The following is a 120888-nucleotide window of genomic DNA, read 5'->3' on the forward strand; positions in this document are numbered from 1 at the left end:
GCGTCCGCTCGTCATGCTGAAAACCCGGGTTCGATTCCCCACATGGGCACAGTGTGTGAAGCCTGTGTCTGGTATCTCCCGGCGTGATATTGCTGGAATATTGCTAAGAGCGACGTAAAATCCTACTCACTCACTACGATACTGTTTGGTTCGTGAATTGCGGATCAGATCAATACCTGCTCCTGAGAACGTGTGGTTCGGCCCATGACTGGTTGTTTTATTTAAAATCTATATATTCCAATTGTTTAATGCATAATTTAATTGTATTGTTTACAGTATAGAAATACCTTTTGCGGATATTTCAATCGTAACTTTGCAGCCACGTGCCATTTATTGTGATGATAGACTTTTGTATCTTGTGGTTTTTTAGTTTGATAGTAAGTTATTGTGAGAAATAAAAGCAAAAACAGCATGATATTAAGTTATTGTGAAGCAGTAAAAGCAGTAACAGCATGATAGTAAGTTACTGTGAAGCAGTTTAACCTATAACAGCATGCTAGTAAGTTATGGTGAAGCAGTAAAACCTATAACAGCATGCTAGTAAGTTATGGTGAAGCAGTAAAAGCTATAACATCATGCTAGTAAGTTATGGTGAAGCAGTAAAAGCTATAACATCATGCTAGTAAGTTATGGTGAAGCAGTAAAAGCTATAACATCATGCTAGTAAGTTATGGTGAAGCAGTAAAAAGCAGCTATAACATGAAAGCAGTAAAAGCTATAACAGCATGCTAGTAAGTTATGGTGAAGCAGTAAAAGCTATAACATCATGCTAGTAAGTTATGGTGAAGCAGTAAAAGCTATAACATCATGCTAGTAAGTTATGGTGAAGCAGTAAAAGCTATAACATCATGCTAGTAAGTTACAGTCAAGCAGTAAAAAGCAAAGTAAGGTATGGTGAAGCAGTAAAGCTTATAACGTAAAAGCAAAACCAGCAAATATCTGTAATTTGTAACCACCTGCATGGTAGAAGGGTTAACTTGTTTTATCAGGTACAGTTGGTCTGCAGACAGCTGTTGCATTGGATGTGAATGTATCTAAATCCCTGGTGTATTCATTACATAAATACTGACAGATCATGTCGTTTGTGGATTTGTACGTATTTTGCATTTGTCGACCTGACAAAAATGAATGTGGAAACAAATTTCAGTCTGATAATCGTGTTAGTGAATTTCTTTTAAAAAGTAACAACTGTGTCTCTGTCTGTCCCAGTCAAGTCGATCATTCAAAATAACCCTTACATCATTGTTACCCTTTAAGATTTTCTTAACGTACAATCGCATAATAAAGTGTGACTTGGTTGACTTGGATTGGCACTGGGTTTTTATTAACGCAATAAAACAGATAGAGATCGGGAATTAGATTCAAACTTGATGGAAGTGAGTGAGTGAGTGAGTTTAGTTTTACGCCGCCTTTTATCCCATTAGTCGCCTCTTACTTTATGGAAGTTTTGTGCCTTCAGATACAGGATTTACATCAGTCAGAAATATCAATAAAATCTTAACAAGTCACTGATGCAATTTCTTTTTCTAAAGTGTCTTTTAATAATATTAGTCTTTGTGTTCCAAATGTTTCCAACATGTATTTGTAACTTGTATTTGTTATACAATATATTTACATTCAAGTCTTTTTGACTATGTAAACAATGTTAAGCTGTGCACAAACTGATTTTTATATCGTAATCATAAGCGTAATTGCACCATTTACATATACCTTACATATCAGCACAAACCAAATTCAACACTTTCAAGTGATGACAATAATGCTACTACAATTCACACTGTTTGTGTGTCTGGTGTATCTGTGTATGGCAGCTTGACTTGAGTTTCTAACACTTCAGTCCTGCCCCACAACGAAGCACATGGGACACATGTAGTCTCACCTCAGGCAAGTGAGTTTGTTCAAAACTGCCTCTGTTCAACCAGCAGAAAATGGGTTCCCGGTGAGATGCGTCATGTGACTATTAACCTTCCAGCGCCTATCAGGCAGCTTGGGTTATCCGGGATAATAATGTGTTACCGCTTACAGCATGCACAAGTGTGTGGAAACAGGCGCTGTATTAATGGCCATTATTATTATTTATTATCATTACAGAATGTTAGTAATCGCATACCGTCATACGAAGCAAACCGACAGCTCAGTACAAACCAATTCCCACATGTTCTAGGTGTTTTAATATCTATACTCTGTCTGCTAATCCTATATGTACATAAATGTCTTCTCACATACTCTGATCCCCATGGTCCCTTGTATGGTGATCTACCTTCAGTTGTTGGTGACCTATAGCGCGGTTTTTATATTGCATTGACCTGTTTGTAATAAATGCTTTAATGCTTACATGCTAGCTTTAACTTTCTATCTTTGATAACCTAGTTGGTTTACTGTCCTTTGTTGACAGGGTTTACAAAATAACTTTTGTTTATTATTGTTATAGTCACGACATGGTTGCAACCTTGCCGATGTGACTCTATATCTTAACTCACTCACTCACATACGTTGCAACGTACGAGGGAAAGTGCCAGCCCAGATAACCTACCGGTCAATAACACTGTTGTATGCCATCCCGCTTACACAGTGAAGTACCTATTAACACTCAAAGGCAAAGTTCAGTTATGTTACACACCGCTATAGTAGGACGTCAAAATTCCATTTTGCCCGTACCGATCAATTACATAACATTACAATGCAATTATCTCCATATCCGATTTGTGCAAGGAAAAGCAATTTTGTTTTATCAATCTGTAGAACATTGTTTAGCTCTTGTATATCTCATCTGTACAAGATATGTACCTTCTTGTAGATCTTGACATTTTTGGCAGAATCTGTTCTCTTACGTTGACGTTTAGGATTTAATGTGTGAATGAGAATGTCACAAAACTTGTTATGGATTTTGCTCCAACATAACTGTTGAACTGATCTCTAATTGTAACAATCTGTGTTGCTGGAAATCACTCGATCAATTAAATTCCTCAATCGATTCCTTTGACTCACAATGTGTTGTTTTCAGGATTGTAATACACAAGAGGGATTATTCTATGATATCCAGAGGGTTAAATGAATCTTACCACGAGCTTCTGTTACAGTGTCAGTTGAATAAGCAGGGTCTAAAACGTGCCTTTCTCAACAATGAATCTAATGAATGTCAATAGCGTTATCTACGTGAACGTTCTTAGAAACCTAATTCATTATTCACAGAATACCAACGCAGAGAGCAACTTAGGTTCCAGATACGTGATTGTCCATGTTTCTGTCAGAAGTGAAGTCTTCTGGGATAAAATCATCAGTGCACCTAGTGGTTTGGAACTAACAAAAATATTATTAATTCATTATCTTTGTTAGAAAAGAGATGACTAAATGGAAAGATTTGAAAAGCTTGGGACCCGCAGGTATATGATTATCAGACCAGTAAATGCATCTAGAGCATTGGTATTTTTGTCTGAGACAGTTAACTGAAATAATCGAAGATTGTTGCTCTAAACACGATGTACAGTAAACTCAATGGAAACATTTTGTTTGAAACATTTGAACCTATTTTAGACTTTTCATCTATAAACACTTGAACCACTTGACTTTAAAAAATGATCAGGCTGTGTTTGTCTGCAAGAGATCTATATTTCCGAACGCAAGTAAACACTAGATAAGCACTCTTTGCTCCTAAAGTTAAAATAACTAAACCGTACGTTTCCACTTGCTAAGGATTGGGTAAAGAAACAAATTATGAATTTTAGTGTAACAGTTTTCAATGTTTTATCAACTACATGCTGTTGTTAATGTTAATCTGTTGTTTGTCATAACATACTATGAATATATACTTCCTATCACTTGGTTGTACGCCGATTTTAGCAATATTCCAGCAATATCAAGGCGGGAGACACCAGAAATGGGCTTCACACATTGTACCCATGTGAGGAATCGAATCCGGGTCTACGGCGTGAGGAGCGAACGCTTTAACCACTAGGCTACCCCACCGCCCCAATTAACACAAGGAAATGACGAAGTAGGGAAAGCAGTGGTGCATTCACACTTTATGTTTAATTTTGTTTTAATGGCAACAATGTCGGTGCAACTTATCAACAACGATAAAATACATGATGCCAATAAATATCCCTATTTCTGATCAAACATTACTAGGCCAAAAGATAAATTTAATGACAAGGCTCACTCTGCAAGGAAATAATATTTATAATATAAGTTATTTGGTTATTTGATTCCCTTCCTTAAATGATACTGTGTATAATGTTATCAAGAAAGTGATTCTAAAAATATATAAACCTAGTGGTAGTTATGATGAGAAATATAGGAGGTAAAAGTATGGGAAGGCGCCTAGAGTAAGAGTGATGAATTGAATGTCCTTAGACCTGTTTCATATCAGAAACACGGCATAGGTAATGTCATTTTTAAACAGAAATAAGTGATGACTAATTGTCCTTATTTCGTCCTGTTTGTCCGAATACAATGAGGACACATAGTAGAAATAATGGATAATCGGACCATCGAGACAATTTGATATTTGGTTGGTGGTCAGCGGTGACAAGTGAAATTTACAAAAGCAACAGTTTCTTTTATCAATTGGTCTTGTCTTAATGTTGTACAAAATGCCCGAAAATATCGACATGATGGTCAAATAAAATTTGTGCTAACATCTGACATAACAATAATAGGCACTACCATATATTCAGGCCAAGCGACTGGGGTGACATTTTGACAGACGTCAAATGTATGCTAAGACCATTGGCAACTTCGGGCCAATCTGGCGTAACTATGCCCGGTATCCAGGTACTGATGCTGTCCTATGTGTCCTTTAATAATTCGGTAACAGTAACAAGATTTACTAAAATACTTGGCAGATGCAAACAGAGAAAACGGACAATGGACTCTCAAGTAGATCTAGTGCCTTGAATGTGGCAAAACGGAACGACTGTCATATTGCAGGTACAAATGTAGGAAATACAGGAGAACATATGTTGTCCTCTATGCCTTAAAACAAAGCATTTCTATCATAGAATGCAAGAAAATACTAGACAATGAATGTGACTTTGAAAAAAGTCACTATGCCTAACGTAAATGTTGACTGGTCATATGAAATGTCAAACCGATCAAATTAGTTATTCACTGCAATCAGGGGTAATTTTCATTAGTATCCATTATGGAATATACTTTAAAACACTTCAGAGCAAGATAGTTATCAGAAAATCATCATTAACTGGTGTAGTAGGTTATTGTTTATCTGACATATGTTATATTTGGGATTACACTTTCTTAGTACAGTACAGATTCTAGTTTTTTAGGTTGAGTCCCATCCGGGATTCGAACCCACACCCACAGGCAACTAATTGCCAGCACACAAAGCCAGCCACCTAATAACTCGAACTCCTGTTTTCAGTAAATTATTCGAAAGCTTCATCTTAGAAAGAAAAGAAAACTGATGTTGTAACAGTAAATCTTTCCCGCACAAGTATCACTTTGGATTCCGCAAAGGTGCTGGCGCTGAAACAGCTGCATTAACACTGTTAGAAAGTATAGCTTATTACAGGGAAAGAAACTCGCCAGTCTATTGTGTCTTTCTAAACAACGAAAAGGCTTTTGATAGATTATGGCTCTGTGGATTATTTTATAAACTCCATCATTCTGGTATAAATGGTATTTTACATATCAAATATACTTCAATGCAGTCTTGTGTTAAAATAGGGGGAGCTGCATCTTCTCCATTTCCTGTACTGTTAAACAAGGCGGTGGTCAAGGCCTGTCAGCTTGGCTAATTTCATTGAATATTAATTACCTATTATACGCACTGGAAACATTACAAAAACGGTTTAAGTCTTCCATGGGGTCATGTGCCAGGTATCTTATTAGCAGATAACACAACTATTGTATAAATGACCTACAGTGTGCACTAAATGTGTGTTTGAGTACTCTTGTAAATGACATCTTAAATATAATGCCGACAAAAGTGTATTCTTATTGTTTAGTAATACCCAAAAACATACGTGTCCATCATTTTACATTGGGGAGATTATTGTAACACAGAACGATGTTGTTGTGCATGCTGGCTTGTAAATAACCACTGCATCTTCAACTTTTGTGCGTACTCAAAAATCGTGTTATAAACTTAGAATGTTAGTCGACACAAATCGCTGCAATGGTTTGTTCTTTGGTGATCTAAACCCCATGTCTCATGTTAAACTAACATCTAAAGAGTATGAAATACTTGAAAGAGCACAATTTTTCTTTTCTAAAATACCCAGGGACTTTGGCAGTTGTTGCACGAGACTGTTTAGATTTACTGTCAGTCCAAGCATACATAGAAAAACGTTGTCTTATGACTCTAGGCAAACTATGTAGAACTAATTTAAACTTTGTATTCAAGAATAGACTCAGTCAATTCTTACTGGACTCATGTTATGAAAGAGAAGCTAAAAGTACAAAATCACCAAGTTCTACCTGATGATGGGGGGCCAGAACAAGCCCTGAAACGTTGTACCAAACAATAAAAAGAAGATGAAACCCAGAAAAGTCTCTATGTTCATCAAATAGCATCTTCTAAAATGCCAATCAAACATACACAATGACCTACCCTATGCTACTATGAACAATGAAGTACGATCTGGTAGAGGTAAATGCATACTACATTGTGTCTTAAAATGGAATGTCCATGTTACGAAAACAATTCATGATGCTGAAAAAATATATATATGTAAAGAGTTAACGTCAAGAGAAAATCAACATAGATACTTTTCAGTGCGAGACCAGAATATACATATACTATGGCAAATGTCGATCTTAAAACTTGATCTATTTCACTGTATTGCAAACTTGGTGCAAATCAGTACTCTGTGTATTCAATCAAAAGAGTGTACATGCGTGGCACATATTGTCAAACATGTTTTAAATATACTGCGAGCCGACAAGACGTCAGCTCGTCAAGAGATCTTCTTATCGAATCAATTATTGACATAGTAGATGTAAATACATTTTCTAGCCTTTGGAACAATGATGCAGAATTGACTCCATCTTTCTTACTCGGAGGACTTCCAACGGAATATTGTATATCCCATGATGATAATGTATGGCTTGAATGTATGACTAATGTATGTACAACTGTTAACAACTGGAAATATTTCTTTGTCAATTGTATGTAACTATCGATCTGTATTCCCCTGTTACTGTTCTGCATGTAAATATATCACATCACACTGTATCTTAATTCACTGGAGAAAATAAAGAATATATGTCTGTCTCTATCTATACGCGGGAATGTACTCAAGAAATAGTCCCTGACAAACATCATTGTTATCACTCAAAATGCATCATGCTTCCAGACAGTGAATCGATATATCACTTGGTGGCATGAAATACATAAGTCTGTACAATAATAGTACAGAATGTCATCAGTAGTAAGATCCCTCATGGATGTAAAATAGCGTAGTGACACACAGTGGTAATTAGGTCATATCTGACAAGTGCTGCTAGGGCGAACATTCACTCCTTGATAAAAACATAACTATCAACAGTGACTATGCCCCTTAAAGATGACTCAAATATGTGAACTTCGGAACCGGGTAACTGTCAGTGATGCTGTAATTCTATTATTTACTTCAATGTTAAAATTATCGATGGATATTTGCAGATAGAACGTGATATAACGAAAATAGGTGACCCTTATGATTGACAAAGTTCATGTTACATTTTGAATACCTTTACTACATTTATGGAAATTCTGTAACAATAGTCTTTAGAATTACTTTGAATATCATACCCTTATTATATGGTATCCTCAAACATCTGGCATTTATCACAGTGTAAAGTCTTTAAACAGACGCTCTCTTCACTGCCAACCATTTATACTAATACTCAAAGGCAAAGGCACCCGTGAAGAGCCACCTCCTCGTGGTGGGTGCTGGGTAACGCTAAGGGCGCTTCAACACCACCACAACCACCACCCCCACTCCCCACCCAAAAACAACACACACACACACACACCCCGTGTGGACCCGGAGGTATATTTCGTCCACAGCACCCCATTGCTGCGCCCCTGTGTCGGTGGAGGAAGGGATTCTGGTGGTTGAGGGCACAGGAGCCAGGAACAGTGTTCCTATTGCTCTACACACCACTTCGGCCCTTACTTCACCAAAACGGGTGGTTGAATGGGCCCGGTTCAATCAATCAATCATGCCATGTGCATTCTAATTGTTATTGCAAAATTTGATTTCTATAAATTATCCTGATAAGGGCATTGGTCAAATTACTTCACTGAATTTATATTGATTTAAAAATTCAACAAATGTTAAATTTGCCTAAAGTCGTATGCCCAGAAGGCGGTGGCTCATGGGCCAATCTGGTGGATTAATTATTATTAATTCTTCTGCTGGAGTATATCATCTTAGTATCCTTGGTGCTGCAAGTCGGAGGCCCACTTGTTTTTAGCATTGTCCGTGTGATACTCCATGGTGGGTGGGGAGCTCAGATGATGAACCGTACCACACTTACTATGGCTTACACAAACCCCCTTAAAAGAAACAAAAGTTAGCTTGACAATGATGATGATGAACCACGACCGTCCACGTCAATCGAATATGGGCGACGATTTCTCGTGATCGAGACTTTTGACAAGTCACCTTATATAATTTTAAAAAAATTGCAGTATCAAAAGGAATACATGGTATCGCAGGTGAGGTAAGAAATATCAAAAGATTGCGTTCAGGCTGCCAGAATAGAATGTAGCAGGAAACAGTATTCAACCAACCTGTTGTCACTCGAGTTGTTTGCTGGAGTTCCGGTTTCAGTTTCTCCACACAGAACTCTGAACACGAGCAAAGGGATTGTCAGAGACCGAGATCAATTGTTTGCTGATATGACTGAACTCGACAGAAATGAAAGAGCAAGGAGTGACTTTCGTTAAAAGATTTACAACCCGTCTTAACTCTGAAACAAAACCTACTAATACCTTTCTCTTCCACTTTTCTTCTCCAACAATTCCAAAATCAGTTAGAGCGGGATATTGCAAAATGAGTGTTGATACCTATATTCCAAACCCATTGAGATGTTTCAAGTGCCAAAAAGTACGGCCATGGTGTCAATACCTGCACAAACTCATTGTAGTGAGATAACACATGTTACTGAGGATTGCAATAACAACTTTAAAAGATTCTCTGGAACACATTCATCTTTTTCTAAATAATGTCCAATTTGGAAGCAACAAATGGAGATTAACAAACTTAAATTCACACAGAATATCAGTTTTGCTGATGCTAAGAAACTTGTTCCCACAACAGAACCAAATGCATCTTATGCCTTACGAGAACACCTTCCGTAATCAGCCACAAAGCAACTACTGTCACTGTGTCCACTTCATCAACACTGTGCCAAACTGATTTGACATGGGTGGATACAGCTAACAAGTATACTCACCCAACCAGTCTACTCAGACTGCTGAATCACTCCCTAAAACACTTGCTCAAGTTCAGTCTCAATCATCTACATAGGAACAATCAGCAGCAGCAGCAGAATCACAGTCCATACCAAAACATCAATATCAAAATAATGGGAAACATCAGTCCAAAACTAAAATCAAAACTAGAAATGATTCGCAAAAATGTCAAAGTGGCAGAGCCTCCAAAGGTTCGAATGACAAAATCCAACTTTTTAGTAAGTTCGGATCCTTAGAGGACATGGATGTGTCCGAAAACATCCAAATTAGGGCACAGAGCTTGTCGCCCTCAAGGAAAGCAAGGGGTAGATCCCCAATAAACCCTCCGAAGAAATAGTTTCTTCACATATTATTCAGTGGCATTGCAGAGGCATGAAGACTAATCTTAATGAACTCCACTTATTAGTTCAAGATTTTAAACCTTCAGCATTTTGCTTACAAGAAACGTATCTAAAGCAGACATATCCTTTTAACTTCCGTCAGTATAGTGAATATCATTATTTTCTCCACCGGGCGATAGGGCCACTGGAGGACCGTCAATCCTTGTGAGACATGATGTTATTCATAGCCCTGTGACACTAAAACCTAATCTTCAAGCAGTTGCAGTGCGAATTGCTTTGAACATTACACTTACTCTGTGTTCATTGTACATTCCACCTTCATCAACTCTTCAGCAGGCTGATCTGCAAACTCTGTATGATCAACTACCCAGGCCATGCGTACTCATGGGTGATTTAAATGGGCACAACCCACTCTGGGGTGGTGTGACCACGAACGCAAAAGGTAAAAGTTTGGAGGACTTCATTTCGAATAATGATTTATGTATTTATAATGATGGTTCCAACACATATTTACACCCTGACACAGCAACGTATTCAGCTCTGGACATGTCCATTACAGACTCAAACGCCCTAAATGAATTTGAATGGTCAGTCCACGATGAGACCTCTGTGGAAGTGACCATTTTCCTACTATACTAAAGCCTGTTGCCCCATCTGATGTTACTCTATCATCAAATAGAATTTTAAAAAGGCTAACTGGCCTTTATATGAAATGCTGTGTGCTGTCAAACTTACACCTGCACTTTTTATTGATGTTCCTGGTGCTCTTAAGTCTTTTTCCGATGAACTGAATACCATAACTGACGAATATATCCCAAAATCTTCTGCAATTCCACACATTCGAAAACCCTGGTTTAACGATACCTGCAAACAAGCTAAGAAAGAACGGGAAAAGGCTGAGGATTATTTCCGTCGACACCCCAAGGTGCACAATTTGAATAAATTTAAGATTTTAAATGCTAAAGCACGGCGAACATTTAACAAAATAAACGCCAATATTGGCAAAACTATGTATCGAAGCTTAACTCACTTACGCCAATATCAAAGGTATGGAATATGATTAAAAAAATCAATGGGAAGGGCTCCAAAGCTAGCATTCAAGACGGAAACCAGATATGAACTAATAAATCTGATATTGCTAAGAAAATTGGTGAAACTTTGGAGAAACACTCTTCCTCATCTAATTATGTGCCTAAATTCCAAAAGTACCAAAAACAGCAAGAAAGGAAAACTATTAATTTCAATTCAGATGATGGGGAAGATGAAATATTTTCTATTCATGAGCTCCATACTTCTCTTGAACAAACTCATGATACTGCTACAGGAGCTGATAATATACATTATCAACTCTTGAAGCATTTAAGAGACACTCTTACATATTTTTGATAACATTTGAACATCTGGTACATTCCCTTATTCATGGCGTGATGCCATATTTGTCCCTATTCCTAAACCTGGATGTGATCATACCGATCCTTCAAATTATAGACCCATTTCACTTACTAGCTGCGTTTGCAAAACCATGAGTAATAATCGTCTCGTTTGGTACATGGCAACTAACAATTTTCTTACTGATATCCAATGTGGTTTCCGTAAAACCGTAGTACCATTGATCATTTGTTACGTTTGGAATCTTTTGCAAAAAATGCCATAATTAATAAACAACATGCAGTGTCGATCTTTTTCGATCTGGAAAAAGCATATGACACTTCGTGGAAACATGGTATTTTAAGAGATCTACACGATTTGGGATTGCGAGGCCATTTACCTCTTTTTATATCTCAGTTTTTAAATGACAGACAATTTCAAGTCCGCGGGGGTTCAACCCTGTCTGATTATTACAAACAAGATCAGGGTGTCCCACAAGGTAGTATTTTGTCTGTCACACTATTTAGTATAAAGATTAATAGTTTATTAAAAGTTTTAAATAATTCAATTGATGGATCGTTATTTGTGGATGATTTCAATATTTCCTGTCGTGGTAAAAACATGCATGCTATCGAAAGGCAATTGCAATTGTGTTTGAATAAAATTCATAAATGGTGTCTCGAAAACGGTTTCAAATTTTCAAAATCAAAATCAAATTGTATCCATTTTGGCCGAAAATATAAACCTCACAAAGACCCGGAATTAATTTTAGACGGTACTCATATTAACATTGTAAAAGGGGTCAAGTTCCTGGGTCTAATTTTTTATCAACATTTGACCTTTCGGACACATATAGAATATTTGAAAAATAAATGTCTGAAGGTTCTAGATAGATACATTGAAAGTTGTTTCCAACACGAAGTGGGGAGGGGATAAGAAAACCCTCCTCTAACTGTATCGAGCACTTATACGATCCAAACTGGATTATGGCTCCATCATATATGGTGGAGCCTGCAAAAGTAACCTCAAATTGTTAGATTCTATCCATCCTCAAGGTCTGAGACTATGTCTCGGATCTTTTCGAACATCTACTGTTGACAGTCTCTGTCATGTCGAGGCCAATGAGCCTTCTCTTAACCAACGGCGTATATAAAATTATCTTGCAAAACTATATTCTAACGAGTCTAACCCTGCATTTAACTGTATTTTTAATCCTCTTTATGAGGATCTGTACAGCAAAAAGTCTTCTCTTGTTCCGCCTCTTGGTTTACGAATTAAACCATTCATTTCTGCTGCCGGCTTTGAGCTAGAAAATATAGCTCCTTCCCATCTTTCTTCTCCTTCTTGACAATAAGTGAGGCCAGAAGTTGACATAACACTGACAAAGTTAAGTAATCAGAAATTAATGAATTACAATATACACAACAATATAATCAATTAAAAAGTAAATATAATACATACAAATCATTATTTACAGATGGGTCCAAGGATGGTGGCGTGGTTGCTTGTGCCACTGTCATTGGATCCAGTACAATATCCTCCAAGTTACCTGATGACAGCTCAATATGCACAGCTGAAGCAAATGCAATACTAACAGCTCTTAAATATATATATTAATAGACATCCTAAATATAAACAATATTTCATCTTTTCTGACTCTTTCTTGCCTTCAGGCTATTAAAAATCTTCTTGTAAACATCCACGTTTAATTGAGATTATTGAACTATATAATGATCTTGCTACTGGCCAATACGACATCGTCTTTTGTTGGTTACCCAAACATGTTGGTATTTGTGAGAACACAATGGCTGATTTTGCTGCTAAGGCAGCACTCAACAAATCTGTGACACCACTTCTTATTCCATACACTGATTACATATATAGCATTAGAACTTACATCCATGATCTGATGCAGAAGAAGCGGGACACCCAAGTAGGTATCAATAAATTACATGCAATAAAACCCTATATTGGTTACACCTACTTGGGTTGTCAGTCCAGATTTGAAGAGGTCATCATGCGACGATGTTGTATTGGCCATACTAGATATACTCATGAATACCTGTTAAAAGGTGAGGATTCTCCGTTTTGTATCCCTTGTGATGAAAGAATCACGGTCAAGCATGTCTTGCTTGACTGTATTGATTTTTCCATCACAAGGGATAAATATTTCTATGTAAAAACAATGAAGGATCTTTTTAATCATGTTGCTCCTCATTTAATCCTTGGATTTTTAAAAGAAATTGAATTAAATGATAAATTTTGATATTGTGTAGATAGTTGATTTTTAATATTAGTAGAGTTTAATTTGCAACCAGATGGTCGGAGGGGGGTTAAAGCATTGTAAAATTATTGTCCTCCTGAGAGGATACGTAAGTCCCAAAACTTTCAAAGTCAATTTCGACCTACAAAATTATTTTAATCGTAGAATAATTGTTGTTTTAAATAATGGCTAAATTTCACTTCAATCACCAGTGGCTGAAGGGATGGTGTAAATCCAGCTAGGGTCCATGCAGGTAGCCAAAGTACTGTAAGTCCCCATAGTCCCTAGTATGGTGATCAGCCATCAGTTGCTGGGGATCTATAGCCCATTTTTACATTGTATTGTCCAAAAATAGTTTCCTACTTTTAACGATATATGCTTGCTAGTTTTAACTACTTTCGTGATAATCTAGTAATTTTACTGTCCTTCGTTGACAGGGTTTTATATATTATATGTATGTATTATGAATTTAGAACTAGTTTTAGTCACGATATGACTAAAATATTGCCGATGTGACTTTAAAATGTAACTCACTCACTCACTCAAAGGCAAAATTAACAAAAACAGAATCAGCCTTAAAGGTTACTGTCGTGAATGTTATTACAAGGAAAGACAGCGCATCTGACATATGAAAATGGGCCACCGCTCAAGTCGGGGTTCACAAACAAGTTCATACAGTAAGTAGCGACTGCAAGTTGAGCATTGATGTAGGCCTGGCACCTTTGCCTTATTGCCGCCACTAAACTTCTATGAAAGTCCACAGGAAGAACGTCCCATATCCGAGGAAGGATTTGGTCCCTGGAGTTCCTGCAGTGTTGTTGCGAGATTCGGTAGACGTCACAAACATTGCTCTGTTTCATCACAGACATGTTCATCAGGTGACAAATCAGTTGTTCCTGTGGGCCAAGGTAATAGATTAACATTGTTCCGATAATGGTACGATAAAACAGTACCTAGCAGCGTTCCAGTTCACAAGCTACAATCATTGGATTTCTTCGCTGAAGCTGTTGTCCCACCACAGATAATAACGTCTACACCTACATGATCACCTTCCTGAACAAATATTCTGACGTAACGTTAACGTTCACATGTGCGACAGTAGACACCTGTCCTCACATCAACGCGGCGAAGAAATAAACATGACCCACCGGCCTCTCTTCCACTGGTGACCTGGACATTGATATTTTGGTGTAGGACTAGTCATCGGGCTGGACATTTTGCACGGATGCCATAGACGTCGTACAGCTGTTCTCCAAGGTAGAGCCCAGGTACGGACTGTAAAGGTTGCTGGGTGGAACCTGTGTGGAAGGTACTTGATATGTGGCAGTTATTGGTGGGTGGACAGTACGGGAACGGTCTATAACTTCGCCATAAGTGCCAAATGCTGTTTCTATGGATGTTGATTCGATGAGCAACCTCATGCTGGATGTATCAGAATGAACCATACCTAGTGCTCTTCATCTGTCATTCTGTCCGAGGTGTGGCATGTCAAACGTGATCATGAACGAAGAAAAGAGGTGTTTTCTGATTTTAAGATCTGCGGCCATTTTGTTTTCTGGTATGGTGTCATGCTTCTTGCAAATTCTGTGAAGTTCGAAAAACAACTTTCTCAGGTTCATGTCCAAACATTAATTCACAAAATTACCAATGAGTCAATTCCATGTAACAGTAGCTTCTGCGTGTGAATATAATTTGTTTTGAATCCATCTGCTCTTGCGCAAGGTGGGATAACATGACTGCTTTCCTCAAGGTGTTGGTGTCAACATGAACAAATATTGCTTACTGATACCGAGAACATATCTGAATATTAGCCACAGCTATTCAAGACATCGTATATAGACGACATACAGTTGCCATAACTCCTGCTGAGAACGGTGGTTTAACAAAGAAAGATCTTTGACAATAGTATGTTGGAGTTGAGCAAGAAGTCAGAGATCAACATCCTAGACGCCCTGAAAAGTGAAACAGGCTCTGCACCCCTAAAACCAGATTCACGTATTGCAGAAAAAAACTGTTCAAAGGAAATACTTGACAAGCTCTATATAGCCCTTGGCCGTCCGAAATCTAACTGTAGAAGAAAAGTCGGTCTTTGGATACAAATATATCTACATCAGGTACTCCTATAACTTAAACCAAATCAGAAATGCATTATTTCTCTGATAATCACATCTCCTCAACCCACGACAGTCAAGAAGGTGAAAAATAAGGGACCTCCTCTTCTTTTGAGGATAGATCCCGTTACCCAACCCACCAGTCCAAAACAAAAAAGTGGGCATTCAGCTCTGGCCACAGGACTACAGTCCATTGCCGGGTCGGTCGGAAAGTTTAGTTTCTCTTTATTATTCAAGAGAAATGTTCAGTCAAATCCCATTCTATACTGAAAGCCATTAAAAATGCAATTTGACATTCATACTTTCTTTACTCACACTAATGTCAACATATATAAACCTAACTGGCAGATATGTTTTAAGTGAACATCTGTGAATAATTTCATCTGAAAATGTCCAGTCAACAACAACATCAGTGACAGCAACAACGACATCACACAAAGGAGGGGTCACTTGCAGTCAATATCGTGTGTGTCCACCGTGCGCTGCAAGACATGCTCGCAGTCTTTGGGGCATTGAAAGACACACATTTCTCAGGAACAGCTGTTGGATGGTCTGCAGCCTCTGATGGTCTGTGGTCTGATCATGACACCACCCCCTCCAAAACGATCATGTTCAAGGACACAGTTTGGCGCAAGTCTGTCTTCTTTACGTCGATAAATCTGTTGACGTCCATCTGCAAAGGATAAGTTAAACCTGGATTCATCTGAAAAATTACATCTGGCCATGTCCTGTTGCCAAGATTGGCCCCATTTGCTGCCCATCGCTGTCTGGCAAGTCTGTGGCGATGCAATAAGGTTGGACCACGGTACGGGTGACGACACCGGATGTTGAAGGCAGCAAGGCGTCCTTGCACCTTTTGGGCGCTGAAATGACGTTGACTTGTCCCAATTGTCCTCCTTGCCTAATCATCAGCTGTTTGGAACCGATTTCGCAAGTGTGAAACTCGGATATTGCGGTTTTGTCGAGCTGTTATCACAGGTGGTGCACCAGGTCGCGGACGATCAGCAACACTTCCGGTAGCCCGAAAACGTTGTCTGAGTCGACTTACAGTGGATGGATGCACATTAAAGTGCCTGGCTATCATCACATCTGAAGCACCTTGGCTGACCATACCGATAACCTGATTCCTTACGTCTTGTGTCAAGTGTGGCATTTTCTCAAAGTGATTGAGTTCCACAATTCCTTGTGCTTTTACAGGGCCTGGGTGCAGGTAATGCATGTGCACAACGTGTTTCATGAATGTGGTTGTGTTTACGAGAAATGTCAAAGTTTCAGTTTTAAGTATCAAAGTTCATGTGAGAGGAATGCTCCGGGACTCGAACTCGAAATGGGCCAGAATAACAGCCTTTTATCCCTACATCCTCTGTATCGCAGGAAACATTCTTCAATAGAACTTTTTGTAAGATTGAAGACAACAAATACCAATTGCATTTTTAATGGCTTACAGTATATTTAACACCTTACGTGGTAGTAAATGTTCACGAACACTAACCACGTTTACGTTGGCTCAAGGGAGACTTGGGTTGAAACTTTTCGCCGCACTCAGCAATAGTACAGCTATATGGTGGCGGTCTGTACCGGATAATCCAGTGATCAACAGCATGAGCATCGATCTGCGCAATTGGGAACCGATGACATGTGTCAACCAAGTCAGTGAGCCTGACCACCCGATCCCGTCAGTCGCCTCTTACGACAAGCATGGGTTGCTGAAGATCAATATTCTAACCCGGATCTTCACGGGTAGACTCAATGATGAAGTGTATCCATCAATCAATGACGAAGTTGAACCGGTGCTTACTCAATACAAAGTAATTACAATCCTTGCGGTTCCCATGACAGTGTCGATACCAAAGTGGGCACGGTAGTAAATTTATTACTTGCAGAAATCCATCCTGCCTTTCACTCACAAGAATAGAAATCAATATAATACACAGAATGGTCCATTACCCATGTCTCCTATCAATGACATGGAGTTCATGTGGAGATGATCATGTTTATGGATCTTGGCATTGTTGATAAACAATAACCGATATCACCATTTATATGCATATTTGTATGAGCGGGACTGAGACATGTAGGGCTCCCTGTCAATGGTCAAGAATCTGAAGATTAACCACAAGTTGGATTTATCCTGAGCACGCAGGACATCATTCTTCAGATGCATTAAGATCTTCAGGCTCCACATCAATGCACAATTCCTACTTATTCAACGCAACAATCTGCATCGGCAAGTTAAGAACGTTATTTCCGATCAACTAAGGTGAAGCATGATGTCCATATTGGACTTCACTTTCGTGTCTTCAGAGACAGGGGCGGTGGGGTAGCCTACTGGTTAACGCGTTTGCTCGTCACGCTGAAGGGCCGGGTTCGATTCCCAACATGGGTACAATGTGTGAAGCCCAATGCTGCTGAAATATTCCTACATTAAAACCGCGTAAAAACTCACCCACACACGCTCTCACTCACAGATTTCAGAGTTGTAATTAACTACAGTCACACAGACACTTCTAACGTGGCCTTAAATGTGTTAGATATCAGTAGAACCATGGCTGCCTACCCAGTCAAAGAAAGTCCCCTCATCAGCATATCACACCATTTCTTTTTTAGTCTGCGTTTTCTGGTACATGCTGATGATTGGAAATTGGCACCATCTCAAGACACAGTGTACATAGCAATGAGGTTTGAGCTTTTATAGAGTATCTTAAAATCCTCTGGATGACAGATATGAGAGAGCAAGAGAGATTATCCTAAATGCACTCAATCAGGTGAATGTTTTGCACAGGCATATTAAAATATTTTCAAGTTCCGACATAAGCCAAGAAATATGCCCACTAAAAGTTTGGAAGAATACCACAGATATAAAGAACTGGCAGATTCAACTAATCCCCTGAAGGTCAGCTATTGAGACTACAGTGGAGGCTTCAGTGTTGCCATGTTATGCAAGGCGGTCCCTTCATATTTCCTTCCCTTTATATTACCACTGCACAGACAGGCCCGGCAAGGGTCGGATGCTCATGTAGACGAGATCACAGTAAGACCAAAACAAGAAGTTTAAATTGTCCGGAATTGTAAGTTATCTGAGCAGTGATAACATGGAAATGTTTATTACACCACTGGTCAGAATCGAAAGCCTCGGACTCGAAAGAGATGAAGACATTTGTTGAAGGAACTTTCGCCTTTATTTGAATTGAAGAGTTGTTTTCATGTCTCACAGCCGGCAAGTTAAACGTACTTGCAGATTGCCTTTCCCGATAGCGCAAGGTCATGGATCTACCATCTCGAGGTATTAAAACAGATCACCTTGACATGGAATACACCTCATCTAGACTTTTTGTGCTATACGCCTCAAAAAGAGGCTACTAGTAAACTACACCCTAGTCCCAGATCCTTTTGTCTTTCAGATCGACACCCAATTCATGTGATAGCAGGTGGTGTTCATCATAGTCTCTCACCAATGGGACAAATCGGTTAATTATTTGAAATGTAGCAACATTTACAACATCAGTCCTCAACAACGCTGCAGGAACCCAACCAAACCCTTCACTCCAGGACTTGCATCGATGTTTAGTGGCCGCAGTGAGACGAAGGTACCTGGCCTGCATCAATGCACAAGGTTGACACACTCGCTACTGCGTGGGTTTGCTTGTGAACCCCCTTTTGTGTTGTGGCTCATTTGCATATGCCAGGTGTGCTGTTCTTATGTTAATTGTTACCATACTTTGAAACGTTTGTCTTTCCATCTTATAACATTATATTCACAGAAGGTAAAGTTTATCACTGTTTCTATTTGTGTGTCACAATAACTTCTAACCTTTGATATATACTAGCCACATAAAGAAACTGTGCACACAGAAAATTCCTTCAGAATTGGAATACAACACAGAAAGGACGAAATGATGTAGACACCTTATAAGCTGAAGTATCGGACCACAACAAAATGTCAGAAGAACCTGAACAATATCCGTAACGATGACGTCAGAAGCTCAAAATCGAGTAGGGGTCACAAGACGAAGTCACAAAGTCAATAACTGGTATGACCACCATGTGCGTGAAGCACAGAGGTGCATCGATGACGCATAGGGGCTACCAAAGGAGCATTGAAGGGCTGGGGAATGGTCTGGGACGTGGTCACTGCCGTCTGGAACCTGCGTCTGAGATGAGTCACCCGAATCCATCTGTCCTGTCTTGGCGTCGTTTCTCTGGACGCCCAGAACGTGGGTGGTCGGTGACGTCATTATTGTTTCGATAGCGTTTGACCAATGCAGATATCCTGTTACGATAGCATTGGAAATGTGCTGCCACCTGTTTTTGGCTCATTCCTGCTCGAACCATTCCAGTGGATTCATGACGTTGAGCAGATGTTAATCTTGTCATGATGTGCATGTGACTTGTCATGTGAATTTGTGAACGTTTGAATGACAAAAGATCAAGCTTTCGACAGTGACAGCAATTTCTGAGTTTCACATGTTGCGTGCAGCTGCACAGGATGCACGTGAAGTAAAACATTGCAAGTCCACAGGCCAACATCAATGATGTGACGTCGCCTGGCACGTGCATGAGCGTTTGATTGTCTCCAATACGTGCTATTTTACACCTGTATTTATGTATAAAGACGATTTGTGCCTCTAATTATATTTTCTGTGTGCACAGTTTCTTTATGTGTTTCTTTTATACAGTATAAGAAGTAATCCGGAGATGGTCTGGAGAAACCAGTTCGGGCAGGTTTCATGAATTAGCTTGTTCATGATCATCAGGTGACGTCACTGTGACATGGGGAATTTTGTATCATTCCCCATCATTTGGTTCATAGATCATGCCATAATCCAGTGCTGTGCAGTTCCATTACTGAGGCTGCTGATGTGGTTGTGATATGGCTGGTCTGTAGCTGGTCTATAGCTAGACATTTGATAAGAAATCTCTCTTGCACTTTCTGGAATCATGCAGAATCAGCTTTTGAACTGTGTGCATGTTCCCAGCAGAATTAAGAAATTGCAGAATCATACAAAACTGTTACAGCTTTGGATTTAGCCCACAGGTGAAACAGGTCTTACCACAGTCAGTAATAACAGAGAAAGTGATATTATCACAGGGTTTATTTCAGCTATATAGTGAGGAGTTGACAGTTGCCCTTCCTGATAATCAAAGGGTAAAAAGTCTAAACAAAAAGGGAATTTTCACACAATAAATGCTGTCATGATCAGATTGGCAGACAGGAAAACATTTCAATCACAAAATTTCTTAACATATGGGAAATGCGCTGTTCTATCAATGTAATGAATGCAAAGAAAATGTATTTGAAAAATTCATAATTACTTTCTTTACAGTAAATATCCAAATTCAGTATCTACGTTTACAAAAAAAAAGAGAAAGAGATGTTTGAAAAGTACAAGCAATGGAGCAGAAAGATGACCTTTCTTGTATTCTCCCTGCCAAAAGCATTCTCTCCAGAATGCAGAACTTTGTGAAATCAGTGACATTGAATGAGCCAGGTCATTAAACATGCTGTCATAAATTGAGCTCCGTATTTTCAAATAAATATTCTGAAAAAATGCAAACAAACTCTATTCAGCTTGGCTGAACAAGTCACACAGGAACCTTATCGCAACCCTCCCTCATATATTCTTGACTTCTGTACACAATTTGGGCAAGGCAAGGCACTGCACTTTGAGTCCTGTGAGATCTATATATTGCATTAACCAGTTCTCAGTGTGTGCCAAATCAACACTCCACACAGTCCTGCCCTTGTCTCATACCAAAGTTAACTCAATGCCATAAGCTGTTTACATCTAAAAATAAACAAATACACATATGTAAACCTTTGCAGCAAACTTTTATGTAATCATTGTATGTGAGAGTAATAATATGATAAAGTATATAACAGAAAATATTGCACATCAAGATTCATCCGTCCTTTCTGAATGCTCAGTGACTGTTCACAACGCTTTGATCTTCCTCCATCATTAATTGTGTACAATGAAGACAAAATATAACATCTACAAATGTAAACATTTATGATATAAATAAATAACACATTGGACCACCCAAATCTCATTTTCAAATACTGTGAATATGGAGAACTATTTTTTCTTCCAAAAGATATAGTCACTTATCCTCTGGCAGTTTGTGATGCAAATTAGTTGATGCCAGTATGCATCTGTTTTCTTTTTTACATAGAAAAAATATGCACAAATATATATCATTTACACTTACAACATTCATTAAAAGAGTAAAAAATAGTTTCCTTAATCACATCACTTCTTTGGTATGACTTACACAATGACTGATATGTTCACCAATCACTGAGCATTCATGAAAGTACCGGGCAATCCAATCACTTGAATATAAAATTGTGTCATAAGTCGTTCATTGTATAACTTATAGTCAAGCATCACAAAATGCATTCAAAAACAAATATGTTAAAATATCACATATTAGAATTCAAATTCACTTCAGAATCTGAAAATTGCAACTGACCCTTTCAAAAATAAATATTCAAAATCTGTACACTAGGTATGATCCAGGGTTGTACAAAAAGTGACTCATTTCACAATCCTTCACACATCTGAGTAATAGCACCACACAAGGTAGGTCAAGATCACTCATTAACCCCAGTTTAAGGGACACACATTTGTCTCCCGGCTTAACTTAAACTAAACTAAATCAAGTTAAACCATTGTATTTCATATATGACTGGGAAGCATCAAGTTTCTCTTTATATAACTTACAGTTTTACACTCTGGAATTGGTATTCCAGCAATGATTTCATAACATTTCACTGAGTTGACTGCAGGCAAACGGGAATATCTAGATGAAGGGCAACTGGTTATCACATAGGTAGAAATATACTGAAGTCTTTCAATATTTTCGAAAAATACACATCAACGAGGCACTGCTCTTCTTTCATTCCATCTGTCCTTGGTACAAATTTCTACCTGAAATGAATATTAAATACTGATAAACATAGGAACAATAGACATCTTGTCATTAATTCTGTGAATACTGCATCTATTACATCACTACCGTAAAAACCCATGAAGGTCCAGGTTAGAATGAACCTTCAGAAACCCATGCTTGTCGTAAGAGGCGACTAACAAAATCGGGTGGTCAGGCTCACTGACTTGGTTGACACATGTCATCGTATCCCAATTGCACAGGTCGAGGCTCATGCTGTTGATCACTGGATTGTCTGGTCCAGACTCAGTTATTTACAGACCGCTGCCACATAGCTGGAATATTGCTGAGTGCGGCGTAAAACTCAACTCACTCACTCACTCATTACCATAAATCCTGTATTTTGGCTGCTCTCAAATGAACATTTCAAATGAAGTCCTCTCCCCTGTCAACTACACACAACTACTTGTCAAGACAATAGTACCACCAATCATCATCAAGCTCATCAGCTTGCCAAGCCAGGAAAACCTCATTTCTTTCTTTTGTGTACTGGAGTCATTTCAACTGAGTCCAGTCTCCAGCACTTAGGTTATGTAGTCACAGTAGATGAGTAAAATTCAGAAAGTTCATTGTATTTCTTCTATTCAATTTGTTGAACACATAAGACGTTTGTTAAGGTAAGCAGAACCTAAGTCTGATACTCATACAAGCATTGGTGGTGTTTGTGCAGATCCAAGATGGTGTCTTCATTATAGTAAATATGTAACAGAACTATCCAGTTTCATTATCAATTTCTTACGGGGTATATCATGCTGCAATGGTCATTTGTATTCACTAGTTGCTAACAAATAGCAATGCTGCACAGTGACAAAATTATTTCAGAATTCAGTGAATAAAATACCTTTCTAAGATCAGTTCACAACATGGTTACAATGTGTGATGCAAATATCTGGTTTCCACTGCCATGATATTGCTGGAGTATTGTTAAAAAATGGCTTAAAACCATGCTCACACACTCACTTCCTCTCAGAACATGTTTCTGTATACGTACTGGAGTGATTTTTTAAACAAACAGAACAATTTACAAAATAAATGAATGATCATATCAAGCAAAGAATGTGGTATTTGTTCCATCCTGAATAACTGTACTGTGTTTTAAACCACTTACATGTTGTGCACATCATGCACTGCTTAACTCCGACGACTGCATGGCCTCATCAAGAGCCTTGGACACCACATCATCAGCAACTTGTTCTATCTTCTCTTCTGTAGTCTCAGACTTAGCAGCCTCACTTTCACCTGCCCCAGCTTCACTGTCAGGTTCAGCCTCCAATTCCTTTACAACCTTAGGTGCAAATTTCTTTTTGCTCTCAGTTACTGACTGATCAGGTTCAGCAGCAGGTTTTCGCTCCTTGCGCACACGCTTGCTTTCTACAGGTTTTTTGGTGGTCAGCTCAACCTTTGTGTAATCCAGTCTGAAGTCATCAGCCATTCTTCGTTTGTCATATTGATCAGCAAATGTGCGGATCTTGTTTGTCGGGAACCATGTTTCACTTCGTGACTTGATGATGGAATCTGTCTGCAGCATCCACTTCATGTCCAGGCAGTCAGCCAGACTTGGGCGGTTCCTGAAACAGAACAGATCTGCTTGCACACAAGGACAGCAACATCCATTTCCTTGGGCAGTTCATCTGTCATTTCTTGTATGTCATTGGTTACTTTCTGATTATTGCACAGGCAGAATATGGCAATAGTAGCCTTAGTACTGCAGTTCTACAAATGACAGAACATGGCCGATTACAATCTGTCCCATTCTGTGTTCTAAGGGACTGGTCCTGCATTATAAGAGATTAGGAGGCAGCAGTCAATCGAGGGAGAGTTACTGGTCCTGCATTATAAGGGATTAGGAGGCAGCAGTCAATCGAGGGAGAGTTACTGGTCCTGCATTATAAGGGATTAGGAGGCAGCAGTCAATCGAGGGAGAGTTACTGGTCCTGCATTATAAGGGATTAGGAGGCAGCAGTCAATCGAGGGAGAGTTACTGGTCCTGCATTATAAGGGATTAGGAGGCAGCAGTCAATCGAGGGAGAGTTACTGGTCCTGCATTATAAGGGATTAGGAGGCAGCAGTCAATCGAGGGAGAGTTACTGGGCCATAAAGAATCATACACATATTTGAGGACATTGGGTGGATCATCCAAAATATGATAAGCATGAGGGGAGGGCCATTTTTGGTGTCCATAAGTGCATCAAACATTTCTTACATACCATCCCCTATGATAAGATGATCAATCTAATAACATACCATACTTCTGAGGATGTCATATTTCCAATGAGGTTTATCTTTTGAAGGGTCTGTGTGTTAAACAAGACTCACCTTGGGATACGCTTGAGGAGTTTGAAGATAAACTTTAGTCCTTCCTTTGAGACATTTTCATAGATGTCATTAGCATTATATCTGTTGTATGCAATGTTGGCGAGTGTCTCATCATCTGTGTCTGCAGAGAAGGGGGACTCCCCACTCAGCCTGAAACACAAGGTAACATAGAGGTCAGGTCGTGTGTGCCTCTCCGTAAAATGACACTTTGTGATACCATTCAGGAACATATATTTTCAGCTTATAAAAACCTTTCAATCTTGAGAGATTTACTGTGACAACACCTGACTATTTGAACAATATCATTGAGCACTGATCATAATTTCACCCTCGACTAAAAATCAATGTAAGAGTGATATGCTTTCTTGACCAGAAGTAATGATACAGTTCAGGAAAACCTCACTAGTCTGAAAACGTCCAGGTGATCTGGGGCATAGGTGGCCTTGTCACCACAATTAGATGAACAGGACTGAGTCCCTATGTCCCGTGACACCTACATAGGCCAGCTTCACCAGATTGTCTTTCTAGGTTTGTCACCACTACGCCGTTGCTTGTGAGTTTCAAGAAAATGATAAACATCTAAGACCTGAATCACTTCAGGCTTTCCCCCCACATCAAGCTGACACAACACAAAGTGGTGTTCCTCCTTCACTCGCTCCTCCCTCACTCAGTCCATCCTTCACTCACTCCATCCCTCACTCACTCCATCACTCACTCCATCACTCACTCCATCACTCACTCCTCCTCACTCACTCCATCCCTCACTCACTCCTCACTTCACTCATCCTCCATCCTCCTCATCACTCCATCACTCACTCACTCCATCACTCACTCCTCCTCCTCCATCACTCACTCCATCCATCCTTCACTCACTCCATCACTCACTCACTCCATCACTCACTCTCCCTCACCACTCCATCACTCACTCCTTCCTCCCTCACTCCATCACTCACTCCTCCTCCCTCACTCCTCCATCCTTCACTCACTCCATCCCTCACTCACCTCCATCCATCACTCACTCCATTCCTTCCTCCTCCATCTCACTCCATCCTTCACTCACTCCATCCTCCTCCCTCACTCCATCACTCACTCACTCACATCACTCACTCCTCACTCACTCCTCCTCACTCACTCCATTCATCACTCACTCCATCCTTCACTCACTCCATTCCTCACTCACTCCATCCTTCACTCACTCCATCCTTCACTCACTCCATCACTCACTCACTCCTCCCTCCCTCACTCCATCCCTCACCCACTCCATTACTCTCACTCATCACTCACTCACTCCATTACTCACTCACTCCTCCCTCACTCACTCCATCCCTCACTCACTCCATCACTCACTCACACCATCACTCACTCACTCCAGGCGATTTAGTTGGGAACATCTACATGTTTACTGTACAGTGACTCCTTATGAGTCCCTGGTGGGGTGACCAGTCAGTACTCACAGAAGGAAGGCAAGGACACCCAGTCCCCACAGGTCAGCAGAGCAGCCTACACCCTCTTGGGCAACAACCTCAGGAGCTGAAAGTGAAAAGGTAAAAAGTGAATGACCAGGGTTTTACATACACTTCAAAAAAATGAGAACCACAGTGACTTACAGTAAGGCTTCTAAGCTTAAAATATTTTGTCAATAAAATTATTCCATTATTAATTCTATTATTTTGCTGATTGCAGTTTACAGTCTAATTGATTTTGTAAACTAATTTCTCTTGAAACAAGAACAATTACATAATTCCTCACATTATTATCTTTCTTGGGAGATAAATACTGTCGCCCTGGTAGCTAACAAAACTTGGAAACAAAACTTCAATTCTCATGGCAATCCATTTGTTTGAGATCTGGTCTCACTAAGAAATATTCACATTCAATTACTTACGCATGAAATCAGGGTAGCCCATTCTTGGCACAGCCTCTCCCTCTGGTGAGATCTTTCTTACAAGACTGAAATCAACCAACTTGATGTTGAGACTCTGTCTGTTGGCCATGATGATGCTCCCAGGCTGAAGATTCAGATGGGCATAGCCATGACGATGCAAGAACTGTAAGGCATCAATCACTTGCCGTAAAACACACACAACAGCATCCTCGCTGTATCTTCGTCTGTAACCAAGGTAACGAGCAATATTGTCCCCGGTCATTTTCTCCAACACCAGGTAAAAGTCTGTGCTTGTTTGGAATCCTTCCAAAAGTTGTCCGACATGGTTGTGTTGGATGCCTTTGAGAATGTTAAACTCACGTAACCTGTCACTTTCATTGTCTTTTGTTAGAGGTACCACTCGCATTATATGATCCTTTTCTGTTGCAACATTATTGCAGGTTATGTACTGCGAGAACTTGCCCCTGTGAAGAACAAAAGCATCACACTTAATTCCATTGCTAATACAAATTCTTCAAACCAATATTACTATTGGTTCTCACATCACAAGTACATGCTTTTCTGGACATTTAGTGTTCAATGTTAAATTTTGTTCCCATTAAAGTTTCAGTATCTAATACTGGCTTGATTCAAGAATCACAGGGAACACATGTGGCCCAGTTGTCTAAGGCACAGCAGTTCTATGTGGGAAGTTGTGTCCCTTGGGTGTGCCAGAACCTACAATCGCATCCCCGTTCACCCCAATTATATGTTTTAGGTTTATCAGCACAATACCTGTGCTTGTGGCATTCAAGAAAACAGTAAACATCTGGCTTTCCTTCCGCATCAAGCTGACATGCCGTGATATAACTTTGATATTGTTCACAGCAGCATTAAACCCAGTTTACTCTCTAACTCTAGAATCATGTATAGTAGAGAGTGAGTGAGTTTTAGTTTGACGCTGCTTTTAGCAATATTCCAGCAATATCACGGCGGGGAACACCAGAACTCGGCTACACACAATATGGGGAATCGGACCAGGGTCTTCAGCGTGACGAGCGAACGCCTTAACCACTAGGCTACACCACCGCCCCTCATGTATAATAAGTAGATGCATATCCTGATTTGGGGAAAATGCAAGAAAAATGTTAGTCTTCTTTCAATTTTGAAACTTTCATGAGAGATTGATATAATTTGCAAAGACCAACCACATTTATTAAGCATAATAAAGCATATTCTTTTAAACACCACTTTGAAACAGAAAAAAATGAGTCCAACACTGACTTCCAGAGTGTGTCTCCGAGGTTGTACACATCTTCTGGTTTGGTCTTCTTCAGCTCAGCTTCAGTCTCAACCTCCTCCACTTCACTAACTTCCCATCGACTTGCTGGTGGTTCTGGTGGAACAGCCTGACGCAGTCGCAATAACCGTAGTTGATATTCGGGATCAGAGGTAATAGCAGGTGCACCTATTACAGAGGATGATGGAGTAAGTATTATTCAAACCTAACATATCTCTTTTTCGATCAGTTACCTACACCAATACATTTCTGTGTGCACTAGTTTGAACCGTCTACCTGCATCTCCATTTCTCCAAACACTAGTATCACCCATGTACATCAAGCCCACCTTGTATATCCCTATATTACCCTTTAAATAAATTAGAGGACTTTAGATAGCTAATAGACTGCACCATAACGTTTCACTGATGGTATGATTCCATTTCACACTGCTCCAACAGTTGGTTTGGACAACGTTGACAGTTTGTGACCTTTGACATTGAAATTCATTTCAATTGGAGAATTCAACTATTAACATCACGAAAATAAAATTATCAAATGTTTTGAGAATATGCTATTCATTTTATCTGTGAAGAGGAAATAGATAGAACTAAAGATATATCCTAAATATATTATTATTTGAAATAACAATTCTCAACAACATAGCATTTAAGCCTATGAAAGTTATGTCTCTTCAAAATATCCGTCTGCAACAACAATCATGGTGAAATACTTTGCATCCCATACTGGGGCAGAATATAAGAGAAATGGAGAAAATGGTTCTGGAAACCACACAAAACACACCTAAAATATCTTAAGTGTAATAAATTGGAAACATGAACATTTGCCATGTAGTATTTAGACAGTAACTAACAAGTGACGGGGAATGACAGATTATCTTTACCGAGTTATCATTGGTTATATCAATTACATCATGAATATAACAAGGGAAAGATAATCTGTCATACCCTGTCACGAGTTGGTTATTGTTTTTATTACCCATATCTGTTTACAATCTAAAAAATACAAACATGAAAACAGCATTCTCTAAGAAACCCCATGATGTGGGGAATCCCCATATCCCTCTTCAATGAATGAAACGCATTGATTGGCTGTTTTATTTCTGAAACAGCAATGTTCAACCAAAAGGTGTAACCTCCCTAGGGACTTCCTGGAAATATACTACCCCATGTCCTCTTTCCCATATGGGTAATAAAGTATAGTATGGCCTGGTTGAATCCGTATTTCGTGCGATCGAAAAGCATGTAACTAATTATATGCACCAGATTCACCTGTCTAACTCCATCTCGAAAAGCTCTGTGACAACTTATCCTCACCCCACAATCACCCAAACACCAAACAGTTGCGTACCTGCAGGTTTGCTTGTGACTTCCACAGACCCCCAGCTGTAAGGACTGGGCCCAAACTCATTCACTGCACACACACGGAACCTGTAGGGTGTGTCTGGTGCCAAACCTGTTGCAATGGCACACTCTGTGGTCACCTTGGCAGCAGTCTTCCATTTCTCTGCACCTACAGATAATAATTTAATTGTCAGCGACAGTTAACACATTTAAATAATCTCATCATTACCATGGAGGACTATGAGTAATGCAGCAGACTAATGTTGGTTGAAACAACGGCCAGAAAAATTAGCTTAATCTCAGTATAAAGTAACTCTAATTACAGCAAGGTCCTCTGATACAAACCAGTGGAGTCTTTGACATAATAGCTGCGTGGCCATTGGTAAACAAGTAGTGCTCAATGAATGTGAAATAATATTGTTACAATAATATCTAGCTAGATTTGCTGAACCAATCTTTAAATCCAGATGTAGAATACCAACATCTACTCGGTACACATATTCCAAGTTTGTCTCCAAACATGATCTCCAGACATGTGTCACGTCATCCTTGATCATGTCCCACTGAAGGAGCCAACATTATTAAAGAGATGCAAGAGTAAGGTAGCCTAGTGGTTGAGTATTGACTCACTGGTGTGTGATTCAGTTTACTGGTAGTGCTATGTCTCACCTGGTTTCTTGTAATCAATCCTGTAGTAGAGAATGTCTGAGTTTCCATAAGACTTGGGTGACGTCCAGATGACAAATGCCTCATCAGAGGAGGTCTGGGTTACCACTGGATGACCTGGCCTCTCAGGGGGCTCTGTAGGAAAGACACATGCTGTAGTTTAACTATCTGTAGCTTATAACCATTGACATCTCAGTCAAGGACACAGCTGTGTTCGAATTACATACATATCAGTCAGACATTTTAACTTTTAACACCTTGTATTTGAAAGTTCATACTGAGTACAGAGGAATCTTTGAAACCAGACTAATGTAGAACACAAGGATTTGTCTAGGATTATAGAAAGAGTTACGTTTCTTGCTGTTACATCTATTTACTTGTTTAAGCAGTTAAAAAATGTGTTTGATGTTGGACATAAATCTTGAAAGTATTCTTACCACCATTTCACATGTATAATATTTAAATATACCCTTTGAAACATAAATACTGATTTGTCATACAGCATTAAGATGTAATTGTATGTGTTTGTAGTTAAAAGTATTCAACACAAAGACTTCACATTACTAAGAAGTGCCATTCTGGACAAAAACATCTGTGTTTCCCATGCTGTCAGACTCATGCTCTTCCTTAAACTCCATGATGTTAAATTAGATTTGATATCTCTAACTGACTGACCAACTTCAAGTATTTCTAGTATGTTTTTGGCTTCTCTCACCTCCAATCATCAGTCTGCAACGACATGAGGAGCGGCCATATTTGTTCCGGGCAACACACTTGTATATGCCTGTGTCATACTCCTTCACATTGCAGAGTGTGAGGTAAGCTCGACCATCGCCACACACGCCAATCTTTGTTCGGGTACCATCTGAGAGAAGTTCCTCGTTGCGATACCAGGCTACTGTCGGCATGGGTGGCCCCATCATGTGACAACACAGCGTGATTGTCTCCCCTACTCCGACAGCCATGTCCTCTAGCTTGGCCTTGAATGTTGGACCAGGGAACCCTGCAAACACAAAATTATTTTTCATTGTGGAGATAGCTACATTGAACTTTAAATATATTGCTGGTTAGTTTTCTCAGCGTGAAATGATATTCACGAATTGAGTATTTATTCCTTCTTTAGGAATGATAGAAAGTTCATCTTTGACCCTATGGAGTGCTTGCCACATTTATGCACAGGTACTGATCTTACATGAATTTTATCAGATTGCTGAGTGTCATTTGTCCTTGGCAACCAATCTCACCTAGACTAATGTTACACATGTATTTTGTAACATACAGACTTAAACTGTTTTTTTTATTAAAGATTAATTTCTGCAGGTCTGCCCTGGAAAATAAAATGAAGAGTTTCAAGTACCTTCTGTGGAAACAGATCCGAGGGATGATCGCTTGGAAGCAATGCTCATCTCATCAGTATCTTTTGGTCTCTTCTCTCGCATGTCCGCAATCCATGCCATTTCCTTTTCCAGGGAAGGAGGCAGCGTCTCCTTGTCAACATCGGACAACAAGCGGCGCTCCCGGACAGTAGGTGCCCTCGCAGAGTAATCATCATCCCCATAGACTTCATCTTCAAGCTCAAAGCTGTCATCAGGTTCTCCAGCCTGGCGCCGGTAACCACGGACTCGCAGAGAGTAATCAGTGTCCTTTGTTGGGTAGAGCTCGGACTCATGGCCAGGCTGGTAACGCAGCTGCCAGTCATACCTAGCACAGGAAAATAATAGTATTACTTTGGGAGACAGTGTTTGGTTTTCATTACTGGCCAAATGTGCCTGGTTTTGTACCAGGAATTTCTCTGACATCTGCATTTGATAATGCTTACATCGTGTCTTCATTGGGATGCTTAATACCTTTTATTTATTTTTTCAGGAACACAGAAGGTAATTTCTTTCATTGAGAAACCAAACACATCATAATTATCACTAGAACTAAAATTTGACGCTTGAAATTGTCCAACAACAAAGTGAAATCAACCTGAAATATTTCAAGAAATGACAACCAGCAATTCATATCAAAGAAAACATTGATAGGCATAAACTGCATGACTTCATGTAATGGAAAGAAATCTATTAAATGGATTCTTTCCCATTGTTCATAGAACCTGAGTGTGTTTCTCTCACCATGACTCGTTATCAAGGAACTCTCCATATGCCTCTGACCCTGGGAATGAGATCTTGCCTGTGGCCGAGTCGACCTCTGGATGGAGACCTCCATGGCGGGGAGTTCCCTCCAACAACTTGCTCAGACTGCACAGGTCTGCCACAGTCCTCATAGGAGGTTCACCAGACTGGGGACAAGGAAACAATGTACACACTGACAGGTGGACCTCATCAATTCTACTCACAAAACTAATATCAGATGAAAATCTAATCAAATGACCTTGTGGTGGTATTGTTTATACACTCTCCTTGAAACCATGTTTCACTTCATCCAAAAGTTTATCAATGGATCACATTTTCCCTCCACACTTATCTACCTGGCGTGCCTGAGCTTGGTAAGTTTTGAGTTTCCCAACATCAATTTTGGCACCTCCGTTTCGGTCAGTTGTGTTCTTCAGCCAAGAGTGTTCCAAGCACTCGTCAACTGTCAAGCGTTGCCTGGAAAGGAAATTATACCAGACTGTTCAAAACGTGCATGCTTCACAACCTCATCTGTTGTGTCTGCCAGCTTCAGGATTCATTCACTGTTACATCTATGGCTGTGTTTAGTTTTCAGCTTGGACTTTTAAGAAACATTTAGTTTACATATGTTAGCAATTGATGAAATAATGTATTGTATATTTCTTTGTTAACTAGGTGTGTCAACAGTTTCTTTAGAGTTAATAAACAAGACAAGATGTGCATCATTCAGTCAGCAAACTTACAGCTTTATATAACAACAAAATAATGATAGAATGAACGGTTTCAGGTCACATTGACACTGGGACAGATCACTAAGTGTAGGACTTCTTGAGGTAAGTCTTTCCAAGCACTATTCATCCAAAGCAGGTATCATCATCACCCTAACCCAATTAACAACATGGAGCACAGGAGACCTGTCAGTAATTCGCAAAAGGTGCACATGAGTGAGTGAGTGAATTGGTATTTACGCTGCTTTTTGCAATATTCCTGCAATATGACAGCGGGGGACACCAGAAATGGGAGGTGCACATGAAGCTGTAATGACAAGCCACAACAACACACTCACAAACGAAGTTTATACTGCACATGGAATCACTTTACTTACGTTGGGTCAAGGACAAGGAGTTTGGAGATGAAGTCCTTGGCATCTGCAGAGATTTTGCTGAAGGCAGTGTCAAACTCCCAGTCGCAGTCTACAGTCTTGATGAGGGAATCTCTGATAGTGTTGTCATGGAAAGGAGACACACCACTCAGCCTGTAAAATGGTGGGTATTACTTTGAAATGATACCTCTTTGAACTTTTTTTTTCAGAATCATATTATCATACATGGCTACATAATTCCTTACTTTAGCAATCCAGTTCAGGGAATATGTGGGAATTTTCACATAAGAACAAATCTAGAATGTGTCCCAATTAATCATTGATACTCCAGAAGATGACATCTGCCAAGGGACCTATTCCAACCCACTTTCCCCACAGAGGTATATCAACAATTACAAGATCTTCTTTTTTATCTCCACTGAAGTGAAAACATATCTACGACCTTAGAAAAGCCTTCATAATTGTGTGTAATATTGTATTTAAGGATCACTGATAAACTGTTCTGTATATTCAGTCTATGGTGAAGCAACACTGGAGGTACTTACAGTATGTAGGTGAGTACACCGACTGACCACATGTCGCTAGGCAGAGTGACCGGTTCATGGTCAATCTGCTCTGGGGAGGCATGTTCAGGTGTACCGAAGTTGAACAGAACATCCTTGGTGTGAATAAGTTTCTTTGCAAAGCCGAAATCAATCAACCGGAGCTCATCCGAGTCTGGGCTTGGGAACATCAGGTTGGTTGGCTGCACATAAAGTAATGGGTCTACTGGGTTAACATGCATGATATTATAATGGGGTCATAGTCAGATTACATCTTATTGAAGATGTAAGCGTCATTCGTTTTCGGATGGCAGTCTTTACTGTTGCTATAACAAGGTAGGTTCTCTCACACAGACTTTTTAAATACCTTGATGATGGCATATGTTTAAGATAAATATGTCCTTAATAAGTAAGAGACATGTTTTACAATTATTCATGTGATAATCAAGAAAACAAGGATGTTCTTAAGAGTCTGAAAACCTGTAAACAGGACACCTTTCTTTATCAATAATCCATTTCACTGTGGTACGATAGCGAGAGAGGCATTAATATGGGCCTTGTTCAGCCTGTTTGCCAAACCTTTTTGTTTGTTCTGTATTGTCTTTCTAATGTACTGTCTTTATTTCAAATAAATACTGTTTAAACCAATAGCATGCGATCTCAGATCTCACCTGAGACATGTCCTTTTGGTTGTCTCCCATCCAACTACCATGTTATTGAGATGCATCAATGCGCACGGTTACATAACCCAGATGTGTCAGAAACCAATAATCATGGGTTTGAATCCTAGATACCCTCTGATTTAGTCATTTATATTTCAACAACATGAGCCACAGATATCTGAGAGGATATGAAATGCAGTCAGATGTGGCCTTCCCCTCCTCACCTTGATGTCCATGTGTACAATGTTCAATTTGTGAAGTTCTTTAAGGCCTCCCAGCAGCTTTCTGATGTAGAAGGCAGCTCCATTTTCAGACAGACTTCCTGATTTAATGATGCGGTCTAGAAGAGATCCGCCTTTCAATCTGGCAGAGGTTAAGGTCAACAAGTGCATGTATGTTTTACAGCTATCTTAGCAGTTGCAGCAAATAGCATAATTAAAATTGATCACTCTCTTCTTCAGATGAAAACAGCTGTGATCATTATGGAAATCAGGACTATTTACTTTTTGTACATCCTACAAATGATTAAAGTTATCCACAGTTAAGTTACATTGTCAAAATGTCCCTACTCATAATCCTTGATATGTGAGCACCCTACCCCTCTTCACGGGCTTCATCAATAATGTGAAATCACTGAATTCACTGAAAGGGGATGGGTAGTGACAAAGACGTCATATGACATTATTCTGATACATTGAAACAAATTTTTAGTTAGGGACCATTCATAATTTATGGCTATGGGGGTGATGATGATGATTTTATGGAGAAGCATGCACCCCCCCCTAGTACATGTGCACAAAATTGATGACCCCCCCTTAAAATCGTCATCACCCCCTCAACCCCATCCCCACCCTCCTCTCAGCCATAAAAGAGTGGTCCTTTGGGTGAAGATAAAATGCAAAATATGACGAATGTTCTCTGTTGAGGATACAGTTCATTGACCATGATGAGTTTCTTGGGTGTTTCATATGCATCATGAAGCGATAGGATGTTTTTGTGGTCTACCATCCTCGATGTTTCAAGTTCTGTCCTGAAGAAATCCTTCTCGGTGTCATCACGCACTCGCACAAACTTGGCAGCATACACGTTGCCGGTTGATTTCTCAATGACTCTATGCACGACGCCATGACGACCTCTGGATGTGAGATTAACCAGTTAGTACTATATACTAGTGAAATACACAGTAATAATTGTATTAGTACCTTGTATTATAAAAAGCTGGTGCCACTGTAAACTCTGCAGTATACAAATCTGCTATTGTTATCCAGCTGGGAGATTCAGATATGGGAGTATCCCTTCTATTAATTAATATATCTGTATGTATTAGGGTTGCAACAAATCCGCCATCAGTCAAATATGATACATATCACATATATTGGGTAACAAATACAAATATTGGGAAACTAGTAAAATAACAACGTAGCAGTTGATGTATTATTCATTTTATCATCCAAAACTGTGTTCCACAGGAGATATTGCTTGTGACAATGCTATGACATCATGAACTTGATGATGTCATAATGCTATGATGTCACTACACTGCAAGTCTAATGGTAGTACCATGTTCAGAGATGTACATTTTTCTTGAAAAACTAATGAGAGATTTTTGATGATTAAAAGAATCTCACCCTTGTGTCTACTGATATCAATTATATCAATACTCATTGATTAAAGTAAAAATATCCCTGGATATCTGTAACTTTTCAACTCATGTTGATATAATTGGTATCAGTAGACACTTGGTGAGATTCTCTGTATATTAAGTGAAACAATAACATATATTATTTGATATGTTTTGACAGTGTTTAGAGTGGTAGTTTATCATGACAATGACCAGTGATAAATAACACCCACGTTTAAGTAAATAAACTCATGTATAAAAATATTCATGAATATGCTATTCTAGGGATCATGAATAATACATTGAATTCATGAAAGTTTACAGTTAGATTCAGGAGTGAATCCTTACAGCCTTGGGGCGGTGGGGTAGCCTAGTGGTTAAAGCGTTGGCTCGTCAATCCGAAGACCCGGGTTCGAATCCCCACATTGGTACAATGTGAGAAGCCCATTTCTGGTGTTCCCCGCCGTGATGTAGCTGGAATATTGCTAAAGCCGGCGTAAAACCAACCTCAGTCAGTCAGTCCTTACAGCCCTAGTACAATGGATGTGTCTTACCTGCCAAGCTCTTCCAGGACATAGTAATCATCCTCAATGTTGGATGTGTCTTTGAAATCCGTGGTACTCCTGGTTGGCATGACATCTGTCAACAGGAACCATCAAATCATTACCCTTTTTAAGAGAATATGTCGTCTGCTTAAATCTTGTCTTTAGGATGCCAACTATTTGAAAACAATTCACAAGGGATTCATTCCTGAAAGAGATCTTAAGTTTGGGAGGAAAAGAATAATGATAACAATACAAGACATTATTCATAGCTAAGAATGTCAGAATGGAGTGGACCAAGAAAATATTCACTGCTGAAAAATAATATAAATGGTTTGTTCCATTAAAATGTGGAAAGTTCAAACTACTGATAGTGGAAATGGTGCCTCCGACCCAAGCGGTGAAGTCAGCCGACCTACACCACCCATTCCATACTGGAAGTCCACTAGTAAGTAGGAAAGGGGAGTCTCGATGTAGTGTTACACAGGAAAATCACTGTGGTGTCAGATCATGTAAACACAGTCTCTGTACCTGTGAAGATCAACCTTCAGTAACTCATGCTTGTCGTAAGAGGTGAATAACGGGATCAGGTGGTCAGGCTTGCTGACTTGGTTGACACATGTCATCGTACCCAAATGCATAGAATGATGCTCCTGCTGTTGATCACTGGATTGTCTCAGACTTTATTATTTACAACCGTCAAAAAACTGGAAAATTGCTGAGTGCAGCATTAAACAACAACCAAACATAACCATACACAAATTGCTAATTCCGACATGTGTTACCTTCCACAGTGAGCCTGCAAGAGCAGTGCACCTTCCCAGCAACATTTTCAGCCACCACCATGTACTGGCCTTCGTCCATCGACATGACGTTGTTGATGTTCATCGTCCAGGTGTCTGGCTTCTCATGTGACACATAGATTCGGGATGTCTCTGACAGAGGGCGCCAGTCCTTGCTCCACTTGACCGATGGGGCGGGATAACCATCAATACGACATAGAAGTTGGCCAGAGCCTCTTTCCACGAAGGTCGTTTCCTTCAGTGGCACCACAATGGTTGGAGGATCTGGAATGTGCAAGTAGAATGTCTTGTCAATATTCTGTCATTTAGATTCTTACATCTCTTGCTACTAATTGAAAGTAACTAAACCCTTATCACATCCACAAGAAATCTCTGCCAATAGCAGAGTCGATTATGAAATTTCGACTATAAATCTGCATGAAATAGTGATCATAGCAGGTGTTCATGAAAAGGTAAGCATGTCCTGCCCCACTAGCGGCACGCATCATAAACACAGGCAAAGGCAAGTCAATTGTTAGCCTACATAAGTTTGGGAACATATGATACAAGTTAAACTAGGGAATACATAGGACATCATTTTGGTTACTCATGCGTAAAATTTTGAAATGTCCTCAACATGTCTACCTGAAACCTTTTCAAAGCTTTATTGAGACCCTTAATATTGTAACCTTGGTCCAACAATTTCTGAGTAGTGAGTGAGTGAATTGGTTTTACACCGCTTTTAGCAATATTCCAGCAATATCACGGCGAATCACGGCGGGGGACACCAGAAATGGGCTTCACACATTGTACCCATGTGGGGAATCGAACCCGGGTCTTTTGCATGACGAATGAACGCTTTAACCACTAGGCTACCCCACCGCCCCAATTTCTGAGTAATTCATATGATTTTCATTGAAATCTTGGTAAAAAAAGCATGCTTGACTATACCTCAAAAGTTGTGAAATGTTAACATGAAAGGCTGGAGCTGATGGAATATTGTTTGACATGAAGGGAAAGTTGACTATTGAAAATTGTCATGTCTTACCTGCCATCTCAAGATGTGTGACCTTGTCAGCTATTCCATGGTCATTCTCGGGCCACACATTTGTAAAGTCCAACATCAGGGTAGCCCATGTCTGTGAACTCCAGGACAACCTGACCACTGGGGGAAATGTAGGAGTTGTAGCGGTCACCATAGATGATCTTCTCATCATTGAAAAACCACATGATGACAGGGAGGGGGTTACCACGTAACTGCAGGATGATCTTGGCTGTTCCACCTTCCACCCCATACTGCTTGCTCTCTTTGGGCAGGATGAAATCAGGAGCAATGGCTGTAAATAAATAAATAAATAGAATTATAGCAACCAGTGCCTGAATTAATATTTGGTCTGTTTTTCAATCATGACAAAGTATGATGTCTACAGTTTCATATTAATAATTGTTACATTTGTGAATTTTGAACAGGTTACTGATTATTTTAATGATGGAACGCAGAGGTAATTAAATTCATTATTATCATTATGAAGCAGCAGAAAATAAGAACAGATCTAACAAACATAACCCTAAATAACATTACCCTGCTATATACTACAATACATGAAATTCATGGATTCTTGTACATATGATACAGTATGTCCTCTAGCATTGGGCAAAATGGCAGTAATTCTTTGATCACATAGACTGTGTACTCACGGACTCCCTCTGAGAAAGGATCATCGTCTTTTTGTGTGAGAGACATTCTGCGGTGAGCTGAAGGACTGACACTGCGAGCCCTAGAACTGGAGCGCCCACGATATTCCACGAGCATTAGGGTCCTCTGTGGGAGGAAGAATATCCATTTACAGGCATTGATTCACTTTTTTAATGAGCAAAGCCTTGGTATTGGCATAATCACAGTGTAAGAAGATAGCTCCACTTTAAAGGAACAGATATTGCAACATTGCAAGTCTCATGGTTTGAAGCACCAATGAGGTAATAATACAGATTCTACCAAAACCATACAGTTCCATTGTCAGAAGTGATAAGTCAAAATGATTAAGTTTGTGTCAGCAAGGTATGTTATAAGGTAAAACATTCCAGATTTCCTGTCTGCGTAATCAGTGTTACCACTTTATATGCCATGCAATATGATAAATCATACATGTTTACCTGGATATATTTTAACTTTGAATCTATATCCGATTATGTTGACAACTAGATTGATAATTAAGCCAACACTGAGTCACCTACCTCTTTCTCTTGTTAGAGATGATGGCAGAGTTGGGTCACTGGTGCCAAACTCGTTCTGACCTCTCACTCGGAACATGTAGTCCTGTTCAGGGTCAAGGTCACGCACTGTGTAGGATGTTTCAGGGACATCTTCAGCAATGACAGACCATAAATGATTTGGTGGTTCCCGTTGCTCTACAATATAGCTGACCTTCGTCTGGCGCAGGTAGGAAGGCATCCTTGCAGGTTGCCAGGTCAAGAGAAGACGATCCTCAGTCTGGTTACTGATGGCAGGTCGGCCAGAAGGTGTCCTTGGCGGTACTGAAGGTTAAAGGTCAGTAACATGGTCACATGACATTTTTCATTGACTTACTCTTCATAATATCACTTGATCTTGTCAGTGCCCATTAGCATTTTGTGCACAGAGGTAAGGATGGAAAATTCAATTTCCAAGCAGAGTACTTTTTAACATTATCTCCTATGAAACTGACCTTTGAACTTTATTTCTCAAGTTTTGTAAACAACTGAATTTTGTCAGTCTTTGAAAAGCAAGGTTACGCCATATCAATCACTGAGCATGAATGTGCATAGATTCAAGGCATACATACCTCCAGACATGAGACTGTCAATGTAGGATGGCGTCTTTGATGACAATATTCCATCATCTGAGCGTTCAACTGATGGGCGTCTCTTCTCAATGGCTTAAAGGATCAAATAAAAACATTTGTACTGATATGATAATCTCATAAGATTACACACGCTTTAGCATGAAATATCCTGGTGGTAATACTCATTTGTGTTTAAAATTCAGAATACTTTTATAGCAAAGAGTTTGAAAATAAAGTTACACAGTTAAAAAACAGAAGCTAGTGAGTAAGCGAGTTTAGTTTTACGCCACACTCAGCAATATTTCATATATATGGCAGCAGTCTGTAAATAATAGGATCTGGACCAAACAATCCAGGGATCAACAGCATGAACATGGATCTACACAATTGGGATACAATGACATGTGTCAACCCAGTCAGTGAGCCTGACAACCCTCTCCCGTTAGTCGCCTCTTACGACAAGCATGGGTTACTGAAGATCAATATTCTAACCCGGATCTTCACAGATCCAACAGAAGCTAGAGAATGTGTTACTGTATGTAGCCTATGAAACTGCACAATACATACCCGATCTCTAAAATTCTACCTGATAGGGATGCTAGACAGATACAGTAACGAGTATACAATGCTTGTAATGTGACACTGAGTTTTACCATTGAGGCTGTAAACAATACCGTCTGAACCAGATAATCCAGTGAGCATCTATTCATGTATTTGGGATATGATATGCAATTACCATGTCACCAAGCCTAATCCATTACAACTGTCTCCTACGACAAGCTCAGGTTGCTTGTTGTCCTGGTATTTTGTTTATCATGTAACACAACCCTAAGCAATATTCCAGCTATATGGCAAACTGTAAATAATGTTGAGCAGCAATAAACATACAATCAGTCACACACCCCTGAAGATCTGGGTTAGAACTGGTCTTCAGCACCGAATGCTTGTCGTAATAGGCGACTATCAGGAGTGGGTGGTCTTTGGTTGACACATGTCATCATATCTTAATTGCTTAGATCAATGCTCATGCTGCTGATATCACTGGATTGTCTGGTCCAGATTTGATCATTTAAAGACCTCTGCCATATAGCTGGAATATTGCTGAGTGCACCATTAAACAACAAACAAAAGCAGTCACATTTTGACATCCTCATTCCATTAAGCATTCACAGAGGATTAACCCATAAAGAATACCACCCTACCTTTAGCTCTTGACAGCGCTGCATGGAAGGTAGGTTCACTGACTCCATACTCATTCTCTGCCCTCACACGGAAGTGATAGTCCTGAGAAGGTATCAGGTCACCAATCTCATGACTCATGTCACTGATTCCACCAATCAGGTCCCTCCATTGCCCAGATGGAGTGTCCTTGACCTCAATGGTGTAGGTGATGGGTGTAGACTTGGCATACACTGGGATTCTGGCTGGCATCCAGGACATGCGCACGGACTCGGGGCTCAAGGTGAGCAGACGCGGAGTATCAATTGGAAGTTTCGGTGGCACTGAAAGAATAATTGGTCCTATTTGTCAGTCATCCATTTGCTTTTGAAGTATGATTCAATACTCAACTCATTCTACAGATAATTCAGTGTTGTATATCATATTGTATATCATTTTATATCTTTTGTTATTGAGTCAACCTGAAATTTGGAAAAATGAAAAATGGATATGATCATTATGTTAATTTCTTGTATACAAATTTCAAACAGTACTTTGAGATCTTTAGAGTTTGTGTAACTACAAATCCCCTTTTAAAGAATAAAAAAGAGGCATGTAACCTACTGAAGGTGCTTTCAAAACATATCTTCAACTGAATGTTTTTGTGTTATTTAGTCAATTTTGTAGTAATGAAAAAACTCACCAGTTTCGCTCATTGGTTTTCCGAAGTCAAACGCCTCATCATCATCTTCATCACCAAACATCCTGTGCTCTGAAACAAAGGAGGCAACTCACATCAAACCAGAAATACTAGCAATAGTGTCTACACTTCTTGTCACACATACCATACTGTCCGCTGTTGACTAAAACTAGTGTTTCAAGCCTTGTTCCAAACTGGGAACTGATATAAAAATATCCTAACACCCCTTGCAGAATTCTGATGTTAAATGCATATTTGCCATTACTGGTAAACAGTTGATCTACCCAGTAAAACACTGTTGTTCAGCAAGCCTACATCAGAAATGTCATGCTAGTGGTCACCCAAGTATTCTATAAGATAACAGTCTGGCATTGTCCGTGCATAGAGCTCAGCTTGAAATGAAAATCATATATATGATCATATTACTTTCATCGAAATAAAACATCATTGCACTATGCACAAATGACCTGGTATTAAACAAATACAAAGAAAGATAACAACTTTGAATGAAATTACTTCCATAACAGCAAATGCACCAACCACATTTAAAACAATGGTAACAATTAACAATCCAGGTGGTGTTTTTCTACAAAACTCTGGTCAAAATTAGATGAAAATCTTTTCATCAAAATAGCTCAAATAAGCATGTTTCATTCATAGACTTTCAGCATATCAACCATGCTTTAACAACTTTATTATTTCATTTTGACCATTTTGAAATAAAACCGAATAAACCTATTTTCATGCATACCTATTGGTCTGTTAAGGAAAACAGGTAGTGTTGGTTCACTGTAACCAAAATCGTTGACTGCACGGACACGGAAGGCATAGTCCAGGAAGGGGTGAAGGTCCTTCACATGGAAGGTTGTACCGACAATACTGGATCCTGCCTCTCGCCAATCGAAACAGTCCTGAGGCCTCATCTCCACTCTGTAGGTGGTCCTGGAGAGGGAGCTGGTTGCCTTGGGAACACGAGCTTGATGCCAGGACAACTGGACAGAATCAGGGCTGGACTCGTACAATGTCGGCTTCTCAATGGTGAGCCGAGGTGGAACTGCAATTATATTGTCCAATGATAGTGTCAAGCAGGGATGAAAGAAGGCTCTAATAATTCATCAGATTTTTTAAGATTACAATATATGTGTCACAGGAGAAGGATTCACAGAATATACCTTCATGGTGCTGTCAATTATAAATAAATCAACAGGGGAAGTCCCCTGTCTTTGAACTCAGTTTTAAGCAGGTTAATAACTACCCTTATCATTTTAAGAAGAAAACCATTTGGAAAGTTAATCCTACAGTCAGGCATACATCATGAACACTGGATGATGTTAAACCCTATGAAGCTCAACAATAGAGTTGTCATATTGCAGCAACTGAAGAATTAAGAATCACAAATACGAACACATATACGAACACTATGGGAACGGTGGGGTAGCCTAGTGGTTAAAGTGTTGGCACGTCATGCCAAAGACCTGGTTTCAATTCCCCATATGGGTACAATGTGTAAAGCCCATTTGTGGTGTAATATTGCTGTAATATTGCTAAAAGCAGCATAAAACCATGCTCACTCATTAATTATACTATGTTTGTAACTGCATCCTTGCTATTGACATACATATTGTATCCTGACTTCTGTCTGCTCCATGAAATGAAAAGAAAAATGTCAAAAACACATACATACCTTTGACAGTGAGACTTTCGATGTAGGGTCTGTTAGTGAGCGTGAAGTCCTCCTGGTTGATGAGTGATTCTGGAGCAACCAGCGGTTCGTAGCTCAGTCCTGGAGAACAGACATAGGAGCCGTTTAGTATCAACGTTTTATGGTCATGCTCTATCAATGTAAGCAGTAGATGGAATGATCCATATCAGATGGTCATTGTTAGTCTTATGTTGGATGAAAACTGAAAATACTGATAAGCCTAATGAATCAAGATGATATTTTTAAGGAAGCATCCACTGAAACACTCAACACCAACTGATGTACAGGGCATGTATTATATTGGCAACAATGTATGCCATGATAAAATAAGTGACATTTGTTATTTGTTTGTGTTTGTTGTTTAACACCGCACTCAGCAATATTCCAGCTATATGGCAGCAGTCTGTAAATAATCGAGTCTGGACCAGACAATCCAGTGATCAACAACATGATCATCGATGTATGCAATTGGGATATGATGACATGTGTCAACCAAGTCAGCGAGCCCGACCACCCAATCCTGTTAGTCGCCTCTTACAACAAGCATGGGTTAAATTACGGGTACAGAGACTGTATTTACATGATCTGACACCAAAGTGATTTTCCTGTGTAACACTACATCCAGACTCCCCTTTCCAACTTACTAGTGGACTTCCAGTATGGAATGGGTGGTGTAGGTCGGCTGACTTCACCACTTGGGTCAGAGGCACGGAGCCTGAACATGTAGTCCTTGCGTGGGCTGAGATCGGTCAGTTGGTACTCATGCGCAGTTATGTCCCTTGCAATGGGTGTCCATTCCCTTCGAGGTGGTTCTTGCATCTCGACGATGTAGGACATTTTCGGCATGGACTTGTAGGATGGAATGTGGACATTGCTCCAACGGAGCCTGGCTCCATATGGCTCCTCAGCGAAAATAGACGGTCTTGCAATTGGCACTCCTGATGTAACTGAAAACATTAACAGCAAAGAATGATCAAACTATGAAGATTGCATATTTGAGCATAGTCTTAAACTGTCTACTCCAACATGCTTGAATTGTGAAACAGAAAATGCGTTCATGCATGTCAGTGATAAATGAGGCCACACAAAGTACACCTTTGTAACATCTGCATCGACTGGGTTTTCTTTGAGATGGCACATTATCAACAAGTATTGGTCAAGTGGCGTAAAACATGTCACTAACTCTGTATCATGGGTAAGTGAGTGAGTTTAGTTTACTCAGCAATATTCCAGCTGTATGGCGTCGGTCTGTTAATAATCAAATCTGACCAGACAATCCAGTGATCAACAGCATGACCATCGATCTATGTAATTGGGATACGATGACATGTGTCAACCAAGTCAGCAAGCCTGACCACCTGATCCCGTCGCCTCTTACGACAAGCATGGGTTACTTAAGATCAATTCTAACCCAGACCGTCATGGGTCTGTATCATTTCAAAAATAACTGGCAGCCAGCCCATTATGTGCAAGATTAGGAATATATCTGTGTCATTATAAACACATTAGTTAAAAGATGTTAGAGTGAGGAACTGAGAAGTACAATTTTTAGTTCTGTCAGATCCCAGGATAAAGGGAGATAATTTATCTGATGAGTGAAATATAGCTGACCTGGTCTCCTGTACAGGGGAAATAGGTGTAGATGGCTCTGTCAGTCCATATGGTGTCTCTCCTCGAATACGGAAATAATAATCCTGTCGTGGCTGCAATCCCGTCAAGCGGTGAGATGTTCCCTTGATTCCCCGGGCAACAGGCCTCCATTCGTAGTCAGGGAAACGCTGACTTTCAACCATGAATGATAGAGGCTCATCTTCATATTCGAAAGCTGGAACGTCAATAAGCTGCCAGCGAAGCTTCGCGGAGGTATCTTCAACATCCTCAATCTCAGGGGAAGAGAAGGGGATGTATGGGATTGCTGAAATGAAAATATCAAGATTGACAAGATTGTTTTTGTATGTAAGTTGGTGAGTGTTGTGGCAACATACATCGCCTGTTTTAATAGTCTGTAATAATTTCCACTTCAGATGATGGTAGTTTACTTACTCCACAGACTGAGCCTTATGTTGAATACTGTGTGAATGAATGAGTTCAGTTTTACACACTCAGCAATATTCAACCTATACAGGGTGGAAATAACTTTAAAATTGATAGTGTACTTCGGTACAGTGGCACATGTAAAGTCACTTGCCCTGATAATTTTTCCACTATACCGACCGTTTTCTTGCTGATTATTTTAATAAACAACATAATTAACATTGGAAAGTCAACTGGACACCAGTACAGTGTGATATACAAATTTGCTTGCCCGACAGAAAAAAACACTGGACTCGGACGTTGGGCAATGGGTTATTTCCACCCCTGCTATATGGCGGCGGTCTGTAAATAACGGAGTCTGGACCAGACAATCCAGTGATCAACAGAATGAGCATTGATATACAAAATTGGGATATGATGACATGTGTCAGCCAAGTCAGCGAGTCTGACCACCTGATATATTAGTCGCCTCTTTAACAAGCATGGGTTACTGAAGATCAATTTTAACCGGGATCTTCACGGGTTGCTGAATACTGACAGTCCCCAATGTTTCACTCACTATATGGGTCACCTCAACTTTCATACATAGCTACAATAATTGTAATCTGAACATAGTTTTGACTTAGAAGGCAAGTTACAGTCTCAGGGCATTAGCAACTGAGAATTGATATTCAGAAAGCATTTTGGGATGACTCTGAAAACTGATATGATAATTATTCACCATAAATTTGGAATAGGTCAAGTAATATTCACAGAATTTGTAACCAGTGTTATGTGCAAATGCACCTGACAAAATACAGAGTTGAGGTTACTACGTCGATCACAGTTGGCATGGTATATCCTTAGAAACAAATTGCAATTTGATACTTTTCTCTCCAAAAGTGTGGCTGTACATTCACTGCAGTGGAGTACAGTTTCTAACATAGACTTGCTTGGTTTTTTGATTGGGAATATACAGAAATAAAGTAAATTTTAAACAAAGCAGTGATTCCCAAATTCAAACCTTCTACATGTTAAAGAAACAACAAAAATATCATTTGCCTCAATCTATGGTAGAACACAGGTACAGTACAGTGAAAGAGTTGGGTAATTTGTACACTTACATGGAGCGTGGTCCACATTTAAAACCTCATGCTGTAAACACAGTTTCAGATTTGATTTAGTAACTAAACTCTTCACTAAAAACCTGACATGTTTTATTTCCTAATTAGCCCATCAATGCATTACAGCTTCACCCAACCGTTTAATGGCCAACTACATGTATGATAACATACCTGTATGCTGTATGCTGTATAAGAGTGCTAAAAATGGTTACTAACATCACCAGCCTGCATTATTTACAAGTACAGGGACACCACTTACTAATCAGATTTGTATTGGAAATATAAGCATTTTTCATCTTTATAGAATCAAGGTAACTGATTATTCTTCTGAAACTGTTTTTAAATATTTGAACAACCTACCCTTGCATTCTAAAAAGTGATGAAAGTATAACTGTTTCCTCCTCCCATAAAGATTATAGTGAATGACCTCTCGGCGCCAGTAGAGGAGATCCTGCGACATGCTGATTTCAGAAAAACTCTGCTAGCAGACTTTCAGGAATGGTGCTGAATCAGGTACTATAACGGATTCACTGCAAATGTCAGCATGGCGGTGGTGGTAGAATATACACACAGAATATCTCAAGTTGTTACCACAAAATAGCAAGGGGAGAAGTCAGCAGCTTCCCAGATGGAGGATGCCAGGGGTGGAGAATCCACGGTATTAGAAACTAGAACTGTAGGCAAAAAATCAGACACAGCTGTTGTCCTTGGAACAGCTTGACCATAGGGTATTTGATGAATTCTATGTAGGAATCCCTTCCAAATGTCACTTTTGTCTTAATACACTCTCCACTGGTTGAAAACTAATCATGAAATTTCCATCAAGATGTGTCCCCCTACTGTGACTGGTCAATCAGGAACAGCTTCTTGTGTTGGTCTGGCCAGTCTACCTTTGGAATCCTATATAAATGGTCATGAGCCTGGCATACTGGTAATTGAAAATGCAGTTGAGTGAAATACTTGAGTCAAATATCTGGCAGGTCAGTTAGACAGCCTAATGGTCAGTGAGAACTGGCCCCTAGGAAAACACCATCTGGGTACTCACAACCATTAGTAACTCATGAAAGACTGTCCAGCTAATTTGGTATGTGTTTTCATAGGTCATATTAGAGCATACTCTCACAAACTTGATGATCTGAATTTGGAGAAGTTGAAATCCAAATTTAGTAAAAGAAGTTCATGATGTACAAATATACTCCAAATCACGAAAATATCTTATTTGATACACATTATCCTTATGCAGTGTGAAGTACATGAAAATCTGCACCAAAGTCCTTGACTTGCTGTGCTAATCCATTCAAGATACACTGCAGAGATCTCAGTCCATAACTGGTTATTCCATCATTCAGCATAGTGTTGCAGTAGATTCCGTGAAGAGGTACTAAAGTAAGCAAACATCTTCATCAGCATGACCAAACTACCACCACAGATTAATACAACCCTTGGCTATAGCTCCTGAGAGGCAACATCACTACACCATACAAGCCCAGGCAAATCATCTACCAGTGTCTTCCCGAAAATCCAATTTCATCCTGGTAATAGTTCTATCCACAAAAACACTATCCTATAACAGCCTGTCCAAATTCTTAGAAATGTTAGTCCACGAAAATAGGCATATTCAGCAGTTTTGAGAGGGCGCAATCATTTGATTCCAAGAGGCCTGATATATGGGGAAAAGAATGTGGCAATCCCTGCCCAGTCCCCCCAGGAGGAACATGCACCCTGCTTCCTCTCCAGCACTGCCCCAGCCTGCCAACCCCACCGCCGTATACAGCATAATCTCCTTCACGCAGTTGGAGTCAATTTCAAGGTGATCAGGAACAAGGATTAAATACTGCCTTCCTTAAGAATTGTCGGCCTGGTGGAATCACCATTACTGCCTCTAAAGATAGCTTCTGAGTCATGGGTAAAAAGCTATGTGTTTTTTTTCTTGATGAACTTAGCAAATGCTGATATTTCATATGCTATAAAAAATGTATTCAAAGTTGCAAAGGTGCCACTGCTTCAACAAGACAATGAATGTTTGATGCGTTATTGCCATGCCATATTGATATCAACAAACCTGGAACTGTGAGATGAGCAAAGCACATGAAAGTGAAAATCACCACAAAACACAAAGGGAGCATTCAGCCTGTTTTACACATAAATGTGCAAAGAAATGCAAGTATTTTCAAACAGCACTCATTTACTCTTTTCAAATGGTTCCATAACTAAATCTTTAATATTCATTATTGCAACAACGTTCACTTAACACACTGAAACGTGAGCAAAATAGGAAATTCTCAGAATAACACTTGAAAACTCAACACCACAATGATCAGTCAGTAATGTTTAATTACTCTGTTTCATCATCACACATGTACAGTGTGACCACTGTTATTTACCCACCACTGCTGTCCCGGAGAGTGGAAGGTCGCGGGTTTGATCCCCAACCGCGTCATACCAAAAGACGTTAAAATATGGTACTTGTTGGTCCCTGCCTGGCACTCGGCATTAATGGGTACAACAAGGACTGCATGGTCGGCTCGGAGTCAGTATAATGTGTCTGAGTGGGGTATTCATGCTTCACTACGGCATGGTATCTCAGTGGGCTAGCACTATAAAACCAGCTTCGGTCTGGGCTAGTACAAGCAGCCACACATACACATACATACACATGCATGCACGTCGTCATATGAGCAAAATATTCTCAAGCACGATGTTAAACCCAATTTCACCTCACCTCACCTCACCACTGCTGTAGTTTGATCCCAACTTACCATGTGTGTAATGGAATCAGCTCAGGCCACAAAAGATGTCTAATTTTTACATTAGTGGTACCAGCATATTTTTATACTTGTACAAAATGGTCAGGAGAGAAGGATTTAGAAGGAAGGCTAAAACAGTACATGACAAGAGTTTTGCACACTTTTATAGATTATCAAATCCTTGACTGTCCTTTACCTTATGTATATACTAGATACATACAATCAAATATATCTAATTTACCATTCTAGCATGACATTGTTGGATACCCGATTCTGATTGGTTGATTGTTGCACGTGACCGTCCTTAAACCTGAATCAAAGGACTGCTAATTACACGTAGGCTGCTTTACCTGCTAATGCATCAGCTTTAAATGACATTTTACCGGTCTTAAATCACCAGCTAAGGACCGCAAAAATGAAAACAGAATACCTTTATCTCCTAATTCATGTTGGTTGGCTGGTTTGTTGTTTAACACCACACTCAGCAATATTTCAGCTATATGGCAGCAGTCTGTAAATAATCGAGTTTTGACCAGACAATCAAGTGATTAACAGCACAAACATCATTTTACCAATTAGAATACGACAACATGTGTCAACCACTGACTGACTGACTGAGTTTGGTTTTAAGTCGCTTTTAGCAATATTCCAGCAACATCGCGGCAGGGGACACCAGAAATGGGCTTCACACATTGTACCCATGTGGGGATTCGAACCCGGGTCTTCATGTGACGAGCCAGCGCTTTTAACCATCCCCCACTGCCCCTGTGTCAACCAAGTCAGTAAGCCTTACCATCCCATCATGTTAGTCGCCACCCTCAAGCATGGGTTGCTGAAGGTTAATTCTAACCCAGATCTTCACGGGCCACCATTCATGTAATCTAATATATTAAGCAACTGAAAACACCATTTTAATGCTTTTGTTTTTGATTTCATATAACTCAGATGGTAGTTCAGCTAATCTCCTGCATCACCTACAAGTGTCAGCAACATGATTCTACCTGACAGGGAGAAATATGTCCATTACCAGGGAAATAAACATACAAGCCTTATCAAAACATGGACTCCCTGTTGTGGGAGTCAGCCTCCAGCTGCTAGTCATCCCCATTTCCGCTCTCGGAGATGTCGTGCATTGATAGCATTGTCCAGATATTTTTCAAGAATATGGAAGTAGTTCCTACCCCTGATACATTCAATTATTACTTCAAAATAAGTGACAATTTTTGTATTTAGATCTTTCCAAATTTCTTAAATGATAGGTTCTTTTAGCTCATGAAAATTTAATAATTTGGCTGCCTTAAAGGAAAAAACTAGCACAACAATGTAAGGAATACAAACTGGACCATGCCGTACATGAGTGAAGTAAATCTTGAAGATCTATCAAGCCTTCCTACTTATCTCCCACCTAAACACGGACAGGTGTTTGGATCATCAGAAGATTCCAGCAACCGTTAGCCCCGGGAGGTTACCATCAGAGACTCCGCGAGAACTATCTCATCACAGTATCACCTGCCAGAGTGCACTTCACTAGCAAGACTTGCCAACATTAATCTTGGGAAGATGCAAGATTTATTTTGAAACCAACGTTTTCAACCATGGTCTGTTTTTCCAAGACAGTGACATAAAGGTCATCTTTGAACGTTGATTAATCTTATGACCTCTGATATTCAAAGTCATGGATGGCATAACTACAAAGGCACCACAATCAGTAAGATAGCGTTTTAAGGTGAAGGACATCAACAACAAATTCTGATCAGATACATGGAATGCATATTATCGCCTTCTAAAGTACGTAAATCTATTTCAGTTATTAGAGTCCTTGCAGGTCAAGGTTGTTTCTTGCTATTTCCTGGTATCAAAACCAGGTGCACAAGGAAACACAAAATTGATCCAGTGATTTGACAACATTTCACAATTCTTATATGATGGAATGGAGAAAACTTCACAAAACAAACAGCAGAGAACAAGATTACAACTGTATGAACTAAAGTCAAGTTGCTCATGAGAATATGGAGAAACATATCACATGTATGCTGGCGCTAAGATTTTGGCTCATAAGGAACAGCTATCAGTGCAGAAAGTAAAATATCCTTATACTGTTTGTAAAGGGCAACTATATTTGGAATCCACCGGAAAATATAAGTAGCTGTTTTCCACTAATAGCATACTACGGCTTCAAAATGTGAAAATGTCTACAATACTTTGGTTACAGCTGACAAAGTGCACTCTGTTTTAATATAAGTGTTTGACTTACATGAAAAAACAATGAACAGTTATTTGGTTTCATCTTTTTCCACAGGCCATTAATATTTAGAACAAATCTATACACAGGTACATAATACATAAAACAAAACACTTCTCAACTAGTGTTTATTGCTTAATGTAATATGTTAGCAGAATGTTATGCTTCTACATGAATATAATACAAGTCATAGGCAGATCCAGAGTTGGGGTGCAGGGGTGCCCACCCTCCCTTTTGTCCTGAAAGTTTATTACATGACCACTGAAACACTCCTGAAAACGGGTGAAAATTAACTGTGCAACCCCCCTTTCCCAAAAGCTGTAGGGGCAGTGGGGTAGCCTAGTGGTTAAGGCATTCGCTCATCACGTCAAAGACCCAGGTTCGATTCCCCACATGGGCACATTGTGTGAAGCCCATTTCTGGTGTCCCCGCCGTGATATTGCTGGAATATTGCTAAAAGCGGCGTCAAACTAAACTCACTCACTCACCCAAAAGTTGTATCCCCCCCTGCAAGTACAGACTCCAATGATCTTGTTAGAGCCAGCCACACATTATTAAACTCTGAAGATATATATGCACTATAAACACCCATCCAGACTTCAAGAACCCAATTTACCTGAACATTTCCAACTCATGATATGCAACCATAACTACATAAATATCACAACACCCACCATCAAACGTGTTTCTCCAGGATAAGACTGTATTAACACATGACAAGCCACTTATGTAACTCCTCCAACATTACCAGAACTGACAGAACAATCGATGCAAGTTCCATGTGTATTTCTTGACGTACATCGAGCACGTGGAATTCCTATTAGCAGCACTGATGCCAGAATCGGTAGTCTCAAGAGTAATTTTAGGGCTATTTCTTCAACAATGGTGCATTTGAGATATGTAATGATTTACAAGAAGGATTGGGCACATTCCTTCATACCATAGGAATGTCAGCTTCAACCATCAATCTTTAATCTCTGTCCAACCAAATGGGAATGACAATTAAGTGGTGTAAGTATAGCCTAGACTCTTCAAACTTTGAGGCTTTGAGGCTACTCAAGTGTAATTTATTTCTCAAGAAATATAGTGAGTGAGTGAGTGAGTGAGTGAGTGAGTTGGGTTTTATGCTGCTTTTAGCAATATTCCAGCAATATCACAGCGGTCTCCAGAAATGGAATTCACACATTGTACCCATGAGGGGAATCAAACCCAGGTCTTCGGCATGATGAGCGACACTTTAACCACTGGGCTACCCCACCGCCTCTCAAGAAATATAGATTATACTATGATCCTGTTCTAACCAGGAATCAAATAACAAGGGACATGCTTGGTCCTCGGCATTCTGAAGGAATCAGCTTACACCTTTAATAATTTTACACAGGTATATTTCAGTGGGAACCATGTAATGCATGAAGGAGTGAAACTCATCTTCATAGCATTTAGGAGTAAACTTATCTTTGTTATGAAGAACAAATTATATAGCATGTAATACTTTGAAATATGTGCTATAGTTCTCACAAACTTTGTGACAAAGATAATCTTAAATTTCACTTGTGTTAAAAACAAGTCTAATTGCCTTGGTAAGCTTTTCTATAAGAATATATTTATCCATACAAAATAATGCAGAACAGCAAGTATTTCTGCATTCCTAATGTAAGCCAAATTGTCTTTCAGTAAAACAGTCTGACTGGCCCTATAAACTAGTTGGAAACAATGATGGTGAAAGGAATAGTGATAGTCCCTTATCAACTGGGTTAGAGTGGTGGATCAAGGGACATAATTAGTTACACAGCGTTTTCAGCAGAATGAGATGCAAAACGTTTCGCAATGATTTATCCTGAATGGTCATAAATGGAGATAACTTGTAATGGTTTAGTTTATGATAAAAATTATCAAACTTAAGGTCTTGTTAAACGACAAGTGAAATACAGGAACCTTATATTTTTTATATTTCTGTTAACACAAACAAATAAGAAATTATGGCAACAATTTTAGTACTCTGTTTATACCCATAATTGTATATGCCAACTCTAAAATTTCGAAGCGATCAGCTTTTAGGCAGCAACATTCCACCTAAGGTCAAGGTCAATGGTACAATCAGTGTAGTGTGTTACATGACAGATTTGATGGGGTGTACGGTTCGTACACCCTGGCATGTACAGCTCGTACACCCTGGCATGTACGGATCATACACCCTGGCATGTATGGTTCGTACACCCTGGCAAACGGTACATGGTTTTGTATGCTTTGGCTATTGCAATTGGCCAATCAGAATTCGACAAATTTATCTCAAGGGTAATAATGGGGCTGTATATGTGGCCAAAAACTTCAATACAGATGTTTTGTGTTATGCATTTTGTTTTCCTATGGCATTAAATCTCACCTGTTAAAAAGTTTAAAAAGCATGTAAACAAACTCAATGTGAATATTTTCCATGAGTACACCATTTTCAGTTTTCTAACGAAATATGCTGACTATCTTTTTATCAGCCAATCAGATTGCTGTACAAATCGCTATTTCATAATTTTATTAATGACTCAAAACATTCTCTGCATTTCAGCCTCTCATAAGAAAATATTTTAAATCATTTTGAAGCAATAACATTGGAATAAAAGTGTTTAAAGTTATTAAAAGTGATTTTCTTCTCAGTAAAATCCCTGCACCTTTAAGCACAGGTAAAACTGTTCACCCACCAAACAGAAGGTGGCTTAAACCCAACATTTATTTTGGCAATGTTTCCAGGAATTCCACTTTGATATAAGTTGGTAGGAGATAAAGTAACATCCCCATACGATGCTAGGTTACCCAAGAAACAGCTGTCTACCTGATATATATGACCTGATGCAGTAGCATACATCACACCTCATTATATGCCTCCTGCATTACACGCCTACACATACAGCGCCCTCACTATCTGGCCTGCATGCATCACAACCTCATTATTAGGCAACACACCTAATGCACTTAGCATACACCTACATACAAAGTACCTCATTATATGACTACATACGTCACACCTCATTATCAGCAACACCCCATATGCTCTCATTGTGGATAAGTGTCTATTCTTGGAGAATAGATATCTGAGAACTACTCTTTTAGTTTAACAGACTGAATATGTATATAATGCGATATTGCATTTAAGGTAATTGCTTTATGCTTGAGGCAAAAGTGTAACTGGCTTACCATTGTTTTAGATTGGGGACTTGGGTACTTGAGCAGTGCATGCTGAGAGCGCATGGCATGAAATGCATGACTCCAGCCAGTTACCTCCCCTTAACAGGTATGGAAGGGTAACTTTAGGGAAATGAAACATGATTCTCTCTTTGAGTAAATTAGTTGTTTTTCACCACAACACTTATTATTAGCCAACACTCTTCATGCCCTCATTATAACCTTAGTATATGTCAGCATAACCAAAACACATTATATGTCTACATACATCACTCCCTCATCTTTAGCCAACCCACCTTATATGCCCTCATTATACTCCTACCTACAAAAATACTTCATCATGTGACAACCAGTATATCAAACCCTCATTATGAGCCTACATACTTCATGTCCTCATTATAATCCTACATATAAAACACTTCATTACAAGCCTACATACATCACACTCTCATTATTAGCCTACATACATCACACTCTCATTATTAGCCTACATTCTTCATGTCCTCATTATAAGCCTACATATAAAACACTTCATTAGAAGCCAACATACATCACACTCTCATTATAAGCCTACATACTTCATGTCCTCATTATAAGCCTACATATAAAACACTTCATTACAAGCCTACATACATCACACTCTCATTATTAGCCTACATACTTCATGTCCTCATTATAAGCCTACATATAAAACACTTCATTACAAGCCTACATACATCACACTCTCATTATTAGCCCACATACATCACACTCTCATTATAAGCCTACATATAAAACACTTCATTACAAGCCTACATACATCACACTCTCATTATTAGCCTACATACTTCATGTCCTCATTACAAGCCTACATACATCACACACTCATTATTAGCCTACATACATCACACTCTCATTATTAGCCTACATTCTTCATGTCCTCATTATAAGCCTACATATAAAACACTTCATTACAAGCCTACATACATCACACTCTCATTATTAGCCTACATACTTCATGTCCTCATTACAAGCCTACATACATAACACACTCATTATTAGCCTACATACATCACACTCTCATTATTAGCCTACATTCTTCATGTCCTCATTATAAGCCTACATATAAAACACTTCATTACAAGCCTACATACATCACACTCTCATTATTAGCCTACATACATCACACTCTCATTATTAGCCTACATTCTTCATGCTCTCATTATAAGCCTACATATAAAACACTTCATTACAAGCCTACATACATCACACTCTCATTATTAGCCTACATACATCACACTCTCATTATTAGCCTACATTCTTCATGCTCTCATTATAAGCCTACATATAAAACACTTCATTACAAGCCTACATACATCACACTCGCCATACAAGCCTACATACATCACACTCTCATTATTAGCCTACATACTTCATGTCCTCATTATAAGCCTACATATAAAACACTTCATTACAAGCCTACATACATCACACTCTCATTATTAGCCTACATACTTCATGTCCTCATTATAAGCCTACATATAAAACACTTCATTACAAGCCTACATACATCACACTCTCATTATTAGCCTACATACTTCATGTCCTCATTATAAGCCTACATATAAAACACTTCATTACAAGCCTACATACATCACACTCTCATTATTAGCCTACATACTTCATGTCCTCATTATAAGCCTACATATAAAACACTTCATTACAAGCCTACATACATCACACTCTCATTATTAGCCTACATACTTCATGTCCTCATTATAAGCCTACATATAAAACACTTCATTACAAGCCTACATACATCACACTCTCATTATTAGCCTACATTCTTCATGTCCTTATTATAAGCCTACATATAAAACTTCATTACAAGCCTACATACATCACACTTTCATTACAAGCCTACATACATCACACTCACCTTATAAGCCTACATATTTCATGTCCTCATTATAAGCCTACATATAAAACACTTCATTACAAGCCTACATACATCACGCTCCCATTATTAGCCTACATACCTCATGTCCTCATTATAAGCCTACATATAAAACACTTCATTACAAGCCTACATACATCACACTCCCATTAATAGCCCACATACCTCATGTCCTCATTATAAGCCTACATATAAAACACTTCATTACAAGCCTACATACATCACACTCTCATTATTAGCCTACATACCTCATGTCCTCATTATAAGCCTACATATAAAACACTTCATTACAAGCCTACATACATCATACTCCCATTAATAGCCCACATACCTCATGTCCTCATTACAAGCCTACATATAAAACATTTGACAATATTCCAACATGTATCACGCCCTCATTAGAACCCTTCCTATCTCATTATAGGCATAGGTCTAAACAGGGCCCTAATATATAAGGAGTGAGTGAGTGAGTTTAGTTTTACGCCGCACTCAGCAATATTCAAGCTATATGGTGGCGGTCTGTAAATAATCGAGTCTGGACCAGACAATCCAGTGATCCACAGCATGAGCATCGATCTGCGCAATTGGGAACCAATAACATGTGTGCACCAAGTCAGCGAGCCTGACCACCCGATCCCGTTAGTCACCTATTACGACAAGCATGGGTTACTGAAGATCCATATTCTAACCCTGACCTTCACGGGTCTCATATATAAGGAATGACTGAGTGAGTATTGTTTTATGATGCTTTTAGCAATATTCCAGCAATGTCACAGTGTGGGACACCAGAAATGGGCTTCACACATTGTACCCATTGGGGAATCGAACTCGGGTCTTCGGCGTGAGGAGCGGATGCTTTAACCACTAGGCTACCCCACCACCTTTCATATATAAGGAACCTGGCACAGAGGTCATCTGGCTGATCCATAAAGTTTTCCATCCATCTTCATTGTATGCCATCATGGTACAGACAACAATGATGAGCCAATTCTATGGTCCCCAAAACAAGTACTATCTTCAACTGTAATGGATACTGATACAATCCATGATTCATTCCTCTGAGTGATTTCCCAGAAAATGATATTCTGCATTGCCTACCTCAGACAAACTAAAGATCCTTGATTTCTTTCAAATATAATAGTTCCTTAGTTGAAAACTGACTCAGTTTGGTTTAATGCCACACCTACCGTATATGACCATAGATATGCCAAATATTGACGACCTAAAAAAGTAGTCAGTAAAAGGGCGTCGACTTATCTACAGGTTACACTTTCATCAAACTTTTTTCTGGTGCTAAGAAAAAGACATCATATCACTTTGCGTAAACTGATAGGAGAAAACAACTTTGTCATTGAAGACGTCAAATTTGCAATTAAACATCGCTAGACAAGATTATGTAGATTGCAGTTATAATTTGTTTTTGCTAGGCATTGTATTTTATGCAGGGATTAAGATTACCTTGTGTATTTGTCTCATACACAGAGCCGGAAATAGCAATCAGCTGTGCACACGTTTCCCCGCGATCTACCAATGATTTAGTTAAAACATACCCAATAATATAACAAAATGAATTCTGAGTCAGTGATCGGAAAAATAGAGTATCTGAAACTGTTTTTTTACCAAAAGAAATATTTTCTATCATTGTCTCATTATTGTTGCAGGTTTTGCTCTGTAAGTGTATGTGAAGCCCATTTCTGGTGTCCCCAGCCGTGATATTGCTGGAATATTGCTAAAAGCGGCATAAAACTACACTCACTCACTCACTCTGTAAGTGTAAAATATTATGATCATATGCAACAGCACTTTTGTGTATTACTGGAATGGAACAATTATGCCAGTTATAACACAGCGTGTCAGCTTGATTCTGAGTTCAGCAAGCTGCTGACAAACCAAGTTTAAACATAATCAGGGAAAACTGGGATTCAAACTCACATTAACAGGTAGCTTTAAACAGTAACTTTTAGATATAATGAGATTTTCCTAACTAGCAGAGAACATTTGACCAGAAATGATTGAAATGTTTCATATTATTTTGCCCATCAAAATAGGTGTGTTGCAAATGTGATTCAAGGGAGAAAACTTTGAGTGTCATACGAAAAGCTCTGAACATCAACAATATCACTGTACTCTTGCCGAGTATTTTCACATTGTAAGAAGCGATTTTTATTGGATAAAGATTGGTTTCTAACGGCGCTTTTCACTACACTCTGCTTATAAGGGTTGTGATTGGTCCAAAATCAGACCATTGACCTAAGCAGCCAATCATATTATGGAAATGGATACCGTCCTCAAATTAAGCGAAAAGTTTTAGATTAAGGCCGAAAGTTTTGGGTAAAATAATGCTATTCTGAACATATTAAGAAAGACATCGCTACCTATACATAAATCATGGAGCGTATTGGACATATCGTGCTAGGTTATGGCCTATGACAAAAATGCTTCCGCATATATTTTCACATTAAGCATCGTGTGAAAGCGAGATGTAACTTGTCAGTGACTTGACTTACATTGCATGATCGCTCAAAAGAATGGAAATAGTAATTTTATATGTACGTTTGACAACTTTTATGAATGTTATTGTTGATTTCAATTTATTTAATGATTTCCTCGATGTTTGAAACATCGTTACTTTGCTCTTTGACAATGCTATTGTAGACCCTCGCTGCGAAAGCATAAACAAGAATCGTTGTTTGCAATAACATTCGCGAAAAATAGTTTATAATTTTAATTCTGCCGATAATATATGATCAGTTGAAATTTAATAAGAGATTTCAGACATTTTTATTTGATTTAAACAACATGAATGTGCATTCAGACACTGCCTTGTTTCTTATTCAAACATCTTGTTAATGCTAAAGTGACAGTACGACAGCGAACTTCCGTGTGCGCAGGCGTCATAAGCGAACCTAGCTAAACCGGCACTCTGTCAAAACCGGCATTTTTACTTGGTCCCGACTGATGCCGGTATTGACAGAGTACACTGTACTTGTAAAGTATGGCCAGAGTTGTCTTCCTTGGTAACAATTGCAAGCTAGCAGACAACACACAAGATCACTGCAGAAAACTAAAGATAATTTCTGATACTTGAGGAAAGTAGGCCTCAGAAACTATTGGTTACATAAGGGAACTTTGTAATTTAGCATCTAAAAGGGATGCATGATAACAGAAAATAATATGCAAGAAACAATTAAATGAGGAACATCTGATAATTCTGAAGAGACAATAACAACACATTTGCATGCAGAAATCACCTGGAATTCCATCACTATGCCTATAACCTGAACAACAAGAACAACAGATCCAGGATGTCTACACTAAAACGTTAATATGAGTAGGCTCTTAATATCAAGAGGGGGAAATATCAAACAGAAACAAGACAAATTTGGGGAAAATGATAAAACTACATAAAATTGATTCTGATATATTAAAATAATTATCTAAACTGAATCCTAAACTTCAATTGCTAAATTCCTCTTAAATATCAGATGTCACTCTCTTTCTTGTCAAGATTTTTGTATAAAGTGTTCAGTTCATCGGGAACATAGTTCACTTCAGGAAACACAAGTCATGCAACAATGGGTAAACATATATAGTCTTCAAACAAACCAAGGTTCTGTGTATGAGAAATCATTGGTCTACAACCATTCCACAACACTGTCACAAGACAAATATGCTTACCAGGCTTCCTGTAAAGGTAGACTGGGTATGATGGCTCTGACGGGCCGTCTTCAGTCATGACACGAACTCGGAACGCATAGTCTTGTTTGGGTCGAAGTCCAGTGACCTGGTAGGAAAGGTCTGAGGTGTTGGGGACAAGAGTTCTCCAGTGGGGAGCCGGGAGTTCACGAATATCCAGACGATAACGAAGGTCCGTCGGAGGAAGGATGGAACATAGACTGGACGCCATGACACCCTGACAGAGTCACCATGAATATCATAGATCTCAGGCTTCTCCACTGGAACAGTGGGCATGACTGGAAGACAAGAAACCCCAAATAAGATCTTGCTAAAACAGTCAAACCTCAAATAATTATAGATTTGTTTTCACGCTCCATCTGACACAAGTTGCAACTAAATCTTCTATTCGGAGATCTGGTGTGTGTTTTAAGTTATTTCATAGCTAAATATCACAAATAACAGAGAGGGACATTGCTAACCGGTTTCATTCATGCTTCTTGTAACAACATGGGGAACTGAATTAGTCAAATGTCAATGACACAACCATGACTTTCTACAAATGGGACAGAAAGGGGCACTCTGATACTAACCTCTTCTAGGAGAGTAGGAAATAGGAATAGAAGGTGTGCTAAGACCACTATCAGTCTCGGCACGGATCCGGAACACATGATCCCGATAGCGGTCAAGGTCTGTCAGCTTGTACGATGGTTCGGTGAGCTTGGACACGTACGGCTGCCAATCTCGTTCTTTCGGTCTCCATGTCTCAATCTGATATGTCGGAGGTGTTTTCTCATATTCAGGGATCTGAGGTCGTTTCCACGACAGCCGCAAATTGGATGGTTCATAGTCTTCAAATTCTGGAATTTCAATTGGTCCTCGAATATCTACAAAAACAGACATACCTCTTTACTCCTGATGTGCCACCTTTCTGAAGGATGAAATGCACCCCAAAATGGGATACATATTGCCTCTCATGGTGAACCATGAGTGAGGGAAAAAAATGTCACCTGACCCTCCCAAAAAAACTGAAGATTAAGCAGGGGAAAATTAATAGTATCAGTTATGCAGACATGTTAGAAGACTGCTGACTAAGCAGGAAATAGCTAAGCTTATTTTAAGCACAGGTAAAAACGCCAAATTTGCGTTCCTTTCCAGTCTATAAAGAGACTATAAAGCATTTTAGCACCGACAAAACATTGACATCTGACAGCTGTAGCACACGGATGTCTCCTGGATCCTGACGGACACGACTATACTGCATTATGTTATTTTGGAAATTAATAAGCTACAGGGGAGTTAACTTTACCAAAGTTAGTTTTCTAACAGACATATTGGAAAGAGGGCACATGATCTTGTATTGTGAGGACAAGGTTGACTAAATCCTATAACTTAGATTTCTTATTATTCAGGGCAATATAGGGACACAAACTGAGATTCTGAGAAGGCACATATTGTTAAGAGATCAGAGGTATGTCATTTTTGCAGGTACATTTATTTCAAAATCACAACACTGCAATATCTAAAGGCAGTAAAATCGAGGTACGATGATATATCACTTTACTGAATGTAATATTAAATGTTTTGTAATTATTATTGCACAAAAGTTTAAAAATAAAAATCTTTTACTGATGTTTTCAGATTGCTTACAAATTATTATCAAGTTTTTTCAAAAGTACATGGATGATGATATATGCTTAACAGATCATGAGATCATTTCTTGTTTAAATTTTGTAATCATGAAAAGTATTACATGAGAGGACTATATCAGGAAGCAAGGCATTGGGACAGGCTGTGCACACTAACAAGGCAATAGGGGGTTTATAAGCAAATAAAAAATAAAATTCACAACACTGAGAATGTGAAATAAAAAATTTAAAAGTATATAATATCTAATATAACCCAAAAAATCAAAATAAGAAAAATCAAAATATCAAACCAATAATGATATGAATTGCATATATATACAACAACATATATAAGACTGGATCAATAATAAAACATCTTAGGTTTAGTTAAGTATCACCATAACATGTCAACTGTTACACTGAAAATGTTTCTTAATGAAATATCCACTTTTCTCACAATACTTTTGAAGGTGATTCTTTTCTAAATCTGTCAATGTTATGTTAGAGTTGACATAAGTGTAAACTAAATTTTAGACATATATACACAACAATCATTCTAGTGTTACTTTTCTGAACTAAAATACCACCCTTGTAACAATTATGTACACAGAAGTATGTTAAATATATGAACGATTATATAAGGGTCTTTACAATATTCAAGGGTTATGAAAACTGTGTTTTTGTCAACTGTGAGAAAGTGAGAGAGGATAAACAAGTGAAAACATGAAAGTATTATTTTGCACAAGGCAGTGCCTCAGTGAACAATGGGGAGTTTTCAAAACGTGAAAAATGTTAATAATTTTTTACAGTAGAAAGTGCAATGTTCTTTCTTCATGTGAGATTAACTATTGCTATGAAATATATTTATCACACCTCATAAAATCATAACACTAGGATATATTTAAGTTCTGAAAGTTTTCAGAACCACCTTTAAAAACTAATTGAAAAAATTTCATCAATAACTAATTTTGAATAATATAAACTTTTTGCAGGAAAAAGGTGAAAATATGCAAAGAAGTATATATAACAGCAGCTATATCTATGTTTCTATATGGTTTCCACATATATATATGTACCAGTATTTTACTACAACCAATCATTTGGTATTCTAAATAAGCTTTGTCATGCCTGGTATATAATTCAGCCTTAATATCCTTATCATCACACCAGTCTTGGGTATAGACAATACTTGTAAGAGTCTGAACAATATTGTAGATATCATGCTAATGATTCAAAGATATGTGAAATTCAAGTGATGTCATGCGAAGATAGAAAGAAGTGCCCTTGTCCCACTCGATATATCATAATACAGGTTATCAATTTTCTAAGAAAATTGTTCCATGTTGTAGTGCATGCATCTATGTTACCTTCCGCAATGTTTCTCAGCCTGTAATCTACAAACAAACCACATCACATGATGTCACACTTGACAAGAGTGTGTCAAGACATTTCACTGACTGAAATGAACAAGCATGTCAGTTCTATTCCTCACCTTCTGTATACCTGTCTGTGTTAGATCAAAAGGATCAAATTGAATAATAGGGAGTTTGTACTAACAAAAGGGAATCAAGAAATTTTATGTGACAATTCAGGTCCCTGTTCCACAAAGTGATCTTAACTCTCTGATGATCGTAAGCCTGTTAAAGGATGGGAGCTACCATCCCCTTAGCACTAAGATCGCTTTGTGAAATGGGATCATGTACAATAAAGAAATGATACACCATAAAAAATACAATGCACAAAAGTGTTTTAATTCTGCTAAAGTAGTTACGCCAGATCATTTCTATTCCATGCTTGGTGAATCCATATATGCTACACATCAGTTGCTAAGGACAAAAATAGTTCCCTTCAAAGGTGTGGACCTAAGCAAATGTTGAGTAGTATATGTCAAGATGCATGCCAATTACAAAATGAATATAAAAACATTTTGCATTAAAAACAGATGATTTGAAGCTAATAAAGAAAATCTGAAAGGGGTACTTGTTTAAATTTGAAAAAAGGTCTTGAATTACGTTAAACAATGCCATTAACACAGAGAAGTTTGAAATAAGTTCTCTTACAATAACAAGATAAAATTGTTTCTTAATCTTTTTCATATGAAACAAATGTGACGAAATGATCTGTCCTGAAAGCAAAAATCAATAACAACCTTTTCAAAGTTGATCCCCAGAAAGAAAGTTAACAGATGCAGGTCAGCACTTATTTGTTGCTCTTGTTGCAGCACAACAAGGGAGATAACCTAATAATATTAGTATTTACTCATAGTATAATCTTTGCTAATGGTAACCCCAAAAGAATACACTCTACATGGCCATTTTTAAAGGGAAACAAAACTCCAACTTTGAAAGCGTCTAAATATTCATAAATTGTTTCATCGAGGAATAAAAATTTACTTATCATGGATTATAATTTTTTACAGGGTTTATTTGTGTTCAGCGCTATTCTACTCTGCATGAAGCAACACAAAGAATCGAGTGAGTGTGTATAGTTTTAAGCCGCTTTTAGCAATATTCCAGCAATAACACAGCGGGGGACACCAGAATGGGCTTCACACATTGTACCCATGTGGGGAATCGAACCCGGGTCTTTGGTGTCACGAGCAAACGCTTTAACCACTAGGCTACCCAACCGCCCCTCAAAGAATTGAAGAAAGGAGAAACTGTCTATCATAACAAAGGGTATACAATTAAAGGTACAGTCAAACTGACATATGTTTTAGATGTTGATTAATGCATACAAGATTTATAGCATGAAGCTACCAGTATAAGCATAATAGTTCTGCTGGGCATAGTTCTATATGAACATATAAACATTGCTGTGTATGTTCTCGTAAACTAAGCCAGAAACTATCAATCAGCTAAATGTACAATTTTCACAAATCTACCAGCAATTTGATTAAAAATTACCCAAAACAATTTTGGTGAAATGATAAATGAAAGTCTTATTTGATCAGAAATTATATATCTCACTGTCAAGTTATTTTAATTGCAGCTTTCATTAACATATTAAACAAAATAACAGTACTTTGTAATAACTGATTGCTCTTGGCGGATAATTTCTATGAATGGAACAGTTGGAATGAATGGAATGGAATGATCAGTAACCATTGATTTTTCACATGTTCAGCAAATGAAAGAAAACAAAATGTCAATATCATAATGACATCCCAAAAAGATGTAATAATAATTAAACATGCACATTTACTCACATATACAAATTTGGAAGGTGAAGAAATTCGTGAGCATATGCCGTTCAAATATTGCAATTTGTTGGGTGGCTGACGCTAAATTGGCACTTGGTGATGACGCAGCTAATTAAAATAGTGCTGGTTGGACGTGTAAAAGTCGGACTTTAATTTCCCTTTGTCACCACAAGAGAGAGTACAGCCATTTAAAATTTAATCAAGTTACCAAGTTCATTTTAGCAGCAATTTAAGAAGTTGGAGAATATGATGAATATGGATTGTGGGGAATATGAGTGTCAAGTTCATTTCTTCTGAACAACAACTGGTGGAGAATCATACACACATATGAAACTCATCATTTAGACTGACATTACAGATTCATTCATAACTACTCACAACTAATATATCACCTTTCAATTTACTCAACATGATTGGAATTTTGTGTCTTTGGTCAAAATTTGTAAAAATATTCTTCCTCATTCATATCTACCCCACCCTCACCAGAAACAATAAAAAATATAAACCTAAATTCCTCTTTTAAGACTACACACTCACATCAACACTCACATACACCCACACATCAGCCCCCTCCCCCAAAGACTCAACCACCACATCCCACCCCATCCACCCCACACACTTTTCCTCATCCTACCTGTAAATCTTGGCATCCTTGATGGTTGTGTCGGAGAGCTCATGCCATAGTCATTCTCAGCCTGTATACGAAAAGCATAATCTCGGTCAGGGTTAAGACCATACACGTGGTATGACGTGTGTGGGATTCTCCTCACTAGAGGGCGCCAGTTGGTGTCAGGCAACTCTTGGAACAATATCGTGTAAGTCAGAGGAATCTGGTCACGTATATATGATGGCATGTCGGCTGGTCGCCATGTCATACGGACAGATCCTGGACGCATGTCCGACATAAATGGTTCTTCTTGGGGCAAGTATGGTGCAACTGCAATCAGAATTAAAATCATTTAAGAACTTTGAAAACAGTTGCTGAACTATCTGAAATAGCAAATAGAAAATGTTTGAAATATCCCACTGTGTCAAATAAAGGATTACAGAGATAAGACATAGATAAGAATGTTGCATTGAAATAACTCAAAATCAAAGCATCAACTCATTATGTAAACTATATCAAGACAAATACACTTTTACAGCAATCATCCAAACAAATCTCCCCATCAAGAAACCATTCATTTTAAATCAAAAGAGACATGATTTCCTCATTTGAAACAAAATACAGTGACCTCCTGCAATAAAAATAACAATCTTAACCAAACAATGTAGAATCTAAAGTGTCTATAACAATGTCTGTACCTCCTCGTTTCCTCACAACAACAGAATCAGTGGGCTCCCCGAGACCGTAGTCATTCTCTGCCCTGACCCTGAAGGTGTAGTCGCGGTCTGGCAGCAGCCCTGTCACCTGACTCTGTGTCTTCGGAATATTCCGTGTGTGAACCTTCCAGTCACCACCAGGAGTGTCAAGCATCTCAATACGGTATGTGGCAGGTGAGTAATCTGTGATACGAGCTGGAAGCTCCACGCTCCGCCAGGACAATGTGAGGGAGTCAGGCTGGATGTTGAAGGCATACGGCATCTCTCTGGGCATGTGTGGAGGGCCTGGATAGAACATCATGTGAATGTAAATCAGGGACACCAACATATGTTTGTATATACTGTATATTGTCATGTATAAAGCTACCCTGTGTATAAGGCAACCCCCCATAAAAGACCTTATATACACTGTCTATGAATAAACCCTGAAGGAAGCACATCATCAGCACATACAAGATCCCTATGTTTGCAATAAAAGCGTGTTTGTCTTCTGATGTATTTCATCAAGGCAAAAGGAGGAAGACGTGAACATCAATCCCATCTAAACATTCCGAGTATCTGTACTCAAACTCAAACTTTTTGCAGGCATAATTACCATGCCTAATACATATAATGTTTTAGTCAAATTTTCAGCTTGTTCCTGAGGTTGACAACTTTGGTTATGTACAAATAAAATTTCTACAAAGCAGTTTAGGGCTTTAAGACAATCATGTTCCAAAATCACTCTGTAGAAGAACTGATGTTTGTCATTCAACCTGAAGAGCAAATCAGCATTAACATTACCATACAAATTTCTTTACCCTGCAATACTACAAAACAGAAACCCATTGCAACCAACACAGAAAACTAGGAAAATAGATAGCTCAATAGTTCTATTCCTGTGAACAATATAATAAAATACTGATGAAAATTAGTGAATCTCTGCACTCACTTGCTCTGTGTGGTAAGTATGCTCCAGGTGTAGGTTCAGTACTAACGCCATCTCCCTCCGCACACACTCGGAACATGTAGTCGCGATCTGGGTTGAGGAATCGGGCAGTGTAACTGCTTCCAGGGATGTGGGTGGCAATAGGTGTCCATACTCCACCAGAGGGTTCCTTAGTCTCAATACGATATGTAACAGGAGTGGACAACTTGGCTCCGGCTGGAAGTGTCAGTGGTTGCCATGACAACAACACAGAGTCTGCGCAAATGTTGGAGATGATTGGCTCCCTTTGCGGCAGAGCAAGAACTGAAAAAACAAAAGTCCACATATTGTCAATGTTGCACTAGTCACTTGTAAATATTAATCAAGATATTACCAAAATTATGTTTCGTTGGCTAAACTTTTCCACCTTTAATTTTCTGAAGACAAACATTTTCATTTAATGATCCTGACTGACCTGGTCTTCTGTTCAAACGGAGTGGAATACTGGACTCTCCTGGACCATACTCAGTGTCTGGGCGGATCCGGAATATGTAGTCCTTGTCAGGCCGGAGAGCATTGACAGTGTACATTGTGTCCGGGATACGTCGGGCCAGCGTCAGCCAGGTGGAGCTTGGGGGCTCCTGCATCTCAACTGTGTACGTGATGGGTATCGGTTTGCGGGTGTACATTGGCAGTTCAGCTGGTCGCCATGACAACCGGATGGAATCTGGACCCATCTCGGACATGATTGGTTGTCTTATGGGCAGTCGTGGCCTCACTATGAAGAAAAAAAGTTGGCAGGACTTGCAGTAAGAAATATGAAGGTCCTCTATATACACAAGTTTGTATGATGCAAACCCGTGTGTGAACAAGTGATTAACACCTCTTGTGACATGTCCAGGTGACAGCTCTACCACCGAATCAGCCCAGTTCATTAAATTCAAGAGAGTTAAGAGATGAAAGATCAAAGTTTCTGTTTATGTTTTCTTGCCCTTTTGGGTGCTGGCGCAACCTAATGGTTAAAGCGTCTGCTGATCACACCAGAAATTCAGTGTCAGCGATTCCCCACATCAGTACAATGCGTGAAACCCACTCCCGGTGCACCTATAATGATATTGCTGGAATATTCCTATAAGCGGTGTAAAATCCAACTCACTCAATCACTCACTCTCTGATGATTCTCAAAAAGGTCACTTTTAAAATATTTGCCACATGTCATAAAAGCCTGCAGAGGTTCATGAGGTTGAAATAGGTTTGCTGTGTGTCCTTTTGCTGTTTGCATAGATTGTTGCAACATTCATTCACTCACTTGTTCACAAGCACAAGCACACACACACATGAATACACACACAGACACATAAATACACACTCACAGCAACCAACTCACTCATATCATCTGTTTCATGTCAGCTTCAGATAGCTTACCTGGGAAAGATGTGAGGGTGACTGTAGGATATGGCTCTAGATCGGCAAGAATTCCCATCGGCCTGATTCTGAAGGCGTAATCCCGTCCTGGAGTGAGACCTGTCACAAGGTGGGTATTGTCTTTCACATCACGGGCGAACGGACGCCAGTCCAGGCTTGGAACTTCCTGCATATCAACCTGGTACCTGACTGGTTCCATATCCTGGTCAGGAAGACTGAGTGGTCGCCATGACAACCGGACACTGTCAGGTTCAATTTCAGACATCTTGACTCCTTCTGTGATCGGTCTCATGGGAGCTGGAATTAATTCAAAGAAATCATGGAAAAATCCATTTAAAGACACATTTATTTATGTCTATGTTATTTCTACCTATTTATCATAAATTACCAACAAACCAAATTACACAGTGTCAAAAAAGTGCAGATAACATGAGTCTGATGTGTTTGAGTTCCATTTCTGACTGAGACCATTCAAACCAAACAGGAAGAAAAGCACCATCTGATGTACCCGTTTCTCTTAAAATATATGCAGGTATAGTAAATATACTGAGGGAAACAAATAAGGGAACACCACTTCATGGCAGTGTACCTTTATTTATTCTCAGAGCTATACAAAGCTGGTGATGAAAGCTGGAAAATATTAAAGGAACGCTTGAATTTTCCTGTGTTCCTATATTAGTTTCTCTCAGTATATGAATAACTGTGATCTGTTTCTGATGTCAAGAAGAAAACACATGTCATCAATGTAAAAATGTTTCGCTCATTACAGCATACTGATTTTAAGGGGCAAGTTAGGGAGTCAGTCTTATTTATGAGATCAGTTATCTACGGTAATGTAAGGTAAGTTGTGATAAGGTACTTTTAACATAAGGCAGTACAGCACCCAGACATCTGCCTCACCTATCGTCCTTGTCATGCTGGCTGGGTAGGAAGGAGGGCTGATTCCATACGGGGTAATTCCTCGGATCCTGAACCTGTAGTCCTGTGTGGGTTCGATGTCAGGCAGTCTGTAGGTGGTGTCAGGGATACCAGTGGCTAATGGTCTCCAGTCATCCACTCCAGGCTCTGAGCCTTCAATCATGTAGGTTAGATGATCTTCATCTGTTGCATAGGGTGGTACCTCCACTCGTCGCCATGACAACCTGACAGACTCATAGTCAGGCTCATAATCATCAATCTCCAAAGCATCAACAGGAACTCTGGATAGTGCTGTCAAAATATAATTGTTTCAAGTATGAATGTCATCAATCAATGCAAAGTTGACAGTAAAATATTTGTTTAATTATCATTTTGTTGAAAGATATTATTACTCTTTTCTGTTCAAATCTTACAAGACACATGAAGATCCGGGCTAGAATTGATCTTCAGTAACCCATGCTTGTTGTAAGAGGCTACTAATGAGATCGGGTGGTCATGCTCACTGACTTGGGTGACACATGTCATCGTATCGTATGTCATCAATCAGAATCTGAAAGATCTCAATCTTGTAAACAATTGGTCACAACATGTGACGGAAATGTACCGGTAACCAGTTAACAAATGAAACAGTATGGCTACTTCACAGGGAAAAATTTTTTCTCATTTTTCTCCTGAATGACAATTTGTCAGCAAACCATTTGACAAGAGAAAACTTGGCTGATTGATGCAGATGGCTTCAGAGAAGTGTCCGAGTGTGAATAATGTCTTTCATCTCCTTATGTGTCACCTTACCTAGAGTTCTGTACAGGGATGCAGCTGGACTGGGTTCTCCCAGGACTCCTTCAGGAGACTCTGATCTCACACGGAATCGGTAATCCTGTCCTGGAACCAGTCCATGGACGAGGTATGAGGTGCTCGGGATGTTTCCAGCTACTCGGTTCCACAAATTGCTGGGTGGCTCATTCTTCTCGATCATGTACCTCAGAGGTTCATCCTGACTTTCAAATGTTGGGATGTCAACACGGTTCCAGTTGAGTCTCACAGACTCCGGCTCCAACTCAGCAATCTGGGGACGGCTGATAGGTACACCAGGGAAAGCTGGAAGAACCAAAATAATGATAACTTAAGTAACACTGTCAAGACGAAAAAGATGAGATTTCAACTTGTACCTTGATCCGGATTATTTAAATGCTTGTAGATTGAAAGATAGATACATATAGAATTGTATCATAGTTTGTACTTACGGAAAATTGAGAAAAGATTCATTCCAGAAAGGTGTCATTTAGTCAAATGCATCAGACCAAAAAATTACTTTTGTAATTCTGTTGCACTAAGCTTAATATTTTCTTGAATGTGGAATGAGGACAAGAGAACCATATCATATTTTCATCATGATATTATCACATCATTTACTTTACAGGACCCACCTTTGGCTCTTGGCAGCCATATTGGTTCTGAAGGTTCACTGATGCCATACTTATTCTCTGCTCGGACACGGATATTGTAATCTCTGTCGGCAGCCAGATCAGACAAATAAGCACTTGGGTCCATGATTCGGCTCACTAGTGGTACCCAATCCTCTCTGGGCAGCTCCTGAGCTTCCAACCGATATGAAATTGGAGGTGCTTCAAATCGGTCAAGAGGCAAATGAGCTGGTTCCCATGCCAACCTGACAGTCTCAGCGCCAATGTCTGTGATGTAGGGTTTAGCAGAGGGCAGTCTGGGAGCACCTGAAATGTTATAAATGTCATATTAATTCAATTCCATCATATGATCAATAAAAACGACAACAGTTCACATGACATTCATATGTAGTCAGTTCATAAATATGCTTGAACAGATATTCAACAGGTGTCGTCACTATACTTCAGTTACATTTTAAAGCATGTACAGACATTAAACATTTCACAGAAATGTCCTGACAGTTTTCAAATTCCACATTCCATGACTGTCATATAATATATTGTCATCACAGATCACTCCCAGTATGGAAAGGACAAACACAGAAATTTCTCTTCCAAGGGTGAGGGAGTTTAGTTTTACGCCGCTTTTAGCAATATTCCAGCAATATCATGGCGGGGGACACCAGAAATGGGCTTCACACATTGTACCCATGTGGGGAAACAGACCCAGGTCGTCGGCGTGACAATCGAGCGCGTTTAACCACTAGGCTACCCCACCGTCTTTCTCTTCCAAGAGAAGGTGACATGCTGAGGTATCATATTTCCTACAATATGAATTTATAAGGTCTTCACAAATCAATTCATGCATGATCAAAATATGGATGTCTGGATGCTACTTACCTATAAACTCATCATATGGTTTAGGTTCACGCTTTGGAACTGGAAAATAGAACATAGGCTTGATAATGATTCAAACAATATTTGGAGACACATATTAAGACAGTACTGAATTTGTAAATTTGTACTTAAAATTTTGGAAATTCAGCCAAATAAACTAAAAAATATTAAACATAAAAATATCAAACATCAATTACATGTTGCTGCCAAATAACAATTATGTGTTTTATTCCCATATCCAAGTTTACTGTCATTCACTAGAGCGAGGTAATTATTGTTCTTATTTCCAAAGTACATTTCTCTCCTTATCAACACGTCATTCCTTACGTTCTCGTTTATCCAGCACAGCAGGAAGTGTGGGCTCACTGGATCCAAACTTGTTCTCTGCCCGAACTCTGAAGTTGTACTCTTTGTTGGGAGAGAGGTCTTTAGCATAGTGCTGGGTTCCATGGATGTCGGAGGCGATACGGGACCATCTCATACTGGGAAGCTCTCTGGCCTCAAGGATGTATGTGACCGGGCCTGAGGAGGTCGGGAGGTCACTGGTGTATGCTGGGAGCCAGCCCAACTTGACCCCATCTGGTTTGATATCCAGGAGAACTGGTTTGTCAAACGGTAGTGAGGGAACATTGTCTGGAAGAAAATAATTATGTATGTCAAATATGACAGTGGTATACTTTGGAGCCATCTTCAATGGCATGTATTAACCAACATTTATTAATGTCATACGCATGCAATATATGAAAAAAGACCATTTCTAGTGAGTGAGTGAGTGAATATTGTTCATTCGACTTAGTCTATGCCAGGCAAACCAGTGGTTGATACCATGAGCACCAACACATGTTACTTTGGTACAATGATTAGTCGGATGAAAGGTCAGTCTGACATGACCAATAAACAGATATTTATTTGGAGGTAGCAAGAACTAAGAAGAGATTTTAAGGAGAAAAATTATTTTTGTAAAATATTTGGGCATCTATAATAAGGTTGGAATGACACATTTAAATAACTGTTGACAAATTCTTCACATTTATTTCAAAACATAAACTTCATCATTTCCAATTAAATTAATTTCTTTACAGTTTCTGGAATACTTTTCATGTCAGTACTCTAATATCCTTTTGTGAAAAAATATGTATTTTTTAGCATAGGGATCTCCACAGATATATGTTATTGAGTAACATACATAGGCGCTCAGTGATATAATATCTTAGAACCTTCAATAGTATGTGTTAGAACATGTGAGCATTACACTCATGATAACTCTGTGGTTGGGGCCAAGGGAAAGGGAAGGGTCAAGAAGGAACTATATGGAGTCTTGAACTGACCTTCTGCCATTGCCTTGATAGAATAGGAAGGTGCATAATCAGGGAGAATCACTCTCTCGGGGGAGTATGCTTTCTCCTCTGAAAAAGACAAATAAAAGTGACAAAACCATTTCAATAATCACAAGGAAATTTTGCCAAAAACAGACTATATGATTTTGATTGTGTCAAAAGCATGTTTTTATAACTCACTATAAAACTGTGAGGAAACTAAGTGTTTGCAAAATGGTCAACATATCCTGTCCCATTGGTGGCACCCATAACTGTTCAACTACAAAGGCTGAGGAACACATGTAAGAAGTCAAAAAAAGAATTGACATTGGACCAAACACAAGGAACAGTCTATCATAATTACATGTGATAATCAAACGGTATCTTGGGAAATAACTTGAAAATTGTCCCACCTTTGACCTTCAGCCTTCCCATACTGGTTGCTTTGCCAGCCTCATTTGTGATGGTGCAGGTAAATTCTCCCATGTCATCCTTGTCCACATCATCAAGTGTCAGATAGTACGTGTTACCTTCCTTCCCAATGGAGTACTTGCCACCATCATTGACTGGATTCCCATCCTTTTTCCTGGGTTCCAAATCAGAAAATCATTAGGAAACTGAATAAACGGAGAGTATAGCATATATACAATGGATATTCATGCTCATGTCATAATATAAATGATATATAGAAACTGATTTAGAAATAAAAGATGGAATACATTTGTGCTGGGTATGTATATGTTTTAAAATGCTAATACCAAAATTTGATCAAAGCATGGTAGAGGGCACCAAAAATGGGCTTCACACACTGTACCCGTAGTAGGAATGAGTGACCCAATGACAAGCAACCCTACTGTCATTTCTTGTTGATATGCATTTGCCCCATGCTAAATCTTCAAAACTACAAACCATTCAACCTCTGGGTCTGGAACACCTATGATGCGGCACTCGAATCTTGCTGACCCGCCAGGAGGCTCAATAGTGTCTATGATTCTCTTGGTGAAGGATGGAGGGAACCCATAGGGTTTGGCCTTCTTTTCAGGAACTCTGTTCAAATTGAAATAGACACAATATATACCTGGTTCTACTATATTTCAGCATATGAAATTAGTAGGAAGAAATACAGGGTGAAAAAACACACACACAAAATTGTTGAAATTGACATTCACAATTGAACTCTGTTCAAATTGAAATAGACACAATATATACCTGGTTCTACTATATTTCAGCATATGAAATTAGTAGGAAGAAATACAGGGTGAAAAAACACACACACAAAATTGTTGAAATTGACATTCACATCATCATGGACCATGAAATGAAGGAACTATATCATTGAACTACAGTATCACATGTGCTCTGATAATGAAAATACAATTTGGGGGTATGCTAATTAATTTATTTACTTTACTTTCCATACTTTACTTTTCACATCATGAGAATGGATGTTTTCCAATGTAACTACACATTGTATTTGACCAGAGGAAGAAGCCATGACTTACTCTTTGAATATTGGTGGTGAAGCTTCCCTCCTCTTGGGTGCCAAGACTGTGAGCCAGGCCTGGCAAGAGACTTCTCCAGCAGTGTTCTTCGCCCGACAGGTGTACTCACCCTCGTTGGCTGGAATCACATCCTTCAGCACCAGTGTGTACGTATCACCCGACTGCATGATATCACGGCGCTTTGACTCCTGAAACAAGAATCACATGTTTCCACTATGTTCACTGATTATACAGTTTGTACATGTGAAAGTATAGAAAACATATAACCAATTAAATTCTAAACCATTATAAATGTAGTGATATAAATAATGCAGCAAAGACATTCAGAAAGAAAAAGTCAAAACATTCTTTGTTGAGTATAACTTACAAAGAGTTCTCTGCCCTTGAAGTACCAGGTGACTTCTGGAGCAGGATCACCCATGACAATTGCCTCGAATGTTGCTTCTTCTGATTCTCTGATATCTGCATCTCTCGGTCTCTCGACAAACTCAGGTTTCGTTCCACGTTTCTTCGGGTCTTCTTTGACATTTAACCAAGCACGACATTTAGCCTCTCCAGCGATGTTCCTGAGTCTGCAAGTTATCTCCCCTGAATGGTAGGTCTGAGCCAATCGGAAAGCAAGGGATGCCTGTCTGCCATCATTGGTCATCGTGGCATCAAAGTTGAGATCTGTTTTGACAACCTTGCCATCAATCAACCAGGCAACCTCAGGTTCAGGCTTGCCTTCATACATGCACGTGAAGTCAATAGGCACCCCCTCCAAGCAGTCTAGGTCATAGAACTTGGTGGTGAAACGTGGAGCCATCATTTCTTCTTCAAGCTTTGCCTTAAGGGCTGCAAAAACAAGCAAATATTATCACAATTTTCAGTCATTATCATAGAAACATCTGTCAGCATGTTTGTCTACTGTATTGACCTTATTCTTAAAGTAGCCATGTCAGACCATCCAATTTATTTGGTTGCCTCTTATTGTCAGCTCTTTTGCTGGGGACCTATTCTAGCTCAGAATTCCCCTATCAGAAACATGTTTATTTTTCAAAAACAATCATTTTATTTATTTAAGTTGAATACTGAACATTCAGTTTTAAAATATCTTGATTTGAAACCACAAGTACCACCCATACTTTCCAATGACCTTGATCAAGGTCTCTGTGGAGGCCTCCTGTTCTTACAAATGACATTGAGCAGCAAGACCTCATAGTGGTACCCTTCCTATACTTCTCAAATGCATTGAGCAAAACCCCTACTGGTCTCAAAGACCTTGTGCAAGACACACTAGTGGTATCTTCCAATACTTCCTGAAGACCTTGAGCAGAAATACCCCATAGTGGTACCCTTCCTATACTTCTCAAAGACATTGAGCAAGACACACTAGTTGTATCTTCTAATACTTCCTGAAGACCTTGAGCAGAAATACCCCATAGTGGTACCCTTCCTATACTTCTCAAAGACATTGAGCAAGACACACTAGTTGTATCTTCTAATACTTCCTGAAGACCTTGAGCAGAAATACCCCATAGTGGTACCCTTCCTATACTTCTCAAAGACATTGAGCAAGACACACTAGTTGTATCTTCTAATACTTCCTGAAGACCTTGAGCAGAAATACCCCATAGTGGTACCCTCCTGTATGTCCAAAGACATTGAGCAAGACACACTAGTTGTATCTTCTACCCCATAGTGGTACCCTCCTTCCTTCAAAGACATTGAGCAAGACACACTAGTTGTATCTTCTAATACTTCCTGAAGACCTTGAGCAGAAATACCCCATAGTGGTACCCTTCCTATACTTCCAAAGACATTGAGCAAGACACACTAGTTGTATCTTCTAATACTTCCTGAAGACCTTGAGCAGAAATACCCCATAGTGGTACCCTTCCTATACTTCCCAAAGACATTGAGCAAGACACACTAGTGGTATCTTCTAATACTTCCTGAAGACCTTGAGCAACAATACCCCATAATGGTACCCTCCTGTACGTCCAAAGACATGAGACCTTGAGCAACAATACCCCATAATGGTACCCTCCTGTACGTCCAAAAGACCCATGAAGATCCGGGTTAGAATTGGTCTTCAGCAACCCATGCTAGCCATGAGAGGCGACTAATGGGATCAGGAGGTCAGGGTCATTGACTCAGCCCGTCATTACATCCCAATTGGGTAGATCGATGCTCATGCAGTTGATCACTGGATTGTCTGGTCTAGACTTGAATATTTACAGACTGACGCCATATAGCTGGAATATTGCGGAGCGTGGCGTTAAACAACAAACCAACCAACCAATCCTAAAGACATTGAGCAGGACCCCATAGTGGTACCCTCCTATACTTCCTAAAGATATTCAGCAAGACCCTAAAGTGGTACCCTCCTATACTTCCTAAAGATATTCAGCAAGACCCCTAAGTGGTACCCTCCTATACTTCCTAAAGATATTCAGCAAGACCCCAAAGTGGTACCCTCCTATACTTCCTAAAGATATTCAGCAAGACCCCAAGTGGTACCCTCCTATAGATATTCAGCAAGACCCCTAAGTACCCCTATCTTCTAAAGATATTCAGCAAGACCCCAAAGTGGTACTTCCTATAGATATTCAGCAAGACCCCAAAGTGGTACCCTTCCTATACTTCCTAAAGATATTCAGCAAAACCCCAAAGTGGTACCCTTCCTATACTTCCTAAAGATATTCAGCAAAACCCCAAAGTGGTACCCTTCCTATACTTCCTAAAGATATTCAGCAAGACCCCAAAGTGGTACCCTCCTGTACTTCCAAAGACACCGGGCAAGACACACTAGTGGTACCCTCCTTTGCTTCCTAATCATATTGAGCAAGGCCCCAAAGGGGTACCCTCCTGTACTTCCTAAAGACATCGGGAAAGGCCACTTAGGTACCCTGCCATACTCACCAATGACATTGAGCAAGGCCTCAGTGATGGCTTCACCATACTCGTTCTTAGCCACACACTGGTATCTGCCGCTATCTGCCACCTTGACATTCTTTATGAGGAGAGAGAAGATGTCATCATTGGTGTTGATCAGCTTAAACTTGTCATTCTCCTTCACAACCTTCCCATCCTTCTTCCTGGAGAAAAGAAATCAGAAAGATGAAAAACAACTGAAACAGTTCTTTCAACAAGATCAAGGATGTATACAAATAGCGACTGCAGAATTTTAAGATATTATGTAACAAATACATTTTCAACAATGATTCATCAGCTAACTGTAATGAAGTCAGAATACAGCGAAACATCATCTTTAATGAAACTAATATGATGCCCCAGCTATGGAATATTCATGAATTGTGATGTTTTGTTTTTATTGCCTTCAACTCTGGACATTCCCAAACTAGCATACATTACTACAAGAACGTACCATGTAATTTCTGGATCAGGGTAAGCACACACACGGCAGTCAAAACGGGCAAGATGCCCAGCTTCTATTTTCATGTCCTTCATATCTTCTTTAATAACTGGAGCACTGCCTTTAGGAACTGTTTCTTCCTTCTTTTCTTTAGCCTCTGAGACAGGCTCCAAAGGCTCCGCTGCCTTGGTTGGTTCTGGTTCTGATACAGGTTCAGTCAAAGGTTCAGAAGTGAATTCAGTCTCTTTGACAGATTCTGCTGTAGGCTCCTTTTCTGTTTTAGACTTTTGACCTAGTTGCGGAGCAGGTTCCTGTACATGATCTGGTGTAGGTTCCTTTAATAGCTCAGGTTCCTTTACTGGCTCTGGAGAAGGCTCCTTTACTGGTTCTCGAACTGCTTCCTTTACTGGTGTAGGTTCTTTTACTGGTACAGGCTCTTTAACTGTTTCCGGAGAGGGTTCCTTTACTGGCTCTGGTGTAGGTTCCTTTACTGGTTCTGGTGTTCGTTCCTTTACTGGCTCTGGTGTAGGTTCCTTTACTGGTTCTGGTGTTCGTTCCTTTACAGGCTCAGGCTCTTTAACTGGGGCAGGTTCTTTTAAAGGTTCTGGTGTAGGTTCCTTTACAGGTTCAGGTGTAGGTTCCTTTACTGGTTCAGGTGTAGGTTCAGGTGTAGGTTCCTTTACTGGTTCAGGTGTAGGTTCCTTTACTGGTGTGTAGGTTCCTTTACTGGTTCTGGTGTAGGTTCCTTTACTGGTTCAGGTGTAGGTTCCTTTACAGGTTCTGGTGTAGGTTCCTTTACTGGTTCAGGTGTAGGTTCCTTTACTGGTTCTGGTGTAGGTTCCTTTACTGGTTCTGGTGTAGGTTCCTTTACTGGTTCAGGTGTAGATTCCTTTACTGGTTCAGGTGTAGGTTCCTTTACAGGTTCTGGTGTAGGTTCCTTTACTGGTTCAGGTGTAGGTTCCTTTACTGGTTCAGGTGTAGGTTCCTTTACTGGTTCAGGTGTAGGTTCCTTTACTGGTTCTGGTGTAGGTTCCTTTACTGGTTCAGGTGTAGGTTCCTTTACTGGTTCAGGTGTAGGTTCCTTTACTGGTTCACCTTTACTGGTTCAGGTGTAGATTCCTTTACTGGTTCAGGTGTAGGTTCCTTTACAGGTTCTGGTGTAGGTTCCTTTACTGGTTCAGGTGTAGGTTCCTTTACAGGTTCTGGTGTAGGTTGCTTTACTGGTTCAGGTGTAGGTTCTTTTACAGGTTCAGGCTCTTTAACTGGCTCAGGTTCTTTTAAAGGTTCTGGTGTAGGTTCCTTTACAGGTTTGGGTGTTGGTTCTTTAACTGGATCTGGCTCTTCTACCTCCTGCTGACCGTTCTCCTGTGGCTCTGGTGATACTGTCTTAGATGGTGGTTCTGATACGGCCTCGTGATCCTGGATTTCTGCAATATCACAGTTCTTATATGGTCATACATAGTTGGGTTTTTTAATGATGTTTTTGAACAGAATTATGAGGGCCAAAATATATATCCATCCAACTCTTTTTTTGCCTACTTGTGCTTTCAACTGAAGCACAGACATATTGTTCCTCATTGCAAGTTTCATATAACATCTGCATTGAATGGAGTTAGTAAAAATCAGTTACACATGTAGAATATTCCATGGTTGTACAAGTAAAATCAAAAGATTTTTGTTACCCAAGAAGGAACATAACACAGCAAAAATGACAAGCCTACCTTCTAATACAACAAGTTCTGTTGTGCTGACTATAGAACCATTGACATTGGTTGCCTTGGCTGTGTACTGTCCAGCCTCTGTTTTCTTCACCTCCCGAAATACGAGGGCACAATTGTCTCCCTCGACAACACACTTGCGGGTGGCAGTCTCCTCAACTTCTACGTTGTTGGTCAGCCAAGTGAGTGAGGGTAGTGGGTTTCCACCAACAACACAATCTAGCTTTGCTGTAGACCCCTCTGTAATGAGAAGAAAACTATTTTACAACCGAGCTTCACTTCAAAAACTATAGTTTGTTCCTTTAAACTGTTATTACATATGTGGCAACAGTGTGCGAAATAGTTTCCAAATTTGGCTAGCCAATCGGGCTAGCTATGCCTGGAGTTACTAGCCCACAAAATAATTCACTAGCCAGAAATTTGAATGTAGAAACTTAGCAAAAGATTAGAAAAATAGATGAGAATAAGATATTGTCGGCATGACACGGGTTTCTTTATTAAGCTGCTAACATGATGAACATTTTTATCAGGCCATAATGTTGCATGATTTAAAAGTGTATTATAACTTAACAAGTCAGAGAAAGTGGTATATTTACAAAATGACACCATGACAATTCACTAATCAGTCTGGCCAGTGACTGTGGAGATTTACAGGCCCCACTGGATTTTTACTTGCCACAGGCTAGCAGGCCTGTGGCTATTTTGCACACTACTTGGCAACTTCATCTCTTCACACATGCAGCATAGGGTCCATGGAACCATAAAATTATAACTTGTTCAATAATAGTTACTTAGTATGTTTTATGTGATTTAAAAACATTAAGTTTATCACAGTTATTAACACCTAGAACTGACACATTTCGCTTATGGTGGGAATCAAACCTTTCATTGTGCCAAGGCAATGCTATAACCACTAGGCTAACCATTGTCCAACAGATTTTAACTTTTACCGTTAGACCTCACAGATATCAGAATGCATAAAGACATATGAGTCTGGGAGAAAGGCTTTGAAACGGTTCCATTGTTTCCATTTCGATACTGTTTTAAGGTTTCAGCATTAACTGCAGGTGACAAATGTGTGGTGCAAAGTGACTGTAGCTAAAATAATTTTCTGAAGAGATTCCTACCAACACTCTTTTACCTTTGTTTCTTATAATCCAGCTTGAACAAAACACCTTTGGTTGTTTAGTTTTCTAGTTCCTTAGCTTTTTGCTATATTCATCTTTAGGGTGAATTGAAATACCAAGTGTTTTAATCAAATAAATCCTTTCAGTTTGATAAGTTGCCAAATCTGAAGCATGATCTCTTATGATAGAGACTGATGTTGTTTTTTTAAAAGAAAACAGCTCAGTGTGATATTAGTACAAACCAAGCCTAACAGTAAACTATAGGTGTGGACACTCTGTGCACCATCTGAACTGAAATACCTGGTAAATACATCAATACATAGATAATACAGCACAACAGGTCTTACCTCATAACCACTAGGACTAGCCCTTGATAAAGGATAACTTGTGCCCATCACTTCATAGGGTGAGGTAAAACAATTATTCAAGCAATGGCTCCTAGGTAATTATGATGTAATGCCTCAGGAATCTGATGCAGTGTTTTCATCATACACTGTATCTGGTAATTCCACTTTTATCCTAGCCAAAGTTTCTTGGGAACTTGCCAAATCTTATCAGCCAACAAAAAATGGTAGAACAACTTAACCCTTCGCCCTAAGAAGACTCGAGTCAAAACTGATTCTAACATCAACCTTATTTTGATGATTTAAAAACAACCATCTTGAAATCACTTTCTGTTAAACAGAATTTATTTCTAGAAATTGCAGTAACTGATATGTCCCTAACCACTGACTAGAAAAAGGAGAAAAAACCTGACTGTTCCACTGAGTGCTGCTTCTGTGAAACTGCTTATAGTCAAGACTGTTACCGATAATCTCAGAGCTGGAACTGCATTTGATAACAGCCATCAAGCTCTCCAGCAGCTGAACAGAGATTCAAAAACTTGACTACACCCACCAAGATTCCAGCTCGGGGCTTCCAGTTCTTCCAGTGTTTTGCAAAACCAACATACTGTAACACATGTCTGATTTGCAGAGCGTATGTTCTGATCAGTTGGTAATGAGTCCGTGGTGATGGACTTGATGAGATGCCAGTTATGTAGGGAAAGCACTCATGACACAGTCATCCATTACAGTGAGCTGATCACAAAATATCACTACCAGTAGAGTACCCACAATGTATTATATGCCAGACTGTCATAATGGTTAGTGTTACCAATGCTGTTACTTAGCCCAGCAGACATGGTATCACAATATGATGTATATGAAAATCAGGTTACCATGCAGGAACTACACTAGACTAACGCTTAGTCTCTGAATATATATAATTTAGATTATCAGTAACAAACAAGCCCATTCAAATTGAAAAGGAGCCCCAGGGAGACCAGATATTCAGACCTGAGGAAATCTAGATTTGCTTCATTAAGGGCTTTAGCATTGCAGGGAAGGCTATAGGCACAAGGGGAAATAATGTGGTTCAGGGACTGTGAGACATATGCTTCCTACAATGTGTTGCCCGCAGTGTTCCCAGTTAATCTACATAGGGTCTGTCTGTCTGTCTGTCTGTCTGTCTGTCTGCATGGGGTCTGTCTGTCTGTCTGTCTGTCTGGGGTCTGTCTGTCTGTCTGTCTGTCTGTATAGGGTCTGTCTGTCTGTCTGCATAGGGTCTGTCTGTCTGTCTGCATAGGGTCTGTCTGTCTGTCTGTCTGTCTGCATCTGTCTGTCTGCTATTATCACATACCAGTGGCTATTCATCTCTATATTTATTTTATAATATGCCAAATGATTTCAGGGTTGCAAATACTCAAAGACAAGAGATACTTCATGGCTACTATGTAACCCAAACACACACTATTTAGTATAAATTAGGAAAATCTTATTTGTAAGTAATTTTCATTGCAATCTCTTTGCATGTGTACCATAACAGCTGTGAGATGGACATGCAATCATATACTGTTTCTGTGAAAACTGAAATATCTGCTTTGATGAACCCACAATCAGCAAAATCAATCATCATTTCTGTCTGATGAGCATCAAATAAATAATGAATATATTTTGTTGCATTTGTGACTTGAGAAAATTCACATGCTTGCAAAGTAAAAAGCTAAATTGTTACACAGGTAATTAAATTCCAATATTCAGACACCTTGATAGTGCCAACATGTAAATGATACATGTTATATGGGAAGTGCTCTTGTACAAAAAGTTCCATGTGTTGCCAGATTCTGGTAAACCACTCCATTAATACCACCAAGGTGAACTTCATGACAAACTTTAAAGAAATGTCTGACAATTTGCCAGAGAATTCAACACCTTGGCAAGATGGTCTCTATCATGAGACCTGCCGTTCTGAAACACACTTGAATCATATGGTGCACATCCATCCACCAGTTGAATGTCACCTTGTGAATCAAGGAAGTTCAGTCTACTTAGAATTTCTCACTTGAAATAACAGCTTCAAAGCACCATAAACATGTAAAAGGCTATATCCAGTGGTTAATGATTATCATTAATAGTAGTTATACAAAGGCAGTGGTGAATCCCAGGGTGCCATGGAATGTGACACACTGACCCCTCATATCTCAATATCCCACATATTTGATATATACTGAGGTAAAGAATTAAGGGAACACGTGAAAGCACAAGTGTTCCTTTATTCTTTTCCAGGTTTCTTCACATGCTTTGTATCGCACTGTGGGTGAAAATCTGAGAATAAATAGAGAAACACTGCGATGAAGTGGTGTTCCCTTATTTGTTTCCCCCCGGTATATTAATGAAAGCAACAAAAATGTTTCCTTAATCACAAGAAAATCACTGCTAAAAGCAGAGTCCAGTGTATGATTCAGACCATATCGCGAGCATATTGACCACTATTGAAAAGCAATGTTTCCAAAATATGAGGTACCCTACCAGTGGCACCCATCACAAACACATGCAAGGGAAAGTCAAGTGTTCCCTTGAACAAACACAGGAACTTATGGCATAAGACAAAGTAAGGAACCAAATAGGCAAGGGGAAAACCCTTTTGTACAAAATGCTTCTATACACTCAAACTGTGACCCCAAACCACAATACATATATAAACAGACTGAAGTGAAGAATTTCAAATTCCTTTGTTCTAGACAGTGCTGGATCTGACAAAATTATGTGGCATTCTGAGTGAGTGAGTATGGTTTTACACCACTTTTATCAATATTCCAGCAATATCATGGAGGGACACCAGAAATGAGCTTCACACATTGTACCCATGTGAGGAATCGAACCCGGGCCTTCGGCAAGATGAGCGAACACTTTAACCACTAGGCTACCACACCGCCTCTGTGGCATTCTGAACATGACAAGGTAAAACTACCTTGTTCTTATCAAAGTATTGGTATGCTGCTGGGTAAATCTCTGATGGAACATGTGATAACACACATATCTCACCCTCAGCACCACACTGACACAAGATGTCAAGCTTCTGGAGGTATCTGATACACACGTCATCTTTGAATGCCTCACATTGATTCTCAGGTCACAGCGAACATGTCTTATCACAAGTCATTGTAACAAGTAACTGCATTTAAGGATAACCACCTATCTGTTTTCAGAGCATTGAACTTTTTCTGAGATAAGCATTTTTAAATCCAGACGTCTTTATCAAACTTTCCAAATGAAAATGGAAAGGTGTATGAGTGCATCCTATTTAAAAGATGAGTACTGCCTAACACACACACAAAACAATTCACATTATGTTTCATAAATAACACCTTATCTTTGACAATCTATTATTTTTCCTGTGCATTTCTTCATTTCCATGAGTTGACTTAAAACATGTCATAAATATCTCTCGATACACTACAAGCTGCTCAGTGGAAACACCTACATATCTGTAGACATCCTTGAGTAGGTTAGTCAGGTTTTATGCCACTTTTAGTAATATTCCATTAATATCCTGGTGGGGCACACCAGAAACAGGATTCGCACAGTTTACCCTAGTCTGTCTCCCAGTCCCTGAACCACGTTATTTTCCCTACAGCCTAGCCCTCCCTGCAATGCTAAAGCCTTAAATGAAGCAAGTCTAGATTTCCCCAGGTTCATGAATCTCCCAATTCAATCCAGACTTGCTTCAGTTAGGGCTTTAGCACTGCAGAGAGGGCTTGGCAGTAGGGAAAATAATGTCGTTCAGGGACTGTGAGACAGACTACCCCACATGCCCCAGACATCCTTGACCATATCTTACACAGTTGTAAGAAAGTTTGTAGTGTTTGCTACTGCTTTCACCAGTACTTTCAGTAACATCATGGCAAGTCAGCTTGATGATGGAGGAAAGCCCAAAGTGATGCAGATACCACTTTGATGAAACCCACCAGCCCCAGGATGAGGCAGATAAACCCTGAACATTATAACTTGGAATCTGAGACCTGAACCCACAACCATGGGTTCATGGCACCCTGCAATGTGCCTTTGACAGTGGGCCACCTGTGCCCCCATGAGTGGCTGGGTTACAGGCAGTGGTTGAGTGAGTTTAGTGTCCTGCCACTTAAAAAGCATTCCAGTTATGTCTTGGCTTGTCATCTCTCAGTGAGATTAAGTGGGGAGCTAAAAAAATTATTAGTTTTGTGAAACACCAAAGTTTGGGTGTGGTGCTGATTGGGGTGAGATTGGAACTATAACTTTTGCTCAGCAGATCCGAAATGGCTGAAGGATACAACTATTCAACTGTGATTGCAGAGCCTTACAAAACATGTCCCACTGCCACACAGATGAATCTGCAGTCCGTCATCGTACCCGTTTATACGCAACCTGGGAATTTACCTTTAATGCAGTGATGTTAGTCTGATGTTTAGACTTGGCAGTAATCTGACCAAACCCAACCATAACATTAATTACAGTAATCTACTGAAACCTGACCCCGTCTACAACCAGAGGTGGCTTAACACAAACATCCTGGCTATACACAGACTGAGGGAACATATGTAGGTGAAGATGGGCTAATAGAGGGTAACCTTGACGTGCTGAACATACATTCCACAAGGTCAAAAGAAAGTTATGGCTGATATGAAATAACATTTTTCATTATTCATGTGTTCCAGCTTGGCTTATCTAAAATACTAGCTTCAAACTAAGTTATTTACACTAATGTAATATACAGTCAAACTGTGTCGAACTCATCAGGACCAAGGGATCAGTTCGACTTATCTGAGTGTTTGACACATCTGTCAGCATAGAAATAATGATAAATATAAGGAAATCAGCAGGGGCCAGGAGATGAGTTCGACACAACTGAGAATTCGTCTCCACAGAGTTCGAGACATTGGGGTTCGACTGTACATTAGATGTGATTAGAAATGAAGAATGATGATAATTTTATGGATGTACAACATCTTTATTCTGTTAAAAGCAACATTTCGACATAGATTCTCATGTCTAATCTATATCAAAACGATGTCTTTCACAGAATAAAGAAATTGCATATCCATAAAATGATCGTAATTCTTCATCGCCTCGAGTTCTAAAATGCCCATCAAAGAAATTATTAGAGATGTTGAGATAAATTTTCCAACTTTCAATATTTTACAGGATCAGTCACATATTCTATATGGCTTACCAAAAATAATCGACTCTGAAAATACATTTATGTTGAAAAAGCTTTTATATGAATCCCTATGTGATGCCAGTTAGACTTAACCAGAGACAGAGATATGATGTCACAGATACCTAGCTGTACATCACTCCACACATGCTCTGTGCATTATTACATTGGTAGTCCCAGTAACCTATGCTGACAGTGACAAACAGGATCCTGCAGATGTTGACATAATACACCTGGCCTCACATGCTGCTTACATTATAGTCTGTCTAATAAGAGGTGCATAATGTTGGTGCCAACAGATAATTCTCGTTTCTTCCCTTGGGTTACCTGAGACTGCTTATCTGCTTCTTCTATTTCAAATAAGCTTAAAAAATCATGTACTGGAATACAAATTATCTGTGCCAAAATATGAAGATTCAAGTTTCACAAATCAAGCTAGTGTTAATTGTACCAAGAAACAGTTTATACAGTACATATGATATGTGTCGTATGAAAAACTATCCACCATGAATGTCTGATGATGTTAATAAACTACAGACTTATCACAACTCCTGTGTTATCCCTGATAAACTGTAGGCTACTGCTTCCAACCCCTATTGCCATGACAACACCTGTTTACCTGATAAAATTACAGAACATGTTTTCAAGAAAACATACCTCCCATCTGATTTTGCAACTAGAAGACTATCATCCATTAATCATTATACCGGTAATACTGCTCTTGTTAAATGACAAAAAGGAACCAAATGTACATTAAGTAATATTCCTTTTGTTGTGTAATCCAGTTATAACATAACACTCAATATTTGATTAGGATATCATGGGGATAGTTCTTGATATACCATTATTGCCCCTATCTAAAGTTGAATGGTATCAGCTTAACAAAACATATTGAAAGTGATAGTGGTGATTAAGACACTTAACAGTAAAGACTACTGGGATATAAGCATATGCTATAACCACCACTGCATGTGTGTACAGTACAAAATGTGGCAGCATGCACTGTGACTATAGCCTCCTATTGGCTTCATGTGTGCAGCTACAAGGTGACCTGGTGTTAATTATAAAGATCCACACATCTGCCAGAGTAACAATCCTTTCTCACCCAATACATAGGAATGTCTGCAGAAACTGCAGTCTCTCCCAATCAGAATCCTGCACTTGATTTACACAAGACCAGTTCTTATCAGTTCTCTGTTAATTGTAGTCTGTCTCTCAGTCCATGAACCACATTATTTTCCCAACTGCCCAGCCCTCGTTGGAATGCTAAAGCCCTAAATCAATGCTAAAGTAAATCATTATATTTTCATCAAATATGAAGTAAGAATATGGGAACTTCATAAGAAAAGTTTTCTTTACAAGAAAAGTTTTTGGTGGTCATATTGGAAATGTAATCTAAATCTAATAATACATTTGTTCAGCCCTAAATGTTAACAGTGATTGCTTGTATTAAAACAAAATCCTCAGAATATATCATTAGTCTTAGACATAGAATGTTTATCACACATTAGCAACAATGCACTTTTTGCAGTACCATTGAGCAGTGTATTATTAGTTGTTAAAGAATATACCTACCTTATTGCCCGGTACCTAAGATAGCTTGCACATAATGATGTCATATTTGATATTTCACTTTACTTGTTCGTACTTCAATTTACCATAATGAGAGTGCAATGGTGATCTAAAGCTGGATGTCATCTTTACACAAATATTTCAAAAAAATAATACTTTCTGGACTCATACTGGTAGGTAGAAGTATATATTGGATATTACAAGCTCATCATTCAGTCTCATGATGCTCAAGCAAAATCCTATACTACCCACTATGGCAAAACATAAACTATAGATGATAGAGAGCCTACATAAACTGCCACAAAGTTACGTTATCTTCTTGGATGAGAAATCAAGCTGTGCAGCAGACATCATCATGAAAACTCCTTATAAAAGTTTTCTCATTGCTTTAAGGTTTTCATAACTTTCCTGTATGCTTGTCAAGACTATCAAGATTCTAGAACATGGCATTACCATATACTGTGTATAACAACAAAAGTATTAGTATTATAACTATTATAACTAGAACTACAGAAATGATGAATTCTTTACACAGCATTATATGGCATATCAGCAGGTTGCACCCAGAGTTTTACTGATATTCATACACATTCGGATACCTGAACACATTTCCAGAGGAAGTCACAGCTAATTATAAGATATATCCAAATTCATCACTGCCCTATCTATAAAACCTCACAGGACTTATCAGTACCTTGGTAACCTAAAATGGAAGTAGCGATAAAAATAGATATATCTTATCCTTCCATAAACTCTGAGGTATATTCTGACCATGATGCAGGGGTAATAAATGTACAAACATTTGCTATTCCAGGTTATAAATACAGATGGGTAAATGATTATGAAGACATGAGTATTCACCATGTAACTGTTGAACATTCATGAGCATTGACAAAGTATTCACCAGATGAAGGGGCAAGAAGCTGGTGTATTTGAGACACTGTTATTTAACAAATAAGAAGTTCTTGCCATAAAAGTTTCATGTTTACAGCTCCTTTGGTTACATCTAAATGCCCATGAATAGTTCCACATATGATTATCTGAACATACCAACACCTTGGTAAATCTATCTCCAGACACTCTAGCAGAACAACCTCCAAACCTTGTCAAGATTTAATCACTGTCATCAACACCCATTAACCAGCACTAGAGGCATCTATCATTGTACAACCATTATCCATCCCAACCACAACCTTGCCAGCAGGAGTCAAAAACAACAAAATTTTAACTTCAGACCTAAAAATGACCAAAACTCTTCTTACCGGACACTGGTCAGGTCCTGGGTTAGTTTGTGTTGGAGTAGCTAGCCATTAACGTATCCCTTGGACTAGAGGCTGCAGGAGCAGGCTAGCAGAGCAGGCACCTGGGTTATTTTTACTGTTCAACTGAAGAGACAGGAGTCTTGCTGCCACAGAGATGAGTGTGGAATTTGGTGGAAGGCAGGATGATACATTAATAGTCTGTTTCAGAAAACTTCAATCTCCTCCCACACTCACACAGACTTGCTGCATTTCATGAGTGCAGTTTATGTTGATCATCATGTTTTGATAGTTTAATGTTCTTCCAAACTGAATCATGATGGACAATGTGCTTGATCAAGGTCATTTTGTAGTATTTTCTTAAATGTTTAAGAAAACTTCAATTACCTCCTGCACATGGTCAGAGTGCATTTCATGAAAACACTCAACATTTGTGTTAATCAAGCTGATTGGTGCTTAACAAAACTAAATATGATGGACTATGTTATTATCCAATGTCTTTCTGAGAAAACTTTGCATATTTTCTCCCCCTTCACTCCTTGTCAGACATGATGTTTAACACATTTCATACGGATGGATCAAAATATTTTGAAGGTCATATTTGATAACTAAATATGATTGTTTTCATCTGATCTCTCTATAACATATCCTCTTACTTAAGTCACCCACATATGGATGAATCTTCAAAAAAAAATACCAACACCTTGAGCATGCACTATTTGAGTGGATATGTGCGCTGTATAAAATATCCTATAATAATCTTAATACTGTGTAAACTATATGGGGTTTCCTTATATGGTAAATGTTTGTTTTAAATAATGTCTGTTTACCAGCAATTCCACTCATTTCCAAAATTAAACATATCAAAGAAGGTCAATATGTGAAGGAAAGTAATCATTTTACAGGTCATTAAAAATTTAATTTTTTTCATTTCATGTATTTTTATTTCACCTGACAAATACTACTTTTCAATGCTTTGACAATCAACCTTCATGTTTCAGGTAAAAAATGAATCCCATGACATTTTAGGCCCATAATTAAAGCCATTTTTAATAGTATTTAGTTATAGCTGGCATGTCCACTTGAAGTTAAGGAAGAAAGCCCTACGTGATGGAGGCCCAAGACATACATTTACCACTTCATGGTATACCACTGCACAAGCATGGCACTGATGCTGACAAGAAACATAACTATGTATAACTAGAGTGATTTGAGATTCTTAACATCAATCATAGGTTTCTGTTTTTAACTAAGGTAAGCAGAGATGCACCTTACAAAACTGGGCCTAGTAAAGCATTACTTTTCATTTCCAATGTCATGTATACAAAGTTGTATATGCTCTACAGATGCATCTGTGTGAATTACTTCAAACAGACCATACATTGCTCTATGCACCAGTCATAACACTTTAAAGATAGAATGAAAGTTCTTTTTCCAGTAACAGCTCGTATTACAGTGCTATTCTTGGAAGCATCCAGTCAATGATTATTTAGAAGAAATATAGCAATGGCCTGACTCTGCTGTCCATAGGTTGTGAGAGCAGCTTGGTTCTAATTAGAATGCTATTCAGGATTTACTCAGGAGATTGGTTACCGGAAATACTGATGTTAACTGTAAGTATTGTGAGATATAAACTGTGTGATTTACTTTTTTTTCTTTCTTAATATGAAAAGTTTGAGTAGGACCAGAGACCGATCTATTATATGGTCTCTGGTAGGACATAGTTGTGTCAGCATGAATAGTATATATTCTGTTTGGAGAAATATTTTCGATATTAGTTTGATTTAATTTTTTTCTTTCGGACAAAAGTTTGAGTCAGATATAGTTTTGTCAATACGATTACGATACAAGGAATATTTTGGTATTAACCTAAACAATAATTATGGACTGCCTTGTAATTCAGCTGGTTCAGGAAGGCCACATCAGATGTTTTGTTTTGAGTTGGGTTTTTAAATTAAGAGCCAACCATGAATTGAGAAAAATACAAAAGACTGCTGTGAAAAACCAAATACCAGAAGAAATGTTTGTTTGAAAATTAACCTCCAAATCAAACTGGTTTTAAAAAAAACAACTGTGAATTTAGAATCTCATTGGTTAGAGGGAATAATGGTTTATTATGATGATTGTTAATGATTTGGTCAAAATAAATGAAATTCATATTTAAAAAATTACCAATATGAGGGGTTTGTTATCTGAGTTCTAGATTTACCAGCAGTATATCACAACATAACATGTGTTAATTAGTTACACATTTTAAAATACACTGACAATAAATGAAACAATAAAAACAGAAAATATTACTAACATAATAGATTAATAATAATATAGTGTTAGCGACATTTCACAAATACTTTTCTGTTCATTAATGCCTTCATCCTGACATCAGAATGACTGACACTAACAATATTACCTACCTGTGTAGAGGATAAATATCCTTAAATTCATACCGCATTTGGTTACTGAATGAATGTTGTTTTACACCACAGTCATCAATATTCCTACAATATCACACTGAGCAGCCACTAAAATTATCAAGTCTGGGCTGTACACACCAGTCGTAAACAGCATGAACAAGCTACCCACACCATGAGGACACAACAGACAACCATGGGTTCATGTGTCATTGTGCCCCAGTACCAACACATCGTTGTGAGTCATTGTTCCCCAGTACCAACACATGGTTGTGTGTCATTGTTCCCAAGTACCAACATATTGTTGTGTGTCATTGTGCCCCAATACCAACACATGGTTGTGTGTCATTCTGCTCCAGTGCCAACACTTGGTCATGTGTCATTGTTCCCCAGTACCAACACATGGTTGTGTGTCATTGTTCCCCAGTACCAACACATGTCTGTGTGTCATTGTGCTCCAGTGCCAACACATGGTTGTGTGTCATTGTGACCCATACCAACACATGGCTGTGTGTCATTGTGCTCCAGTGCCAACACTTGGTTGGGTCATTGTGCCCCAGTGCCAACACATGGTCGTGTGTCATTGTTCCCCAGTGCCAACACATGGTCGTGTGTAATTGTGCTCCAGTGCCAACACTTGGTTGTGTCATTGTACCCCAGTACCAACACATGGTCGTTTGTGTCATTGTTCCCAAGTACCAACACATGGTCGTGTGTCATTGTTTCCCAGTACCAACACTTGGTTGTGTGTTATTGTGCCCCAATACCAACACATGGTTGTGTGTCATTGTTTCTCAGTACCAACACTTGGTTGTGTGTCATTGTGCCCCAATACCAACACATGGTCGTGTGTCATTGTTTCCCAGTACCAACACATGGTCGTGTGTCATTGTTTCCCAGTACCAACACTTGGTTGTGTGTTATTGTGCTCCAATACCAACACATGGTTGTGTGTCATTGTTTCCCAGTACCAACACTTGGTTGTGTGTCATTGTGCCCCAATACCAACACATGGTTGTGTGTCATTGTGCTCCAGTGCCAACACTTGGTTGTGTGTCATTGTGCCCCATGCCAACACATGGCTGTGTGTCATTGTGCTCCAGTGCCAACACTTGGTTGGGTCATTGTGCACCAGTGCCAACACATGGTCGTGTGTCATTGTTCCCCAGTGCCAACACATGGTCATGTGTAATTGTGCTCCAGTGCCAACACTTGGTTGGGTCATTGTGACCCAGTGCCAACACATGGTTGTGTGTCATTGTTCCCCAGTACCAACACATGGTCGTGTGTCATTGTTTCCCAGTACCAACACATGTTTGTGTGTCATTGTTTCCCAGTACCAACACATGGTTGTGTGTCATTGTTTCCCAGTACCAACACATGGTCGTGTGTCATTGTTTCCCAGTACCAACACATGGTTGTGTGTCATTGTTCCCCAGTACCAACACATGGTTGTGTGTCATTGTTTCCCAGTACCAACACATGGTCGTGTGTCATTGTTTCCCAGTACCAACACATGGTTGTGTGTCATTGTTCCCCAGTACCAACACATGGTTGTGTGTCATTGTTTCCCAGTACCAACACACGGTCGTGTGTCATTGTTTCCCAGTACCAAAACATGGTTGTGTGTCATTGTGCCCCAGTACCAACATATGGTTGTGTGTCATTGTGACCCAGTGCCAACACTTGGTTGGGTGTCATTGTTCCCCAGTACCAACACATGGTTGTGTGTCATTGTGTCACAGTGCCAACACATCATTGTGTGTCATTGTGTCACAGTGTCGACACATGGTTGTGTAATTGTGTCCCATAGTCGTGTGATTGTGTGACAATGGAACAGTGTGACAAGCATTGGGTATTTTAAGTCTCCTGTGAACTGTATTCCCCAAAGGGTCACAGAGCATCAATGGTACCTCTTTTGCCCTTAATATGGTAAAACATATGACGTACTGGAGACTTAATACAACACAGGAATCCATTCTGTTTCACAGAAATAATGTACTGGGACTTATTCTGCCCCGTTATCTTCACAGGTTGATAAAAATAGGGTTCTGATGACCAGTTCTGATCTGAATACAGATCACAAAGTAAAAAAACCTTTGGACTAAGTGACACCTTGATTCTGTACACACTTTTCAATGGAAATAGTGATGACCCAAACTTACACACTGACCAGACAATCCAAGGGAGATAACCTTAGCAAGAACGTTATCCAACCTGACAAACATCCAACGTCCTGCATCATCAGTGACTCATGTATAAGCAGAGCTATTGCACAGATAGTATTTCTCTACATCATTGGCAAAGTGCTTTCCAGACACCTGACAACATACTTGTTTCCGTGTCCTTCATCCTGAGGAATGCATTGTCTTACATGATATCAGAAGCTGATCGCACTGCTGTTTCCCTCCATGTGATGTAAGACACTGGTAAGTAAGTATGAGTGCATGAAGTATGCAGCATGTCAACTCACTCACCTGTGCAGACAATCTTCTTTGGGCGGCGTTTAAAGAAAGGGTGAGTGGATCCGTCCTCGAATTCATGCGCAGTGTGGTAGCTGCTCATGTCAGTGTCCAGGGAACTCAAGGAGACATAGTCTAGAAGGAAACAAAGGAAATATGCAAATATGCTTATGGGGAACACAAATTACAAAACATTAACCTCAAATACTAACATAATGGTTTTTTACTTCAAATTAGTTTTTTTTACAGATATACACATATATATATCCAAATTTGTAAAGACATGAGAATTCACGGAAGAAAATATTGTCAAATAATGTACTGTATTTTCTTGTGTATAATGCAAAATGTCCAAGTTAAATGATCAGTATAGTAAAAAATAATGTACTGTAAAAAGGTACACTGGTACTATTCTTTGTGCAGGGCAGCGAAATGAAAGAAATGCTAATCTCAGAATCTGATCTCTAAATATGTTTTGTCAGCCTTTCTTCAAACAATTCAAAGACTCTTATTTAATATATTACGTTTCAACTATACCTTGTGTTCTGTCGGATTCAGAGCCACTGTCTCCACCTCTGTCAACTTCGTCACCAATGTCGCCATTCTCCACGCCGGATCTCTTGGCAGGAGATGCCGCGTTTGAACGTCGTTCTGGCATGATATCTGTTTCTTCAACACCTAGGGGTGGTAAATGGGTGGTGAAAATAACTACTTTCTTTGTAATCCCTGAAATTGTATCTTTGTGCAACCTTTTTTTATATGACATAGAATTATTATTCTATATGCCAGAAAATCTTCTGATGCATTTTGAAAATGAAATATTTTTAATATTTGGCAAATGGACAGAAGAATGTTGTTCTTGGTAGCCATGAGATACACAAACACAACAGGATTGTCGTATGGGTTCAAACCTAATTCTACAAGTTTCAATATGTATTGCTAAAGTCATTTCCTAGTCATTCATATCAAGTGAAAGTCTTCAGTGTGTCTCAGAAAATAATATTGATGTTTTAACCTAACATTTATCTTGCTTCTAATATTCCCATCCTACACATAAGTCACAATAAACTACTGCAGTATAGGTCCCCAAGTCAAAGGCATCATGAGATGAAAGAGAATCCAACAAAACAATTGATTTACTTTTGTGAGACTGTAGACAGATTTCATGAACAACCACAAATTCTGTATCATTCACAGACCACCATTAGTCTTTCTTTTCTCATATCAGATTGGTCTCTTTTATAACAACTACCAAAAATAAGTAATTGTTCAGTTTCTGTTTGTTTAAGTGAAATAGGGAACATAAGAAATTTCAATGAACATATTTCAACTTTAACCACAATCATTTTATAATGGTAAAGAACTTGATTAAACTCACTAATACCCCATTATTGTGATAATTTGGGAATGTTAGACTAACATCTAGTCTCTGAAATCAACATATTTTAAATTATATTCATAAAATATAATGTAAAGGAGCCATGGAATTTTCTTCATTTGCAGCCTAAAACTGTGGTAATCTAGACCTGATTAGGTTGTATTGGGCATATTTGTTTCAGGGTCTATATGATGTTTGCCTCTGACCTTTAACTCAACATTCAGTATATCTACTTGTTAGTTTTATTGTTTCCATAATGTCAGCACAGCCCTACACCAGTACAACAAGGAAATGTTCTTACTCACACACAGATATGTTGTAGTGTTAACGGAGTGCCTCTCCATCAACCCACATGTGCTTGCTGACTTGCTGCAGTACTGTTCCAGAAGTTGGACGGTACCGACTACCAAACTCTCATTTACACTTTGCACAAGGTATGAACTGAGAGTTCAACACAAACTTAATACTTTCTTATTATTTTATCATAATCTTGATGTCCTGATCTTTATACATTTGAAAATGCCAAAACAAACTGACAGTTTTTAAGCAAGATAAATATCTTTTGACTTGATAGTGAGAGATCTAGCTTAAGTTAAAGCACAGTTAAGTTGATAGGAACATAGGAACATTTGCAAAAGATATTGCGTATGTTAAAAGTGAAAGTTCTATTTACACACACTCTTATCTAGCAGGTGCATGAACCCCTGGAACCATTTTGCATTGGTAGTAAATAAGAGTGAGTGAGTGAGTTTAGTTTTACACCGCACTCAGCAATATTCCAGCTATATGGCAGCAGTCTGTAAATAATCGTGTCTGGACCAGAAATCCAGTCATCAACAGCATGAGCATTGATCTGCACAATTGGGAACCGATGATATGTGTCAACCCAGTCAGCGAGTCTGATCACCCGATCCCGTTAGTCGCCTCTTACGACAAGCATGGGTTACTCAAGATCAATTCTAACCCTGACCTTCAGTATATAAGGTAGTATATAAGAATATGAGAAAGACTTCATATCATTTACTAACATAAATACAACCCATTGATGCTAGACATGTTTCTATGTTTCATAGAGGAATGATATTATTAGAATATATTGTCTTTGAGGAACAGAACAGATTAACACAATCTTACATGATGAGAATCTTTTCTGTCAAAGTCTATTTATTTTCTATTACAGCATACATTAATAAACACCATTAATAAATTTGGCCAAAATGTCTTATTATTAATCATACCAAGCATCTCAATAAAAACAGCCTACTTAGAGAAATATTCCAGAAAGGCATCCAGGAAATAGCTTCTGTTCTTAACAAGAAAACAATACTGTCTGTTTTGTTTCAAGAACAATCTGATAAACTGTTGGACTACTGTCAAACATGTTTTTCATGTGAAAGACGAAAAAGAAACCTCACCTAACAGAAACATGACAAAAACAAAAGTATGCTGCTGTCAAGAAATGCTGACAAGTGTTAATGGCCAACTTGAAGAACTGCCTGTATGCAAGAGAAATGTGTCATAGAATAATAGTGCCAGATATATATGTACTCTCATGACTTCCATGTCACTGTACTAATTACCCAGCTTAATCCAACTCATTAACACATATCATCAAGGATGAGGGGATGCAGATGGTAATATGCTTCAGAAGGTGTTATCTGGATTAGATCAGTGACACTAAAGAGATTTTCAGGGAATACTGATATTTTAAAAATACAAGAATTATTTTTATTTCTTTGATATGAATAATATACAATTAAACAGGAGATGGTAGCATTTTCTCTGTTATGTTAAAATTGAAAATTAAGCATGCAAAAATGTGTGGAATTACTTCAAAAGTCCTGTTGTTTGTTTAAAGATATTTTGCCTTGTCATGTTATCAGTATTTAAGTTTATTATTTTCCTGCAACTAATTTCTCTGAAATGTCAAGTTCCCCTTTAAATGACAGATTGTTCCAACAACCCTAGAGCAAACATTCTCTTTCTGTCCAACTTTACACAGCACAAACAACATCATTATAATGTTGGAAGAAAGGTATATCCAATCCAGCCTACCCTTTCAGACAAATATAGATTACTCCAGTTTAGGAAAATTAAGACAGTCTCCTGGCACCTTTTTAATATATTTTAAGATAATTTAAGAACTGTTTATTTTTGTTGTTTTTTTCTGCAAAATATGTCCATTTCAGAGACTAGATGAAGGATGGCAACACATTACCTCCAAACTACCGAAAAACAGGTGCAACATCAAACTTTAAAAATCATATATAATAACACACATAAAATCAACCAAACACTGAAAAACATTTCCCAAACAGGTGCATCAACCCAACTTTGAAATCAAATTAAAGTAATTAATTAGCATGTAAGCAGAGTTGTTTATTACATAACAGGACATGTGTTCTCCATCCTCATCTCCAACAAATGAATCGGCTCAGCAGGAAGTCCGACATGCAGGGGAGTCTGCAGTAATTATATTGCAATATATTTAACACAGACATCTGATCCATGTCTCCGGTGCAAGTACTTACAGACTAGGAAGCTGTAGGGCATTTGGGGTTTATACCTGATTTACAAATTTTGGTTCTGAACAAATTTTAAAGTGAGAAATTAGAAACACTTCTATGTATCATCTTCAAATAACAGTTGTTATTATCTTTTCCTAATGTCACCTGTCTGGCCATAGTATTTAAAAATACCTTTGAATAAAAATATAGATCAAAATGTATTTTTACTTTTAAACAATATGTTATGTTTTCATAATATGTACAATAAAAAATAAGAAATATGAATTTTACTGATTATTTTTGCAGATGACAATAGGTGCTACTTGTTCAGGCATGCCAGGTCTGAGTGACTTCCTTCTTCAAATAAACATTAACATCTCTGGCATCTGTATAAACCTAGAGAAATGTTCAAGGATAGGTTATCTCTGTGTGGGTCTTGGTAAAGTAGCTCTGCATTGTTAAACCCCAGCTAAGACTCAGAGTGAAGGAACATGTATGTGTGTCAGGAAGGTGCCAAATTCGAAAATAGTTTCCAAAAGGGAAATGAACTCTTTCAAAGATATGAAATACATCTCAAAAATATTTCAAAGAAAAAGGACAATTATAAGCTGCTCATCATGCTCTAAATAATATAGGGTTTTTTCAAACATGTATTGTCACTGTAGGAACTGCTTACACTCTAAATAAAGGCTCTGTGTCCCTCATGCATCATGGTGGGAAATTATAATAATCCAGGATAAAACTGGTAAGCAAAATGGTTTTATAACATAACTTATCATACAGATATATTTTCAAATAGCAAATCTAAATGTTCTGTAAAAGGACATCAATATATTGTGAGTACAGGCACACATCTATAGTTCATCTAACAACTACAAGATTACTGTTGCTTTTACCGCTGCAAATACTTAACCAAAGTAGGTTATATTGAACAGTACAAAAGGAACAGTTTTAGAGTGACATCTATTTTCTCTCAAATACACTATGAAGCATATCAACTGAATGTCTTTAAGTCTTTCCTGTCATCAAATAATGATAGCAATAGTTTCACTAGATCTGGATTAAACTTTTATAGTTTACTGCCATGATATTGCTGGAATATTCCTAAAAGCGTAGTAAAACCAAACTCACTCACTTTTATAGTTTAAATAAGTTTAACACTGGCACATCAGACAAGGCTTTTATATTTTACTATTTTTCATGCATAAAACATACTTGGCATATAATCATTTTGATAAAGTAGAGACTACAGGATCTCTAGATACCATAGCAACAAAGCCAACAAAGGGCAACAATACTCCAACTGACCTAGTTATCTTGATGACAATTAGTACTGTACATACCAGTCAAGAGTATAGTCCATAATAAGCAAATCTTCAAGCATCCAAGAAAAAACATACCCATATTTCAATACTTTCATGTTTGAGTGGTGTTGCCCTTTAATGCCACTGTCATATGCTGATATATCACATGTACTGTACAGTAATGACAATTCTATCATAATCTTTTACTTACCTAATCTTTTCAAAGCTCCTCTAATTTCCCTGATCCAGGCTTGCTTAGAATATATATTCTTGGCTTGGAATGTTAGTTTCTCAGAGGTGGGCTCTGCATACCAAAGTTCAAATCGTCGGTCATCTTCAATCACATTTTCATTGATTTGAATGTTTTGAAGCTGGAATTAAAAATAAGTTGGTCCAATTAAAAAGGAATTATATGCATGCATTACTTTACATATCATCAAACCGTACAATTTTCTTTTATCATCACCAAAGCGATTTATTTCAAACATATGGATTGTTGCCAAGTATAAGTTTCAAGGCTGGTGATACTGCAACTCGAACTCCAGTCAAAGTAGCTGAACAGGTGCACATGGTAAAATCCTGAGTAAGCACAAAACACATAACATCGTCATTCCAGGCCTAGATCCACAAATAAAAACACTCACTGTTTTATGCAACGATAAGTAATAATCCCACCTCTTTACAATCACATGCACAATCACTGAAACTGGATCCTAAATGGAATTTCAAGATGGCTGTCACCAAGCCTTGACATAGGATACAAAATTGCTTCCAAGAATATCCACAGAAGTATTATCCTTGCACAAATTTGTACACCAATGCAGGAAGCACATGCTCACATTGCCCCTTCAAAAATCTTCCAACACAGACATTATTCCCTGAGAAAAGTGTAGCAGATGTGAACCGACTGGGCAGTCCAGGAGGTGAGCCTCCCTTCAGACAACCAAGCTACCATAACTGCAACTTGGCAAGGAGCCACAGCATGAAACAATTAGTCCTCAGAACATCTTATTCTGGTGTTAAGTGATGCAGAATACATGGAAGACACTAGCAGTACCTACACTGTATGTAAAAATAGGACACAGAATTGCTGAGCCTTCAGACTCCAAGAACAGTAATAAAAAGCAGACAACTGAGATACCACCAACACACTTCCTTTTGTTTTTTCTGCACACAGAACATCTTTCATCTGATGAAAAGCAGGAAGGTCATTTTCTGACCTTATCGGATGAATCTGGCTTATTTTTTGTCATATTTTGTGAAGGATTTATGAGTGAATAATGCTGAGAATATGTTTTCAGATGTCTTCTGAAGATCTATGATTTTCTTGAGTGATAACTGTCAGAAAGCTCCTGGAAAACTAAGTGGGAAATAAAAATATTTACTTTATATTTTCAGCCTTTTTTCAGTCAAGTTCATTAATTTTTATCAAAAGTTAAGATTTACATAGCAGAAAAGATGTATGAAACTCACATTTGAAACACTGTCAAACATTTTCATTGCTGAGAAACAAGATGAATTATATCTCCCTATCATAAAACATACCAACGAATATTCCAAAGAGAAATCATCTGAGGAAACATTGATCTGACAGATTTTCTTTCTAAAGGTTATAATTTTATCAAGATAACATTAACAACATACTTCTTAAAGTTATATTTCTACTGAACAGTATCTAGTTGATAATTAAGAGTGGTTCTCTTTTACTGAAAGTTTACAGTTCAAAGACATATTCCTTTAGCTGATAACCAGTGGCAGAATGAGTATCAACTATCATTTTACTGCAAACAAAACCACTTTTCAAACACTAGCTGTCTTCTTCTTTCAAGCATTTCCAGCCAAAGGATGCACCTGCCAATTTAAACCTTATGACTTGCAACATTTGCAAAATGTCATCATGCTCAAATTACTTGTGAGAAAACTTGACTTTGAAGGTCATGGAATGTTTTCTTTTGCTAAATATTAAGTATAGTGACCTTGACCTTCACTCATAGTAATTTAGGCAGCTAGGACCTTCATCTGAACAGCTGTTTGTACGATTCATGAATGTATGTCTATATTTTGAATGTTTAACTTTCATTTTGTTTCATTCTTTGACAGAGTGCGTGAATGTTGTTCTGTGCCACATTCAGCAATATTCCTGCCGTTGTCCCACAAACTAATCAAATAATCATTTCTGGGGCAGGCAAACCAGTGGCCGATAGCATGAGCAATGACCTATACAAGATCTGTTTAGTCAGCTTTACTACTGGTGTATATAAGGGGTGATTTGGATACAGAATCTCCTTAGATTTTTCAGACAGAGAATGGTGAACACTCCCATAATATTCATATCAACAACACATTTTGAATATATAAGCATGTTGTGGTACGTAAGAGAATTACATACTTTCTGAAAATATACTGCACTCCAAAACGTCTTAACTGTGCTAGTCAGTGTTAGGTATAACAGCCAAGAGATTTGTGATACTGGTGCACACATCAGACTCCAACAGATGTATAGATGTGAACTAGTATAGCAAAGAACTTGTTTTGTATGCCCTACTTGTGTTGAAGATGAGTTGCCACATACTGCTATATTGTCCACTCTATGAAGATCTACGAAGCGATATTTTGTCTATCTGTGATAGTGTGATGGAAAACTTCCCTGAACACCAGGATATCAACGTCTTAAGTTTTTATTTTAGCAAACCTTGTGAAATGTACCCCTGTAGCCAAAACCTGCCTGCCATTTAACGCTTTTTAAGACTGTATAGTTTTATTTTACCATACTTCGTTATATATCTGTATTTTACATCAACTTTTAGTGCTATATTGTATATAATTATCTTTATTTAATTTTTTTTGTGTTCAAGATGTTTTTATTCATGGTTTTAATAGTCTCCCATAACTCTATTAAGAGTGGCTGGTTATGGCTTTTTCTTTATTCATAAATGTACATGAATCTGCTGCTGTAATGAGGGAGACTGTAATAAACAATCTGTCTGTGTGTCTGTGTGTGTGTCTGTCTGTGTCTGTCTGTCTGTCTGTGAACTGATGTTTCTGTAGCTTGAAACAAAGCTGTGAATGCATCTGTTCCTTGCCAAAACTGATATTCAAATGACAACATCTCCAAGCAGTTGGTCAATCTCCCACTGGACTCTTGGAATATCCCTATCAGAATTTGACTAGTACATCATTTCTCTTCTTTGCTTCAGGCAGCATGCTGGTTGATGCTGGCAGCTGAAGGATGAGCACAAGCTGTTTTCCTACACCAAGCATGAACTATGCTGTTGTTTACATACCTGCCATCTAACAACTTAATGTTTACCCAGTTATATGGATACCAGACAACACAAATAAACATTGACATTAATCTTATTACTCTGATAATTTGCGTGATAATATTTACAAATATTTTTAAATACATAATATGTATATGAACCTTTGATAAGAATGTTATCAAACCCCAATCCTAAGGATTCAGTTATAATTAAAAAAGTATGAGAACTCATGATCAATGCAAACATGTATGTATGTTTAAACTCCTATAAAAACAGATACTAACAGCTTTTGGAAGTGATGAAATGATAAAACACATGAGCAGTTCTGATTCTCCGTGGGGTGGGTGGGTGTGTGTTCCATACACAGTTTCCTGTCATCACTCTCATATTCATCATGATTTCTTATACAATTATTGAGATGTCACATTATTATTCCAACAGTGAATTACTACCCAAAACAAATTTCAGCAAATTAACTGTTCCATTGTTATCCTTCATCTCCAAGTGTGCATCAACATAACAACGTATGGTATGGATTTATGGTATGGTATCAAGTTCAGACAATCTGGTACCCATGACATCCATGACTATGGTATATTTGAACAAAATATAGACATTGCAGGAATGTCACAAAAGCGTAACCACTGTTGGACCTTACTAAACCCAAGCAAAACAAACTACAGCTACATACAGACAAGAGTTCCCAATCCTCACCAAATTACTTTTACATCAGTCCTACAGGCAGACTACACATGATTCTCAGGGAACTCCTTAGAAAAGTACATCTCAAAATTTACAAATGAAAAGCTTCAATGACTGACCAGAACCTGAAGGTGAAACACATTATGTGACATAGGTATAAGTGTGATGTGGTTTCCACTCACACAGCTCCATTATAAACCCAGAAATGACGGGGAGGCAAGACCATCAGAATGTAAAGCTGAGAAGAGAAGAGAATCTGGGGACATATTTGTGTTTCTTTCATACATTTACAGGGACTAAATACACCCACTGCACAAAAGTATCTTCCACAATATAGCCTCACAGCCTCACCATTATATCCTATAGTAGTTATTTTACATCAGCTAAAACAGCAATCAATATTTCAATATACATCCTCCTTAGATCAACCAGTAACTGCACTATCCCTCCTCCATCATATTGTGTGAAACTTTCTTCCATCATGAAAATTGATGGATTATAATCACTTTTAATAGTATTTCAGATTCATTACAAATTAATGTTGAAGTAAAGCTGATGGAGGTTTATGACGCATCTTGAAAATTGGGACATTGATATTGTTTTTCCAAACCAGATCAATAACAACTAAAACTCAATGCAAATTATGGTGACTAAACCACTGGGCCAACTGTGGCCCCACTTGCATGAGGAGGAAAGCAGTGAAAAGGTTTATTATCTTAAACGAAAGTTTCTGCAACAGATCTGGTACAAGCAAACCAAAAGTTATCAATAACATTTAGATCAACACTGGGACATCCACTCTTCAAAGACTCAAGTAATAAAAACATCAACATTATCAATTTTACAAAAGAATTGTTCCTGCCTGTTCTTAAAACTGTCAGATCTGCTCAAACTTGGGGCACGTGTTTTCATCACCAACACTGCAAGAGGAATGCTGCCAAGCTGTATTTTGAGCTCACCACCTTTCCATGTGTTTAGTGGTCTTGCCCCACAAGCCACCTGTATCCCAGACCTAGCGCCAGCATCTCCTGGCTGAGGATAGTGCCGACTCCCTGTACACCATAGGTAGGTAACCTGAACTTTAAGACAGAGGCAACCTGGCTCAGATGAAGTACTGCACTCGTTGGCACTGTCTTAAAGTCAATGTCAAGCCCTCCTGGCTTAATCTGCACTCATTTCACTTAGGAACTGCTATCATGCAAGGTTTTTTAGATTATATGATGGATACACTCAGTATTTTAGAATAATATAATAGACATTGAAGTTACAAAAGTTATCTGACTTGGCATTCATATAACATTTCTTAACATATTAAAGAAATCACTTTTAAAGAAAAAGAGTTTCTCAAATTTCCATTCTATTTTCATTTCCAACCAACCCCACCCACCTACATATACTCCCCATCCTCCCCAATCCATATGTTTACAAGGTTCTGCAATCTTTTCTTTATTTGAAATCTAAATTTAATTCTTTTTTTTTTAATTTATTGAGCATAAACTACCGGAAAATCAATTACATTTTGCTTGACAATGATCTCAATAAACTTTTTCTGTATCATAAAATAATTGTAAATACAATGTATAATAAGTACTAACCTTCCATAAGGAAATAGAGATTCCAAAGCCTGTAGACTAATATGTCATATGTGTGTATGTAAAGATTAATCAAACTGATCACCAACCACCTGGTTTCAAGATATCCAACAGTATATAGGGTCTACTGCACATTAAATCTTGTTTCCATGGTAACTAGATGATGTAGATGAAATACTATGGTGCCATATATTCTGCCTAGGAGTTATTTTGGTACCATCTGATCCACACAGGCATACTGTAAACATAGGCATCATACTTTGATATTCCTAAAGGCAGGGGAGGCGACAAGGGTCATATGCCAGGTTCAGGCAAGGTGAGATGGGGATACAGCAAGGTGGTTGGGGCACATGTCATGGTGGTTTGAGTAGAGGACAAGGTGGTTTGGGCACATGTCATGGTGGTTTGAGTAGAGGACAAGGTGGTTTGGGCACATGTCATGGTGGTTTGAGTAGAGGACAAGGTGGTTTGGGCACATGTCATGGTGGTTTGAGTACAAGGTGGTTTGGGCACTTGGCAAGGTGGTTTGGGCACATGACAAGGTGGGTTTTAGTACAGGGCAAGGTGGTTTTAGTACAGGGCAAGGTGGTTTTGGCACATGGCAAGGTGGTTTGAGTACAGGGCAAGGTGGTTTGGCACATGGCAAGGTGGTTTGAATACAGGGCAAGGTGGTTTTGGCACATGGCAAGGTGGTTTGAGTAGGGGGCAAGGTGGTTTTTGGCACATGGCAAGGTGGTTTTAGTACAGGGCAAGGTGGTTTGGGCACATGAAAAGTCCGTTTGAGTACAGGACAAGATGGATGGAGCACATGAAAAGGTGGTTTGTGTGCAGGGCAAGGTGGTTTGGGCACATAGCAAGGTAAGTTTTTGGAAAGTTGATAGAGATACGCACTGTAACATGAGCAAAAGGCTATGTTTTTTGGTGCCATGGCAAGAAGTGAACAACAGGCAGGATGTTACTGCCTCTGAAGGAGTCCTAATGTCGGCATGGGTACTACAGATGGAGACCCAAGTTACATTTCTGTACAAGCAAGCCAAGTCAGAATACAGAAACGTATCCTAGGACAAGTCCATTCTGCATTGTGCCTTTTTCTTAATCGGAACTGTCATCATGTTGCATTAGATGCATTTGATTGCATACCTGGTACATTTCTGTATTTTGACTTTGTTTAAGGTACATTTCTGTAACGGTACTGTGGACCTATTCCATCACTTAAATGCCCACAGAGAGATGAACATCATGATGTGACCGAAATAGTATTTTTTGTGAAATATTTTATGAATTACTCTTCATCAACAACCAAAAGATACTTCTATGGTGGAGACAAGACATGACCCTCTGGAACATCCTGACACAGCAAAGCATGATGACACAGAAGAACACCGACCCCAGTGAAGACAACAGGAGCCAGCACAAGTCTCTCCACAGTGGTGTCTCATTACACCTGCACTTTCTCCCACTATGGCGCAGCTGGTTCTCATCCAGGCAGGGTGAATCAGAGGTGACCACAGACACAACCTTACACATGCTGAACAATTACTTATATTATTGCTTTCATTGTTCTTTGATTAGTGACTTCAGAATCAACATTCCAATGTTTTGAAAACTACAGTATGCCCTCACCTTATTACATTACTGAATAATAGAAATAAAATATTGAGCTTTTTAATAATTAAATGATAACACCTTCCAGTTTGCATAAAATTGTATCATATTTGTTTGTTAAAGAAATTGAAGACACCATGTGTTTAATATGTAGGATCTTGGTAAATGAAAAAGATATTTTTATAAATGTTAATTCAGGAATATTAAAACAGATCTACAACCATTGTGCCAGGTGGAAAATCAAATTTAAATCTCCAGCTTTAACCACCTGGCTAACCCACTGTCCCTTTACATATAAAATTACACCAGCCAACAATGACCAAAGTATAAATATCTTCAGGAAAGTGAATGAGTGTTGATATAGATAGAATTCAACAAGTGACAATGTATCACACAATTCTCAAAAAAAGCTGCAATTCTATCACATAATAAACAAAAACACATGAACAAATATGTATTTGAACAAATACATTGTTGGGATATTGTTCCTGATCAATATCTGAGATTCTTTTTTTTGCATCAGTCAGTGTGCAGGGAGATGAAATTCTTGAACAGACAATCTCCCTGTTGTATTTTGACAAAAGCAGGTCAAGAACCAAAGGTATACTGGTAAGTTTCTTCTGATACTGTTCTCTACCCTTCAACAAAGAATATGCTGGGGTTGTGATAAGAGTAGACTTGCACGAGTCTCTCAGGTTAAAATTAATAGTTTAAACGATAATTTGTTATAAAGAATAAATAACAGATTCAAGGCCGCTTATCTAGACTTGCCTCTTCGAAGGATAGAATTACTATACATCCATGGGCTCAGCATTCAGTACAGCCTTGGAGCAAGGCTATGATAAGAGGTATTTCAGTAGAACTACCAGTCTAGACAAAATTCTCATCATGGTCTCCTGTGAAGCACTAGCTACCATGGCTGTCCCAAAGACATGAAATAACCCCATAAATGTAACACACAATTGATTTGTTACATGTCAACTTTATTTGAACTTACTTTTTGTAAAAAGAGCTTCAGTCAAAGGCTAGAAATTGACTTGTATGTCTAAATTAAAAATACCATAGATTTGGCAAAATAGTATTTTGTAAATGATCTCTTTTTGTATTCTTTTTCATTTGACTTTTTGTTGATTTACAGTAATCTTTTGTACAGTAACCTCAAAGATTCTTCTCAACATTGTGCTACATCTTGCCGAAGTACATGCAGTAAAACTGTCAAATAGATATTAATGTTACAGTCAAGTCGCGTTAATCCGACTCTCGTTTATCCGACAATCGGCTTTATCCGACACTTTTGATGGTAACAAATTGAATAAACGTATTTGCTAAAGGCTCATTTCTCATCGAATTCACGAACAAGGTTGGAAATAGATAGATTTATTGATGCTTGTTACATCTACTCTTAACTCTTAGATCTATAGGAGTACTATTACACACACACACGCACGCACACACACACACACACACACACACACACTGATCCTGTTCTCATGAATGATCTGTTCTCAGAATTCGATAATCCGACATCCACCGTTAATCTGACGATGTGGGATTAACGAGACTTGACTGTATATATATATAATGTTCTGATCAAACCAATATTTTTATGATTGATATAAGACTTTAGAGGATACAAGCTATGATCAATTTTATGAATGATAACAAGGAAACAAATTACTCTTGGATGAGATGAATCTGGAAAGCATCAATCATGGCAACAATTTAAGTAGAACCTACAAGTCTAAGTAACCACATCACTTTCCAGTGGAGAGATCATACTAGGTAACTGTCAAAAGAACAGCTCAAACTGCAATGCCAACAATTCCCTGCACACATATGACACAAAACCAGTTTAACTTCCATGCATTCTCTCAAGGTCATGACCATGAAGCAATGCCAGGTCATCAAGGTCAAGGTCATACTGCATCCAGATGGTGAAAAAGCAATCTGCATTGTAGATCCACATGCCTAGTACTGTAGATTGATGGGAAGAGGCACAGCGAGGAGATTGGAAACTCATCAGCTGCTCTGAGACTGTAAAACAATTACCTGTCCCCGAGAAATGGGCCATGGGCATGGGATGATATATACCTCATGCAGCTTGACAAGTGAAACTAAACAGACATATCATGGACTGAGCTTGGAAGGCTAGACTTTCTTCATGGTGTTTGAACTGACAAAAGCTTCTTTATCACCGAGATATAAACACAAAGACAGTAAAGACTCAAAGAGTAAACAGGGTAAACAGCGTAAGAAATACCTGACAATGTTCCTGTGCAAGGATCAACTGATGTCCAACAAAATCACTGGTAAACTCTAGCCACACATGTCAAGAAGAGTCACCAAAACACACCTGCATGTACTTGTCTTGATGCTACGGCAACTGCTGCAGAACTACAGACAGCTTTTGCCACAAAATGGGATAAATTCACCAGTTCATCAAAAAATTTAAAATGAGGAAACTTTAGATAACCATTAAGAATATTATATTAATAAGAAATAGTTTTTATCTTTCCAGTGCTGGCAATCTTTCCACTCAAAATAACATCACATAAAAGGGAATGACTAAATGTGTCACAAAGCCTTGTTCCATGAACAAGTCTTTGTTTTCAATGTTTATTTGTCAAAGACCACACATTTGCAAATAGATAAAATTTTCGACAGAACTTTTGGCTCCTCTTTACTTGATCATATAATAAGTCATAAAGAGTACTCACTTAAATTAGAAACAGGTAGGCGCTAATCATATGAACACATCTCAAAACTGTCACAGCAATGCTCTAAACTAACCTGTAATATTTTTATCCCATTTCTTTTCCTTTTCAAACTCGTAATTTAAGGTTTTCATCTTGTTTTCATGCTGATGTGATTAATACTGTCATTACTCTGATATCTAAACATAATCTTGGAACTAAAATCACTTTTTCTAAGGAACCTAAATCTAAAATAGATTGTTGTAAACACTGCAGCAGAATTATGGCTGCAGTTAATTAATAAGCATCACTGGTATGTGACACAGTGCATGATACCATACTACATCTATATGCTTCAGTTCTTACCTCAACCAGGCTCTTGAAGACGTAGGTGGCTGTATCAGTGGGTGTGTCTGGCTTCTTGCGTTTTGTTAAGATGAGTTTGTCATTGAACAGAAATAGGTGGCGCTCCTTGCCACGTCCTGAGTTTGCATTGGGGCTATCCCACATCAAGAAATCATCCTGCAAACACACAACAAAGCATAAGATACAATGTGCAAGCCAATAAGTGATACATACGTGTGGGTCTTTTTGTGGTCTTTTGTACATGTATATGTATCTTTCGTCGTATTGTATTTGTTTTCAATGTTAACCGTGAGAAGCAAATTTCCTTCAGGATAATAAAGCATTAGCTTAGCCTAGCCTAGCTTAAAAACAATTATCATGTATGAAGAACGACCACAATGCCAAGAAACATATAAATAAATCATATGTATATTTGCATAAACTAAATCCAACGAGGGTCATAACTTCACAACACAAAATCACAGAGTTATGATACACACTATTATAATACTGGTATTATATATGGATAATAAGTATGAAAGTATCAAACGTATCATGTACATAGATGTTAGTATCTTCTACGTAGATGACGGAAATATTTTAGACTGTGGCTCAGTGGTTCACCCCACAGCAGCTGACAGCATTTTTCAGTCTAACCATGGTTTACCTTGTCCAAAACAGATTATACCATCTTGCACTTACTAACCAAACAATAAAGAAAACTTGAAAGTTACTGACATGTCGGAGCAGTGGTCCACATTCGTTGATGTCGCCGGAGAATCCCTCGACAAGACTCAGCATCTGCACCTGCTGCACCATGTTGGTAATCTCGTTCAGCATCGCAATGGCAGCTTCCGCATCTGCACAGTCCTGTCCCGCTCGCGAGGTGTACCTCAGGTAGTCCTGGTCACAGATCGGTCATTGTCTAGTTCATCTTTTGACAGTTAATACCATGGTTTACATTTAGTATTATTCACTGAAACACTCATAAAATATCAAACCTTTCACAGAAAATCAATTTCATTTTCTAATGCCTCACCTATGTATCAGTACTTGACTGAGACTCAACCAAGGACATACAAATACAAACTAGGAAACTGTTTAGGCCAATATCTTGGACAAACCCAAGGAACCAACCAGGAAATGACATGGAACAGTGGAAATCATGTCCTGCAATATCCATGATACTCTGAAGGATTCTAATCAGGACCTTACGTGAAACAATTTGGAATCTGTCTAAGGCACTATCCAAGACAATCCCATTGGTTCTAACCAAGGCTTTACAAAAGATGCAAATTACATACTGATTAAGACTAAACCTAGGACATGTTCGAGGATTCCACCCAGCACATAACAAAGGATGACACTGAGGACAATGTCTCAGAGGCTATGCAGGACGTGCTCAAGCATAATAGCCAGGCCCTACCAAAGGATGATTCTTAGGACACTGTCTCACAGGCTATGAAGGATATGCTCAAGGAATCCAAGCAGCATATTACAAAGGATGACAATTAAGGAACTCACTGGGAAGCTAGGCAGGATATGACCAAGGATCCCAAGTAACATATTACATAGGATGTCAATTAGGGAGCTTCAGTGGACTCTATCTAGTATGGTACAAACTATAGCTTTCAGGACAGTAGGTCACCAGACAATCTATACTCAGGTTTCCCTTATTAGGACCTGATGGTGATACAGACTGTACACTGACCTGGAGAAACGCCTTGTAGGTGGCCAGCCTCTCCACTGGCTTCATCAGATGTGCCTTCAGTGCTGTTTCAGAGTCCTTGATACTGGCACTATATTTCTGAGGAGGAACACAGAACCAGAATATAGATATGTGTCGTATGCAACAGTTTCAACAACCTAACTCTCACACAGAGCTCAACAAGATTCAAAATGGTTTAGGAAGCAATAATTCCCTCTAAAGACTTTTTGATGCCAAAAGCTTATTTGTTTCATCATTTCTGTGTGTTTTTGTATGTTGAAATCATATCCTAAAACTTAATGTGATATACTTTCTTCAGGTGGTTTCAAAACCCCAGAACATTTGTCCCATTGGATAATTAATCATCTCCCAGGAAATACAAATAACACAGACCTTTAAGAAGACGTTAGCTTCCTCTGTCTCCAGGAAGTATTCAGCCGTCTCTCTTGGACACAAATACTCGACATACTGCATAAACTCATCACGCTGAAACCAGTAAAAAAACACAATCTAATAACATATTTATCTACAATGTCCTACTTTGTACAACCTTTAAATGATGCTTTGTCTTCCAACTTCAAAATATTAATAGCAAGCAATAAAAAATCAAAATTTTTATGAAAAACTATAAATGTATTTTTAAATGGTTAGTATTCTGTTACCTTTTTCAGGAAAACTTCTCCAACAGTAGATGGTATAGCAGAGCAGGCACAGAGTTCCTGGAGGAATACACTGCAAACAAGGTCTGTATGTTAGCTAGAGTTGGTGAGTTTGGTTTAAGATCACTTTCAATGGTACTTTCGTTAACATCAACATAATGACATGTCTGCTTATTGTGGGAGGAAAGACCAAAATAATCCTGACTTATAAATGTTTACCACTTTTGTGAAACACATGAGAACAGGTAGTTTATCACAAACCAAGGAACATGCTCACTGTCAATTAGGGATTCAAGCCCATACCCACTGCATCCTGGCAAGACTAAGGGAAGTAACTCCACACCGTAAACTAGTACCATCATAGGAGATAGGATACTGTCATCCCTTCAGCCCGAGGAAGTAAAAGTTAATCCAAATATATTCTCAGGAAACAACAATAATTGGCATGTATTTACTTAGTGCATATGTTTGTCTGGCGTGTTCAGTTTACAAGAGGAATCATCACGAACTCTTTTACCTACACTTTGGTGGAAACGTTCATTGAGTTATTCTGCCAAAATTGGTTCCAAAACATTGTGTAAAATGTATCATTCTAAAGGACCTGCCTTTTCTGTCAAACTTTGTGCAATAAGGGAGGCAATTCTATCTTATAGATGAGTATGTTGGTAGAGTGAATGTCCTTTTTGAATGTTGAAATCTAATAAAAGTCCACCAAATACATATGAAGGATCTTCTTCTGTCCCAGGAAATATCAAATTATACATCAACAGAAAGTATTTGTTTGAATATTGTACAAATGACTGACATGTGGCCTTTATTCGGTCCTTCACTTGCAAGTGATCTACATCTGGCATGATCAACAACACAGGAGTGCGTGAGTTTAGTTTTACGCCACACTCAGCAATATTCCAGCTATATGGCCGAGGTCTGTAAATAATCGAGTCTGGACCAGACATCCAATGATCAACAGCATGAGCATTGATCTACTCAACTGGGATACGATGATATGTGAGAACCAAGTCAGCGAGCCTGACCACCCGATCCCATTAGTCGCCGACAAGCATGGGTTACTGAAAATCAATTCTAACCCAGACAACATAGGAGTTGGATGAAAATGTTTCATCCAACTTCAAGAGAAAATCTATGCCCAGTACTGGGACCGAAGATGATTTCTTAAACAAATGTTTGTCTAGTATACATCTCAACATCATCTCAAAGTCAACCTTGGTCCAACAGGTGCTAATGTTAAAGTCAAATCTCAAATACTCTAAAACCAATGTTTTCAATAAATAACCTGCCATGGACTAAGTGATATTATAAGTACAAAACATCTGACAACCTCAGCAGTAGATTCTGCTCACTAAATCAGGGATATCCAGTGGTCCTTATTATACCGTGTCATTTGATTCCCTTTTTATCTCAAGTACAGCTTTCTAAAAGATGGCTTTTCTACTTACTCATCATGGAACTTATGGATCTGTTTGATGTTAGCAAAGATGACATCCTTCTTGTTCTTGAGGACTTCTGGACTGTCCTTCTCCCCAAGCCTCTGACAGTAGTCTGTGATGAGGTGGTCCAGTTGCCGGATGTACTCTCGTTCCGTTTCCAGGAGTTCCGTCACAGCATACCTGCAATTAGTATGAGGACATTCTAGTGCATCTAAATCAGCAAAGGGATATGAATACACAACATCCATATTCCAAATTTCCTTGTTGACCAATAGACAATTACATCGTGATATTTCAGCTTGAGGTGGGAGGTGAGATCTAAGTGATACAGGTTTATCACTTACATGGAACCCACAAGCAAAAACCTTGATGATAAACCTAAGCATAAATCAGGATGGATCCAGAAACCAGTTTGAACCCACAATTTCTCGCACATACATACGATAACCATTATAGCATTATAGATCAAGTATAAATGTCAGCAAGGATTTGAACATGATGCCATGATCAACCATGTAAGCATGATGTCATGATGTAAAACCTTATATTTGTCACCAAGACTGTGCAACAATGCAAAAATAGTTTCTGGTCTATGCTACAGAGTACACAGGCAGAGGCAGATTTCTCGTTGGCAGTGATTTGCGACAGTAAGGCATTTACTGGTGACCTCTTTAGAGAACAAAAATGGCAATCTGCTTATGGAACTAAAATAATTAATGAAGGCAAAGGTATTTATTACAATTACAAAGATTTTGTCTGGAAACATCTGAGGGGTACACGTGAGTCCATCTTTTGAATTCTACAATAGCACTGTATGTGACTAAACATAAAATTAACTTATCCACACATAAACTGAAAATGTGAATGTCAAAACAAGGCAAATGTCAAACAAATCTACCGATGCCCATGCTAATGTAAAGTGAATGAGAACAGAATACAGTTCAAGTCATTTCTAGCATAATAATAAATAAAAGTTGTCTGATAGAAGACAATAAACAAATAATTAACTCAACTCAATTTGAAAAGAAGAATTAAAGCAGAATAATGTCCAAATATTATGAAAATTCAAACAAAATGTGATTTTTTAGTTGTTTACACCAATCATCAAAAAATATGAATAAATGGTCATTTTCACCAATTTGGACACTTATTCAAAGAAATATGAGAGCATGATATTCTGAAATGATGAAATGTTACAACCAAATAGAAAGTTAATAGTTGTCCCAACAATCTAAGTATCTCTATAAAGAAGAGCAAGCCAAGGGCAGATAACTGCTACTCACAATGGAAAGTCATCAGGATCCCTATAATCACAATGAAGAAGGTCACTCCACAATGTCTACATGTCTAAAAGGCTAGGGTATGTACATTGTTCTCATAAAAGTCAGATCTTTAGCTCTGATTTGATACTTCTTTGTGTGAAGCCCTAACAAACAATTCATAGGCCACATCTCGTAAACTTTACGATACATCCGTCAGTCCTTCTTGGAAGGACAAAAATGTGCTGATCCTTTCTGTATATTAATGAATTCATTTTTTCACTCACATAGCTCAAATTCAAACAATAACATGGAACTCTACATGTAGTCTGTTATAGATTTCTTGAGGTGCAGCTATTATCAGTAATTATCACTGAGTGATAATTATATAAAATGTAAATAAGGGAATAAAAGCATAGATGTGCATTCTTTTCAAATCAAGTATTATTGAATGTGGACTTCCTGAAAAGGGGATATACAAGTAAATGAAGACTGGAAGTAAACTCAAACAAACAGGTGAACTCATTACAAAGATTTGCTCAAAGAGTTACCTTCTCTTGAGAAGTGATTCCTGCTGTTTGTTCGAGATCTGAATGATCTCCTCACGGAACTGTTCTGTTGTGGACCTCTTGGTTACCGTGGCACCCAGCATTTTCAGGTTCAAATATGCAGATGGTACCCATCCTGAAACAAATAAGTCATTGATTACACTTCAGTGAACATTTCATGGTCCTGAAACGGAAGGATATATGTTGAGCAGGGTATTGAAACATATACAGCTCGGGGAAAAACCATGTAAAGCAAAAACAAGTTTTCATAATATCAGAATAGCTTGATGGGTTTCATCTCGACAAAACATCCTTATAAGGCAGACCGCCTGTCTTGGTGGATTCAGTATTGACTGGCTGGTTTGTACCAATGTCTTGCTTTGACAGACTGGTCTTAAAGGTGAATTGTTGTAAGGTTTAGGTTTAAACAATGTCTCATTTTCTTTGTCGGACTGGTCTCAAGGATACATTATTATTGTCTTAACCAATGTCTAACCTACTTTGCCAGGATGGTCTTACTTGTGTATTATCACTGTGTTTAATCAAAACCAATCTGGACCCGTGAAGATCCGGGGTAGAATAGGTCTTCAGCAACCCATGCTTGCCACTAAAGGCGACTATGCTTGTCGTAAGAGGCGACTAACGGGATCGGATGGTCAGGCTCGCTGACTTGGTTGACACATGTCATCGGTTCTCAATTGCGCAGATCGATGCTCAAGCTGTTGATCACTGGATTGTCTGGTCCAGACTCGATTATTTACAAACTGCCGCCATATAGCTGGAATATTGCTGAGTGCGGCGTAAAACTTACCTCACTCACTCACTCATAACCAATCTGCCACCTTCAATTGGCTGACTGGTCTTAAAAGTTAAATTGTTGCAAGATATAGTCTTAAACAATGTCTCATTTGTTGTACAGGGCCTCCTTTCACGAACAATAAGGTGATCGTAAGTCACTAAGGTAACCTTAGTGCAATGTTAAAGAATGGGAGTTAAGGTTAACCTTAGTAAAGGTTGCTTCGTGAAAGGAGCCCCTAATCTCAAGGGTGCATTATTGTTGGGTTTAGTCTGAACCAATGTCTAACCTTGTTTGGCAGGATGGCTGTGTTTATGCATTCTTTGGCTGACTGTTCTTGAAGGTGCAATATTGTTGCATTTAGTCCCAACAGATGTCTCACCTTCTTGGACAGGAATGGTCAAGTTGGGCACATTATTGTTAGGTTTAGTCTCAACCAATGTCTCACCTTCTTTTGCAGGACTGGTCGTGGTATATGTATTATTGATGGGTTCAGTTTTGACAAGAATGGTCAAAGTGGGTTCATTATTGTTAGGTTTAGGCATACCCAAGGTCTCACCTTCTTTGTCTGCAATATAGTTGTATTTAGTCCCAACAAATGTCTCACCTTCTTGGACAGGAATGGCCAAGGTGGGTGCAATATTATTAGGTCTAGGCTTAAGTAATGTCTCACCTTCTTTTGCAGGACTGGTCTTGGTGGGCTTTGTCTTGACCAGCCATCTGTCCGGTCTCTGCATATCCAGTACCTCTACAAACTGACCCTCACTGAGCCGGAGTGAGTCTGTCTCACTCTCAGTGGGAGCATAGTCCGCTATCACAACATACACTGGGAAACCCTGAAATGTAGCATATCAGTGTTTCAACTCTAATAAATTTTTAAAAAAAGAACACAAAATAATTACATCTTATTTCTTCTACAAATCTCTTGCGTTTTTTAATTTGTGTTCACAATAATGCTTTTTTTTGCGTTTAGCACAAACATATATTTTTGTCCAAAAGATTGATCCTTGTTTTAAATAAATGCACACTGACATCATCAGTAAAATATGATTTCTAAATTACTTGATTTGATAAATATATATGCATTGATGCATTTTGGCAAAAGACTATTACATAATAACTGTAGACATTGGTTGAAGTACATTGAAATGAATGATGACTCAGGGTTATATTACAAAATGAATACATGAACAAATTAATGATTGCTTATTCAGAATCTGACCATCCTTCTTAAACAAAGAAACAACTTTAGTTGTGATTATCTGAACATGATAAGAAAATTATTTTGAGGTTATTAATAACCTACACTGACCACCAAAGATGATGTTCCAAATTACACCTTAGTCAAAGTCTTTGGGATAGAACTAACCCTGACATTGGGTAGTTGGTCTACCATCAGTTGATGTGCTATCAGTATATGCCAAGAAATGTAAGTTTTTGTAACAATGAATGTTGTTCAAATATCTCCTTCTACGTTCAAATATTGAGGAAGAATCTGGAGAACAAATAATTACTTTGTTGAGGACCAATGTTACTTTTTGTGATCTTTTATGACTTTCACTTTAAGAATATTTAAAGAGTCTTGAAGTGGCATTCAGACTATGTGAACATGCATTGTCGCTACACACATTTTCCACTCCATAGCACTAGAACATCACATCTCTATTGCATTGTCTAACTAAAACAATATACTGTATATCTTGGGTACACTGACCAATGCAAGTGTGATAAGTCAGCTCAGGCTCCTACGTCATAATGCATAATGAAATGATGGCAGAACAGAGTGAACAGCACCAGAATTAACAATGCAGAGGCATTGCAACAAATACTGGAAACTAACAGTAAACTTGGAGTTCACATGACCAAAAAGCTGAAGCTGTACTTTCTTTTTTTCTATCATTTATTTTTCTACTGCCTCAAAACTTGTAATTGTGTTGGGCTTGTGGTAGCCTGAACATTCAATATTCTTGGGTGGCAGGAGTGGGCTGGAATGTTTTTTGAAAAACATAATCTTTTATTTCCAGAACATTAGGGTTAAAAAAACATATTTTCACACAATATTTTTCCAAGAAAAGTGTGTTTTTGAAAAATGTAATACAAAGAAAGAAGTAGTATGCCCCGATGAAGTAACTGCAAAAGATATACTTTTCCAAACAAAACCTCAGGACTCCCACACATAAAAAATGTTTAATGGTGTGTCATTTAGGTCACAAAACAAACTCTTTCATGACTGAATTACTGAGATTATTTTTTTATTGCACATCATAACTTTGTTCAATATATCACTTGATGTTTGTATCACAATATTCATAGTCAGGGACTGGATCGGGTGGTTTCATTGTTTTCTCATCACTCATGTGCTCATACTATCAACCACTCTACATCCCTACATAATTACTTCATGTCATAGTGGTACAACAAGTAACATAGACTTACATCACCACAAACCAATATCCACTTGCTATAATGCTAATATTTGAATGAGATATGTTAACACAACCCAAAGGTTTACTTCTAAAATAGTTTGTTCGCAAAAAGGGACAAATATCAAAGGTCAGGGTTCAAGGACAGTGTGAATGGGGTCCAAGAAAACCTTCAGGACTCGTTCAACCTCATGTGCAGGGTGTAAAGTTAAACCTTGGTGAACTGAGGGGTTGAACAATTACTTCCACATTGAACACTTACTGCCGACTCCTTGGTGACATGTATACTTTTCAGGAAAAAAATATGCTGGCAAAATAAAGGATGTCATTAAATCATTTGGGAGAATTATGTTGGCTTGAGGATATTTAGAATATGAGCACTGATACATTTGTTATAGACCCAGCAAAGCATAGGGTCAAGATCTTTCTACTATATGGTTCTAAAATAAATGAAAGATAATTGCATGCATTAAGTTAAAGAAGACAGATTAACAAAAGAGAAATGAAACTATGTGATCATACACAGCAGACACTACATCAGACACACAGTGAATAAGAAGCAAAACATATAAACAGAAAAGCAAAGACTCATACAAGACACTTTGAAGCACATGATAAACATATGTGTTAAGAATGTAAAATATAATTGCAGTGAGGATATATAAGATGCAAGTACGTTTCAAGGAGACAATTCTACTCTGGTATAAAATAATTTTTTAGAGTTCAAGAGAATAAATAGCACACTTTGTACACCATTCGTGAGTGAATGAATGACACATTTTATACATGATTCTTGTAAACTTCAGAAACTTGCTTTTCAAGATACACATGGTTTACAGTTATTACAGTTACTCATGAATTGGATATTTACAGTATTTGACTTTATGCCAGTCAAATTTGATAATCAAAATAGTGATATTACAAATCTACAAAACAGCCATTTTATTGTAATATAAAGAGGTCAGTTAAGAATTGCCTCCCCTTCTAACCTTGACCAGTGAGGTATGCATGACACAGAAGGTGAAGAACTTACTTCTCGGAGGCTGAAATGACCTTCATCATCAGACGTGTCACCTGGCTCCAGTTCAGTTGACCTCTGACTGGGAGATCGGGACAGTTTGCGTTCACGGCGACGTGCACTCCCATTTGTTTCTATTGAAACAGAGCAGTATTAAACCTACCAGTGTGTATAAGCATGACGTATAAATGTATTCTATCAGTGTTCTATATTTTATGTGGCTACTAGTTTACACCATACTCAGTGACATTCCAGCTATATGGCATCTTCCCGTAGGTGAGGTGATGTGAGGTGTACGATGACGTTCATTATTATACCGATATGCTCATACATGTGTATGGCTGCTCGGACTAGTTTGGACTTTCACAGGTTTCAGAGTGCTTGGCAGCTGGGATACCATGCCACAGTTGAATATGGATATCCATAGCTAACTAGTCCTTGCTGTATCCCCTTAATTGCCAGGCAGGGCACCAACAAGTACCACCTTAGAGGATCCACTAGAGGATCAAATCACCAACCTCCCAAAATATAGGCATTAGGTAGACATCATTAGCTTGCATAAAAAAAGTCTTGACCTGACAGCTAAGACATTCTTTCTCTGACACAAAATATATGGTAATTTGCAGCGTATAAAGTCGACCCCCTTGTATAAACCTTCAAGATCGATGCTAGCTTGTGTAACCCTGTCTATTACATAACCCTGAACAAGGTCCATCATCAGCATGTACACGATCCCTATGTTTGCAATAAAAACGACTGTTTGTCTTCTGGGTTTTTTATACAATGCTTAGTGGCACCAAACTCCAACCCAGGGTGCAAGGTGGTGTGTATGACACCAAATCGTGGCAGTGGTAGTAAAGACATTTTATTTATCTTAGGTACTGAATTACTGTTAAATGAAGAGAGTGTATTTCCTGTAATTTAGCTGTCAGTTATGTACATATTTTCTTGGTATTCTTGATATCAGAGTAACATGGATGTTTTCAAAGTAACCTCCTATGTGGTGCACAATGTCATGTTCAGTTCCTACCTTCTGGGGTGTTCAGTTGTACATCCTGGCACTTGAGTGAGGAGGAAGGAATATAAGCCA

At 38.6% G+C, this 120888-nt stretch overlaps 3 protein-coding genes and 1 long non-coding RNA gene across 8 annotated transcripts; 1 reads left to right on the plus strand and 3 right to left on the minus strand.

The window, feature by feature from the left end:
• Positions 1-20585: 20585 nt before the first annotated feature.
• Positions 20586-39139, minus strand: LOC124265308 (obscurin-like). Its single transcript, XM_046700100.1, has 20 exons — positions 39014-39139; positions 38364-38652; positions 37319-37600; positions 36546-36630; positions 35302-35505; positions 34595-34733; positions 33712-33911; positions 33170-33319; positions 32421-32541; positions 32065-32231; positions 31305-31648; positions 30663-30950; positions 29951-30082; positions 29289-29450; positions 27923-28106; positions 26660-27123; positions 26229-26304; positions 24775-24924; positions 23567-24026; positions 20586-22439 (listed from the first exon to the last, which is right to left on the minus strand). The coding sequence occupies exons 1-19, from the start codon at positions 39035-39037 to the stop codon at positions 23579-23581; spliced, it is 3909 nt and encodes a 1302-aa protein (XP_046556056.1). The 5' UTR covers positions 39038-39139; the 3' UTR covers positions 20586-22439; positions 23567-23578.
• On the minus strand, positions 39094-47294 carry LOC124265276 (twitchin-like). The gene is made up of 10 exons (XM_046700066.1): positions 47195-47294; positions 45241-45612; positions 44342-44644; positions 43680-43778; positions 42747-43049; positions 41999-42067; positions 41340-41639; positions 40138-40230; positions 39551-39850; positions 39094-39137 (listed from the first exon to the last, which is right to left on the minus strand). The coding sequence occupies exons 1-10, from the start codon at positions 47292-47294 to the stop codon at positions 39094-39096; spliced, it is 1983 nt and encodes a 660-aa protein (XP_046556022.1).
• LOC124265306 (twitchin-like) lies at positions 44536-95205 on the minus strand. The gene is made up of 26 exons (XM_046700099.1): positions 95088-95205; positions 94566-94685; positions 80209-80445; positions 79712-79914; positions 78500-79071; positions 78034-78209; positions 75497-75963; positions 75130-75317; positions 74537-74674; positions 74041-74213; positions 73640-73717; positions 72639-72944; positions 72315-72353; positions 71439-71741; positions 70804-71109; positions 69994-70302; positions 69094-69390; positions 68144-68446; positions 67693-67992; positions 66744-67046; positions 66073-66375; positions 63604-63630; positions 61202-61495; positions 60612-60907; positions 45309-45612; positions 44536-44644 (listed from the first exon to the last, which is right to left on the minus strand). The coding sequence occupies exons 2-24, from the start codon at positions 94651-94653 to the stop codon at positions 60666-60668; spliced, it is 5652 nt and encodes a 1883-aa protein (XP_046556055.1). The 5' UTR covers positions 94654-94685; positions 95088-95205; the 3' UTR covers positions 44536-44644; positions 45309-45612; positions 60612-60665.
• Positions 79065-79847, plus strand: LOC124265310. Of its 5 annotated transcripts, none has more exons than XR_006895404.1 (4): positions 79065-79148; positions 79205-79294; positions 79621-79722; positions 79783-79847. It is a non-coding gene; the product is annotated as an uncharacterized LOC124265310 (long non-coding RNA). The 5 variants fall into 5 exon arrangements; XR_006895405.1 differs by having other exon boundaries at positions 79229-79294; XR_006895406.1 differs by having other exon boundaries at positions 79621-79734; positions 79771-79840.
• Positions 95206-120888: the final 25683 nt, after the last annotated feature.

This window comes from Haliotis rubra, unplaced genomic scaffold (genome assembly GCF_003918875.1).
Source record: "Haliotis rubra isolate DU_JTF1 unplaced genomic scaffold, ASM391887v1 Scf97, whole genome shotgun sequence".
In the NCBI taxonomy this organism is placed as follows: domain Eukaryota; kingdom Metazoa; phylum Mollusca; class Gastropoda; order Lepetellida; family Haliotidae; genus Haliotis; species Haliotis rubra.

Bases quoted from the DNA above. Each gene is read 5' to 3' on its own strand.
- LOC124265308 (XM_046700100.1), bottom strand. From the start codon at position 39,037: ATGATCCTTTCTCAGAGGGAGTCC. The intron at 38,653-39,013 runs GTGAGTACACAG...ATTTATTTACAG, and splicing joins TCCTTTCTCAGAGGGAGTCC to CCATTGCTCCTGATTTCATC. The intron at 29,451-29,950 runs GTGAGACATAGC...TATTATCTGTAG, and splicing joins GATTGATTACAAGAAACCAG to GTGCAGAGAAATGGAAGACT.
- LOC124265276 (XM_046700066.1), bottom strand. From the start codon at position 47,294: ATGTCGCAGGATCTCCTCTACTGGCGCCGAGAGGTCATTCACTATAAT. The intron at 45,613-47,194 runs GTAGGTTGTTCA...TTTTCATTTCAG, and splicing joins TCACTTTTTAGAATGCAAGG to CAATCCCATACATCCCCTTC. The intron at 43,779-44,341 runs GTAAGTTGGAAA...TCTGTTCTCCAG, and splicing joins TCCATACTGGAAGTCCACTA to GACTGAGCTACGAACCGCTG.
- LOC124265306 (XM_046700099.1), bottom strand. From the start codon at position 94,653: ATGAGCAGCTACCACACTGCGCATGAATTCGAGGACGGATCCACTCAC. The intron at 79,915-80,208 runs GTAGGCTTGTCA...GTGATATTGCAG, and splicing joins AGAACTTGTTGTATTAGAAG to AAATCCAGGATCACGAGGCC. The intron at 75,964-78,033 runs GTGAGTATGGCA...TTGTTTTTGCAG, and splicing joins GGCCTTGCTCAATGTCATTG to CCCTTAAGGCAAAGCTTGAA.